General features: G+C 32.5%; 2 protein-coding genes and 1 long non-coding RNA gene across 3 annotated transcripts; 2 read left to right on the top strand and 1 right to left on the bottom strand.

Annotated features, from left to right (window-relative positions):
- The first annotated feature begins 49,842 nt into the window (after positions 1-49,842).
- On the top strand, positions 49,843-57,696 carry LOC127701533 (uncharacterized). The gene is made up of 2 exons (XR_007982095.1): positions 49,843-50,347; positions 57,344-57,696. It is a non-coding gene; the product is annotated as an uncharacterized LOC127701533 (long non-coding RNA).
- A 5,851-nt stretch (positions 57,697-63,547) lies between these two features.
- Positions 63,548-72,948, top strand: LOC127701516 (uncharacterized). Its single transcript, XM_052205415.1, has 6 exons — positions 63,548-63,719; positions 64,872-65,162; positions 66,014-66,082; positions 71,440-71,577; positions 71,823-71,865; positions 72,807-72,948. Exons 1-6 carry the CDS (start codon positions 63,644-63,646, stop codon positions 72,904-72,906), a joined length of 717 nt encoding a protein of 238 aa, XP_052061375.1. The 5' UTR covers positions 63,548-63,643; the 3' UTR covers positions 72,907-72,948.
- A 7,061-nt stretch (positions 72,949-80,009) lies between these two features.
- LOC127701472 (uncharacterized) lies at positions 80,010-108,955 on the bottom strand. Its single transcript, XM_052205343.1, has 3 exons — positions 108,814-108,955; positions 94,485-94,550; positions 80,010-90,220 (listed from the first exon to the last, which is right to left on the bottom strand). Exon 3 carries the CDS (start codon positions 89,934-89,936, stop codon positions 84,657-84,659), a length of 5,280 nt encoding a protein of 1,759 aa, XP_052061303.1. The 5' UTR covers positions 89,937-90,220; positions 94,485-94,550; positions 108,814-108,955; the 3' UTR covers positions 80,010-84,656.
- Between the last annotated feature and the right edge of the window lie 28,971 nt (positions 108,956-137,926).

Here is a 137,926-nt window from a genome sequence, read left to right as displayed (position 1 = left end):
CTTTTATGTATCAATTGACGTGTACTACATAAGCATCTAAACACTAATTTGAAGCATTATTTTATTGTGCTAAACGTGGGGATAGCTGAAACTAACAGCATGTCAGTTTTTTTTAAACTCTTTACCACTCGTTTCCCAAATGAAAGGACGTATGGGCAAGAGTTGTCTTTCTTATTACAAAAAAAAATTATACGAGTTTGATGCTTTTTTTATCAGGTAAACAGGCTAAATATATTAAAGCCTTAAATGTCTAAATGGTTGTGGATATTGCAATAAGCTTTTATTTAAAGCTTTTATACAATAAAAAAACATATTTTTTCTATTAACAATACATGAATAAAGAAAGATACGTAATGTGCCGAAATACTAAGAGTGTAAGTTTTATACATCCAAATATTAAATTCCAATATAAAGGCAATTCTGTGCGATTTGCCAACAAAAACAAAATTAACGGTTAACTAATATTAAGTTTTACTACAAATTGTAAAAAAAAATGATAATAAAAATTAAATGTATTTTCATGAATGTACCCTGAAATTGTAACAATTGTAACATATTCTTTCACACCAATTAGAAGTTATTGTTTGTACATTTAAAATGATAAAAATAATCAATACTGTTTTTAAAGATTATTCATTACTCCATACAAGGTCCACATGAAATAAAAAACATATTTTTTCTTATTTCTTATATAATCCAGTTTTTATACGATATCTAATATAATTTATAAGATATCTTATAAAGTTTATAAGATATCTTATAAAAACTGGATTATATAAGATATCTTATATATTATATGAGATATCTTGAAGTTAGAATAAATAGTAAAACGGCTTGCCATAGACTAGTAATATGCTTTCACGAGTTTTTGATGTTGGTGATTTCAATTGAGCTCATGGTTGACACATCTTCGAGTCAAACGTTTCTGATTGCGATACGTTAATTGACATTGACTGATGTAACCATATTAGACAAGTTTCTATATTCATGATTTTTATACATTAATGGTTGACAACGTCATTGACGCCTGTTACATCTTAATTCAACTCAATGACCGACAAACAATACTGGTTTTCTTTCCCGAATTCTATTTACAGCTATAACAATGTATATGATTTAAAGTTACCATCGTGATAGACTCATGTGAATGATCACAATGTTACAAATGTGATATGATTTCTAGATATAATAGTCAAATAGAATAAGAATAAGAATATTTATTATTCCAATCAAGGGCCCTTGATGGGCAGCATAACATGTACACATAAAACAATACATCATGATTTGTAACAGAAAAAACATTTTTATATATTAAAATGAAACATTAAAAAGTTCAGACAGATGTTATTATCTTCATTCTATAAAAAATCACATACATTTAATTCCAGGCAGGATCAGAACTATAAAATCATTACAATTATCATTGTTATTACATACATTAATTAACATTTCGTCTAACATCTAGACATGTAATAATATAGCTCCCTAAATATTTAAGTATAGACAAATTTTCATTAGTAAATAACCAAACAAATTTTGCCTCATTTGAAAGATATATAAAATTGGGACAGATACAGTTTATCTCCTTGAAAAATATCTCCCTATCATTATTGTATGCTGGACAACTAGTAATAAAATGTTGTTCATCTTCAACCAGATTTAGAGTACATTTCTTACAAAGCCTTTGGTCTCTTTCTATATATAAAGTTTTATACCTGTCTCTTTCTATTTTGAGATCATGTGCACTGATTCTGATTTTACATATGGCACTTCTCAATTGAAAATTATTTAAAGATAGATACATTTCTTTCAAAAAACAAGTTTTAAGTTTGAAATAAGTATCTAATTTACTACTCTTTGTATCTCTTCTTTTTGTGTTCCAAAATTTTACAAAACTATTACAAAGTTTTTGCTTAACTGACTTGATAAAAAGGTTTAGCTTTATCTCCAAATTATGAATATTCAGCTTTTTAAAAATGTAATGTATGGATGAATACCATCATTCAATATTATTATTAAACATGTTTTTGTTACACATATAGGTATCATACAGTAAACCATCTTTCATATTTTTTATTCTAAACCAATATTTCAGCATTGATAATACAACTGAAAAATATAAAGGGAATCTACCAAGCTCTCCAAATCAAATAACAATCATAAGTTTCATAAATCAAGTCAACATAGACAACAAGTTTACTTAAAATCCCTTGGTCAAATTTCAGAGGTTAAAATATGTGCCAGCATTCTTGGAATTTTTGGGATTTTAGATTGAGAATAAAAATATTTACTATCTAGTATGTTAGCAAGGTGAAATATTTGAAAACTTGAAAATGTTTTCTGCAAAAAGTAAACCCCATTTCAACCATGACATAAGTTAGGACTGACGACAGTAAGATTGTACAAAGCTGAATATTAGTGTTGAAGATATTGTGACCGGGTTAAAGTGATGAGCATTTCTACATGTTTATATATAGATAATTCAAATAGGTAAAGATATTTAACGAGTAACCGAACAATAGATTTATGAATTAATATATTATATAGTATGTAAATTAGTTGACAGATGTTCAAATCCCACAAATCCATTTTAGAAATATAAATAAAAATAAAAGAAATAAAAAAACCTGACAGAAAATGCATGAACACAAAACGGACTGATATCGGTGGTGTCGACACGGTAAGTGTCCCCTGCTATTCATGCCGCCGACAAGCGAATCTACACTCCGTCAAACATCACAATAGTATACTTGCTAAATTTACAGCTCAGACGACTGTTCTGGTATATAAAGGTCTAAGATCGCAAAAACATTTCTCTTGTGAGTTTTGACACAGACACATGCTTTCGGTCAGCCAATTCGTGATGGTTACCATTGAACTTGGGAATTGTCGATGTCAGTTTCTTTTTCGTATCCCTTCTGTCTCAGCTTCTGCATCAGGATCACGCCCCTATTGAGAAGTAGGTATAATGTGAACATGAAGTCATCAAAGTGTCTCTTTTTCTTATTATCTTATGTTCCATTTGTGGACTATTGTGTCTCTTTTTCTTATTATCTTATGTTCCATTTATGGACTATTGTATCTCTTTTTCTTATTATCTTATGTTCCATTTGTGGACTATTGTGTCTCTTTTTCTTATTATCTTGTGTTCCTTTTGTGGACTATTGTGTCTCTTTTTCTTATTATCTTATGTTCCATTTGTAGACAATTGTGTCTCTTTTTCTTATTACCTTATGTTCCTTTTGTAGACAATTGTGTCTCTTTTTCTTATTATCTTATGTTCCATTTGTAGACAAATGTGTCTCTTTTTCTTATTATCTTATGTTCCATTTGTTGATATTGTGTCTCTTTTTCTTATTATCTTATGTTCCATTATGTGGCCAAAAGAAAAACGACAAAGCGACTAACGTATCCGCCAAAAACAGCAAAGAAAACAAAAGATTGATCAACAGAGATATAAATATACTTCAAATCACAACCAAATCATAATGGCGTCCGTAAAACTTTCTAACTGATGGACTATTGTGTCTCTTTTTCTTATTATCTTATGTTCCATTTGTGGACTATTGGGTCTCTTTTTCTTATTATCTTATGTTCCATTTATGGACTATTGTGTCTCTTTTTCTTATTATCTTATGTTCCATTTGTGGACTATTGGGTCTCTTTTTCTTATTATCTTATGTTCCATTTATGGACTATTGTGTCTCTTTTTCTTATTATCTTATGTTCCATTTGTGGACTATTGTGTCTCTTTTTCTTATTATCTTATGTTCCATTTGTAGACAATTGTGTCTCTTTTTCCTCTTAACTTATGTTTCATTTGTGGACTATTGTGTCTCTTTTTCTTCTTATCTTATGTTCCATTTGTGGACAATTGTGTCTCTTTTTCTTCTTATCTTGTGTTTATGATGTTGACTGTTTACCTTCTTATCTTATCTTCATGATGTTGTCTGTTTATCTTCTAATCTTTTCTTTATGATGTTGTCTGTTTACCTTTTTATCTTATGTTTATGATGTTGTCTGTTTATCTTGTTATCATATTTTCATAATGTTGTCTGTTTATCTTGTTATCTTATTTTCATGATGTTGTCTGTTTATCTTGTTATCTTATTTTCATGATGTCTGTTTATCTTGTTATCTTATGTTCATGATGCTGTCTGTTTATCTTGTTATCTTATGTTCATGATGCTGTCTGTTTATCTTATCTTATGTTCATGATGTTGATTGCTTATCTTCTTATCTTATGTTCATGATGTAGTCTGTTTATCTTCTTATCTTATGTTCATGATGTTGTCTGTTTATCTTCTTATCTTATTAATCATGATGTTGTCTGTTTATATCTTATCTTCATGATGTTGTCTGTTTATCTTGTTATCTTATTTTCATGATGATGTCTGTTTATCTTGTTATCTTATCTTCATGTTGTTGTCTGTTTATCTTGTTAGCTTATTTTCATAATGTTGTCTGTTTATCTTGTTATCTTATCTTCATGATGTTGTCTGTTTATCTTCGTGTCTTATCTTCATGATGTTGTCTGGTTTTTTCTTTCTTATCTTATATTCGTGATGGTGTCTGTTTATCTTCGACTTTTGTTGATTTCTTGAGTTTTACATCACAAAATGAAAAGTAGTCATTCATTGTGATGCAACAATGATAAGGATATAATGAATAGCGTTAAATATCAAAGATAATGGATAAATAAACGAAGTAAAAAGGGAATCAGATACCATGGGGGCAATCAAAAACAAGAGGCCAAAAGAAAAAACGACAAAGCGACTAACATATCCCCCAAAAACTGCAAAGAAAACAAAAAAATGATCAACAGAAATATAAATATTCTTCAAATCACAACCAAATCATAATGGCGTCCGTAAAACTTTCTAACCGATGACTTCATGTTCACATTACATCGACTTCTCAATAGGGGTGTGATCATGATGCAGAAGCTGAGACAGAAGGGTTACAAAAAAGAAACTGACATCGACAATTCCCAAGTTCAATGGTAACCATCACGAATTGGCTGACCGAAAGCATGTGTCTGTGTCAAAACTCACAAGAGAAATGTTTTCGCGATCTTGGACCTTTATATACCAGAACATTTTGATATTGTCAGGTTTAAAAAATGTATTTTGTATAAGAAGCGTAGTGTTTAAATACAAAGTAAATATTGTGCTCTATTAAACACTTAACTTGTACTAATGGTACCCATTTTAAGGAAACAACGTAAAATTGATTCAATCAGTCTTCGGAATTTAGAAATAATAATAGTTGTGTAAAGGAGGAGAATTCTGCACGCTGGTACACGGTGGGTAAGGTTGTCCTGCGAGAGAACGTTCTGTGCTGGTGATTTGGTCCTGACTGGTGCTGGTGGGTCCTGATTCTGTGCTGGTGGGTTTGTTTACATTATATCAGAACGGCAATAAAACAACCGTTCTGTTGCTTAATTTTTCTCTGATACGTCCTAAGTACCATGCGAGGAATATTACAACAATGTTTTATTGCAAAAGTCGTGCAAATCTGCCAAACGAAATTGTCCTGACGATGTGCTGGTGATTAGGTAAAACGGTCCTGGTTCTGTGCGCCTATGTCCTGGTTCTGTGCCTTTATATTTTAGTTAAAGAGGCAAATATTCAAGATCATTTAAGCAGAAAATTTGTGTAATTGATAGAAAATATACCTAGCATATATTTGGTGGATATTTCATATGATCATTGCAATGTCGAGTCTATTTTGTTTAAATTTGATTTTTGAGAGGGGTGCAGGATTTTTTGTTTTTGTTTAGGTGTTCTGGACATTTTTAGACTTTTGTTAACTGTTATTTTGAAGATATATGTGCTGTTAACTGTTACTGACTAATTAGCCGTTTTCTGTTTTCTCAAATTGACATTGTTGTGAACTGTTATTAGGAAGATTTTTTTTTATCCCTGTTTACTGGTTTTTTTTTATTTTTTAATTCACTGTTTTCTGTATTCTCACTTAAGATAATTTAAAATGCTGTTATCGGTTATCAATATTTTGAATTTACTCTAATCTGATTTGAGCAAGATAAAAAAAGATTGACCTTTTAATGGGACCCCTCTAGCCCCCTTTTGAGATAAGACAATATGCATATGATTTGCGGGATTACGATCCTTTTGTATGGCCATCAAAATACGGTGTAAAATATCCAATACCTATATAAAATGGATTATGTGGCATGTTTGTCAATGGACAAATTTCTATCAGAAACCAAATGAAGTGGGTGTTAACAACTAAACGTCACCGTACGACCTTCAACAATGACACGAAAAATCAAAATGTAAAAGGTTTGGCATAAAAATGGAGAGCATAAATATAGAGTAAAGGACTTTTTTCTAATAAAATTGAGAATGGAAATGGGGAATGTGTCAAAGAGACAACAACTCGACCAAAGAGCAGAAAACAGCCGGCGGCCACCAATGGGTCATCAACACAGCGAGAAAATCCCGCACCCGGAGGTGGGCTTCAGCTGGCCCCTATACAAAATGTATACTAGTTCAATGGACGTCACACTAAACTCCATAAAATATAAACTAAAATAAAAAAAAAAAACATACAAAAATTAACAAAGGTCAGATGCTCCTTACCTTGGACAAGCGCAAAAATGCGTCGGGTTTAAACGTGTTTTGTGAGATTTCAACCCTCCCCTATATCGCTATCCAATGTTTAATAAACAAACACACAGCAATACGCACAGTAAAACTCAGCTTAAAAGAAGTCCGAGTCCGTGTGACTGTCAGAATAGGTAACTAAAGAAACTAAGCAAAATGCAAATAATAAATAGATTAACAAGGAACTACTAGCAGTTACTCCCATGCCAGCTCCAGATCTCAATTAAACTGATAGAAAGATTATGTCTTCATCATAAAAATTATGAAAATCAAGCACAACCTAAGTTGATCACGGCGGCAAACTATCTTGTGAGTTCAGATAATAAAGTCAGTGTAGCCTAAGCATCCTGGATATTGTTTCTCTGACAAATTTGTCCGATACTGTAGATACTTTTCTTTTTATTCAACCAAATGAATGCGTGTAAGAATCATAGGTCCACAGTAGCTAAAATTTTCAAATTTCTTTGTAACATATTAGTATTAACTACGAGGATGACAATAATATTGCGGTTTATTTTTAAATAAAGGAAAGGGAGGTCACGGTGAAAGTTGTTAAGCTTGGAATAGTTTTGAAATTCTAAAATTGTTGATAAAAAAATTTGATGCAGATTTAAAAGTTGTACTTTAAAAGAAAAATGTATCCATTAGCTATTAAGCATCAATTGCCTTCTGTCAACATAAAATCATTATCTGATAGGTTGCCTTTTTTTTTCGAAAGTTCAATAAAACACTATTTTTTTTAAATATACATGGATGGGCATAGAATGAAGACTAGATAACCTAGATAACACGCACAAAAATAAGATTTTTTAAGTTATGTATTTTAAAGATCCAAAAGCAATGTCTGTTGTCAAGAAATTTTGATAAAGAATTAAGGGGAAGTAAGTGAACGATGTACAAATTTTCTATTTTTAAGTATATTTCATGAATAAAAATAAAATATGCCTAAATTTTTATGAAAATGAGTGAAAAATGAATAAACGAAAAAAAAACAATACCAGTAAGAAATACTCTTTTAGTTAAATATTTGCAATATTAGCACGAAGCTTTAAATGTTTGTGTTTCAAACATACCTTCTTTTTAGTAATGACTCGTAACAAAGGTATTTCACAGCACCCATTTATATAATTTTTATAATGTGAACTCTTAGTATTATTATATTAACATGTAGCCTTAATATATATATAAAAAATAGAATCTAAAGCCAGATATATCAAACGTTTTTTGTTATTTTATACGTTTTCAGGACAACACAATCAACTCAAACACGCCTTGAACGTAAAATGTGTACTCGACTATTTTTACGATCAGATAATTGCAATTTTTAGCTCCGGGTCCCCCCTATCCCCTAAAAATAATCATCTGAAATAAATATTATGCATAGACATCGAAAGATAATAATTTCATTTAAAAAAAATTACTCTCTTGTATTCGAAGTATTTGAGTTTTGTTTTGTCTAAACAAATTGACACGCAAAATGAATACAGTATATGGATTTTTTTAACATAAAATGTTCGATACATTGTTAACAATAAAATAAAAAACTACTTAGTATCTTCCACATGTCTTTCATAATGTCTGATGTATACATATTTATGACAATAACTGCTGTGAGCACAAGAATCACTGCACAGTTTTAAAGTTCTGCTAAACCAAAAACTAAAATGTGAACTTTAGTTTTGCGAAATTTGTTTGATGAGTACCGATTGAGATTTTAATCTAATAGAACATGGTTTTTGTCGAGCCTTCGACTTTTGTCGAAAAAGCGAGACATAGCGTTCCTACATTCCGTCGGCGTCGTCGTCGTCGTCGTCGTCTTCGTCGGCGGCGTCCACAAATATTCACTCTGTGGTTAAAGTTTTTGAAATTTTAATAACTTTCTTAAACTATCCTGGATTTCTACCAAACTTGGACAGAAGCTTGTTTATGATCATTAGATAATATTCAAAAGTAAATTTTGTAAAAAAAAAAATCCATTTTTTCCGTATTTTACTTATAAATGGACTTAGTTTTTCTGCCAGGAAACATTACATTCACTCTGTGGTTAAAGTTTTTGAAATTTTAATAACTTTCTTAAACTATCCTGGATTTCTACCAAACTTGGAAAGAAGCTTGTTTATGATCATAAGATAGTATCCAGAAGTAAATTTTGTAAAAAAAAATTCCATTTTTTCCGTATTTTACTTATAAATGGACTTAGTTTTTCTGCCAGTTAACATTACATTCACTCTGTGGTTAAAGATTTTAAAATTTGAACAACTTTCTTAAACTATCCTGGATTTGTACCAAACTTGGACAGAAGCTTGTTTATGATTAAAAGCTAGTATCTAGAAGGAAATTTTGTTCCATTTTTTCCGTATTTTACTTATAAATGGACTTAGTTTTTCTTCCAGTTAACATTACATACAGTCTGCAGTTTAAGTTTTTAAAACATTTATTAGATTCATAAACTATCCTGGATTTTTACCAAACTTGGACAGAAGCTACTTACAATCAAAAGATAGTATAGAGAGGAATATTTTTATTAATTTTTTTCCTCATTTTTGCTGAGCCTGTGATTAACAGCAAAAAGTAGGCGAGACACTGGGTTCCGCGGAACCCTTACGAATTTTTCTCTTAGTTGAAAATGCGACTTTGAACTAGCTTTCAGTAGCTGCGAGTACTTCTGGTTCAATAATGTGTGTCTTTGTATTATTATTTTGTTTGCTAAGTTGTCTGCTCTTTGGCATATTCCTCATTTCCATTCTCAGTTATAAGTGTTGTGATGTTACACAAATGTACCAATAAAGGAGAAATGGAGGAGGGGTTTAATGGGTTGAGGTGGGGAGGGATAAGGAGCGCAAACAAACATGGTAAGCCCTGTCACGAGTGCCCAAAACCAGTGGTTGTCGATGGTTGCAATCTGTCATATTTTTTTTTTTTTTTCAAAGTTGTATTTTAAATCAGTCTTCATTTTCTAATCGTTTACATTTCTATAGCTACCATTCGCTATGGTTTTTGCTCATTGTTGAAGGTCATACTTTGACTTGTAATTGTTCACATCTTTGTTCCATTCTAGTCAGTTTTTATCAGTCATGTATGATAAACAAGTCTGGGTCGTTTTTTTTTTATCTAGTCGAAATGTATTGGAGACAGCGTATATATTAAGGAAGAAATTAGAGGCACCAGTAGTTAGATCATCTAACCTCGTATATTTAATTGAAATAAACCAGTCAAACGTTTTTGTCGTTATAAATGTCGTTTTACCTCAAGCACCTTTTAATTGTTAGTAGGCATATTATGTAGAGAATCATCAATCTGAGGGCATTTAATATCTTAAGTAGAACTATTTTGATTAGATATATTTTCATCTGATATTGGACGGAAGATGTTGCCCTTTTATGTAATATAAGTTACTATTTTTTGAAAACGCTTATTAAACAGCCATATGGATGCACAAAAGTAAAGATAGGAGTCACAAATCCGATTGAATACAATTATTTGCCCAATTTATTGATTCTGTTACGTTTGTGTTAAATAGAACCAACCTTTTTACCAAAAATCACCAGCACCGTATCAGGACCCACCAGCACAATGACAGGACCCACCAGCACAGAATCAGGACATGTCTAAACTGAGAAAATGCACAATTTTAATAATTTGCGCAGGTTTTTCACAAAATAATTTTGTCGTGTGGATTTGTGTATAGAAATCGGACTCCAGGGTCGTATTTGTTTTATTTTTTCACTTCTAGATTTTCTAAAAATGAGCACTTTTGTGTTACGTTTACTGAAACAGTTTAGAGGGTCGAATTTTACATTGTTTGCCAGTGAACCGATAAGAAACAACATTAAAACATCTCGACTGTTTCTTTCCATTTTTATGGGAGAAAACGTCAAAAATCATAATTTTCGTCTCTGATTACATATTTTCAATGATCACCAGCACCAGTCAGGACCAAATCACCAGCACAGAACGTTTTCTCGCAGGACAACCTTACCCACTGTGTGGTACCGCCACTTGTAAAGTAGATAACATCGAAAGTACGGATATGAATGTAATTAGATGTAATCTTGTTCAGTTTTTGTTGAAACTTTTTATTCTATATGTAAAGATAAGTGAAAATCTGGAATTCCTCTTCAGTATGCATCTTAGAGATAGAAGCTGATTTGCCATAATATTGACTTATTGATACCCAATTTCTTGATGAAGCATTTTATCTGAAATGCTAATTCATACCTGTGTATATTCAATATTACTGCTTTGTTTTTGGGTGTGTGTGTATTTGTGATTATATTGGAATACTGATGTCAACATAGCGTCCATATTTGCACTAAATAAAAGGCTAAAAATTGGTCTTCACATCTATTTCTACATATGGATATTACGGCTATTTTAATATTTCAATTCTTTAAAGATGTCATGATAGCTCTGTATGAGTGAACACATTGTCAAGGTTGTTAATTGAAGTACTCGTATAATTTAAATTAACAAGTACCTAATCTAAAATTAGTTAATACGGTAGCCACAAACATTTACCAAAAGACCTTTGGCAGAATTGCAAACGGTCAAAATAGAGGACATGCTATCTCAGGATTTAACTTATTTAAGGAAGCAACAATATTTATAAATATATGTACTTAAAAGAAAAAAGAAAACAAACTAGTTTTGACAACAGTTTTCTAATGCAATCATGAACGTTGAAATGTGTATTGAATGTTAAAGTATGGAGATACTGACAAAAGTGAGATGCAAGTTCATTGAATATTCTCATTATAAGTCAGATACCATTAAACTTTGCTATTATTGTTTTTGCGTGTAGTCTCATTTTAACACCAAAACACAAAAATCAAATGATAAAAAAGGGAATAAACAATACAAGAAGTTTTTTTAGATATAACACACCAATACTATCTAGAAAAATATATCTACTATAATAGCTCTGGTTTTTTTTTTTCCTTTACTACTATTTACCGAGATGTGTATATTTTGCACAAAAAATACTCTCTTCGAGAATGTACCAAATACTGCAGAGTTCATTTTTAGATAGAGATTTTTTTACAGAATTCCCTCGTGTAAAACTGATTATAACTCTTTCCGATATGCTTATGATGGCCGGCTTACGATAATAGGGGGCATTATATTTTCTGTTCTATGCGTTCGTCTGTTCATCCGTCCTTCCCGTATGAGTTAAAAGTTTCACTGATCCTTGAAATGTGACAGTGTGAGCTGGGCATGGTGTCATATGGACACATATTCCTCTTCTGTATATAAATGGAGGAAATTTAACAAAATAGTATTTATATTTTTTGGATTTTTCGGCCGTAAATGTCCATAATTTTTTGCTATTACTCTTTCTGTGTGCTTCAATGTCCAGACGTAGTATTATCGATATCTAACAAAAAATCCGCGAGACCAATTGGGAGGGGGAGTGTTCCGGGGGTTGGAAACCTCCTTTTTTGACGATCAATGCTTTTGAATGGAGATATATGGTTGGACCCCCTCCCCCTTTATCCTGGTTTGGAACCCCCCTTTTAAAAATGGCTGGATCCGCCCCTGGAATCTGTTGCTAGGCATAGTCTTAAGTGATTCATTAATTCGTGTTTTGTCATAAATAAATATACCATATCCTTCTCAATGATTAGTAAACTTTTTGGAGCATTTTATGACTTTATTTGTGGGAAATATGCCTTTTCCAGTAGATGGCGCTGCATAATCTAAAACTAGCATCAGATTATTTTTTTTTCTTTTAACTATCATAACGTGTGCAAATTTCATTACATTTTGGTTGACATTACATGTGGATCTACTAATAAGCCTTTTGTATACCGGTACTTCTATCAGAGACTGGGTGTTAAACAGATTTGGTTCAAAACATTGTTGAGAGACATATCATTGCAAAACAATTTCATAAATGTCATATCGTTTTTTCTCAAAATCTAAAACGTATCAATATAAGACGTACAAAACGATATTATTACTCTATTTAAGAAAAAGGGAACAACTTTAGGTTTTTGATTTTCCAAAATTTTGACCGCGAGCATCAATGAGCAGACGTTAATTGTTGAAATGCGCATCTGGTGCAGTAACATTGGTTAGTTTACCCGATTCTAGTGGGGGAGAAATTGTTTTATGGTATTCTTACTGAATTAAAGTTAACGCCAATCTCTTGTAAGGATACAGGATTGTAGTTAAAACCCGTCGAAAATAGTTTGCAGGATTACATATGCGTAATTGTATAAATCTTCAGTCACCTGAAACCAGTATTGACTACATATATTTTTATTGGAGTACCGAATATAACGTTTGTTCTAAATAAAAACCAAAGACATGTCTTGAAGATCAATAGTCAATAGTTATTTTAGTATACAAGGTCTATTGAACATCTGTTTGTCATTGCGAGATGTTAGAGGCAATATGAATAAATAAATATCTTATATAATTTGTTCTTTGACGTCATGAACGAATTTATTTAATTCATGTTACACATATTTTGATGTTTTCGATCACAACACTGATATGATAATATCAATTTGTCCAAGCTCTGTCCAAATAGATTGAAACTAGTCTTGTGGCATAACCACTTACATCACTTTGAACTTATCAGTATTGCAATAGTTATTCAAACATTTAGCTAATATTAACATCAAACGCAATCTGTCACCTAAGGGTCTGAATCTTCCTCAATTTTGAATACAGGTATGTATTCTGATTGTCAAATATTAAACTTTATGCTTGCTAACACTGAAAATTTATTTACATATTTGTCTAAATCCTACACTGCATGTAGCCAATTTAATCGAGAATGCCAAAATTATAAGCACATTTTATTTTTCCACAAATGCCAACCTTTTATGCTTTTCTTATATATTTCCATAAAAGTCGCTATATATTTTTGGCACACTGCCTTAATGAAGTTATAGCATGTTAAACTCGTTCCAATATTAAAGGCCTGAAAATACTGTATTGACACTTGCAATGCATAATTATATATTTCATATATTTTACGATAATAGATTATAATTTCTGGTCGACATAGAAGCCATACATTGACAAATATAAGCACAAAACATTTCGACAACAAATCATTTGACACCCTTAAACATGACAGGACAGACATTATTTATTTTGCTGATTCTGGATGATACAAACATTGCATAACTGTATAACAATCCTTCATTTATAAAGGTTAAATCGCAGTCAAAAATCTACGTTCTATTGTAATTATTGCTACAATCGAGTAAGTATCTTGAATGGTTCCATACTATGACGTCAAACATAAATTTATGAATGAATACCGTATCACGACAGTAACCAGTATCATAACTATATTATCTGTCTTAATTGCAGACGTCAAGATCCCTCCCGGCCAGTCCAGAAGGAATTTTGCCTAAATGATTTTATTTTGCACCATTTTCTAAAATAGAAATATGGTGCTGAGCATCACTGTAATCACTTTAATACATATTCATGATACTGATTTTAGTGCCAGCAACACGTAACTTTTAAAGATGCTTTATCACGAATGCTTGAGACCAAAACATTTTTGAACGCTGAACATATTAAACATAAAGAGCATCGAAACCAGAAAAACAAAAGAAAATCACTACTTCAACAAGATTTCTGTTTATTCAGGAAGGTAATATCAGAAAGATTTTTCTAATCCTAAGAGAAAAATATTAGTTTGAATGAACCATACTTTTTTATGCAAGTCTTAAGAAAGAAAAAAAGGCGAAAGATATAAATAAATTTAGGTGACAACTTTATTTTATCATGATGTGTTATCTATCTTTCTTCAACAAGTGATTTTTTATTGGTCGCTTGGTATCTTAATATTATTTTCTATTGGTCACTTGGTATCTTTATACTATTTTTTATTGGTCGCTTGGTATCTTTATACTATTTTTTATTGGTCTCTTGGTATCTTTATACTATTTTCTCTTGGTCGCTTGGTATCTTTATACTATTTTTTATTGGTCGCTTTGTATCTTTATACTATTTTTTATTGGTCGCTTTGTATCTTTATACTATTTTTTATTGGTCTCTTGGTATCTTTATACTATTTTCTCTTGGTCGCTTGGTATCTTTATACTATTTTTTATTGGTCGCTTTGTATCTTTACACTATTTTTTATTGGTCGCTTTGTATCTTTATACTATTTTTTATTAGTCGCTTGGTATCTTTATATTATTTTTTATTGGTCGCTTGGTATCTTTATACTATTTTTTATTGGTCGCTTGGTATCTTTATACTATTTTCTCTTGGTCGCTTGGTATCTTTATACTATTTTTTATTGGTCGCTTTGTATCTTTATACTATTTTTTATTGGTCGCTTTGTATCTTTATACTATTTTTTATTGGTCTCTTGGTATCTTTATACTATTTTCTCTTGGTCGCTTGGTATCTTTATACTATTTTTTATTGGTCGCTTTGTATCTTTACACTATTTTTTATTGGTCGCTTTGTATCTTTATGCTATTTTTTATTAGTCGCTTGGTATCTTTATATTATTTTTTATTGGTCGCTTGGTATCTTTATACTATTTTTTACGCTTATATTGAACATGACTAGTGTTTTTATTTGTGATCAATATATATCACACGGCTAACTATCTTGACAGTTTACAAATCTTAAAACTATGATTATCTTGAGTCTTTTGTACAGGAAACGCGCGATTGGCGTACAAATTTTAATCCTGGTATCTATGATGAGTTTATTTGAATTATTAAGCCACATTAAGAGGATATTGTTGAAATAAAATGCAGATTTTGTTAGTTGTAAGCGATATAATGCAAGAAGGGCCTTTGGGTTAAATATCTATGTAACCAAAATGTGGTACTTTACGTTTCTCTAATCTCTGAAAGTCTCTCTCGTTTCCACTTTTAATTCTTTTATTTTGAATAGATTTACTGTCAAATCTATAATAACTACGAACTTTCTAAATATTTTCAGATGGTACTATAAACAGTATTGATACTGTATAAGTAGATATAACATTGCATTATGAAGTATGTGTATATCAATATATAAGAATAGTTACTTTTCTTTTGCCCCCGCTTGAAATTAAATTGTTTTATAAATGCAAAACCTAACACCAACAAAGAGGTTCACATAAACGATTTTCAATCAAATGAATACAACATTTGTATTGCACTTGTTTTGAAGGACAATGCGTTTTGCAAATGGTCTCTGTTTTTTGTTGTTGACCAAAATAACATATGTATTGATTTCCTGATAAGGTTATTCTTAACAATTTCAGCTATTATTTATATATTATTTCGTAATTTCAGTTCATTTTAATATCTGTTTATAAACTTGTTTGATATAAATAGAGTGGCATTTATCTTTTTTAGTTAACAATGTGAACAGAGTACATTTGATTGATATCTCAGCCGGGTGATCAGTTCAGGTTTCAAAGACGTTGTGATTACATGACAATTTATTTTAAAGTGAATAAAGTGATTTTGTTTGAAGTTGAGCATTTTAAGCATAGTTTATTTACTGCAAATTATAAGCCAGTGTAGTTGCTTAGATATCATTAAGTAGTCGAGAGTACTAATGTATACCAATACGCTGTTGTCGAGGAACTGCTACTATTATTCTCCAAGATTTGATCGACTTTCCTCTGTTTTGCTCAGTCGTGTGTGTTCTATCTGTATAATAAATTAAGTACGTCAAACTTTGCGTTTAAATTCTAAGCAAAGTTTACCGTCTAAAGCAGTAAGATATTACCTATCATGGTTTGTATGGCTCCTTTTAATAACAATGATGATGATGGATGGCAGTTTAAAGTCCAGTGGCAAATTTAATGCATTTTCAGGGCGAAAATATGATAATTTAATATGAATATTGAACCCTGCTTTGTACTAGACCAATACGTCGAGCCAGATTTTGTATGTGCTAGTTTACAAGGTAACAGTCCCCAGTTAGACATGTCACCCTACCCGGAGACATTATTTTAACACCGGGCCGACCAGTCTGCTCTGACTACTAAATGCTGCGTTCTTAGCGGAGAGGCAGCAACCAGCAATTTTCAAATCTTTGGTTTGACCCGACCGTCGATCGAACCCAAGACCTGCCGAAGTGAGCACGCTACCACGAGACCACATGCGGTCCTTTTAATAAGAAAGTTCCTGGACCCTATATTGACTCTTGATGCGTATGACTATGCTGTGTACTATGTGTGGATTAACACTGGTTCGCCACAATACAAAACTATAAATAACAGATTTTATTTTCCAGTCAGATCTCTTCTAATTTGCATGAACTATATTTTTGTATACAAGGTCGTTATGCTAACCGAAAATTTGATGTAGGTGGTTAAATATTGAGGTTTTCTTCTCGAGACAGTTAGATTTTATGATATCATAATATTTAAGTTCTAGTGATCGTCGAAATATGTTCTGTCTTCAACCATTATGTTACAAAAGCAAAATCTTTTTTAAATTTGTCCAGTGATCTGTGTTTGGTTCAAAATACAGTATGTTTTGATTTCCAAATAGAGCTGTTTCTTTTTACCTACCTATGAACCATATGTCAAAAGGAAGTCACTCTAAATTATAACACAATGTTGACTGCTTTTTGACATTTTTACCTATTATGTCTGTTTGTTTTGTTCACACATTGTTGTCAATATGATGGAATTAATTCTATGCGACTGTCATAAAAGTGAGTGGTTTAGCTAGCTATAAAACCAGGTTTAATCCATCAATTTCTACACAAGAAAATGCCTGTACCAAGTCAGGAATATGACAGTTGTTTTCAATTCGTTTGATGTGTTTGAGCTTCTGATTTTGCCAATTGTTAAAGGATTTTCCGTTTTGAATTTTCATTGGAGTTCGGTATTTTTGTTGTTTTACTTTATACAAATTGTATATGCAGAGCCGTACCATATGAATCAGTAGAAAGTTATTTCGTCGATACATAATTATGTAGATATTATTTTTTGTTTCCTTTTTTTCATGTTTTTTATTGCAACCATTTATGTTCCAGAAGGCCTTATCTGTAAACTTATATCAGCGTAGTAGAAATAAAGTATTGTAAATTCAGAAATTATTGCGAGATTTTTATTAATGCGAATAATGCCACTCGGTGTGTATCGCAATAAGAACTCGCATTTCAATAACTAAACCATAGATCTGTATGTAGATTTTTCTAAAATTGCAATAATTAAACTCGCATTCTTGTCCATTTTTGAAAAATCGCAATAATTAATCCACGCAATAATTCCTGAATTTACAGTATTCATGATAGGAATCTATGGACCAGGAGACAAAATCCTTTTAATTACCGACTTGTAGAATTATCTCTAAATCAATATTGAATTGTCTTTGTTTCAAATCATAGATTTAATTTTGATTTGTAATTAATTGGAACATTTTAAGCCTACTTTTTGGACAACAATTCTGGACAAGTGTATTAACTTAAACATTATTCACTTTTCTAAATAGTAAAAATAATTCTCCTAAGAAATACACAAGTTCATGTGCTGTGTGACTCTAAACTGAATTATAGATTGCACATAGATTTCACACAATATTCAAGATAAAAACGTGTTGATCCATTTTGCACCAACATTTCAAAGCAGTTGGAAAGGAAGTATCGTTGCAATTTTCTGTGAATATTTGATGTCGGTTACAATGTGCTATATTGTAAAGTATATAATTGCTTATTTTCACCAAATACGAAGATGATTGATAGCTTATACGTTTTTAGTTCAATATTTATTGTAAACATTAATATACACCAAGGAAATCAAATGATTTTAGAAACTGTTTAATTAACAATTTTATAATGCGTTATTGTCATGAAACTCATGATACCTGTGAAATGTAGATTTTTTTCTCACCTATTTTATTATTAAAGGCGTGTGGGATTTACTATTTTTGGCCGGTCCAAAATTAGAGGAGACTACAGAAATTGCAAATTGGTACTAAATGTAACAACGAACGTATACAGAAATACATCATTGGTAAAATTTTACGTACTGGCATACTATACGGACAATTGACCTGGATATGACAAACAGCCTTGCAGATTTATCACATGATGCACCAAAGTACGGAATCAAAATATGACCGAGTATCATAGAAACAGCAAACAACATCTATTAAAACTATTTTAAAGTCCAGCATCTAATCGAGTGTAAACCATATTGTCAGGTTTAAGATTGAAGATACAATACAAAAGTAACCATTTCTTTCATACAAGAAAGGTTTATCTAAGTTTATTAAAGATACAAAGTTAGTTCCTTTAGTACTATTGATAAAGTTCCAAAAAGATTTTTTACAGATATCATTAGATAGATTAACTTTGTGTCTCTTGATGTTTGATGTTTTGACAAGATAGGCGAATAAATTCGACTTATGACGCAAATTTGTACATGGTCTGCTTCGTTTTGTAGGTATTTAAACCCGTGCTCGTCACTTCAGAAACAAACTGACACAGCTTGCAGAAGAAAGCTAAGTAACTTTAGCATTAAAATGGGAAAAGTCTTCGACTCAACAAATACATCTGGAACCAGTTGCACCATCATTGATGACAATTATGAAACTGGTGAACCAGGTGACGAATTATTAACAATACCAACAACGCCAACAATCACTGTTGAAGATCATTGTTTGGATGATAAGTTCAAATCAAGACCTGAATCAAGAAATGCTATTTCATCGACGAAATCAGATATTTCCTTTCTGACGATTTCAAGAAATTCAAGGAGTAAAGACGGAAGGCCAAAGTCTGCCGATATTTTCCGAGGTAAATCAGTTACACATGCCGACAGTGGTTCATCTCTGAGAAGGACTTCATCAGATTGCTTTGTGGACAGCCATGCTTCTGCAGATGACCAGTGTACATGCTTACCACGAGAAGAAAGAAAGTGTGAACTCTCTGGAAACCAGCTAGTATCATTTTATGGATTGTGGAAAAAAGACAGTCAGAGAACTTTGGGTAAAAAACTTGAAGTGCCTCGCTTCATGAAAAGAAGCAACTCCTATAGACAATGTGGATGCAAAACAAGAGAATATGAAAAACAAAAATCAAACCTCAAAACGACTTGTCCCACTCACGGGATATGAATTTCATGTACAAATCGACGAGGTATTCATAACGGATATCTGAATAATGCTATGCAAAAGAGAGACTAGGCGAAAAGAACAATTCACTTACTCTGTCAATGGACGTGATACTGTTTTTTCTTGTGGCTGCTGTTAGTTTGCTGCGATAAAAAATTCATGAATCAACAAATGTACTAATTAAGATGACAAGAGGTTTGTCGAATACATAACTATCTATTCTTCAAACAAGAAAAAGGACTTGCTAGCAATGCGTATGTGCATTATTCATTGTGACGTCAGTGAGAACGAAATGAATAACAATATTTCATTGTTAACAATATATTCACTACTTTTATATACTATGTAATAAAACAATGAATATAAATGCATTTGTTTAAACTGTTTCTTTATATAGAAATAAGAAAATGTGGTATGAGTGCCAATAAGACAACTGTCCATCCAAGTCACAATGTGTAAAAAGTAAACATTTATTGGTCAAAGTACGGCCTTTAACACGGAGCCTTGGCTCACACCGAACAGCAAGCTATAAAGGGCCCCAAAATGACTAATGTAAAACAATTCAAACAGGGAAACCAACGGTCTAATCTATATAAAAAACGAGAAACGAGAAACACTTATGAACCACATCAACAAACGACAACCACTGAACAACAGGCTCCTGACTTAGGACAGTTGCATACAAATGCAGCGGGTTTAAGCTAGTTTGTTGGCGCCAAACCCTCCCCTAACCTGGAACAGTGATGTAACAGCACAACATAAGAACAAACTATGCAAAAACAATAAACAAATATGAGAAACAGCAAAAAACCACAACCACTCAATTACAGGCTCCATACTTGGGACAGGCACATATAGAATGTGGCGGGGTTAAAAGTTTTAACAGGCACCAACCTTCCCCCTAACCTGAAATAGTAGTGTAACATTACAACATAAAAAGACACACTATAAAATATCAATTGAAATGGCTTAACGCGATCAATAAGATATATAAACAAAAACAAGTAAACATACATTGAACGAATAAATTTGATCTATGACACAATATAAATACAATATTATGATGTAAAACAATGTTAGAAAGACAACTATAACCTGGGAAAAAATGACGTAAATTAAATAACGTACACAGGTAAATTTAAATATAATAATTTTGTTGTTAGGAGTACGGAAATATATTTTACAAAATAAATTAATTTGTTGTTCACAGTACGAGTACAGAAGTGAAAATTTATCGTCATACTAAACACTTATCAAAGAGGGACGAAAGATTCCAGAGGGACAGTCAAACTCATAGATCGAAAACAAACTGACAACGCCATGGCCAAAAATAAAAAGACAAACAGACAAATAATAGTACAGATGACACAACATAGAAAGCTAAAGACTAAGCAACAAGAACCCCACCAAAAACTGGGGGTGATCTCAGGTGCTCCGGAAGGGTAAGCAGATCCTGCTCCACATGTGGCACCCGTCGTGTTGCTTATGTTATTACAAATCCGGTAAATAGTTTAATTCGGTAAGTCACATTCGTGAAAAGGGAAGGGTATTGTAGTTACGACATAAGGAACATATCCGATATCATCTGTGAAACGGTTATTCCATAACGGTCAATCAAAGATGGTACATATTCAAAATAGTGAGACGAGATATAACACAAAATAAGTAAACATTGAATAACAGAAATGCATTACAAATTATGTCAACAGGTCAAATTAACACGAAAGTACGATTTGAGAGTACTCGCAGTTACTGAAAGCTAGTTAAAAGCCAAAAACAATTAATAATAAACAATCATGCATCAGAGACTAAAATCAATTAAAACACATCCCAGGGATTTAGTGTTATAACGCCATGGACAGTCAAAGAAGACATGACTTGTGCAATGCCAAAATAAAAGTATCGACAGGCAGTAGAATAGTTAGGATTTAACCTTAAAATAAATATATATCATTATGGCCAAATAGAATGTGTCAGTTTACTTGACATCCTTATCTAATACAAAGAGACTTCATTTTGATTATAAAAGATTTAAAGTCGACTAGACAAAAAGTATGACTGCACTAGTTATGAACAAGCAATATTAAAAAAAATATTTTAAGACTGATTTTGGTTTGTGCATATCATTCAAGAGGCAAAAACACATGTAAAACTAAGAATAGCTTTAGATAAAAATCGGCCAGAAAGCTTACCAAAAACACACAACTCCTGTTCTTTGTCTTCAAAAACTATGTTGCAGTTTTTGTAAAATTGTAAAAAAAAATTATGAAAAATTATAAAATGCACTATAAAGAAAACCCCAAAATGATGACAGATCGTGAATAGTCTGGTAAATTGCTCTTAATGCTCTGAATCTAATTGTATTCTCTTTCACGTAACGAACATTACCCTGTGTCATGTATGCCTGCGCTTTTCTATATTAACCTTCACCAGGAACGTTCAAAGTCGAATACTTGAAAGCCAATGATGTGCAATATATATGAGATGGATTCATAACTTTTTTAGACGATTAAGAATTTGGCATATTGTATAAACACCTGACCATTTATTAAGACTGTATGTTGATCACTAGTAAACTTTGTGTTTGTTGTCGGATTGCTTTTGAATGACGTATACCAAACATCTTTCTTTATTTATGTCTGTTATGTTATAAGTTGCCCAGATTTAGAGTTTGACCTACAGTATACGCATTTGTTTATTATGAAAGCCAGTGTATTGACTTCAAGATGGGGTTTCCCGTTTTTATTGATTTTCCTCAAGTAATTGCTTTAACAAAATCAACTATAATAAAAAAAATGCATATCTAAGTCATCCCGAACAGAGTTGGGTGACATATTGTTATTTTACGTTTCTTTTTTTTTCATTTTTGTCTTTTTCTTCCACACTCTTTGTCAGCACTAGTTCACGAAGATGCATGAACCAATTCTAATGGAACTATATATTGAAGTTAACCATCACGTAAAGTTGTGCACCTGACTTTGGAAGTCCCAAAATTGCCATGTGGAAACAGCAAAATGTGCAAAATGAAAAAGTGTTACAAATTTAGTGAAACTTTATAGAAATGTTACTTGTCATGTAAAGATGTGAAATCCATCTTTGGAAACTTCAAAATGGCTGTCATTGCCATAAAAATCAGGGCAATAGTTTACCATCAACTGTATGGAAAACATTAATAATAATATTAACTTTATGCGTAAGCAATACAGCTCAGTGTCCAGCCAATAATTAATGCATAAAACAATATGAAATCACAACGGCAGAGAATATACAATACAGTCAACAATTACGGATCTTTTCAGCAAGACATACATATTTTCCTAAATACTTCAATTCTTTTATATTATGGACATATTGAAACTGGATGGTCCTCTCCAATAACAAGTTTTAATATACATTTTTTCTTATAGTGGCATATTTTTCACAATCTAAACTAAAATGATACTCGTCTTCAATTAAATGTTGGTCACACATGTGACATAAACGCATATTTCTATCAATGTTATAATATCTACCGGTTTATACAGCTAAGCTTTTAGAAGATTAACTGTATTTGCAAATGAACGATTTGTACATATAATTCACACTACGATGTAAGTAAAATTGCAAACCCATACGGATCATTAATAAATCTGTTAAAATATCATTTCGATGATTTTTTCCAAAAAAAGTATTCATTTCAGTCTCAAAATATCTCTGAATTCGTGTAAAAATAATTCAGTATCATTAACACCTTGCTTATACCATACATCGTAATATCCATATTGATATAAAATATCTCTAATTTTACATGCCCAGTTGTACTTGTCATTATATTTAATAATAGACCTTTTTAACATTTCTTCACTACAACACTATAAAATACAGTTATCAGTACATAATAGCATGAATAGTTTGAACAACTATTGCAGGATTCTACAATTATATATTGACAAATATAGGGAATCTTCCTATTTCATAATATACCATATAGTTAACAGTTGAATTCTTTGCTTAATGAATACGTTTTAAGAAGCTTAAATGGACCTTTTCAATATTTTCTGATTTGCAGTGTTCCCAAACTTCACAACCATAATTTTGGATACAAGATATATATGTGTCAAATAATGAAAGCAAAGTTTCATGATTAAAACAATCATCATATGTTTAACTAAATAGACTAAATACTGTCTTTTTTGTTTGATTTGCTAACATTTTTTGCTAACCATTATATCTGAACAATACACCAAGATACAAAATAGATCACATGATTCTATTAGTTAAAAATGAGAATGGAAATGGGGAATGTGTCAAAGAGACAACAACCCGACCATAGAACAGACAACAGCAGAAGGTCACCAACAGGTCTTCAATGCAGCGAGAAATTCCCGCACCCGGAGGCGTCCTTCAGCTGGCCCCTAAACAAATATATATACTAGTTCAGTGATAATGAACGCCATACTAAACTCCAAATTGTACACAAGAAACTAAAATTAAAAATAATACAAGACTAACAAAGGCTAGAGGCTCCTGACTTGGGACAGGCGCAAAAATGCGGCGGGGTTAAACATGTTTATGAGATCTCAACCCTCCCCTATACCTCTAGCCAATGTAGAAAAGTAAACGCATAACAATACGCACATTAAAATTCAGTTCAAGAGAAGTCCGAGTCTGATGTCAGAAGATGTAACCAAAGAAAATAAACAAAATGACAATAATACGTAAATAACAACAGACTACTAGCAGTTAACTGACATGCCAGCTCCAGACTTCAATTAAACTGATTGAAAGATTATGTCTTCATCATATGAATATCAGGCACAATCCTTCCCGTTAGGGGTTTAGTATCATACCATCATAACATATATGAGAAGAACATAACCCGTGTCATGCCAACAACTGTTTTTTTACATAAATGTGTTTAGTGCCGATGCAAAGACCCTATAAGTGAATCAATATTAACGCCAAAATATGCAATCTTTAATGACCTGACAACAGTATCGTAACTATATCCCTTCTTAATAAGTTCACCATTTAAAAAAACAGCTGTCATTGGCTTAAATAAGACATTTATTTCTCTAAAGTTTCAATTTTTGTTTTCGCACATTTACATGTAAGTCATATTCATTTGAGAAAGCGCTAACACAATCAATAATTTTTTTGTAAATCAGCAATATTTTCACTGATCAAAACTGTATCATCAGCATACATAATCAAATACAAATTTGGCATTTTTAATTTACAAGGTTGCCAACCTTGATCAAAGTATCACTTACTAACACAACAAGAAAGGTCAAACCCAGATAAAATTTAATGGTATGTTGAATGCCATGTGCCAATGTGACATCTTGAATTTATAAGATGGTCGCCGATTTCATGAAAACTACAATTATGTGAAAATTTCCAAAATGGTGCAAACTTTCAAAACATTAACAGAAAGATATGTTGTCGTGCACATATGTGATGACTGCTGTACCCATATTTTGACTATTTTATTTATAATGTCTGTTTTGTTCACGCATCGTTGTAAATATAACGGAATTTGATAAGACTGTCGTACAAGTGAGAGGTTTAGCGCTATAAAACCAGGTTCAATCCACCATTTTCTACATTTGAAAATGTCTGTACCAAGTCAGGAATATGACAGTTGTTGTCCATTCGTTTGATGTGTTTTGTCATTTGATTTTGCCATGTGATTAGGGACTTTCCGATTGAATTTTCCTCGAAGTGCAGTATTTTTGTGATTTTACTTTTTACTATTTGAACATTTTCAAAATGTTTGCGGATAAGTGACATCCGATATTGTTTGCAGTGGCAAATCTAGTAATAATTAAATTTCTTTTATACTCTGAAAGAACAGATTGCGTTGGCACTTGCTATTCTTAAGTTTCAAGTGGATATTATAAAATCTTTAAAATTCCTTCGGCAGTTCGAAAAGGGTTTTTATACATTGCATCAGTGTACATTTCAAATCTGCCTATAATAAATTTTACAATTATCAAAATAATTGATTGTTACAATTTGTCATCCAGTTCTGTTGTAAAAAAAATAAGTAATCTAAATGCAGGTTTCTTAATTTGACAAAAAGCGTTGTCATGAGAAAAATTAAATTATCGTTATTCACAGAGAGTAAAATAAAACTATGCCTCTTGCAATAAGATGTTACTTCAAAAAAAATGTACAGCAATATTTTGTAAAATTATTTCATATTGCCAGCTATGACTTTTAGATAATTTCATTGAGATCTATAAACAAGCTTTTAACTTTACCATACGTCAACGAAAGAATGCGGAATATCTCCAAACAAGCTTTAAAATTTAACAAAAACCAAAGAAAGGTTGTAGACGATCTCCAAACAAGCTTTTATCTTTACCAAAAGTCAACGGAAGAATGCAGAAGATCCCCTAACAAATGTTTACCTAGATCAAAATTCTGCAGAAGATGCAGAAGATTTTAGATAAGTTAACAATTAATTTAAGTCAGTGAAAGAATGGGTAAGATCTATGAGCAGCACATTAACCAAACAAAAAAGTCTGCGGAAGATTGTGAAAGATCTTAACACAAACTTTCATCCTCATTAAAAAACTGCGAAAGACAATAGCTCTAACTGTGACAATTACCCTCTTCTTTACCCTGACAATAACCCAACCTTTACCCTGACTATAATTTTCACCATTATCCTGATTTATAACCCTCTTTATTCTGACTATAACACTAACTGTAACCCATTGACTTATACCATAACGCTCATTTTGATAATAACCATAACCCCAACCCTGAATATAACTATAATCCTCACCCTAACCCTTACCCTGATCATATTCCTAACCATTATCCTGAATATAACTCTGAATCTTACCATGATAATAACCATAACCTTTATCCTGACTTTAACCCCGAATCTTACCCTGATAATAACCATAACCTTTATCCTGACTATAACCCTGAATCTTATCCTGATAATAACAATAACCTTTTTCCTGACTTTAACCCTAAATCTTACCCTGATAATAACCATAACCTTTATCCTGACTATAACCCTGAATCTTACCCTGATAATAACAATAACCTTCATCCTGACTTTAACCCTTAAGCCTAGCTTATCTTCATTATAACCCTTACAATCTGTATTTTCCTAGCAATAGCTCAAAACCTTATCCTAATTATAACCCTAAATATTTCCCTGATAATAACCCTAACCTTAATCCTGACTATAAGCCTAACCCAAATCTTAACCCTAACCCTCACCCTTGCCCTAACCCTAACCCTCACCTTAACCCTAACCGAAACCCAAACATCTAGCTTATCTTGATTATAGCTCTAACCATTACCCTAATATTGTCCCTTATTCTTTTCCTACTCATAACCCTAACCATTAACCATACAGTAGCCTTAACTTTTTCCTAAATTTTAACCTAAATATTACCCTGACAATAGCCCTCAACATGACTACAACCCTAACCCCTAGCTTATCTTGAGTAAAACCCTAACGATTATCCTAACAATATCCCTAACTTTTTCCCTAATTATAACCATAAATCTTACTCTGATAATTACCTTAAACCTTATCCTGACTATAACCCTAATCGGTATCTTATGTTGATTATAATCCTAATCATTACTCTAGCAATAGCCTTAACCCTTTTCCTAATTATTATCCTAAATATTACCTAAATCTTTCCTGACTATTACCCTAACCCTAGCTTATCTTGATAATATCCCTAAACATTACCTTAACAGTACCCGTAACCCTTTTCCTAAATTATAACATTAAATCTTACTCTGATAATAACCCTGAACCATAGCTTATCTTGATTTTTTCCGTAAAAATTACCCTAACATTAACCCCGACTCTTCTCCTGACTATAGGTGCAATACCACCATTGATTTTCCCCTATTAGTCTTTGTTAAATTTGCACTTTTCAAAAAATTGTTATAAATAAAGAAATACTTGGCATGAATAAGTTTTATCCTGTCCAGTACTATAGAAAAAATTTCACATAACATTTCATTGCATATAAGAAAATAACCATTACTGGAAGTTAACCAATCAAATTTCCCCCCTTTTTTAACCTGTGTACAAGCTTTAGTAACCATGTAACCTCAAGTTTCCAAAATATTCTATAGAAACCCCAAATAAAGAAATAATGGTGCTTTGAAATACCCAAGATATATGTTTATGACTCAGAAATGTTTTACTGCAATGAAATGTTGGATCAATTACCTACAACTGTCAAATTCAAGGGAATATTTTTTTTCGACCTGTTTTCGTATGCAACCGGATGTGACGTACTATGATTTGGTGGTATTACACCTATAACCAAAATCCTCACCAAACACTAAACCTAAAACTAACCCTAACCCTAACCCTAACCCTAGCGTATCTTGATTATAGCTCTAGCCATTACCCTTACAAAAGTCATAACCTTTTCCCTAGATATAACCCTAAATATTACCCTGATAATAATCCTATCGTTTATCCTGACTATAAAACTCACCCTAGCTTATCTTGATTATAACCCTTACCCTTAGGTTAACTTGATTATAACCATAACTATGACTACAGTTGTAAGACATGTTTTGAAAACTTCTGCCATCTTCCGCAGACGTTTGGTTATTTATTTGGTATGTTTTGAAATCATCAGCAATCTTACGTTGATTCATCGTAAAGTATTTAACATGTTTGAAAATCTTCTCCAAAATACGGCTGACTCTTGGCTGATCATCTAACATATTTGAAAATCTTCTGCAAAAGTCTGCTAATTTTTGGTTCAGAATTTGCTTGAAAATCTACAGCGGACTTTTAGTTTAAAAATATACAAAGACAAACAAAAACATTATCACACGTAATTAATATGATAAGGTGGGGGAAATTCATAATTTCAAAATTAAAACCGTCTCGTTTGTCATAGATTCTGGTACTAAGATGACCGCTTGTGTCAAATTCGAGGTATAAGTATAAAAATGAGGCGGAAGAAGCCATGTCTGCTGTTTCTTTAATATTTAGTTCTGGATGATATGTTAATGGAACCCAATCAGAAAAGTTCGTTCCCATAGGAATGCCGACAATCTTGAAAAAATTTACCTCCAAGTTCAAAAAATATGTTGTCAATAAGAAACTCCAGCATACTGATCACTTGTTCCTCTGTGTAGCATATTTTACCTTTTTGTTTACTATTAACAAAATATGCCGTATGGTATCCCAAAGCAATAAATTTATAGCGTATGCTACCTTTTTATATTGAAAAGCATTGTGAATTATTTCTTTTAGACGATTTTTCAATTTCACATAAGGAAGGGTGGTATACCGGGCTGAAAAATCAAAAGTTTTGATAGAATTAATTTCAGAGAAAGATCGAGATTTAAAATTATCCAACATAATTATTAGACAAACACTACTTAATTCAAAAACTTTTTGAAAATAGAGTTCTTTGCATATCTATTAAACCTATTTTTTTTAAGCATGATAGCAGAAACTTTGCATATCTATTGAACCTATTTTTTAGCACAGAAGTTTCTTCAAGATAAAGAAAAAGGATCTTTAGAATTTTATTTTGCTTTTCCCACATCTTTAATGTTATACTTGAAAATGAACTTCATTTGTTTTTGTGTTAATATTTAGAAACATATTAAACAGTTAACTTTTGTGAACATGGACAATATTTGAATAAAAATATTTTTTAAAGACAAAAAAACCACACGACTTTCTTTATATTTCATAAATTTCTAATATGTTGTCATTCAAAATTTTTCAGTGACATGTTAGGGTATTTTTGGTCTTAGGAGATAAACAGAAATAAAATTTGGCGATTTTTGAAATTTCTATTATAGAATTTTAACGTATATCGAAATTGCTGCTATGGAAACAAACTGTAACGTAAATTTAATATTCTAATATTTTGAATAGCTCCACGGTAATTTAAATTTGCCTTCTTTTCAATTTTCAAAGGCTACTTTTTGGACGTATTTAGGCAAAATGTTGTCTGGATGGTTTCCATGGCAACCCACATTATACAGGGAAAATAAAAACAAAATTTTACTCATCTGCCTGTGTACTCATTATAAAGGGCTAAAAATATGAATTTTTTGACATGTAATGAATCACCATTTGCATGATTCTTACAAAGATAGGTACTTAGTATTTAACATGTCTTTATGTCTTTTTGTTTTTTGTGTGTGTTTTTTTAACATTCATATACTTCTCATATTGCACACCTTGCTATTTAACAATATATTTGATGTACAGCATTCCATCAACTATCCCTGTTACAATTTTAATTATTTAACATGCTTAAAAATCTTCCCTAATCTTTCGCTGACTTTTGTTATAAAGTATTTAACATGTTTGAAAATTTTCCCAAATTTTCCATAGTCTTGTGCTGACTTTGGTAAAGTTAGTATGGTATAGTATTAAGTGATGAAATTATACCCAAGTAAACCATTCAATTTCTTCTATTCTGTGACTATTCACATGAAGGATGAACCAGAAATACTCTGTAGTGCAAATTTTTACCGAAGTATTTTAAACATTAAATCATAACAATCCACATGGCTTTCAAATATTCGTCTTTGTGCGTTCCTGATGAAGGTAAATCAAGAAAAGCACTGCGGAAACATGACATTTACACAGTGTTGTTTTCATTTTTGAGGTTAAATATGATACAGTTAAAAAAAAATTGAAATAAGAAAAATGCTATGTTCAAATAGCTTACTCCGCTATATGCACTAAAATTCAAGCTAAAATTTATAAAAAATGCAAATCTTAAACCAGAGGAGTTTCATATACAACCATAAGATAATTTTAAATGGAAATGGAACTAGATAGATGAAATATAAATGATGCACTTGTGTCGAAAGGTAAAATGTACTTGTCAATGATCTGTGTTTTGTTGACGATAATCATGTGTATTGATTTCCTGATAAGGTTATTCGTATCGACGGCATCTGTTATTTTGATATTATTATGTAATTTCAATATATTTTTCTCTTCAATAACTGTTTATAAACTTGTATGATATAAATGTAGCAACGGTATTCTATTTTGGTTAACCAATGTAATTAGAGGTAATTTTATATCTCAGTCGGGTGATCAGTTTATTTTTCAAAGATGTTGTGATTATATGACAATTTATTTTAACATGACTTATGTGATTTTAATTTGAGGTGAATGAGGCATTTTAGCATACGATTTGTTTACTGCACATTTTGAGCCTTCAGATTCTTCAGTTTTTGAAATAGTACTTATGTATACCAATAAGTTGTTGTGAGGAACGCCTTTTGCAAAGAAAGCTATCGACTTAACCCTTTATGTATTAGAGCTCGTTTTCCCTACTTGGATGCCCTGGAGTGTGGGTTACATCTGCAAAATATATTATGTATGCAAAACTTTTGGTTAAGATTCAAAGCGAACATCGAATGCTATGATATTTAACCTATATAAAAATTAGATGTGGTATGATTGCCAATGAGACAACTCTCCACCAGAGAGCAAATGACATAGAAGTTAACAAAGTAAGTTAGCTAATAAGCTATAAAAGACCCCGAAATGACAAATATAAAACAATCCAAACGAGAAAACTGACGGCCTGATGTATGAACAAAACAATAAACGAAACATTTAAATGACATACAACAACAAACGACAACCACTGAGTTACAGCTCCTGATTATCACTGGTTTGATGCAATAAAAAGCTTTGAATATCAGTTGTTTGCAAATGAGACAACTATCCACTAGAGTTTAAATGTAGTAGACATAAGCCACTGTTCGGCCTTCAACAATGAGAACAACCCATACTGTATAGTCGACTATAAAACGAAACAGCAACTCAAAACACAATAACACCAGTAAAATAAAACCAGAAATAAACAACGATCTTTGACATATGTCAAGCTCTAAATTGTCCCGAGAATAAATATATAAAAAGTTATTAGACTTAATTCTTCAAAAAATAACAATTATTAAGATTAAGAAAGACAAACACTGAGAGACTCGTGACTAAGGACAGACACTTATAAATTTGACGAGTTAAGCAAAAAACTATGGTAAGAGGAAATCTGCGCATCAGTCAGTTATTCTGTACATCCGTCTGTCCGATTGTAAGTCCCATATCGGGTTAAAGATTTTGGAAAATATAGTTTACAATGAAGTTGTGGTCACATCAACTTGAATCTTAGTACACATGTTCATTATGCTGTGAGGTTTTAATGTTATATGGTACCTATTTCATGGTTCACATAGAATGGGCATGGTGTCTTTTGAACATATATTCTTGTTCTGTATTGCAAACATTTACCTTCCAGTAGTATTTTCTGCAAAAGGTTACCAACGTCCATGTTGTTTCGTTAATAAATATAAATTAATATCATTTATTAGGTCAAGGAGACAAACTAATTGACGTGTATAATAATCTTTATGTCAATCTTGAACTATTTATTTTCAGATTTTAAATTTAATTTTGATTTGAAATTTAATGAAATATTTCAAGCATACTTTGTTGAAATCAAATACTGGACCAGCGTATTAACTTTAACATTAAACTCTTGTCAACATGGTCAATATGTACACCTTAAAAGTATATGCATACATGCGTATCTCTGAATCGAAGCATAGGTTGGACAGATAAATGCTATCCCCTCGAAAGCCATTGATGTCACACGACATAAATCAAACCTTGCGTTACATTCTTCATCAAGTGTTAGAGATGAAGGAAGAAGTTCGGCCATTAGCAAACACGTATCCAGAAGAGTTCATGCTAAGATAATGAACTGTTTAATTGTAAGGAAGTAGGAAGGTTTGAATAAACACATTTTTACAAGAACGAACAATAAATAGACAACCAATGACCGAGTTCGTCCTTTTTTAAGTAGTCAGCACTTTCGTGTTGTCATGAAATATCATTATTATGGTTTTTTTCCTGTACATTTACTGTTTAAAAAATGTTGAATAATAATTTTGTACCCCAAGACATAGATTACATTTGCCGTAATTGGTACAACTTTTCGAAATTTTAGGTTAATAATGCTATACAACCTCGTGATTGATCTGGCCTTCCAACTGTTTTAATTCGAGCGCCAATAATGAGTCTTTTTTAATCGAAATCGCATCTGGCGTACTAAATAAAATTCTGGTATCTGTGATGTGTTTTGAAATCTGTTTTCTATAGTTTTTCGGTTTCTTCAAACTATCACATTAGAACACACAAGTCATACACCGTAAAGACCCACAATAAAAACCAAACTCATTTAACTTAATGCACATAAGTTGTAGTTTTTTACATTACATTTCAAATTTACCCTTTTTAACATACAAATATGTAAATATGTCAATAAAGTAAACCTATTCTTCCAAAAACTTCTAGACTGCATATAAAAACAACGAAACTTAGTATGATTGCAAATGAGACAACTATCCACCGAGTGGATGTAAGCAATTATAGGCAACCATACGGCCTTCAACAATGAGAAAACCCCATACCGTATAGTCGGCTATAAAAGGTCCCGACATGAAAAATATAAAGCAATTGAGCTGAGAAAACTAACGGCTTAGTTAATAACAAAACAATTTACAAAAACAAATATGACAGACATGAATCAACAACAGCCACATACGGAATGTGGCGGAGTTAAACATGTTTGAAGGCGCCAAACCCTCCCCTTAACATGGCCCAGTGGTATAACAGTGTAACAGTACAGACAAGCCCTTTTCAAAGTATGACGAGATAATCCAACGTAGTTAGTATTGTAGGCTCCTGACTTGGAAAGGCTCATAAAGAATGAGGCTGGGTTAAACATGTTTGAAGGCGCCAACCTTCCCCTAACCTGGAACAATTGTGCAACGGCACAACGCAAGAACAGTCAAATTTTAATTTTATCATATAAGGAAATTAGAGGCAATAGTTGTTTACGATGTCCGAATCTCATGAAACAACTAAGAAGATACAAATCAAAGCAAAGCATACAAAGAACTGAAGAAATCACATGAACTCCGAACGGAAAGGGACAGAGTGCGTCTACATGATTTGCACCTTCTGTCAGCATCACCTGCAAATGTTTCCTATATCAAATGAAGATTCCAGTAACTTTAGGAAGAGAGTACGGAAATTCACGCTTCTTATTTTAATACAATAAATGAAAGTATTGGAACAAACAAACAATCAAAAACGATCCCACAAACACATAAAATACAAACAAAATCGAAACGGAAAAAGAGTTTTCTTACTTTAAAGTCATGATGCACCAATAATTTAAATAGTTGCAAACCATGGCAAAAGAGCTAATTCATTTTCCGTGTTTATTCTCTTTCAAGTTAATTTGTGATAACATTCGTGTATATTACATATTTGGACATACTCACCAAGACGTAATTGATCAATAACTCATGAGGTCCTCCCGTATATAAGTAGTTATACAACCTTGGCTCTCAAAACTTAAAGTATGCGCGTTCCTGATGCAGGTAAATCTATAAAAGCATTTCAGACAAACCACACGATAAAGTGTTATTTTCATTTTTCTTTTTAGTTCAATATATATGTAAACAAAAAATAAAACAAGGAAATCAATCTTTTATTATGCATCTGGTAATAGGAATTCATGAAAATTTTCTTATTCAATTATAAATTATTTTTTTGATTTTATAACAGGATTGTGATTTTATGTGAAAAAGTTTTGATTTCCGCCAGGATTTAGATCAAACGAGGGCCTTGATGCCCCGATCCTTTTGCAGCAACTTATTTACATTTTTGGCTGTACTTATACGAGAAACAATGTTGCAAGATAACAGAAATACCACATGATAACTAAATTGGCTGATATTACTCTATGGACAACTGCTGACATTGAAATTAAAACCATTAAAGATTTGTTGCACCGAAGTGCAGAAATACAAAATGGCCATGTATCAGAAACAACTACAAATAATTTTTTGCTTTTAGCCGCCAGTATGGTTCAATTTTGTCAAAATAAGCTAAGAAACATTGATGATGAATTATTCACTTGCAAGTTAATTATTCGACCTCATTGAATCCGTCTTCATGTGAACTTCAATTTAACCCCTAAGCTAGAGATGGATAACACGTGAATTGTATGTGTAAAGTTATTTAAAGGAAAAGAATGTCAACATTGAAAGTGAAACAAAGGTAAATCATTTGATTGACTGATCCGATCCACAAAAAATCATTCTTATACAGGTATAAAAGATGATAAACATATATTTTTAATCTATAATATGAAATTAAACAGACCTAGAAAAATCCAATAGCACGAATTCGCTTAATATATTTATATCTTTATTTATGTTTACATCGCTAATATGGTCATCGGATGACTTTGGAGGTCAACTCGATAGTTAATTAGATGGCTTCTAGACCAAAATACACACGAACCGAAGCTACGTGTTATCACGCCCATGTCCTGTTAACTGTTTATTTTAGACTTTTAATAGTCTGGATAAATGTTTTACATTGTTATAAATCAAATATGAGAATTTGAGTCAAATCGGTGAACATGAATTTGACAGCTAGTGCCCCTTTAAGATAACCTATGGTTTTAAACCATAAATGCTGAGTTATGTCTTTTAGAGTCCTTTAGTACATTAAGTACCTTGCCAAATATTTATTCATGAAAAAAGATTTGCTACCGATAGTGTAATAGATGGATTGATTTCATGTATCTTGATGGTTCTTGGTTAATCTTGCGACAAGATGGGTGAATATATTTGACTTCTGATGAAAACCAGTACATGGTTTGCTACATTTTCTGAGTATTTAAACCCCTTGTTTGTCATTTAAGAAAACAAACTGACACAGCTTACAGAAGAAAGTTAAGGAATATTAACGTCAAAATGGGAAAAGTATTTGATTCCATAATGCCATCTAGAGACAGTATCACGTTCAGTAATGACAAAAATGAAAATGATGAACCTGTAGCTGAATTATTGACAATATCGACATCTCCAACAATTACTGTTGAAGATTATTGTTTGGGTGATACGTGCAGAGCAAGTCCTGAATCAAGAAGTTCCATTTCCTCGATGAAATCAGATTTTTCTTTTCTGACGATTTCAAGAAAATCAAAGAGTAGAAACGGAAGGCCAACGTCTGCTAATATTTTCATGGAAAAATCAACCACAGTTTCACATACCACCAGTGGTTCTGCTTTGAGAAGAACTTCATCAGATCGACTTTTAAATAGCAACGATTCTTCAGTTGAACAGTGTACATGCCTACCACGAGAAGAAAGAAAGTGTGAACTCTCCGGAGACCAACTAGTATTATTTTATGGTTTGTGGAAACAAGACAATCAGAGAACTTTGAGTAAAAGACTTGAAGAGCCACGCTTCATGAAAAGAAGCAAAGACTATAGACAATGTGGTTGCAAAACAAGAGAATACGAAAAACGAAGCTCAAAACTTAAAACGACTTGCCCAACTCATGGGATATGAATTTCATTTAAATACTGACGAGGTATTCATATATCTGAATAATACATAGGAAAAGTATGACCAGGCGAAAAGAAAAATCGAATTGCTATTTGAATGGGCATGATAAAATTTCTTCTTATGGTTTCAACTTGTTTGCGAAAAAAACACTGTTCATCAACAGTTGCTCTAATTCAAATATATTTGTGAGGAATACTTCAAACAATAATAAAAGGATATGGTAACATTGTTTATGTTCAATATTCATTGTTACGTCAATGAGATCAAAATAAATACCAAATCTAAAATGTTATTAATATTTGATGCAATACTATAATAAACTTTATTAATACAATTGCAGTTGTTTAACCCATTCTTCATAGTTTAATACAATATTATGTCCTATACTTGATACACGTATCTACAACACAGAGAGTCCGTTTCAACAAAAAATTATAAAGTCATTATTCAAAGAGCATGATGACATAAAAAGCAATGTTGAAAAATGAAAGTTCGTTTACGTATCTGCATATTATTTCGCAAGATGTGAAAAAACAGTCGTTGAGTATATATCGATCAGATGGGAACCCAAAAAACATGTACTAGTTAAATAAAATAATCATCTAGAGATCACTAATTGGTCTTTGACGATGGATCAGCTTCTTAAATGGACGCAAGTTTTGACAAGTTGCAAATAAAAATAACATTGTAAAAACCACGGGTGGCCAAAGCGCTCCTCATAATCCACTCCATAAGGAACATCCAAACCAAAAAAAAACTCAAAAGCTAGGGATGTTAAAGTACAAAGTCACGCCAGGGGCATTATGACCAAAATAGACACGCAAAAAGGAACAGCTAACTTAATTTTCTAAGGTCAAAGTTGCTTGATGGGAGTTGTAACCTTGGTTTTTAAATAATTAATGCAACCCCCCCCCCCCCAAACCCCCCCCCCCCCCCCCCCCAACAAACAGAGACAAATCAGTTGCGATTGGCTTAACTCAAAAAAAGATCGATACGAAGCACAAAAACAACAAACATAAAACAATATACACAAAACACTGATATAAGAGTACTCGCAGTTACTGAACGATAGTTCAAAGCAATTACAACTAATAGATTAATAATGTTCTCCGGGGCTAAAATGTCAATCATTACACATCCAACAGAATTAGTGTACAACGTCATAAACAGTCTGATAAACGCAAGACCTTGTGCAATGCCAAAATGTAAGAACTAGTAAACAGTATCGAAATCAGTCTTTGTACCGGTAAAAACAATATTTTAAGATTTTACTACGGTGTTAAACTATAACCCTTTAGAATAAGTTTATTTAAAGGATCAATGAGTTAGCAGGGATTGTACCTTAATAAGGTTTGTGTTTGGACATTTTTTCTTTCAATCACTTTTCTTCTCAGAGTTCTTAAATAATCGCAAATCTTCCACTGCAGTAAATTTTGATTGTTGTTATATTGGTTCGTCTAAAATGACTTTCGTAAGAGAATCATACCTTAGAACATCTACGTTGATGTTTCAACATTACAAAAGCTGAACTTTTTTATTTTTCAAACTTTCCTATTTTTTCATGGATGTACTTCTTCAAACTGACGATTTCCATTTGGAACAATAAACTGTGTCTTCTCTTGTTAAACAGTTTCTTCAAAAGTTTCCGTGAGCTGTTACTTTAAATTCTCCTTTAATTAGGACCATCTCATATTAAGTTTCATAATTGTTTGTTAATAAAAAGTTTAACAAATTGACCTTTGTGATTAAACTTCAGTTTTATACTCCATCTACTTTTACATATATCCATTTACTAGTAACTGATCCACAAGATTCTTTCATACAATGTTTTCTAAATGTCAGTTTTTCTAACTAAAATTGTACCTTATTTAACAAAGGGGAACATTGTACAGTAAATGCAAAAATATAGACAAAAATTTAATTGTGTTTTGTGTGTGAAATTTCCATGACATAATTCCTTACACTTAAGTGGATAGTAACAGGTAATAATAATATGATAGATTGTGAAAAAGGTCCACGCAGACGGATGTCATTTTCTATGCCAATTTTTTTTTTAACGATATCATTTCATATCAAATCATTTGATAAAATGTTGTGGAAAAATAGAGATTTCTAAACTAACTTTTATTCTGAGTCTAAACTACTTTGATGTTACACATTAAAAAGTCATGAAATGTATTCTTAGTTGCAAAAGATTTGTTTAATGTCGTCTAAAGCCATATTCGAGAAGGTCCGATTTAAGTACAAAATAGAAACAGTTAGCCACAATTGTATACATCGTATAAAGATAATACAATACTGATGTTTTTAGACAAATTCAAAATGGTATTTGTCTTGAAGGTTTTAAAAATACCTAATTGTTTGTTATTTTTATATGTAGCATTTAAGTATGATTAGATTAAGGTAATAAACATTTGAATCTTTTATACAGATAAGGCGATTTTGGTTTGCGAATGGGCCCAAAAAACGAGGATATAAACAACTGCAGGTCGCCGTCACAACAATGTGCAAAACCCATGCAATATAGTTCTTTAGTTCGGTTGCGAAGAAAAGTTTTAATTGTATGGCAGACTAGAGAACGATAAGCTGCTTATATGAATAATCTACTTTACGTTTGTTTTGCTTTACGACATTTATTAACACCTATTTGGCGTAGCTAACATATTTTTTTTTTACATTTGACTAATGTTACACTACTTTAAATCCTAATCTCACCACAAAAATATTTATTAAGAAGCCAAGGATTAAGAGCACTTGAACGTAACCAAATTCTGCTGTAACGTATACAAACAGAACTAAAATGCCAACAATGAAATATGGATAAGCAATGTTCATACACATGCAGAAGAGTTGCTGAGAAGGAAATGGTTCATAAATTGCTTAACGGTATTGCTGTAAGATTTCTATTTATCATTTTTAAAGGAAAGATTGAATACTGTTGGTCAGCAGTGTTCAACTGACATATAAACGGTTCGTAAACATTATTTAGTTGACATCTGTATTCCTCAAGATATAATTGGTTGAAAATTTGTCAAATAGGTAGATAGTATGGAAACATAGCTTAATTATCTTATAACTTTTAAAGGGGGATAATATACCAAGGGGCAATCAAACACATATGAAAAAAAAGACGAACAGACAAACAACAGTCCAAAAACATGACATAGTAAGCTAAGGAGTGAGCAACAAGAACCCTTCTTAAACATGGAGGAGGCCATTGGTGTTCAAAAAAGGGATGTTTCCTTACACAACAGTAGCACCCGTTGTAGTTCTCATCGAAAGTACAAATCCAGTGACAAGCCGCATTTAGTGATGTCAAAATTGAGGAAAACGTGTCCAAACGATGTGCCATCGACCATTCTGCTTCAGTGAAAGAACATTTACTGAGTGTCACCTACTTTGATCTATAAATATATAGCTAGCTGTATTAATCATTCGAATATATTTTAACGATTTTCCCCTACTGGATAACAGAATATACTACATATACTAAAAGTAAAAATTCTTCGATCCCTTTCCTCTCTGTTTTCATATCAATAAAACTGAAGTTCCAGTGATTCGTATTTTAAAAAATTACAATAGAAAGTGATTTTTGGCTAGATATTTAATTTAATGTATATCTGAAAGTAAAGAATAAGTTACATGTATCATTATTAAGATATTCAGATGCATGTTATCTAGTTGCATGCAAAATTTGATAAGAATTCAAGATATCGCCCATTTACGAACCTCTTACCTAAGTTACCTGCGACAATAATAGAAATGTAGACCGAAACAAACGGGAGCGTGTGTATTTAAATATTTATAGTTAAATACATAGTGGATCTGAAGTTATTAGTTGGTAATCTGCATATTATTATTTATCTTTACTATATCAAAGGGGCGTCCTTTTAAAAGGTTCATTCATAAAACGACGGTGTGTATTTAACTGATGTAGTAGTTACTATTATTGCGATGTCTTTTGTTTGTAATGAATTTTAAATAACCTTCAAGCACGATAAAGTGATCGATGGGGTTAGTTTGTTTGCAAAACAAAATGTTCAACAACAATTGTACGAATTCGAATCACCAGAGTGTGATGAATACTTGATTCGTCTTTACTTCAAACATGGAAAATGACTTACTAACATTTTTATTCATTGTAACGTGAATGAGCACGAAATGCATGCACAAATTAAAATAATATTAATATGTGGTACAATTCTTTAATAACCTAATTAAAACAAGTGTAGTTAAGAATGATAAAATACAAAATAATGGTCCATATACTTGATACCCCTACCTACGACCCAACGTTTACATTTCAAATTAAACAATAAAACATTATGACAGCATAAGTTAAGAACATTAAATAGCAATATTAAAAATATAATTCGTTTAAGTATCTGCTTATCATTTTATTTTAATATGAATTTTTATGAATATAAAGTTATTAGGTACATATCATTCAGAAAGGTATATGACAACACATTGTATATACAAATAGTCATCTAGAAATCCTTTTCGGTCTTAAACGATGGACCATCTTTCACACAATATGATATGCTCTGAATTGCTATGAGGTTTTACTAGTTGCCAAAAAAATCAAACGAGACGACAAAAAAGTAAAAATATCTACACTAAGTTCCGTGAGCAGTGTTGCTGTGTTTTAATATGAATAAATAGAATTGAGAATGGAAACAAGGAATTTGTCAAAGGTCAAAGAGACAACCCGACTGAAGAGCAGAAAACAGCCCAATGCCACCAATAGGTCTTCAACGCAACAAGAAAATCCTGCACCCTGAGGAGGGCTTCAGCTGGCACCTAAACAATAATGTTTACTAGTTCAAGGAAAATGGACGCAACACTCCGAAAACCATAAATGAACTAAAATAAAAATACACACACGAATTACAAAGGCTAGAGGTTCCTGACTTGGGACATGCGCATAAAGGCGGCAGTGTTGAACATGTTTTGTGAAATCTTAACACTCCCTATACCTCTAGACAATGTGGAATAAACAAACACACAACAATACCCACAGTAAAATTCAGTTTTAAAAGAAGTCCGATTCTGATGTAAGAATAGGTAAAACAGAAGAATTTAAGCAAAAGGACTACTAGCAGTAATTGACATGCCAGCTCCAGACCTCAATTTAACTGATCGAAAGATTTTGCCTTCATAAAAAAAGTACGTTTTTGTTACATTGTGGAAAGGAAAACATGTAAAACCTTATAAAAATGCACTATTAATGCAATTAAGAATAAAAGCAGATCGTTGATAGTCTCTATAGTATATTCAAAAGTTGCTTAAACTCGGGAGGGCGATTTAAAGTTTTACATATGATACAGGCAGTTGTCTACTTTAAAAGTCAGTATGTTGAATTTTAGATCTGCTTTCCGTTTATTTAATTTGTAAGAGTGGCTGGGGTTATTGTGTTTACTTTAGTTTTTGAATTGATTTTACTTTACTAAATGAATACTAAATATAATTCTCGTAAGAAAATTTTCTACCAAAATTATACCTTATTTTACATAGGGTATATTCTACTGTCAATGCTACAATCTAGACATATATGAATATATATTTTTATTGGAGTTTTTTTGGGGGGGATAGAGAGTTCTAGTCATAATTTAGATCTGAGTCTAAATTACTTCGATGTTAGGAATTCAAATGTCATGAAATGGACGTTTACCTTTAATAATTTGTTGACTAAATTTCGATTTTAGCCATATTTAGGAAGGGTCACAATTCAAGTTCAAAAATAGGAATGGTTATGGATACAATTGTGTGCATCGTATAATGATTATACAATACTTATATTTTTAAACAAATACAAACTAGTCTTTGTTTTGAAGGTTCTAAAAATACCTTGTTGTTATTTTGAAATGTGATATTTTATTTTTTAGATTAAGAAAATAAACATTTGAATCTTTAGAAAAATAAATAGGTTTTGGTTTGATTAAAAACGAGACCAAACGTAAGGCCTTCAACAATCTCTTATCAAATGGCAAAATCAAAAGCTCAAACACATCAAACGAATGGAAAACAACTGTTATATTCTGCTCTATCACCCTCTCAGCTATATGTTATTTATATAAATCTACTTTACATTTGCTTTGCTATGAGACATTAAATAACACTTAAATGTCGAAGCTAAAATCCCTTTTACGTCAACACATTACATTTGAATTATATAATATTACTTTATATCTTAATCATAACACATATATATTTATTTAGACGCGTATGATTGATTTTTTTGAACGTAACCCAATTGTTCATAAATCATTACTTCTGTAAGTTATACAGACAAAATAAACATTTCAAAATAGATATTATTGATAACCAACTTTGATGAACATGTAAAGCGTTGCTGCTGAATAAATGGTCATGTGAATTTTTCTTTAAGGAAAGATTGAAAGAGTGTTGTTGATTGGAAATGGTCTACTTAAAAAATATACATGTTTCTTTACTTAATTGCACTTAAACTATCGACATTTTTTTTATATATTTGCTGCAATATAGTTGAAAAAAATTATAAATTAGTAGGTAAAATGAAAAATAGCTTTGAAATTGATTACTTTCACCTTACAAAAAGGGGGAGAGAAGAAACCAAAAGCGCAATAAAAAAAATAATATATCAAAAAGACAAACAGCAGTCCACAGAAATCTAAAGAGTGAGTAACACAAACACCACCAAAACCGAGAGGGGCCTAGAAAAGGTAAGCATCTCCTGTACCACTAGAGGAGTTCGTCATGCTGCTTATGACAAGGAAAATATGGTGAAAAGTCGCATTAAGTGATGTCAGAATCGGAAAAAATAGATTTCTCGAAATTATGTCCAATGATATATTTTTGTTATCGTAATTTCTGCTTTAATGACATAACATTTACTGAAAAGTAACCGACTTAGTTTCGACGACTGCCAGTCCAACCTCCCCAAACCCAAATCCCAACCCCTACCCAATTCCACGTGAATGTAAAATTTCATCAGAATTTAATCGGCTATTACGAATCTCTTTCTTACCCAATTACCCGCGACAATAATAGAAATGTAGACCGAAACAAACGGGAGCGTGTGTATTTAAAAATTCATAGTTAAATACACAATGCATCGGAAGTTATAAGTTGGTAATCTGTATATCATATTTATCTTTACTATATCAAAGTGGCGTCTTTTTAAAAAGTTCATTCATAAAACGACGGTATTTATTTTGACATTGTAATATGATGCATTAGTTACTATTATAGCGATATAGGTCTATTGTCCTGTAACAAATTTTAAAAACCCTTCAATCACGATGAAGTAATCAATGACGTTTAACAGTTCATTTAATGGATCTTTCATTTAATATATAAACCCTTCAAATTCAATCTTTAACTCAGATTTAATTTTAACGAATGCAGTTAAACATGGGAAAAGGACACATAGCTATCTCTGCACCAACAAAACATGTCAGTGATACAAGGCTGAACAGTCCGAGTTTTGGAAACGGATCTCAACTGACGCCAACAATTTCTGTTGAAGACTTTTGCAGTGAAGAACCATTTAGGGCACGGCCGGAATCAAGGAATTCAATCTCATCAATAAGTTCTGACCTTGGCTATCTTACAATCCAAGAAAAACTCAAAAGTAAAGACCGTAGACCTAAATCCGCTGACACCTATCGACGGAAGTCGGAAATTTCAAAACAAACAGTTAACATTTCTTGTCTTAGAAAAGCAGCATCTGAAAACATTTTAAGCAGCGAAGCTAATTCAAAAGAATGTAGGTGTACTTGTTCGTCAACTGGTGGTTCAGTAAATACCGGAGTTTCAGGAAGCCAACTTGTGTCGTTTTACAGTCTTTGGAGAAACAACCAACACAGAACTTTGGGCAAAAAGCTTGAAATCCCTTCTTATATGAAGAGAAAATCAGACTATAGAGAATGCGGCTGCAAAACTAGACTATATGAGAAAAAATGCTCTGAAGAAAAATCTTTAGAATGTTGCTGTCATGAAGTTTAAAAAGGACAAAATATTATGGTGATTGTGCAATAATTCAGAAGGACAACTTTAAATGAAAGCAATATGAAATGTATATCGTTATGATTGTATACTTCGTTACATATAAAATTATAATGAAATTTTTTATTGAATGTTTGTATATTCCTTGAACTTTTTTATTGGCCGAAGTTGTTTTATTTTCATCATTATTCAACCTTAGTTTAGAAAATAAACTAGCTTGACAGATAAGAGAAACAGTCAAAATTCATTATTTCATGAGAAAAAGTAAAAAGAGGTTCCAATGAGCACGAGTAACCCATCTGGCAATCATAGCAATGTTTTCATGATCAATACTCAGAGGTCATTGAGGTCATAGCTTCTATAGATAAGATGTTGTAGTAAATACCCATGTGATCTATACAATTCAGTGACACATTAATTTTGAGAAACAGTCATACAACGATACCAATGTATTATTTTCCTTTTCTTGATACCTCGTGACGCCATGAAACCCCTATGAACCCTGTTTTGGAACACATTTTGGGCACACAGATTGGTTTTTGGGACCTAATTCTAAGACATCATGTTAATATTCCATTGATAAATGGGAATTCCAAAAATGAAATGATACAATGTGAACTACCATTCAGAGAAAAATGAAAATGAGTTGACAATACATAGTGCAAGTCAAGGGCATTTTTGAAAATAAATAAAAGGTATTTTATAAGGATCATGTATTGAAATAAATTGAAATTACAGCATCACTTAAATGATAAAATGATAACGAAACAGTTGGAAGATTATGAGTAGTCTGTGTTAAAGTTGAATGCAGGTGAAGTGATTTGGTAAGAAGTCTTCAGTCAAAAGATATTACGGCATTATATGATCATTAATGTTTAGAATTCGCATTTAAGTATGATATTTATATGTATTTGTTCGTCACACTTAGTCATTTTGTTGCTGTGTAGGAAGTTAATCACCCCTAAACGAAGTTATGTAGTTGCTCAAATCTAAACAAAGAAAACATTTTCATTAGTACATTGGGTCGTTTATAAACATTGTTAGCCTTACATTCATATCTATACAAAATTTGTCCATGAAAAGAATATCAGTGTATGACAAAGGTTTTAAGTATTCAAAAATAATTTCACCAGAACTAATCAATTCTTCAATCGCTTTTAACAATCCAAGACATGTCTACTCATCAAAATAGCGTATGTTGACCTCTAGACGGTTTTTGTTTTGTGTCATTGGGTTTCTGTCTCATTGACCTTTACCCACATCCCTCTTAATTCTAATTATACTTTTATCCTTAAGACTAAACTTTAAAAGAATCTCGAATACACACTATGTATAAGGAATGAGTCTATTATAAATTATTTAAGAGTAATCAATCGTGAAATTTTCATGCTGAATGACATACAGAAGCTAAAGTTCGCCATTGAGTGCCTCATGGAATCGTCGGGTTTTTTTCTATTGTTAATTTCAAACTTTTTGTGATGACATTAATTTCTGAATTCTGCTTAATAAGTTTTCGAATTGGTTACGAATTCAAAACATAGGAAATATTACATTTCGGCAACTGCATGAGTAATATAAAAATAAGGAGATGTGATATGATTGCCAATGAGACAATTATCCACCAAAGTTCAAATGACGTGAATAAAAACTATTAGTAGACAGCTCTCTCACAAGCAAACAACCCATAACTGTAAAATATAAGGGCATACACTACAAGCAAGGGGAGACATGATTTCTTTTGATAATACAATTTAGACCGTACCAAAACAAGGGAAAGGTTTCCAAGACTAATGAAATATCATGAGAGTACCATGGCCTACTGTACGGACAACTACTGGCCTGGAAATGAAAATGATTAAAGATGTTTTATATGATGCACCGAAGTGCAGAATAACATATGACCATGTATCATAGAAACAACAAACAACATCCATTTATAACCATTTTAAAGTTTAGCATATTATCGGGAATAAACCAGTTAACAGTCTTTATATTGAAGATACAATAGAAAAGTTTACCGATTGTTTTAAATCACTGACGTTGTTTATAGTTTTTCAAAGACACAGAATCAGTTCCTTTAGTACATTCAATATCATGCAAAATATTATGCATGTCAAAAGATTTGTTATAGACACTGTGAGATATACTGACTTTATGTCACTTGATGACTCATGTTTAATCTTATGACAAGATGGGTGAATATGTCTAACTTGTAACGCAAACCAGTTCATGGTTTGCTACATTTTGTGAATCTTTAAACCACGTGCCTATCATTTCAGAAAACAAACTGACACAGCTTTAAAAAAGCCAAGGTATTTAAACGTCATAATGGGAAAGTATTCGAGACAACAATGACATCTGGAAACAGTATTACGTTCAGAAATGACATCTGGAAACAGACGAAACTAAAGACTAGTTATTGACAACACCAATATAACACTCACTGTTTATTGTCTGAGTTCGGATTACGACCTGAATCGATAAATTATATTTCATCGACGAAATCAAATTCTTTGTTATGATGATTTCAAGAGAATCAAAGTGTAAAGACAGAAGGCTAAAGTTTGCCGATATTTACCAAGTTATTTCAGTTTAGCATGCTAACAGTGGTTCATCTCTGACAAAAATCTTATCAAATCGTCTTTCAAACAGCAATGTACGATTCTTCGTTTGACCAGTGTACATACCTACCATGTGCAAAAAAGTGTAAACTTTCCGGAAACCAAACAGTATCATATCTTGGATTGTGGAAAAAGACAGTCAGAGAACTTTGGGTAAAAAAATCGAAGTGTCCCGCTTCATGAAAAGAAGCAACGCCTATAGACAATGTCCCACTCACGGTATATGAATTTCCTGTGTCGGTGGACATGGTGAAGTTTCAACTTATGGTGATAGTCTGTTTACAAAAATATTGTTCATCAACATTTGTACGAATTAGAATCGCCAGTGTGTTATGGATACTTGATTCGTCTTTACTTCAAACATGAAAAGGACTTGCTAACATTATTATGTGAAGTATTCATTGTAACGTCAATATGTGGTACAATTCCATAATAAACTAATCAAAATAAGTGTAGTTGCTTAAGCTTTACCAGCGTTTACATTTCAAGTTAAACTTCAAAAAAATATTATATGCTCTGAATTGCGATGAGGTTTGACTAGTTGTCAAAAAAATCAAATGAGACGACTAAAAAGTAAAAACGTCTACACTAAGTTCCGTGGACAGTGCTGCTGTGTTATAATATGAGTAATGTATGTTTGTGTTACATTGTGGAAATGAAAATATGTAAAACCTTATAAAAAAATGCACTGTTGATGCAATCCATAATAAAAGCAAATCTTTGGTAGTCTCTATGATATGATCAAAAGGTCCTTAAACTAGGGAGGGCGATTTAAAGTTTTCCATATGAACAGGCAGTTGTCTACTATAAAAGTCAGTATGTTGACTTTTAAATTTCCTTTTCTTTTATTCAATTTGGGAGCCAGGCTAGGGTTAGTGTGTGTCCTTTGGTTTTGCATTGACTTTACTTTACTAAATAAGTACTAAATAAAGTTCTTATATAAACTTTATTTAAAATTTCAGTATTTCTACAAAAATTGTACCTTATTGTACATAGGTTATATTTACTGTAACTGTTGCAATATAGGCATTTATAGATATAGTTTGTTTATGGGAGAGGGCTGAGGTAGAGGGTTTTAAGTTTGATTAAGATCTGAGTCTTAGTTACTTCAATGTTATAAACTCAAACAACATGAAATGGACATTTACTTTCAAATAATTTGCTGACTAAATGTCGATTCAAGCCATATTCAGGAAGGGTCAAAATTGAAGTTCGAAAGTAGGAATGGTTATCCACAATTGTGTGCATCGTTTTACGATTATACAATACTTATATTTTAAAACAAATTCAAACTAGTCTTTGTTTTGAAGCCTCTAAAAATACCTTGTTTGTTATTTTTAAGTGTAATATTTTTTTATGATTAGATTGAGATCATAAATATTTGAATCTTTATAAAAATAAGGATAGTAGAGAAATGAGACCAAATTTTGGGCCGTAAGGACTTCAACAATGTGCAAAACACATGCGATAAAGTTCTTTGGTTCGGTTGATTTTAAAGGGTCGAAGAAGAGTGCATGCAAACGACTTATTCGTAGTTTATTTTTGTGAATAATAACATTAAACATTGATATTTTACAATTTAAATGTATCTTTATTGTTCAAATGTCTTACACTAATGAGGGTATGGATGGGGGTCCTTCATTTCTGTATTCTTTAATTTTTTTGTCATCTTTCTGTATTCTTTATATTTTTTATCCATTATTTTCTATTCTTTATATCTTAGCACCCCATTATTCTCTATTCTGTATTGTTTGCCTTATTTTTTCTCTATTCTGTAAACCCCATCCAGGCCCTCACTAATGGGGATTGCGTTTTCTCTTCAGAAAAGTTGAATACGTCTTTTCATATCAAGTTCAGATTCTTGTAATTATTTATATTTTTTATGCACCGGTTGTCAGTGAAACAGGACAATGGAACCAAAGATATCAATACATTTTTCAATTTTGACATTGTAAATATCGGTATACATGTATTCATGCCACCCCCTCGTTACTTATTTAGAATAATGAAGCATGTTATTTCTAGATTTACTCATTTGAATATTATTATATAATAAAACTGACAGTCGTCAATGAAATTGCATAGTGCTGATAATACTTCTTTAGTGCGTTTTAACTGTATCTCAGACTAGAGAAATGTAAACTGCTAATATGATAAACCTACTTTACTTTTGTTGTTCTTTGCGACATTAAATGACAATAGAATGTCGGAGCTAAATTCTCTTTTACGTCAATACATTATATTTGAATTACTTATATAATATTACCTTATATATTAATCATAACACATATTTATTTAGACGCATTTGATTAAGATTGCCTGAACGTAAACCAGTTGTTAATTATACGTTACTTCTGTAAGGTATACAAACAAAATAAACATTCAAAATAGATAAATATTGATGAACTTGCAAAGAGTTGCTGCTGAATTAATGGTCCTTAATGGTATTTTTTTCAGATGCGTTAAGGAAAAATTGAATGAATGTTGTTGATCAGCAGTGTTACACTTATAATATAAACGTTTCTGTAGCTAATTGCACCTAAACTATAGAAAATAACATATTTCTGCGAAAAAATAAGTTAAAAATAATCCAATAAGGAAGCAAATTGGTAGGGAGGGGGCCTAGAAAAGGTAAGCATCTCCTGTCCTACTAGAGGCGTAAGTCGTCAGTGTTGCTTATGAAAAGTAAAATATGATGAAAAGTCGCTTAAGTGATGTCAGAATCGAGGAAAATAGATTTCTCAAAACAATGTCCAATGTTTCTGCTTTAATGACACACAATTTACTGGAAGTCACCGACTTAGTTTCGACGACTGCCAGATCATCCACCACCCGATTCTACGTGAATGTGAAATTTCATAAGAATTTAATCGGCCATATCATATACGCACCTTTTACATAAATTACCTGCGACAATAATAGAAACGTAGACCAAAACAAACGGGAGCGTTTGTATTTAAAAATTCATAGTTAAATGGATGGTGCATCGGAAGTTATTAGTTGGTAATCTGTATATTATATTTATCTTTATTATATCAAAGTGGCGTCCTTTTAAAAATTTCATTCATAAAACGACGGTATTTATCTAACATTGTTATATGTTGTAGTAGTTACTATTGTAGCGATATATGTCTTTTGTCCTGTAACAAATTTTCAAAACCCTTCAATCACGATGAAGTAATCAATGACGTTAAACAGTTCATTTAATGGATCTTTCATTTAATATATAAACCCTTCAAATTCAATCTTTAACTCAGATTTAATTTTAACGAATGCAGTTAAACATGGGAAAAGGACACATAGCTATCTCTGCACCAACAAAACATGTCAGTGATACAAGGCTGAACAGTCCGAGTTTTGGAAACGGATCTCAACTGACGCCAACAATTTCTGTTGAAGACTTTTGCAGTGAAGAACCATTTAGGGCACGGCCGGAATCAAGGAATTCAATCTCATCAATAAGTTCTGACCTTGGCTATCTTACAATCCAAGAAAAACTCAAAAGTAAAGACCGTAGACCTAAATCCGCTGACACCTATCGACGGAAGTCGGAAATTTCAAAACAAACAGTTAACATTTCTTGTCTTAGAAAAGCAGCATCTGAAAACATTTTAAGCAGCGAAGTTAATTCAAAAGAATGTAGGTGTACTTGTTTGTCAACTGGTGGTTCAGTAAATACCGGAGTTTCAGGAAGCCAACTTGTGTCGTTTTACAGTCTTTGGAGAAACAACCAACCCAGAACTTTGGGCAAAAAGCTTGAAATCCCTTCTTATATGAAGAGAAAATCAGACTATAGAGAATGCGGCTGCAAAACTAGACTATATGAGAAAAAATGCTCTGAAGAAAAATCTTTAGAATGTTGCTGTCATGAAGTTTAAAAAGGACAAAATATTAAGGTGCTTGTGCAATAATTCAGAAGGACAACTTTTAATGTAAGCAATATGAAATGTATATCGTTATGATTGTATACTTTGTTACATATAAAATTATAATGAAATTTTTTATTGAATGTTTTTCCTGTTATTCCTGGAACTTTTTTTTTCATCATTATTCAACCTTAGTTTGGAAAATCAACAAGCTAGACAAATAAGAGAAACAGTCAAAATTCATTATTTCACAAGAAAAAGTAAAAAGAAGTTCCAATGAGCACGAGTTACCCATCTGGCAATCATATCAATGTTTTCATGATCAATACTCAGAGGTTATTGCGGTCATGGCTTCTATAGATAAGATGTTGTAGTAAATCCCCATGTGATCTATACAATTCAGTGACACATTAATTTTGAGAAACAGTCATACAACGATACCAATGTATTATTTTCCTTCACTTGATACTTCGTGACGCCATGAAACCCCTATGAACCCTGTTTTGGAAAACATTTTGAGCACCCTGATTGGTTTGTGGGACCTGATTCTAAGACATAATGTTAATATTCCATTGATATAAATAGGAACCCTTAAAATGAAATGATACAATGTGAACTACTATTCAGAGAAAAATGAAAATGAGTTGACAATACATAGTGCAAGTCGAGGGCATTTTTGAAAATAAATAAAAGGTATTTTATAAGGATCATGTATTGAAATAAATTGAAATTACAGAAAAACTTAAATGATAACGAAAAAGTTGGAAGATTATGAGCAGTCAGTGTTAGAGTTGAATGCAGGTGAAGTGAACTGAAAAGAAGTCTTCAGTCAAAAGATATTACGTCATTATATATGATCATTAATGTTTAGAATTCACATTTAAGTACAATATTTATATGTAGATGTTCGTCACACTAAGTCATTTTGTTGCTGTGTGGGAAGTTAATCACCCCTAAACGACGTTATGTAGTTGCTCAAATTTAAACAAAGAAAACCTTTTCATTAGTACATTAGGTCGTTTATATACATTGTTAGCCTTACATTCATATCCATACAAAATGTGTCCAAGAAAAGAGTATCAGTGTATGACAAAGGGTTTAAGATATTCAAAAATAATTTCACCAGAACTAATCAATTCTTCAATCGTAGATAAGCTTTTAACAATCCAAGACATGTCTACTTATAAAAATAGCGTATGCTGACCTCGAGACGGTTTTTGTTTTGTGTCATTGGGTTGATGTCTCATTGACTCTTACCCACATCCCTCTTAATTCTAGTTATACCTTTATCCTCAAGACTAAACTTTAAAATAATCTCGAATACACACTATGTATAAGGAATGAGTCTATTATGAATTATTTAAGAGTAATCAATCGTGAAATTTTCATGCTTCATGCTGAATGACATACTGAAGCCAAAGTTCGCCATTGAGTGCCTCGTGGAATCGTCTTGGTTTTGTCTATTGTTGATTTCAAACTTTTTGTGATGACATTCTGAATTCTGTTTAATAAGTTTTCGAATTGGTTACGAATTCAAAAGATAGGAAATATTACATTTCGGTAACTGCATGAGTAATATAAAAATAAGGAGATGTGATATGATTGCCAATGAGACAATCTGGAAACAGTATTACGTTCAGAAATGACAAAAATGAAAAAGACGAAACTAAAGACGAGTTATTGACAACACCTATATCGCCAACACTCACTGTTTATTGACTGAGTTCGGATTACGACCTGAATCGAGAAATCATATTTCATCGGCGAAATCAAATTCTTTTTATGACTATTTCAAGAGAATCAAAGTGTAAAGACAGAAGGCTAAAGTTTGCCGATATTTACCAAGTTATTTCAGTTTAACATGCTGACAGTGGTTCATCTCTGACAAAAATCTTATCAAATCGTTTTTCAAACAGCAATGTACGATTTTTCGTTTGACTAGTGTACATACCTACCATGTGAAAAAAAGTGCAAACTTTCCGGAAACCAAACAGTATCATATCTTGGATTGTGGAAAAAGACAGTCAGAGAACTTTGGGTCAAAAAATCGAAGTGCTCCGTTTCATGAAAAGAAGCAACGCCTATAGACAATGCCCCACTCACGGTATATGAATTTCCTCTGTCAGTGGACATGATGAAGTTTCAACTTATGGTGATAGTCTGTTTACAAAAATATTGTTCATCAACATTTGTACGAATTAGAATCGCCAGTGTGTTATGGATACTTGATTCGTCTTTACTTCAAACATGAAAAGGACTTGCTAACATTATTTTGTGAAGTATTCATTGTAACGTCAATATGTGGTACAATTCCATAATAAACTAATCAAAATAAGTGTAGTTGCTTAAGCTTTACCAGCCCTACCAGCGTTTACATTTCAAGTTAAACTTCAAAAAAATATTATATGCTCTTAATTGCGATGAGGTTGTTGCCAAAAAAATCAAATGAGACGACTAAAAAGTAAAAACGTTTACACTAAGTTCCGTATACAGTGCTGCTGTGTTATAATATGAAGAAAGTATGTTTGTGTTACATTGTGGAAATGAAAATATGTAAAACCTTATAAAAAATGCACTGTTGATGCAATCCATAATAAAAGCAAATCTTTGGTAGTCTCTACGATATGATCAAAAGATCCTTAAACTAGGGAGGGCGATTTAAAGTTTTCCATATGATACAGGCAGTTGTCTACATTAAAGGTCAATATGTTGACTTTTAAATTTCCTTTTTTTTTATTCAATTTGGGAGCTGGGCTGGGGTTATTGTGTTTTCTTTAATTTTTGCATTGACTTTACTTTACTTAATAAGTACTAGATAAAGTTCTTGTATAAAATTTATTTGAATTTTCAGAATTTCTACTAAAATTGTACCTTATTGTACATAGGTTATATTATACTGTAACTGTTACAATATAGGCATTTATAGATATATATTTTTATGGGAGGGGCGGAGGTAGAGGGTTTTAAGCTTGATTTAGATCTGAGTCTAAGTTACTTCGATGTTATAAATTCAAACAACATGAAATGGACATTTACTTTCAAATAATTTGCTGACTAAAAGTCGATTCAAGCCATATTCAGGAAGTTCAAAAGTAGGAATGGTTATCCACAATTGTGTGCATCGTTTTATGATTATACAATACTGATATTTTAAAACAAATTCAAACTAGTCTTTGTTTTGAAGGCTCTAAAAATACCTTGTTTGTTATTTTTAAGTGTAATATTTTTGTAGGATTAGATTGAGATCATAAATATTTGAATATTTATAAAAATAAGGATATTTGAGAAATAAAGGCAACAGTAGTATACCGCTGTTCGAAACTCATAAATCGATAGAGATAAAAACAAATCCGGGTTACAAACTAAACCTGAGGGAAACGCATCAAATATAAGAGGAGAACAACGACACAACAAAAACACAACATTAAAATGTAACACACACAGAAACGAACTATAATATAACAATGGCCAATTTCCTGAATTGGTACAAGACATTTTAAGAAAAAAATGGTGGGTCGAACCTGGTTTTGTGGCATGCCAAACCTCCCGCTTTTATGGCAACGTCAAACACAACACCAAAACGACAACATCACATGACAGGACCACAATACAAATAAATGGGAGAACATATAGCACAAAGAAACACACGAATAATAGCTAACAAATGGTACTAGGCTTAAAATTCAATACGCCAGACGTGTGTCTCGTCCACACAAGACCAACCAGTGACGCTCAGATGAAAAAAGTTTGAAAGCCAAAACAAGTACAAAGCTGAAGAGCACCGAGGACCAAAACTTCCAAAAAGTTGAGCCTGACACGACCAGGGTGTTCTGCCTGGGACAAGAACATCCTTATTATTTAGAATAATTTATAATTTTGCAAACAGTAAATTTTATAAAATGACTATATAATAGATATACATGATAAAATCGAAGTGGAGACAAACTACAGAAAAAAAACGGATACATTACATAAAACAACTTAATCCAACACATAAAAATACACAGCCGAGTTAGCCAAAGCCCCAACGCACAAAGTGACGTCACATTTGAAATTCTAAAAAAACACACAAAGTGACGTCACACTTGAATTTGTAAAAATATTTCCCAAAAATAAGATAGGATTAGGATTGATTCAAGATTAGATTAGTAATACCGACATTACATTTATTAATAACAATGAAAATTACAATACTTGTTAATATCAAATTGTGGTAGTAATTAGATAATTAATTGTATTATCTAGCTATGTCGGTGTTTCTTCTGAATCAAACTGTAAACCAAATATGTCGTATAAATTTCGTTGAACCAAACTAAAATCTAATAAATGAAGGGGGTGATTAATTATCTTTACCATAACACACGAATATAACAGAAAAGACGTTAAGACATTTGACAAAATCCGACGAGAATAACAAATATAACATCAAAATTAAATACATGAATTTGGGATAGAAAAGTACCGTGACACGTCTTATAGCAATGCGGTTTCACACTCAGCAAAACAGTCAAAATCGGGAATAAGTCACGTTCGGTAATTAAAAGATCAGACGACGTAATGACAAACCACAATATAACACGTGATAAAAATGTCCTTAGTTAGTTTGGACAAAGACACATCGTATGGATTAACAAATTCGTGATGGTGTCCGTAAAATTTACGGAGTGTCATTTTTAATCTGTCCTCCTCATAACTATTCTGTAAACCCCATCCAGGCCCTCACTAATGAGGATTGCGTTTTCTCTTCAGAAAAGTTGAATACGTCTTTTCATATGAAGTTCAGATTCTTGTAATTATTTTTATTATTTCTGGACCGGTTGTGAGTGAAACAGGACAATGGAACCAAAGATATCAATACATTTTTCAATTTTGCATTGTAAATATCGGTATATTCATGCCACCCCCTCGTTACATATTTAGAATAATGAAGCATGTTATTTCTAGATTTACTCATTTGAATATTATTATATAATGAAACTGACAGTCGTCAATGAAATTGCATAGTGCTGATAATACTTCTTTAGTACCTATTAACTGTATCTCAGACTAGAGAAATGTAAACTGCTAATATGATAAACCTACTTTACTTTTCTTTTTGTTTGCATCATTAAATGACAATTGAATGTCGAAGCTAAATTCTCTTTTACGTCAATACATTACATTTGAATTACTTATATAATATTACTTTATATCTTAATCATAACACATATTTATTTAGACGCATTGGATTAAGATTGCCTGAACGTAAACCAATTGTTAATTATACGTTACTTCTATAAGGTATACAAACAAAATAGACATTCAAAATAGATAAATATTGATGAACAACTTTGATGAACATGCAAAGAGTTGCTGCTGAATAAATGATCCTTTATGGTATTGTTTTGAGATGCGTTAAGGAAAAATTGAATGAATGGTGTTGATCAGCAGTGTTACACTTATAATATGAACGTTTCTGTAGCTAATTGCACTTAAACTATAGAAAATAACATATTTCTGCGAAAAAATTAGTTGAAAATATTTCAATAAGGGAGCAAATTGGAAGGTCGTTTTAAAAATAGCTTCGAAATTCATTAATTTCACATTACAAAAAACGGGAGTGGTATTGGAAGGGGGAGGGGGCAGTGTTGACGAAGAAACCAGGAGAGCAATCAAAAACAATTAATCGAAAAAAGTTAAAAAGATAGACAACAGTCGACAGAGAACTTAACAGTGAGGAAACTCCACCAAAACAGGGAGGAGGCCTAGATAAGGTAAGAATCTCCTGTCCTACTATAGGCGTAAGTCGCCGGTGTTGCTTATGAAAAGTAAAATATGATGAAAAGTTGCTTAAGTGATGTCAGAATCGAGGAAGATAGATTTCTCGAAACAATGTCCAATGATATGTTTATGCTTTAATGACACAAAGTTTACTGGAAGTCACCGACTCAGTTTCGACGCTGCCAGATCATCCACCACTCAATTCTACGTGAATGTAAAATTCCATAAGAATTTAATCGGCCATATACGCACCTTTTACATAAATTACCTGCGACAATAATAGAAATTTAGACCGAAACAAACGGGAGCGTGTGTATTTAAAAATTCATAGTTAAATGCATGGTGCATCGGAAGTTATTAGTTGGTACATGTAATCTGTATATTATATTTATCTTTACTATATCAAAGTGGTGTCCTTTTAAAAAGTTCATTCATAAAACGACGGTATTTATTTAACTTTGTAATATGATGTAGTAGTTACTGTAATTGTAGCGATATATGTCTATTGTCCTGTAACAAACTTTAAAAACCCTTCAATCACGATGAAGTAATCAATGACGTTAAACAGCTCATTTGAGGGATCGGTCATTTAATATATAAACCCTTCAAATTCAATCTTCAACTCAGATTTAATTTTAACGAATGCAGTTAAACATGGGAAAAGGACATATAGCTATCTCTGCACCAACAAAGCATACCAACGACACAAGGCTACACAGTCAGAGTTATGGAAACGGATCTCATCTGACGCCAACAATTTCTGTTGAGGACTTTTGCAGTGAAGAACCACTTAGGTCACGGCCGGAATCAAGGAATTCAATCTCATCAATAAGTTCTGACCTTGGCTATCTTACAATCCAAGGAAAACTCAAAAGTAAAGACCGCAGACCTAAATCTGCTGACACCTATCGACGGAAGTCGGAAATTTCAAAACAAACAGTTAACAATTATTGTCTTAGAAAAGTAGTCTCTGAAAACACTTTAAGCAGCGAAGTTAATTCAAAAGTATGTAGGTGTACTTGTTCGTCAACTGGTGGATCAGTAAATACCGGAGTTTTAGGAAGCCAACTTGTGTCGTTTTACAGTCTTTGGAGAAACAACCAACCCAGAACTTTGGGCAAAAAGCTTGAAATTCCTTCTTATATGAAGAGAACATCAGACTATAGAGAATGCGGCTGCAAAACAAGACTTTATGAGAAGAGGTGCTCTGAAGAAAAATCTTTAGAATGTTGCTGTCATGACGTTTAAAAAGGACAAAAATTTTAAGGTGCTTGTGCAATCATTTAGATGAACTAATTTTAATGTAAGCTATTCGATTGTATATTTTTTTGTATACTTTGTTACATAAAATTATAATGAAATTCTTTATTGAATGTTTTTATATTCCTTAACTTTTTTATTGGCAAAAGTTTGTTTGTTTTCACAATTATTCATCCTTAGTATAGAAAATAAACTAGCTAGACAGATAAGAGAAACAGTCAAAATTCCTTATTTCATGAGAAAAATAGATAGAGGTTCCAGAGAGCACGAGTTACTCATCTGGCAATCATAGCAATGTTTTCATGATCAATACTCAGAGGTCATTGGGGTTATAACTTCAATATATAAGATGTTGTAGTAATTCCCCATGTGATCTATACAATTCAGCAAAACTGTAATTTTGAGAAACAGACATACAACGATATCAATGTATTATTTTCCTTCAATTGAGACATCGTGACACAATAAAATCCCTTTGAATCTCGTTTTGGAAAACATTTTGGGCACCCAGATTGGTTTGCCGTATCTTATTCTAAGAAATAATGTTAATATTTCATTTATATAAATAGGAGCCCCCGAAATAAAATGAAATATTGTGATCTACCATTCAGAGAAAAAATGAACATGAGGTTGACAATACACAATGCATGTCTAGGGCAATTCTGAAAATAAATAAAAGGTATTTTTTAAGGATCATGTATTGAAATAAATTGAAATAGCAGAAAAAAATATTCAAAATTATAACGAAACAGTTGGAAGATTATGAGCAGTCTTTGTTACAAATAAATGCAGGTGGCGTAAGTGAAATGAAAAGAAGTCTGCAGTCAAAAGATATTACGACATTAAATACGATTGTTAATGTTTACAATATACATATATGTACATTTGCCATTCCCTATTTGTATGTAGTTGTTCGTCACACTAAGAGCATTTTGTTGCTGAGTAGGACATGAAACACCCCTTAACGCCGTTATGTAGTTGCTCAAATCTAAACAAAGGAAACTCATGCATTAGTACATGTACATTGATTCGTATATAAACATTGTAAGTCTAACATTCATATCTGCACAAAATGTGTCCATGAAAAGAAATTCAGTCTAAGGCAAAGGTTTTAAGATATTCAAACATAATTTCATCAGAACTAATCAACAATTCTTCAATCGTAGATAAGCTTTTAACAATCCAAGACATGTCTACTCATCAAAATAGCGTAAGCTGACCTCTAGGCGGTTTTTGTTTTGTGTCATTGGGTTGCTGACTCGTTGACGTTTTCCTTCTCTTAATTCTAGTTATTGTTTAATCCTTAGCGGTAAACTTTAAAATAGTCTCGAATACACACTATGTATAAGGAATGAGTCTATGAAATTGCCATGCTTCATGCTGAATGACATACTGAAGCCCTAGTTCTCCATTGAGTTCCCCATGGAATCGTATTGCTTTTTTCTATTGTCAATTTCAAACTTCTAGTGATGACTTTCAATTCTGAATTCTGCTTAATAGGTTTTCGAATTGGTTACGAATTCAAATGATAGGAAATATTACATCACAGGACATGTAACTGCATGAGTAACCCAATCGGGAGACATGATTTTGTTTGATAATACATTTTGTGTACATGTATTTGTTAAACTATTCTATCCAAAGTTGACATTAGACAGCTTTTGGTGTTATTTTCATCCCCAGTTTGGATATATTGCAGTCATCATCTCATATCTTCATGCATCTTTGTCGCTCCCGATTTTTTTTTTTTAAATGAATCCAAGGAAACTTCATGTGAAACATGTTTTGTTTAATGGCTGTGCTTTGCAATATACATATACTGTGGTAAAGGTGCCATTAGACTTTCACCAATGATGTTCACAGACTGGTTTTCGGTAGATTCCGGTGTATGACAAGGAGACAATCTTGCACCTACGCTGTTTGCGTTATTCATTGACGATTTAGTGCTGCTTATCAAAGGTCTTTCGCAAGGAGTACTTGTTGGAAACGACATGATTAGTTGTTTATTCTACGCGGATGACGTCGTTCTCGTTTTGGACTCAAAGTGAAGGCTTACAGTCTCAACTCAACGTTCTACATGATTGGACTAAGAAAAATCTTCTTAATGTGAACATTGAAAAAACAAAACCATGCATGTTCGTAAGGGAGCTTTTATTTGATTTTTATGGGGGGCTAGGATGAAATTTTAAAAAAAGGCAGGACAGGAGTTTTGAGTAAAAAAAAGGCAGGATGAGCAACTTGGCAAAAATAAAAAAAGGCAGGATGACAAATTATGTAAAAAAAGTCAGGATAAACTAATAAAAGTCAGGACCGAATAGAGTGAAAAATAAAAAGGCAGGACCGAGATTACAACTAAAAAAAATGCAGGACAAAATTTTTCATCCTAGCCCCCCTCCCCCCCCCCCCATAAAAATCAAATGGTAGCTCCCTAAGGCATCTGCCAGTAGATAAGATGTTGTGTTTAGACTCGGACAAAAGGAACTAGATTACGTGGGGAAGTACCGTTATTTAGGCCTTACATTATCCGAAAACATTGACTTTAAGGTTTCTGTTAATGAGCTGTCAGCGGCAGCTAGCAGATCATTGGGGTCGTTAACATCCAAATTCTTGCATATGGGAAATATGGACTTAGAAATATACACAAAGATATATGACAACATGGTCATCCCGGTTATGGATTATGCGTCTGGAATATGGGGTATCAAGCGCTATGACTCACTTTAGAGACTACAATACAGAGCAATAAGGACATTCCTTGGCATTAGCAAATGTGCTCAGATTCCTGTTGTCTTAGCGTATATGGAATGGCTTCCTGTATATATTCATACACAGTGTAATGCGATACGCCTATGGTGTCGCCTCATGAAAATGCCAGACAATAGACTTTGCCGTAAAGTGTTCCGTTGGGATGTTGACACCTTTACACGCTACAAAAACACCTGGTTTAACCGTATCAAGACAATTTTAAACACTTGTAATCTTACGCATTTGATTAACTACAGTGGCGACAACATTTCTACAAACTACGTAATAGAAACAGTCAAAAGTAAATGTGTAAATGACTTCAAAGATAGATGGATTAATGAAGTGCGTACAGTGCCAATACTGAGAACATAGAAAACTTTTAAGTCCGACTTCTTAACGGAACCATATGTAAAAAGACATTTATCAAGGGTGCAACGTTCGGCAATTGCAAGGATTCGCTCTGGAACCTTTCCATTAGAAATTGAACAAGGTCGTTACAGAAACATTTAACTTAATCTACGTTTATGTAAATTGTGTAATTCAGGTTCGGTTGAAGACGAAACACATTTCCTCATCTATTGTGAACGTTATACTGATGCACGGAACAAACTGTTACAAGAGTTACCATCTATTCACCCAGTAAACAGTGAACTATCTCCAAACGAAGCCATTACAGTACTCTTTAATACTAATAGCAAACTTGTAGCAAACTTTATTTTAGAATGCTCCAACATAAGACGTGAATATCTATAACTGTTTAATCTGTCTATTGTAAATATCAAAGTAAAGAAAATACGCATGTCTACATTTTTAAATGTTATAATTTTGACCTCATTTTCTTATATCTGTTATATTTAAAGTTAAAACATAATAGTGCATCATAAGCCTATTTGGCTGGCTGAATCATTATGTTAATACTCAATGTACATTATATTGTATATATACAGGTTGCACTCTAATAAACTATTTATTCATTCATTCATATACATATAATTATCATCTTTCTTCATAGTGAATTATTTTCAAACCTTAAAACTCACAGACAGTCGAAGCTTAATTTGTCCTGTCTTAGAAATTCCTTCTGCAAAAAGATATAGCTACCCTCAGTTACAAACAAGTCAAACATAATGGGTAAAACAAAGTGACAGATAATCAAAGGTACTGGATCTATTTGTCACATATTATTGCCAAGTTTTAGCTATAACCGCCATATCTGAGATAAACTGGGGAACAATTTCAATTTCAAAGGAAGGACTAATTTCACGTGTATCTGTTTCACTCGCATGGTCAAAATCTGAAAGTTGTTAAAACCTAGAAACTAAGTGTTTACCTCGCCACATTTTTATGTGCCCGTCCCAATTCAGGTGCCTGTAATTAAGTGTTTTTCGTTTGTTGCTGTATATCATATTTGTTTTTCGTTCATTGTTATGTACATAAATCAGGCCGTTATAGTTTTCTCGTTTGAATTGTTTTACATTTTTCATTTACAATAAACTATAGGTCATCGCACGGCCTTCAACAATGAGCAAAACCAATACCGCATAAAAAAAGTTTTGCTCATTGTTGAAGGCCGTGCGATGACCTATAGTTGATAACTTCTACGTCATTTGGTCTCTGGTGGAAAGTTTTCTCATTGGCAATCCTATCACATCCTCTTATTCCTTTATAGTTTTCAATTATTAAAGATTCTCAATAATATTCTTACACAATTAGCAAAAATTGTAAATATTTCGATTACATATAAATGTGTTAGCCACATATTGCTGTTGAAGACAATATTGGAAAATCCATGATTTTGTAAAATTTTACATCGAAGGACGTCTCTCACCAAACTGGATTAATTTGTATTCGAAGAGAATTTGGTCCCACGTTAGAAAACACATCTAAATATTGTAAACCATTGAAATCTATGATAATGTGAAAGTTGTACATCAAGGATAACCATTGCTGAGAAAAGGAGGATATATGTTGATACATTTAGTACTTGTAGTCATATGGCTTTACAGAGTCATATGAGTGTAACATTTTGCTCATTGCTGAAGTAACATCATTGTGACTTATTCACTGCTGAAGTAACAGCTTCGTGACAGTAACAGTGTAGTGGCGTATTCATTGCTTAAGTAACAGCGTTGTTGCGTATTTATTGCCGATGTAACAGCGTTGGGGAGTATTCATTGCTGAAGAAACAGCATGGTTACGTATTCATTACTAAAGTAACAGTGTCGTGGCGTATTCATTGCTGAAGTAACAGCGTCGTGGCGTATTCATTGCAGAAGTAACAATGTCGTGGCGTATTCTTCGCGAAGTAACAGCGTCGTGGCACATTCATTGCTGAAGGAACAGCGTCGTGAGGTATTCATATCTGAATTCATATCTGAATTAACAGAGTCGTGAGGTATTCATATTATCTGCAGTAACAGAGTCGTGACGTATTCATTGCTGAAGCAATAGTGTGGAAGTGAGGTATTCATTTCTAAAGTAACAGCGTTGTGACGTATTCATCGCTGACGTAACATGGTCGTGAGGTATTCATAGCTGAAGTAATAGCGTCATGAGGTATTCATTTCTGCAGTAAAGCGTCGTAGCGTCTTCATTGCTGAGGTAACAGCGTCGTCAGGTATTCGTTGATGAAGGGACAGCGTCGTGGCATATTCATTGTTGAAATAACTGTGTACACGTCGTGACGTATTCATTGCTGAAGTAACAGCGTCGTGGGGTATTCATTGCTAAAGTAACAGCGTTGTGAGGTATTCATCGCTGACTTAACGTGGTCGTGAGTTATTCATTGCTGAAGTAACAGCGTCGTGAGGTATTCATTGCTGAAGTAACAGTGTCGTGACGTATTCATTGCTGAGGTAACAGCGTGGTGAGTTATTCATTGCTGAAGTAACAGAGTCGTGACGTATTTATCGCTGGGGTAACAGCGTCGTAGCATATTCATTGCTGAGGTAACATTTGTAACAGCGTCGTAGCCTATTCATTGCTGAGGTAACAGCGTCGTAGCGTATTCATAGTGGAAGTAACAGAATCGTGAGGTATTTATTGCTGAAATAACAGTATCGTGGAGTATAATACAATAATACATTGCGGAAGTAACAGCATCGAAGTGTATTCATTGCTTTAATAGAAGTCCCCAAAATGATGTACATACGGCTCACAATCAATCACGTTACTGTTTCTACACAGGATACTCATCAAAATATTACGTCTTATCGGATGTCGTCAGGAAAACAATTTAACTATTCTAAAGTGGATGTTGTTGTATTTTAGAGATGATACCCTTGTAAACTTTACTTGACATAAAGGATATGCTTTTAAATATTCAGAAATATTTAGTGTTTGCTTCCATATTTATTACGTTTACATCAGCTCAAACCAACCAAGGTAAGTATATTTAAAAGAATTTAATTTTTTTCCCCGATTATCTGAAAGAAATATACCACAATGAAAATAAAGTCAATTGAGTTTGAGACAAAACATTTTGTCTCCCTTTTTTAAGTGAAACAATTACAGTATTTAGTTTTGTACAATTCAAAACAGCAAAATCCAGGTGTCATATGTACATGGTGAGGAAGAAGGTAGTCATATGTACATGGTAAGGAAGATTATTACAGAAACACGTGTAGTATGAACTTAAGTGCCAATCTGCCTAAGAATCAGGCAGTGGTGAAAACATGACAAACAATAACCCACTCAAGTTGACATTAATTTATGTTTAAAATGTATCATGGTGCACGAATATACCATTCGTTTCCTTTTCCTAAGATATAATTTGTTTGAAATGCACTAGAAATTAACAATTAAGGGGAGCTTACTCCGTAATTAACTATCATTCTAACCAAAATTTATCTAGAGCTTTCTCAAAATACCAGACACGCAGAAACGAACGACCTACCATTTCTAACTCACTTCAAAATAGGATGGTTAGGTTGGTGGGTTTTTTCAGCCATGTTTTTTTTTTTTTTTTCAAAATAGCCTGATTCTTACAAAGACTGGCACATAATTAGGTATCGTGTCGTGAGAATTGATATAAGTACCATAAGAATATGAATAATGCTACTTAAAAGCGTATTTATAGGGAAAAAGACTGTACGAACCAATTTAACTACTTATATTTTTAGGTACGCTCAATTACCTGATTACCTTTTGAAATGCCAATAAATACAAAATATTGCAAGCGCAAAACAAATAAGACAAAAGGTATCTTTGACAAAGAACGTGTTTGTCATCTATGGAATTGGTTTTGATGGCAGAACTTTGATAGTCCCCGTTACTTTTCTAGACTCGATGCAACTGATATCAAATAGACACTATCTAGAGTGTTGTCTAATTTTGAAGACCGTAGATGAACATTTAGATGTCTTATGTGTCGTTGGGTTGTTGTCTCATTGACGATTATCCAGCATCTTTAATTCACACTGAACAACTGACCTGATATCAATTTTATGCCATTGAAAATATCCATAACTTGTCAGATTTTGATTTTTTATGTTATTCAATCTTATTATTTTTTTGTCTATGTTGTTTCTTTTGAAGCCATTACAATTTGTGAAGACAAGACCTCTACTGTTAGCTGTACTAATGATAAAGCGATCACAATAGTACGAGCGTTGTTCGGTCGAAATAGAAACAACCGGGAATGTCTGTTTTTAAATGGGATATTCAGGATTGTCAAGAGCTGTTCGGTATTTGGTGGCAGTACCCTCCGACTAGTTAAGGATAGGTGTGAAGGTCAACAGTCATGTCATTTAACAGCCAACAGAAACATATTTGGTGATCCATGCATGCATGTTAAGAAATACTTAGAGGTTGTGTATAAATGTGTAGGTATGTTGTTGTAAAAAATAGAAGTTGTGTAGAAATGTGTAGGTATGTTGTTGTAAAAAATATAGCTTTAAAAGAAAATGCGCGGTGAATGTTGACGAGACAGCAACTTAACATTCCGTATATTAACAAAAAGTTGATAACTAGGAGTCACTTTACGACTTCTGATGGATTCAAATCGAATAAGTCCATTTATCATCTAAACTTGTCTCTGATACTTGACTATCACAGTGGTCTCCTGGTGGTAACGTGCACGCCTCAATTGCAAGAAGTAGTTGGTTTGATCATCGACCGGGTCAAACCGAAAGCTTGCAAATTTGTATTTACTATTTTTCCGTCATGTACGGGGTATTTAGGAGTAAGAGAAAATACTGATTTGCTCGAAGTCAAAAAAAGTGTCTGAGTATAGGGTGATAAGTCTTCATGCGGACTGTTACCTTGTGGACTAGGATGTTAAAAATTCCAACGTGTCGGTTTAGTAAAAAGTGGTGTTTATATTCATATCTCATTAACATGTTTTTAGCTTTATATGCATAAACTATTTGCCACTGGACGTTAAACACCAATCCGCCATCATCATAATCTGAGGTCCTTAAATTGCAATGAAAAACATTGCATTCTTAGTTCTGACCATAGGAATCATAAAATAAAACCTAAGTTTGTAGAGTGATAGGAAAGGGAAATCAGAATACAACGGTTAAAAATTTTAAAGATCCATGGTGTATATAAGCGGTTGTTTATTTCAATAGTTTACATATTCACGTAATATGTGTTTGTGAAAAAAAATAGAGTAATGTTATATGTATAAGAGGATTACAATTAACACTCTACATTTTGGTAATATCTTTTTGCAGAAAGACAACTTCTAGTCCCTGCGATGACAACCATTACGGGAAACATGGATATCACAATAAAAGTCAGAGGTAAATAAAAACAATAGTAGTATACCGGTGTTCAAAAGTCATAAATCGATTGAGAGAAAATAAAATCCGGGTTACAAACCAAAACCGAGGGAAACACATCAACTGTAAGAGGAAAAAAATTTGTAAGGGTTCCGCGGAACCCAGTGTCTCGCCTACTTTTTCTGTTAATCGCAGGCTCAACAAAAATGAGGAAGTAAATCAATAAAAATATTCCTCATGATACTATCTTTTGATTGTAAGAAGCTTCTGTCCAAGTTTGGTAAAAATCCAGGATAGTTTATGAATCTAATAAATGTTAAAAAAAACTTTAACTGCCGAGTGAATGTATTGTTAACTGGAAGAAAACAAAATTTCCTTCTAGATACTAGCATTTGATCATAAACAAGCTTCTGTCCAAGTTTGGTACAAATCCAAAATAGTATAAGAAAGTTATTAAAATTTTAAAAACTCTAACCACAGAGTGAATGTGTTGTTTCCTAGCAAAAAATCTAAGTCCATTTAAAAGTTAAATACGGAAAAAATGGATTTATTTTTTAACAAAATTTCCTTCTAGATACTAGCTTTTGATCATAAACAAGCTTCTGTAAAAGTTTGGTACAAATCCAAAATAGTATAAGAAAGTTATTAAAATTTTAAAAACTTTAACCACAGAGTGAATGTGTTGTTTCCTGGCAGAAAATCTAAGTCCATTTAAAAGTGAAATAAGGAAAAAATGGATTTTTTTTTTTACAAAATTTACTTCTGGATACTATCTTATGATCATAAACAAGCTTTTGTCCAAGTTTGGTAGAAACCCAGGATAGTTTAAGAAAGTTATTAAAACTTTAAAAACTTTAACCACAGAGTGAATGTAATATTTCCCGGCAGAAAAACTAAGTCCATTTATAAGTAAAATACGAAAAAAATGGAATTTTATTTTTACAAAATTTACTTCTGGATACTATCTTATGATCATAAACAAGCTTCTGTCCAAGTTTGGTAGAAATCCAGGATAGTTTAAGAAAGTTATTAAAATTTCAAAAACTTTAACCACAGAGTGAATATTTGTGGACGCCGCCGACGACGACGACGACGACGACGCCGACGCCGACGGAATGTAGGATCGCTATGTCTCGCTTTTTCGACTAAAGTCGAAGGCTCGACAACAAATGAACAACAGGAACACCGAAGTGCAACAAAAACAAACGCCAACACACATAGAAACGAACTATTTGATAACAACTGCCATATTCCTGACTTGGTACAGGACATTTTAAGAAAAAATGGTGGGTTGAACCTGGTTTCATGGCATGCCAAACCTCCCGCTTTATGACAATGTTAAAAAATATCGCTAAAACACTACGTGACAGAAATACAGCACAAACTCACGGAAGAACATTCACAACAGAGAAACGCACAAACAAATAATATATTAGTCGACACTCCATGCAAACAACAGAACAACAACGAACATATTCCATCAAAGAAAAACACCATAGGATATCAAAAACAGTGACGCACTTACGTAACTAACATGCAATCTCGAACATTATACAATTATTTTCAAAATATTCGTCCAAACAATTTACATGCCAATGATGGTATGGAAAGGCAATTTTATAATTATTTGGACTACAAACGATAAGTCATAATAGATTATACAACCGAAACCATAACAGAAACATCAAAATAAATCCATTATTATAGGATTAAACACATTTTTTCTAGAGGTTATTGATGTGTAAACCGGGGCGATTAACTCACAATCTGAATAAAAGTCCGAAGGACTTTTATGTTAAGTTTGTGAGTAAGAGCCCCGGTTTACACACCAATAACCTCTAGAAAAAATGTGTTTAATCCTTATAATTCTTCAGTCAAACATTCGCGATTTTTAGTTAAGATTTTTTGTTTGATGGCTACTACCATCAAATGCACATGTCGTAACTAAGGAGTTAGTCGCCATATTGAATTTCTAATATCCGTAAATGTTCGATAAATGCAACAGAATCTAAAATGAAATAGCACCTACCTCAAAAACTGCACTTTAATGAGATATTATCCGAATTTGAAGCGTACAAGTAACGAAATAATCTTTCGCTTGAAAGTTTTCATTTGTATGACGTCGTGTTTTGCCATGACGTAAATGCGCTAAATCATTCATGAAATTTCGCGGAATTTTTCATGAATTTTAATTTTATGCATTTTCAGAGCTTTAATGCAATATTTTTTTTTGTTACATATTCATTAAAATAGAAAAAAAACTGTTATGTTTTTGTTTTTCAATCTCAATTTGCTGAAAATCCCGGACTCCCTGCATATGCATGTGTATCGCGCATGAATAGATGGTACGAAAGTAGTTTCGGAAACATGGTTTATCGAAGTGTAAACCAAGGTAAAAAATTCTAATTAACCAATCCGTTTCAAGTATTTATAGATATGCAAAATAAATAAACATCAAAATAAATCCATTATTGTTGGATGGACAAAACACCGAGACACGCCGCACAGCAATGCAAATTCACATTCAGTATAACAGTCATATTCGGGAATATGACAATGATGGTATTGAAAGGCAATTTAAAATTATTTGGACAACAAACGATACGACATAACACATTATTTAACAGAAACCATAACAAAAACATCAAAAATAAATACATGATTGTTGGATGTGCAAAATATCGAGACACGTCGTATAGCAATGTAAACACATTTGCAACCGTGTATTTTACAATGAATAAAACAAATATGGTTGTTACTAGTATCTGAAGTTTTAACCCTGAAAATGTCCGAATGAAAAAAAAAAAAAAACCAACATTACATTTATTCTATGACTCCAGGGACTTAGGTATATGACAGAAGGGCTGAAATCCATAACTTAACAGTAGCAACTATGACATTGACGATACGACGGATGCAGCAAGTAATGACTTTATTCATTGTTAAGTCTGTATTCTATTTTCTGTGGTTTATCGATAATGATTCATGTACCTTGTTTAGCTAGTTGATTATTGTTTAGGTGTTCCTCATGATTAAGTTAACTGTGACTTTGTTAGAACTCCTCTTTTTAAAAGGTGATCTTGGTGATTCTTTTATACCCTGTATTTGTAGCTCTCTTGTTTAGGTGTTCTCTGGTATTCTTTTATACCCTGTATTTGTAGCTCTCTTGTTTAGGTGTTCTCTGGTATTCTTTAATACCCTGTATTTGTAACTTATTTCTTAACATACTCCTGCAGTGTTGACAACCTTGACAATAAACGTGACCTTCAGACTTGGACATTCCTATAAGATTGAAACAGACAATCCAGTATAACCAAATAGTATATCAATGAGTTTGCTGCTGACAACAAGATTATTTAATTTCTATTTTTTATTAATAAAATATATAAATAATTTGGCGCTTGGGAGTCAAGTACTCAGCAAAGGGAAATTTAGCTCCAGGCCCTGTCGACGACACTTGGTATAGATGGACCAAGCCCCATGGACATGGACACTCCGTCAACCAACCGGAACCAGATGAGTTCCTATAAGGGGATGAAGCGTTGCTCCATCTCATAGCAGGTGGCTACGATAAAAGGGGGTTAGATTGACGGTGGAGAGAGAAATAAATGTAGATGTATTACATTTAATGACTTGGGGGAAATGAGAAATTAGACCAGTGGTCAATTTCGAAAGGGAGTTTTGAAATTGAAGAAAACCACTGGTTTGCTGAGACTGCTCCCATATACAGTGAGTAGTTGAAGGTGATTAAAGGGAGGTGGGTGGGTATTTTGTAACTTTATGATAACTAATGTATGACTTTCCCTGTCAGCAGCAAAACTCAAAATGAACAACTACCTAGCATCCTGGGGAAATTTGAGAAGGGTATGTATCACTCCTTTGCCTTATAACCAAATAAGGAGTGATCATGCAGCCAGATGCATGTCAGTACCAAACATTTGCTACACACATGCAAACTATGATGTGTCATCAATAAACAACACTTATACATAATATAAGCTTCTATTTATTCTATGACTCCAGGGACTTAGGTATATGACAGAAGGGCTGAAATCCATAACTTAACAGTAGCAACTATGACATTGACGATACGACGGATGCAGCAAGTAATGACTTTATTCATTGTTAAGTCTGTATTCTATTTTCTGTGGTTTATCGATAATGATTCATGTACCTTGTTTAGCTAGTTGATTATTGTTTAGGTGTTCCTCATGATTAAGTTAACTGTGACTTTGTTAGAACTCCTCTTTTTAAAAGGTGATCTTGGTGATTCTTTTATACCCTGTATTTGTAGCTCTCTTGTTTAGGTGTTCTCTGGTATTCTTTTATACCCTGTATTTGTAGCTCTCTTGTTTAGGTGTTCTCTGGTATTCTTTAATACCCTGTATTTGTAACTTATTTCTTAACATACTCCTGCAGTGTTGACAACCTTGACAATAAACGTGACCTTCAGACTTGGACATTCCTATAAGATTGAAACAGACAATCCAGTATAACCAAATAGTATATCAATGAGTTTGCTGCTGACAACAAGATTATTTAATTTCTATTTTTTATTAATAAAATATATAAATAATTTGGCGCTTGGGAGTCAAGTACTCAGCAAAGGGAAATTTAGCTCCAGGCCCTGTCGACGACACTTGGTATAGATGGACCAAGCCCCATGGACATGGACACTCCGTCAACCAACCGGAACCAGATGAGTTCCTATAAGGGGATGAAGCGTTGCTCCATCTCATAGCAGGTGGCTACGATAAAAGGGGGTTAGATTGACGGTGGAGAGAGAAATAAATGTAGATGTATTACATTTAATGACTTGGGGGAAATGAGAAATTAGACCAGTGGTCAATTTCGAAAGGGTCCAAAAAGTCAGGTGTGAAACAGCTGAGTGACCCCCAAGGTAATTTACATTATCGGTATCCGCTTTAACTTTTTTGATTCGAGCGTCATTGATTAGTCTTTTGTAGACAAAACGCGCGCCTGGCATATAACGTTTGATGAATTTTTTTATCTTCAAGTCTGCATCCTGATCCAATTATCACTTATTTTGTTGTTTTAAAACTTTTATAAATTATGTTACAGCTCTGCTTCGTCTTGTAGAGATATCATCATATTTCTTTAATATTTATTGGTTAATATAAAACGAAACATGAAATGAACCGCTTTTGAGTTGGATTTAGAAACTTGCTTATTTTTTTCCAGATATGCTTAAACTGTTGAAATACAACAAAATGCATCACGTTTGATAGTACATTTTTACAACTATTTGATTGGATTCTTCTATAAAACAACTAACATACTACAAATATTTTATAGTTTTTATAATCGAGAATTTATTTTCCAAAAATGTAGTAAAATACTTGCTTTCTTTTATACAGACAGAATTAAAGACCCAACAACGATTTCAATTTGGATTCTGATTGTTGCTATTGTTGGATCTGTAGTTTTAAGTTTTATACTAGCAGTTTGTGTGGTACATTTGTTTCGGAGGAAGAAAAGACAGATCAACAAAAAAGGTACAAAAATCTGTAAAAACACCTTTTTTTGCACTATAAACTGACTGAATAAAAAGTATTGTGCGATGTAAATTTTCAAATGATAATTAAAACACTAATAAGAAAGAACTTTGCGATATTTTTGTAACTTGTACAAATTAATAATCAAACTAAATAATTTTCCAACATTTTTTGTTACTTGCAGAATTGTATATTTTAACAAGCCATTTATATTTCGTTTGACTTATAGTTCTTATATTTTTTAGATTATGTATGTAAATATTTAGAAAGGGAACAACCAGTTGTGAGGTATGTAATATGAATTTCAAAAACTAACCTTTTTGAGATTATGAAAAATTCTATTGGTAAATAATCTATCATATTAATTTTTATTACGATGTTCAGGGGCGGATTCAGGATTTTTGAATGGGGGCGTAATTCCATAAAACGGATAATATACAGATTATAATATTTTTTTTAACGATTTTATCCAAACACAAGCGTGCACACGCTGAAATGTCTCGCCTTCTTTACTAATCATTGATATAATGTTGATAGTTCTAAATATAAAGCTTTACTACAACTATCACACAAACTTAACATGATCCAAGAAAATGAGGTCAAGGTCATATAAACCAAACAAGAAATACATGTACACCTTACAATCATTCAATACACTAAATATAGTTGACCTGTTGCTTATAGTTTCTAAGATACAGACTTATGGACAATGGACATGTGACAGACGGAAACTTCGTAACATAAGGCATCTATATACAAAGTATGAAGCATCCAGGTCTTCCACCTTCTAAAATACAAAGCTTTTAAGAAATTAGCTAACACCGTGGCGGGATCACACTCCCTATGTCGACCTTTCTGCGACAAAATTCGCAGGCTCGACAAAAACCATATAAATCGTGAAAAACATATCATAATTTTATGCGGCGATCAAAGAGGGCATGTCAATATAATACTTCCATGGTCCAATTAAGATGTTTTGTCCTTTTTATGCAGTCTGGTAAATATACAATTTTTTTTACCACTTTTCATGTATTTTATTTCATATAGTATAATTCCCTTTTCCAAGTTGTTAAATCAGATGTATATGCAGAGAGACATTTTTTAAAACTGCTTATGTCATTTGTAAAGGCAATTATGAATTATGACGCATAACAACAGACTCATGATTGGCCACGCTCGTTGTAATAAGTTTTAAAGTTTATGTATTTTTTTTTTTTTTTACTTTTCAGGAAAATTCAATGCGACTACCAGTCAGAAATATCAACAGTTTCTAATCACTTGTATGACGCACTGGAACCAGATGAACATTCTTATATCTCTGTTATATAGTATAGTGAAACTTGTATGTAAATAAAGGAGCATGGAATGAAATAGCACCACTTGTCAAGACTCGGATCGATTGAGATCTCTTGATACTGTATGGACAGTTTTTCCCGATACCGTATGTCGATTTCGATCTCTACCTACGGTATGGACAGTTGTCCATTGTTGGGGACTATCTTATTTAGGTCTCTACATACGGTTTGGACAGTTGTCCATTGTTATGGACCGTATATTATTTAGAACTCTACCTCCGGTATAGACAGTTGTCCATTGTTGGAGACTGTATGTCGATTTAGATCTTAACCTACGGTAGGGACACAGTTGTCCATTGTTGGAGACTGTATGTCGATATAGATCTCTACCTACGGTATGGACAGTTGTCCATTGTTGGAGATCGTATGTTATTAAGATCTCTACATACGTTGACCGTATTTTATTTAGAACCCTACATACGGTTTGGACAGTTGTCCATTGTTGGGGACCGTATGTTATTTAGAACTCTACATACGGTTTGGACAGTTGTCCATTGTTGGGGACCGTATGTTATTTAGAACCCTACATACGGTTTGGACAGTTGTCCATTGTTGGGGACCGTATGTTATTTAGAACTCTACATATGGATTGGACAGTTGTCCATTAATGAGGACAGTAACTATGTTATTTAGATCTCTATACATACGGTTTGGACAGTTGTCCATTAATGGGGACAGTAACTATGTTATTTAGATCTCTATACATACGGTTTGGACAGTTGTCAATTGTTAGGGACCGTATGTTGAGATGTCTCGATGCTTTTCTTATTTTGTATTGTTTGATTGCTGTCTTATCTAAGTACAGTGACCTTTAATCATTAACATCTGTTTGTCCTTTGTTCTTTAAAAATTATATAGTTGTCTCATCGGCAATCCGTATGCATACTGTTCATATGCACGTGCTTCCCATGACGTCACGACTGCATAGAAAAACTAACGAAAAGTTACATATAAATGTAATTATAAGAATTGCATGCTACTTTCTGTAATTATTTTATAGAGTTTTAAAAGCATTGATCGTGCGTACATTTTTTGTATGACGCGCCATACAAATTGTGCTTCGGTCAACGCTTTTGCACCCTGATAAAATATCAAAGAAGCATTCATTTCTTAATTATTAAAAATATTCTAGTGAACTAGAATTCTGCTTCATGTTGATTTTGGTTTCAACCAAATAGTGAGAACTAGATCTTTATTCCATTTTTCTGGATACTCAAATTACATGCATGTCCATTAAAACTATATTGCTTAGTGTTCCCGAAATTTTCTACATTTCTTTTTTCATGCGTATTGTGGACGATAACAACTTAATCGTAAATCCAATAGGAAGTTCTGTAGCCGCAAAGTAGCCTGGTAAACGGTAGAAAATTTGAACTATTACTGGAAATAATGGGTATGTTAAATAGGGTCAAAATCTCGCCGACCCAAATTCAGACTTTTCAGACACAAACATCTGAAGGAATTTTGTCGTCTGGAGAGCACCATATCTCAGATAAAATGATTCTACTTCAAAATGGTTCTTGATCTAAGGACAAGTTTCCTTCTTTGTTCGATATTATAATTGTTATTTCCTCGGTTGCCATTGTTGCTTTTACATATTAGTAGTTATCTGGTGCCGGTTTAAGATGCTTTCTGTTACCTTATTTGATACTTGTCCTCTGTTTTGTGCCAATTGCTTAAGTAAGTTTGTTGTCCCTGTTGTTTTGTCTCATTTCTAAAATTTTGTACGCATGTCTGTCAATTGCTCGCAATTTTTATTTTTGGAAAAATGCATTCAAAGACTTAAATGGCTAGGTTGTACATCACATAAAAAAATATGGAAATATAAATGTCTATGAAAAATGACTAAGTTCTCAAACTCAGAAAACATCCTCAAACATCTTTTTTTATGAATATGACTTTTTTTTGGTAATCTTGCAATCAAGTTTCAAGAACTGTCGAATCTACACAAAATATGTACCGTCTTTCATTGTATTTCAGGCATATTCAGGACAACCTACGGGATTGACTAGGGGTATAGAAATACGGCCATTGTGCGTCAAAAAAGCAATAATCAACCATATCCAGGTCGAGAACAAATTACAATAAAATGCTTCGCCGATCGCAGCCTGATACGACCGCAGAGATCGAACCCTGAACAGTTGGGGCAAGTTTGCACACAATATTCAAGCTTGATACTGTCTGAATTTGGATTGTGATCAAATTTTTGACATAAGATAGGTTTCTGACACAAAATAAATGTGGAAAAGATCTTAAAAATTTGAAATGGAAATTTAATTTACCAAGTATGGTCTGATATCCAAAATCTAACAACATGGTTATATTCAGCACATAAAAAAACACCAAAATTTTCATTTTATTTGAAATCAAACAAAGTTTAATTTTGGACACTTCAAACCTTAATATGGACTAATGTGAAAACAGGGCCCAATATCCAAAATAGTAATACAAGGTTAGAACCCCCCAAAATACTGTGATATTGCGCAATACTGTGCTATTGCCAAATACTGTGCTATTGCGCAGTACTGTGCAATTAAAGATTTCTTGCTATTGCGCAATACTGCGCTATAGAAGATTTCTTGCTATTGCACAATACTGTGCTATTGTGCAATCCTGTGATATTACGCAATACTGTGCTATTGCCCGATAATGTGCTATTGTGCAATACTGTGCAATTGACGATTTCTTGTAATTGTGCATTACTGTGCAATTAAGATTTCTTGCTATTGCGCAATAATGTGCAATTGAAAATTTCTTGCTATTGTGCAATACTGCGCAATTGAAGATTTCTTGCTATTGCGCAATACTGTGCAATTGAAGATTTCTTGTTATTGCGCAATACTGTTAATCTGTTATATATATAATAATTTACACACCCTGTTTGGTGTGTATCTCCTGCCATATCAGTATTTGTTGCTTTTATATATAAATCAGAAATAATCAATGGAAAAATGGAAACATTTTAGAAAAAAAAACCCCAAAAAATATGAAAAAAATTCCCCGCCCAACCCTTGGAGTAATTACCCCCAAACTCAATCCCAGCCTTCCCTTGAGGTATGAAACCTTGTATTACAAATTCAGAGAGATCCATACACTTAAACACAAGTTATTGTCTGGAAACTAGAAGAGTGCTTGTTTTTGGCCCTCATTCCTGAACGTTTGGGGCAATTACCCCCGAACTCAATGCAAACCTTCCCTTTGTGATATGGAACCTTGTGGTACAATTTCAGAGAGATCCATGCACTAACACACAAGTTATTGACCTGAAACTACAAAAATGCTTGTTTTTGGCCCCTAATTCCTAAACTGTTGGTACCATCACCCCCAAAATCAATCCCAACCTTCCTTTTGTGGTATTGAACCTTCTGGTAAAATTTAATAGAGATCCATTCACTTAATCTAAAGTTATTGTCCGGAAACTAAATGTGTCTTCGGACGACGACGACATGATACCATTATACGAACGCAAAAACTTTTTTGCGGTCGTATAATAAATCTAATAGGTAAACTGGCAAAATATTAAACGGCATTACAAATTTTACACGTTTTGGAAAAAACTTTGCATCTTAAAATCTTTGGCCTTATTGTGAAGCAATATCACGAGAATTTGACCTTACCACTTTTCAATTTTATCACAGCATAAATTAAAGAGAACCTACGACTAGTTTGACAATGTCATGTATATTAGTCTCGGAGAGAACTCACCAAAAATGAATGAGATATCCCTGTCACTAGAATTAATATAAGGGAAGTCACAATAAAATTGAGAATGGAAATATGGAATGTGTCAAAAAGACAACAACCCGACCATAGAGCAGAAGCCCCTCCTAAAAATTAACAAGAGTGCGCACGCTGAAATGTTTCGCCTGCCTTTTACTTATGATTGAATTTATATTGAAAGTTTGAAGGAGTGAAACCACCATTGTTTTTTTCAATTAATATTTGTCTTTGTTAAATTGGCATTTTCAAAAAAGATCTGCAGAATTTATCTTTGTTTCAAATAAAAAATACTTACTACAGTGATAATTTCACATAACATTTCATTGCACATAAGATAATAACCATTACTGGAAGTAAACCAATCAAATTTCATCCCTAATTAGTTTTGTAATCTCATGTCAGCACTGAGTTTTCTAAAAATATTTTAAAGAAACACCTAATAAAAAAAAAGAATGCTTTGAAACACCCAAGATACATGTTTATGACACAGTTTTTTTTTCTGTAATGAACTCCAGGGTTAACTTCCCACAACTGTCAAATTTAAGGGAATATTTTCTTTCGACCCTATTTCATATGAAACCGGATGTGACGCACTACGAATTGGTGGTATTACGCCTGTAATATGAAGGTTTTACTACAAGTATCATATACCCTCAAGGTTATCAATGATCCATGAAAATAAGTTCAAGGTAAAATGAAACACACCAGAAAGGCCTTACAATCATTCTATACACCAAATATAATGGCCCATTTGCTTGTAAAACTTGTAAAACACGGACCAAACCACAAAAAAAACCCTCTACATCAATCAATGAACCATGAAAAAGGTCAAGGTCAGATGAAACCTGCCAGTCGGACAAGTACACCTTACATTCATTTCGTACACCAAATAAAGTTGACCTATTGATTATAGTATCTGACCATGCTTGACCATGATAACTTAACCTTGATCACTGATCCATGCAATGAGGTCCAGGTCAGTGAACCCTATCAGACGGACATGTAGACCTTTTAAGGATATCATATACTACATATAGTCATTCTTATACTCATAAGTGAGTATTTCACATGGAGAAAATCCTATGTTTTTTTAAGCAGTCACTGAACCTTTAAAATGAGGTCAGGGACAATGAACATGTGACAGACGGAAACTTCGTAAAACAAGCATTCTGTGAGTATTGCATGGCAATAAATAGTCCCCTACCGGTTAAAAATTCATTGTATTGGAACAAAATTCTAACTTGATCTATAACTTGTCATGGTGTAAACTATATAACAAATATCAAGTCAATATCTTCAAGCATGACGAAAAACAGTGTTGAAAAAGAGGGACGAAAGATACCAGAGGGACAGTCAAACACTGAAATTTAAAGTCTGAAAACTGATTATTTAAGTGAATTCTTTAAGTCAAAGAACCATAACTCTGCACAAAATCATCAGACCGGAACAAAATTCGAACTTGATCTGTTACATGTCATGATGATACTAAATACCAACTTTCAAATCAATATCTTCAAGCATGACGAAAAAAAGTGTTGAAAACTGATTATTTGAGTGAATTTTCTAAGTCCAAGGACCATGATAACTCTGCACAAAATCATCAGACCCGAACAAAATTAAAACCCGAACTGTAACCCGTCATGATAAAACTATATACTAGAGACATATAATACATTGTATTATATGTCTCTGATATAGTCATTCTTATACTCATAAGTATGTATTATATGTCTCTGTATATACCAATTATAAAATCAATATCTTCAAGAATGACAAAAAAAGGTGCGGAAAATCGGAAACACATTTATTCTAAACCCAGTTGTTGGCATGATACGGGTTATGTTCTTCTCATATATTTTATGATGGTATGATACTAAACCCCTAACGGGAGGGATTGTGCTTGATATTCATATGATGAAGACATAATCTTTCAATCAGTTTAATTGAGGTCTAGAGCTGGCATGTCAGTAACTGCTAGTAGTCCTTTGTTAATTTATGTATCATTGTCATTTTGTTTAATTTCTTTTGTTACCTATTCTGACATCGGACTCGGTCTTCTTTTAAACTGAGTTTTACCGTGCGTATTGCTGTGGGCAAGTATTTGTATAGTCTTACTATACAAATCCTTGCTGTGGGTTTGTTTTTTCTACATTGGCTAGATGTATAGGGGGAGGGTTGAGATCTCAAAAAACATGTTTAACCCCGCCGCATTTTTGCGCCTGTCCCAAGTCTGGAGCCTCTGGCCTTTGTAAGTCTTGTATGATTTTTAATTTTAGTTTCTTTTATATATTACGGAGTTTAGCATGACGTCCATTATTACTGAACTAGTACATATTTTTGTTTAGGGCCAGCTGTAGCACGCCACCGGGTGCGGGATTTTCTTGATGTGTTGAAGACCCATTGGTGGCCTTCGGCTGTTTTCTGCTCTTTGGTCGGGTTGTTGTCTATTTGACACATTCCCCATTTCCATTTTCAATTTTATAATTATGAAACTGAACAATGACCATTAAAAATGAAGACAGACATCTACATCTTACTATCAATCCATACACCAACTATAGTTGACCTATTGCTTACAGTATCTGAGATACAGTCTTGACCACGAAAAATTGATCATAAAAAAATTTCATAAAGATCCATACACTTACACACTCCTGAAACTAGAAAAATGCTTGTTTTTTTGCACCTTTTTGGCCTCTAATTCCTAAAATTTTGAGTCAATTACCCCCAAAATCAATCCCAACCTTCCCTTTGTGGTATAGTACCTTGCAGTACAATTTCAGAGAGATCCATAGACTTGAACACAAGTTATTGTCTGGAAACTAGAAATATGTTATTTTTGGCCCCTTTATCCAAACGTTTTGGGCAATTACCCCCAAACGCAATTCCAGCTTTCCCTTTGTGATATGGAACCTTGTAGTACAATTTCAGAAATATCCATACACTTACACACAAGTTATTAAACTAGAAAAATGCTTGTTTTTTGCCCCTTATTCCTAAAATTTTAAGGCAATTACCCCCAAAAAAATCCCAACATTCCCTTTGTGATATGGAACCTTGTGGTACAATGTCAGAGAGATGTCTGGAAGTTACAAAAATGCTTATGTTTTGCCCCTTTTTGGCCCCTAATTCCATTACTGTTGGTACCATAACCCCTAAAATCAATCCCAACCTTCCTTTTGTGGTTATCAATCTTATGGTAAAATTTCATAGAGATCCATTCACTTAAACTAAAGTTATTGTGCAAAAACCAATGTCTTCGGACGATGACGCCAACGTCATACCAATATACGACCACAAAAATTTTTTGCGGTCGTATAAAAACGAAAAATATTTCTAACATATGAAAAACGTCAATTGTTCAAGGTACTGGTGTCTGTATTCACATATACAAATTCATACAAAACATTTCTTCAATATATGAATCATATAACCAGAAAGTTCTAGTTACAGCGGTACATTTATATATTCAAAAACTAAATCATAGACAATCTTCACTAAAATAACAGTTTCATTTTAACGATAATCTTTAAAATCATTAGAAGCAAATTGCATTGCTTTGGTTAAAAAAAATTGTCAGAACTCGAGTTCAAAAGAACATTTTTAATCCTCAGCAATGCTAAAATAAAAAATATGGCTATTCCAAAAAACAATGAACATAACTAGGAATAAACTGTTGACAGAGAGATATGTCTCACATGTTTATAATTTTGATAGTAAAATGCAAATGTTTAAATTAAAACAGCAATATTTTTACATGAAAACTATGCAAGAGTTCAAAGTCAATAGACCATGACTGAAGGGGTGGGACAAATTATCCCCATGAATTAGATGTGCCGATGCTTATATAAATGCTACTGCATACCAAATATCTTAGACTTACCATTAGTAGTTCCCCATAAACTGACCTAATCACAAACTCGGAACATTTTAACTATGCTCTTGTTTGAAGTCAATAGATCATAACTGAGGGGTGGTACACACAATTTCTATGGAAATGAGATGTGCACATGCTAATACAACTCCATACTGAATATCATTGTCTTATCATAAGTGGTTCAGCTTAAACTCAAACTGACCTCGCTTTTTGACTCCATCAAGACGAGAAGAAAGCCTTGTATGGCTGTTTTAAACTATTAATGACCACAAATTAGCTGATGATTCATACATAATAAATTGCTTCGCTGAGCACAGCTGGATACGACTGCAGAGGTCCAACCCTGAACAGTTGGGGCAAAAATGGACACAATATTCGCGCTTGATACAGGTCTGAATTTGGATTGTAATTAAATATCTGACACAAAATAGGTTTCTGACACAGAATAACTGTAGTCAAAGAACTTAGAATTGGTAATATGATTTGAATTTGAAGAAATTTTCTTTTTAATTTCTGAAATCTGAAATCTGAAATGAGAAAAAATTGTTCCCCCTTCAATTTCATATTTCCCCTCATCCATCCCCCCACAATTTTGTATTTCAATTCCCCCCTTTCCCTTTTTCCCAAAAAAAAATTCTTTCCCTCAAGATATGATCATTATCTCAATTCAAATTTCTAATGGAGTTTGCAACCATAATTACCCATTAAAATACATCATAAAAGTCTTAAAATAGAAAATGACATACATATTCAAGGCTAAAATTAATATTAATTACTGTAGCATTTAAAAATTAATTGACAGCTAATCACCTCAAGACAATACAGCATTTCTTATACATAATTTACAAGCAGTGTAAGGGAGGTAATCCAAAACATACACAACATTGTATATTAAGTGTGATTGGATTACCTCCCTTACACTGCTTTAAAATTGTCCATTAACCAGCAAACCCTTGTTTTTCCCCTTTTTTTGCCCCTAATTCCTAAATGGTTTGAGTCATAACCCCCTAAAGTCAATCCTAACATCCTTTTATTGTATGGAAACTTGTGTTTAAATTTCATAGATATCTATTTACTTATACTAAAGTTATTGTCCGGAAACCAACCATCTTCGGACAACAATGACGACGATGACGACAACGTGATACCAATATATGACCACAAAATTTTTTTGCCGTCGTATAAAAATATATATTCTCATTGAGTCAGAAAAGTAATGATCCAAATTAAAATCTTTTATGAATCTATTTTACATTTTTTTTCATCATTGATATTTAAAAGTTATGTCCCTACGTAAGCCATAAGAATTTTGCGATTGCAGAAATATTGAAGATATTAACTGTGTTTTACAAATTGGGGAGAAATTAAAAAAACCTCAAACATTGAACAGAAAGAAAATAACATAGTTTACCTTTGTTAAAACTTGTTATAGAGAGAACCAGAATAGAACTATATATTATATAAACCAAATCATCACTGAAAACTGTTGTTTCGTTTATTTGACAATATACAATGTATGCTTAATAAAGAACATAAAACCAGCAAAGTCAGTTCACTGCACAATGGCAACAGAAATATCTGAATAAAATATAATTACATTGCTGGAAATTTGTGGGGAAAATCCCATATGAACTCACACCTGAACATTCCAGTTAACCAAAGCAAAAATAGTAACAAATTCATAAAATACTATCAAGTTAAGAACACATATATGACAAAAATCAATTAGCAATATAGCAATAAATTGGCTTGGTGAATTAAAAGGCAATAACTATTTTGAAAATTCAAGTTTGAATTAAGTGAAAATTTAAAGAAAAAAAAACTTTCTTACAAACTCAAATGGATTTCAATTAAATGCTCTTAATAGCTTAAAACGAAGGATTTCAAAATTAAAATTGACTTCATTGAAAATAAAATAAAAAAAAGCTTAACTCTATAGCACAGATACAATGACAAACAAAAATTACATCTTAATAATGGTATTCATTTATATATAGCAACATTTATATTATATTTAAATGTCAACAGAAATTAAAAGCTAATACTTTTACAAGAAACATTCACTATTTTGCAAATTCAAAATTGAATTGAGTGTAAAATTGAAGAAAACAAACCTTTCTAACAATTTAAATGGATTTCAATTATATGCTCAACAGCTTAAAACGAAGGATTTCAAAAATAAAAATAGACTTCATTGAAAATAAAAGAAAAAAAAGTTTAACTCTATAGCACAGATACAATGACAAGCAAAAATTGCATCTTAATAATGTTATTCATTCATATATAGCAACATTAATATTATATTTAAATGTCAACAGAGATGAAAAGTTTACAATGATTTCAAAAGTTAATACTGTTACAGGAAAAATTCACTATTTTGAAAATTCAAAATTGAATTGAGTCTAAAATTGAAGAAAGCAAACCTTTCTAACAACTTAAATGGATTTCAATTAAATGCTCAACAGCTCAAAACAAAGGATTTCACAAATAAAAATAGACTTCATAAAAAATAAAAGCAACAAAAACTTAACTCTATTGTAAAGATACAGTAACAAACAAATTACATATTACTAATGGAATTCATATATATATTTAATATGAATATTATATATAAATACATACATAACATACAACAAAATAAATATTATATCTTCAAATGTCAAAATAAATGAAATTCTACAATGAATTCAAAATAATATCCCCTGTACTATTCAGGTGAAAGTTTGTGACATCTATATATGTATAATGTATTTGTATCACAAAAACTGGTAAGGAGCAAGGATGACAAGACCCATATTAACAATAAACAAAGGAGCAAGGATGACAAGACCCATATTAACAATAAACAAAGTAAGTTTTAAACCAGTTTTTTTGTATATGTATAATTAACAGTGGTTAAATATCATATATTCTGTCATCTGACTAAAAGTGTTTTACTCTCTACTTGTAGTCCATAAAAAGTCTAACCCGATAGCAGATTTTGCATCAAAATTTTTATTTCTTAACTGCAATCACTGTGAAAATTAGAGATTGCAGTCAAAAATAGCTTTATAAAATATTCATAATAAAATTATGAAAAGAAAAGTAGGGGTTATTGGGCAAATTTGTTATTGACACTTACATGAATAAAACTAATGGATTCAAAATATCTGACAAAAAGTCATAAAAAAGCTCTCACAAACAAATACCATATACCAGTAATCATAAACATTGATAAATATAAAATTTGTTGAAATGTATTTAAAAGGATAAATGATAAAAAGCTATACACATACCACTATATAAACGAGTCTTTATCTATTACATTACATAATTTTGTTATAAACAGTAAGAAATTGTAATGTTTTCATTTACAATTTTAAAAACAGAAAGGAAAAAAAAACACATAACTATAACACATACTGTACACATCAAATATCTTTTCATTTATAAAAAACTCAATCTTGTTAAAAAGAAGCTTCAAATTTCTGATTTCTGATTTTCCCTTTATATACCATAAAAATCATTATTTAAAAAAAAACCATCTAATCTTTAACGCTTAACTAGAACATACTGAAATTTGAGAAATGAAATATATGTAAAAATAATAAAGGACTATATTTCATTTATGACAAACTACAATTTGAAAAAAATAATCTACTTCATGAAATATTTTAACATAAAATTTGAAATTTAAAAGTATACAAAGGTATAAATTTTAAACCATTTTTTACACTTCATATATAATTCATCTTTTACTTATATCTTACTTTATGTCTGTAGTCTATAAAGTAAGTTGATATACAAAGAGTTCTATGCCTGTTTATGAATGAACTTTTTAACAAAAATTCGATAAAAAAATCAGAATTTTTTTTTAGAAAAAATTGATATATCTTACATAGTACATACATATTGTTTGAATATCAATATTGTAAAGACTGTATATAAAGTCAGTGCATATATATTTCATTACCATAGAAAAAAAAATTGAATATAACAAACACAATAAACACTAAAATAGAACAAAGCAAAAAAATAAACAAACAACAAAAAACAACAAAAAAAAAACAAAAAAAACAAACAAACAATATACCATCTGAACAATAATTCTGTCATATTTCTGTAGACAGTACTAAATAAAATCCAGTTCATGAAAAAGAATCTTTATCTATAGGTTCTTGCTTAATCGGTGAACTATTTATATCTATGTCGCTATCGGGAAATGTCTGATCAGTATCGTCTGTAAGCTTGGATATCATGCCATTTTCCACAGCTGGTTCAAGCATCTGAACAACCACATTACCATCCTGACTCTCTTCTACATCTAGAGCAGAATCTTGTACAGTTTCAATAACAAATCCTAACTGATTTATATCAGACGGTTCATTCAATTGTTCATTTCCTCCAACATCTTGAAGAACCTCAGCTGAAGCTTGCATGACAGCTACATCGTCACAATACGGAACAAACAAATTACCATTAGTGGCATTACTTTCAATGATTCTGTCCATTTCAACAGGCTGGTGTTCTCCTGCAATACCATTCTCTGCATAATCTTCCACACAAGTGTGATCTTCAATGTTATCCTCAGAATGATAATCCTCCCCCCTGTCATTTTCATCATCTAAGTCAATAATCATTTCCTCCTTAACAAAAACTTGAGTATCTTGCTCTTGTACATCATAATTTTCTGAATCTTGTAACGATGAAAGGTATTCTTCATTACAGGTATGACTATTCATTTCTTCTGCATTTTCTATCACAACTTGAGGAATATCAAGTTCATTTCTTTTATTTTTCTTTGAGTTATACAGTATATTCATCCTTTTCAATGTATTAGAGCTTAATGTTTGAGCTGACACCAGTTTCTGAGTTGGTTGGATATCTCGTTCCTTTATGAGAGTAGTCCCTTTTAGAGTTTCAGATGTGAATGTTTGCAGAGGTATGAGCTGAGAATTGAAAGCATTAGAAGTCACAATCCCTCCGGTTGATGTGTCTACAGCTAATCTTTCCAACGGGATATTTTTAGCAGTAATTCTTCTGTGAGATTCTTTCGCAGTTACATTTTTTGAAGCAATACAAGATCTTATTTTAGCATAAAGTTCTGCTTTTGGTATTGGAGTCAAATTACTTTCAGGACTGTTGCTGGTAGATTCATTAATCGTTCTTGTTGTTTCGGGTTCATTAGCCCGCTTACCAATAAATTTATATATGATTGGTCTATCTGTAACTTCAGTAATTTTATCTGATACTTCTGACACCTGTGTAGACAATTCTGATGGCAGCTGAATAGTTTTTGTGGTACTATCTGATGCTAACCATTTCTGTGCTGCGTTTTCATTATCGTCTGATGTCTTGTAATTTCGTACTCTTCTTCTATTTGTTTTAATTCTATCAGATAGTGTTGCACTACTTGACAAATCAGCGTCATGTGACTGATTAAAGTCTTGACAAACAGTTATATTATATGACTGGACAACATCTCCCTCACATTCTCCATCGTTTGTATCATTGAAGCTACTGGTATTCATATCATCTTGCCAACCAATCAAATTATCAAGGGACGTAGTCATCTGCTCAAAATCGTCCACTGCTTCCTGTTTTATTTCAGTCAGCATTGTACTATCTGCTTGTAAAGCCTTAGGTTTTCTGCCACGTTTTCCTTTCGATTTGTTGATTTTACTTTCCATAATTGGAACTTTGTACTTTGGTTTAGGTCCTGGTTTGCCCTTTGGTTTTTGTATCTTTGGTAATTTCACATGTTCTTTAGGTTTTCGTCCAGGTTTCTTGCCTGTCTTTTTCAAAGAACTCTTGTTAACTTTAGTTTTCTTCTCTGCAACCACATTACCTTTGGGCTTTCTGCCTGGTTTGTTTTTAATTATTGTGGACTGGATTGCTGGAGGCTTTCCAGTTTTGATATTTTTGTTCATTCTATTTTCATATGTTTTCATTTTACTATCTCTGAATTCAGCCATTTTACTAGTAATTTTGGGTTTTCTTCCAGGCTTTCCTGTTGGCTTTATAATCTTATCAGTATCTTTTTTCAAAATTTCTACCACCTTAGGCTTCCTGCCTGGTTTTCCCTTTGGTTTTATTGACAGTTTTTCTTTGGGTTTCATATACTGTTCTTTAACAACCTTCTTTAACTTCTTTGTTTTCATAATTTTCAATTTCTTATGTTTTTTACTGTCAATAGTAGTTTTCAGCGATGGCTTTTTAGCATTTTCTTTTTTCACTGGTTCAGTTTTAATGTGCCCTAATATTGTAGTTTTTGGTTTTTTATGTGCTTTTAGATCATGTGACCGGGACATAGTTGACTTCTTAATGCTGATATCCAACAATTTTTTAGCCTCTAACCTTTTTGATTCACTTGAACTTGATTTAATTACAATTTTTGGCATTGTTTTACTTGATGAATCTAATTTTATCAAAGGTTCTATTGCATTTTTTGTTTTATTCTTAGGGAAGAATTTTCCACCTGCAAACTGTCGTTTAGTTTTTTCTGGTGATTCATAAACTGTTGTAAGTTTCCCTTGAATTTTACGCCTACGTTTTGAGTTGTAATACCCATAAAGCATCTCTTCTCTCTTCCTGTTTAGGTACTTTTGATGTCTCTTTTTGGCAGTTTCATCCATATAACTTTGGTCCATGAACCAAGCTTTTGTTTTCTTTCCCTTTTTTATAAAATTAAAATGAAATCCAACTGTTGCTAATGGAAGTCTAAATTCATCATAGATGGCAAGAGTAGCTGGTTTTGTAGAGTTATAAGAATTTTCTGTGCGCTCCAATTTTGCTGGCTTAACATCTGGTTTATTGCCTTCATCAGTATCTTTTAGTTTATCAGATGTCTTTTGGTGCTCATTCTGAGTTGTGTCAACTTCTGAACGAACAGTGTTTTCATCATTATGGTCTTGATAAGTCCCATTAAGATTTTGGTTTTCAGATGTTTTAGTAGTTGTATCTTCATCAGTATTTACATTTTGGTCTTCAGTTACACCATATGCCTCAAAATCACATCTTTCATCCTTGACAAAGACACAATCCCAATTCAATTCAGAATTTGTTTTTGCAAGCTCAGTCTTGGTGATTTCATCAATCACTTCTGATTTAATTGCCTGCATGTTCAACTGAAGGGCACTTTCCAACATCTCTAGTTCTTCCTTGGTATGACATCTTGGATAATGAACTTGTAGTAAGTGATAACGTTTGAACGGCTTTTTACAGATTTCACAAAAGTAAGCATATTTACTCCCGTGCATTGTTCCAATATGTGCTAATATATGCTCCTGTGTTTTACCTAAATAGGGACAAATCGGACACTTAAGGGGTCGGTCTTTAGTTGTGTGGACAACCATGTGAGTTTTCTTATTGCCTAAGCTTGCAAAAAGCATACCACAAACATCACATGAGTGGGGTTTGTACCCAGCATGCATATTAATATGATTCCTCAAAGCTGGCTTTATTTTAAATCGTCTATCACAGAGGTCACACTTCCATGGTCGTTCATCAGAATGGCGTAAAATATGTTTTTTTAAGCAACTTTTGGTTTTAAATCCTTTTCCACATAAGTCGCATACAAAATCTAATGTTTTACAATGAACTTTCATATGTTTGGTAAGATCTGATTTAGTTTTGGTCTCCTGTGTACAGCCAGGGTGTGTACATTTGAAGTATCTGACATCACTGTGCTTCAACATGTGACATTTAATCTCAAAATTGGTTTTGCATCTAAATTCACATTTTTCGCACTTGATTGGTTTCACATCGTTATGACGATACATGTGATAGCTAAGATCACTAGGTCTTTTGAAGGCATAACCACACTGTTTACATTTGTGAGGACGCTCGTCCGAGTGTGTAGTTAAATGATGTTTTAGATTACGAGGCCATTTTGTGCCAAAGCTGCATCCAGCCTGTGGGCATTTGAATGGTTTGTCCTCTTGATGTTTTCTTTGGTGCTTAGTTAGATCTCCTTTGCATGCTCCAGCATAATCACACCCTTCAACCTTACATTTGAAGGGTTTTTCTCCTGTATGTCTGGCTTCATGTTCCATCATCTTAAACTCTGACCTTGACTCAAATTTACAAAAATTGCATTTTCTCCATTTGGGTATATGAACTGCCCTATGAACTTGAAGATGAGTTTTTATTTTTGCAACGTAATCACAAAGATTACATGGAAACTCTCCCTCTATTCCTTTACGGCCTTGTATTTTTGGTTTTTTACCAGTCTTCTCAATTGTTTCAATTTTTTTCCATGCGGTCATTGATTTTGGAATTTTACCAAAGCGTTTGGCTGGTTTTTTGTCAATTTCTCTCAGCAATCCTAAACTTGGTTTTTTCTTCTTTTTCTTTCCGCGAATAAATGTATACTGTTCTGCTATAATGCCGTTTTTCAATTTAGAAACTTTGTTTACATCTATCGATTTTTCCTTTATATTCTTTATCAAGGGAACTTTCTTAATATCTGTTGATTTTATTTTCTGTTGCTTTTTAATGTTTTTAAAGCTATCAACTTTTAGTTTCTTATCAACAGATATTTTGCTCATATCTAAGGGAACTAATTTTACCGAAAGTTTCGACCTTAAACACCTACTCTTAAGTGTAGCTTCAAAATCCCTTTCACTATCATTATCAGTAGAAACACCATCTCCATTGGAGGCTGAAGGCACAGACATTTCTTTCTCACCCTCTCTAGCAAATTGTTCTAAATTTTCAAAGAGATTGCTTGTTTTTTTACTTTTAAAAACAGCTCCCATGCCAGTAGGTTTGCTTTTCAAACCATTGAAAACAGTATTTTTTATTGTGCTAGGCTTCTGTCCATTGCCATCTGCTAAAGAATTTGTTGACAGTAAGTGCTCGTTAACATTATTTAGTAATTGTGTATAATTAGCGGAGCCTACTGCCTCATTAACATCAGTGTTACCCTTCATTTTTGTCAGGTTTTTATTTGTTGGTCTGTTTCCCTGTCTGACAGTGTCTTCCTCGCATGGTTCAGCTGTAAATATTGCTTCTTCGTTTGGACAAAAGATTGTGTAAGACACTAACTTTTGACTATCACTGCTCTGTTTAAGGATTTTGCCAGACACTGTCGACTGAATTGCAATAGGGATCTGACTTTCTTCAACCTGATTTGGCAGTAGACCATCAAAGTTTAATTGATTTGAAGTTAACTGATTGTCTTCAGAGTGTGAAATTAGGTTCAAGTCTATTATATTTATTTGAGGCTTACGTAAATCATCTGATGACATTGTATGAGTATGTTGTTGTAGGATTTCTCTCCCTTGAATTAGACCAGTATCCTCCGCCAAGATGACAACTGGTAGTGAATCATCTGATATTACATGACTTCCTTCAGGCAAAAATATAGAATCGTCGTAAGGAACATTCTCCTGAATAACATCTTGAGTAACAGGAAATTCTGCCATTTTATTATGTAACCTGCATTTAAATCTGGATTTCACTTGTATATAAAATTCTTATATCATGTGGATTTCAAAATATCATATGGATATAAGTTTGTGGATTTCAAGATCATGAAAATTAAATACTGGATTTCACATCTTAAATTGAAATTTGCTTTTCATTACAATTCCAGTGAGAATATCTGGTTGCATTAACACTAGTGATGAATGTAACCTCATCTTCAGTTCTCCTTCATAGCAATGTTACACAAGATGTTTAAATGTCTCTCAATATGGATTTCATTGATCTGAAAACAAATGAATTTGTTTATTATTTTACACAATAATATATAAACATAACTATATATATATATATATTGCGAATTTTATCCAACGCAATCATAGGTTTGAACGTTGTTTTCAATTTAGACTTGTATATATATATATTGCTATACAGTTATGAACATTTATGGTCCTACATCCTGTAGATATTTATATTTGGTCATGTTTTTCCAAGACTGTTTATGACATCTTTAAACTTAATCCATTTGATGTTTGCTGATAGATTTTATTCTGGGAAACATGATTAAACAAGTGAATCTGTGAGCTACTGCTCACTTATGATACCCCTGCCCCGCTAAAAATATAAGATAAACAGGAAGTTGTTGAGTCATGAATCTGAAAACACGGTATAGCTGACTCATATAAACTCTGAAACAAAATTACTGAAATCCTTGTAATGTAGTTCCTGAGAAAGATGCTACGAAAAATATTCATGGGACGGATGGACTGACGGATGGACAGACAGACAGAGGTAAAACAGTATACCCCCACTATTTTAAAGCAGGGGTATAATAATTATTTGTTGTAATTAGTTTTGAACAAGCTTTCAGTAACTGTGAATATTCTTAGATTGTTACCTTGTGCTTTGTATTGATCCGATGAGTTAATCCCTTTTCAACTGATTTTACAGTTAGTTCTTATGTTATGTTGTTACACCACTGTCCCAGGTAAGGGGGACAGTTGGGCACTCAAAAACTTTTTTAACTCAACCACATTTTGTATGTGCCTGTCACAAGTCAGGAGCCTGTAATTCAGTGGTTGTTGATGATATGATGTTGTCTATCATATTAGTTTTTTGTTTATTATTTTGTACATCATTCTTGTTTGACATTTTTTATGTCTGGGCTTTTTATAGTTTAATATTTGATATGGGTTTTGCTCATTGTTGAAGGCCTTACAGTGACCTTTAGATGCACACATCTACATCATTTGGTATCTGCTGAATAGTTTAATATCTCATTGGCAATCATACCACATCCTATTCTTTTTATATAGTTCATACAAGTTCAAAAGACAATATACCTATAGAAAGGGAGTATAGCCAAGAGGGTCTTTAACATGTTAAAGTTGCCCTAAAAATCTCTCTTTGTAATATCATATGTAACAAGAGTGCACATGCTGAAATGTCTCACCTTCTTTACTGTTCATTGATTTTATTTTGATAGTCCTAAATATAAATCTTTACTAAAAGTATCACATAAACTTAACATGATGCAAGACAATGAGGTCAAGGTCAGATAAACTAAACCGGAAATACATATACACCTTACAATCATCATGATCATTCAATACACCAAATAAAGTTGACCTATTGCTTATAGTTTCTAAGAAAAAGACTTAAACAAAAAAACTAAACATTGACCAATGAACCATGAAAATAAGGTCAAGGTCAGATGAACCATGCCAGACAGACATGTACACCTTACAATCAACCTATGCATTAAATATAGTTGACCTATTGCTTATAGTATCTAAGAAACAAACTTAACCATGAAAACTTAACATTGAACAATGAACCATAAAAATGAGGTCAAGGTCAGATGATACCTGCCAGATAGACATATACACCTTACAATGATTCCATACAACAACTATAGTTCACCTTTTGGTTATAGTTTAAGAAAAACAGACAAAAACACAAAAACTAAACACTGAGCAATGAACCGTGAAAATGAGGTCAAGGTCAAATCAAACCTGCCAGACTGAAATGTATATTGTAAAATATTTCCATACACCAAATATAGTTGACCTATAGCATATAGTATTAGAAAAAAAGACCAAAACACAAAAACTTAACTTTAACCACTGAACTATGAAAATGAGGTCAAGGTCACATGACACATGCCAGTTGGACATGTACACTTTACAATCATTCCATACACCAAATATAGAAGACCTATTGCTTGTAGTATCTGATATATGGACTTGACCACCAAAAACTTAACCTTGTTCACTGATCCATGAAATGAGGTGAGGTCAGATGAAAACTGTCTGACGGGCATGAGGACCTTGCAAGGTACGCACATATTAAATACACCTATCCTATTTCCCAGAATAAGAGAGAAATTAACATTACAAAATTCTGAACTTTTTTTTTAAGTAGTCACTGAACCATGAAAATGAGGTCAAGGACAATGGACATATGACAGACGGAAACTTCATAACATAAGGCATCTATGTACAAAGTATGAAGCATCCAGGTCTTCAACCTTGGAAAACATAACGCATTTAAGAAGTTATCTAACGCAGCTGCTGCTGGATAACTATCCTTATGTCGAACTTTCTGCACCAAAAGTCGCAGGCTCGACAAAAACCCATATTTACGATCTTTATACATGTATATGCAAATTTTTATAAACAAGACAGTTTTGTTGTCTGCTGTTTGTTTTTAAAACTATGTTGACAGCAGTAAAAGTATGATATTTTACTAGTTTTTAGTCAAATTGCCAGTTTTATGCATTTTTAAGGTATATTTCCAAAATAAAGTTACAAGAAAAAAATGTATACAGGTCAGATGCACATCATAACAAAAAACTATGGTGGTCCTTGTATGTGGACAATGTCATTTGAAGCAAAACTACAATGTATTAATATCAATGCAAAAAATTAAGTCACAATTGGCCCTAGAACACAGTTTATATTTCCTAGTGCATTTCTTTTAGACAATAAATTCAAATTAAAAAAAAATCGCACCTGCTCTATCTCAAAAAGATTTTTACAGTGTAGTGTACTACTATTGGGACAAATAATATCAAAATTATAGAAAAGTCTACCAGCTCTAACTCAAAAATTGACAATTCTATGTTAAGGGGGTCTAAAATTCAGTTTGACAGCTTCAGACATACTAATTTTTGACCTTTTTGAACTGGACCAAATCACTACTTAACATAAAGATTCAGCACCCAAACTTTTTTAACATGTAATTTCATCCCTTTACTTAATATTTCATGCATAAAATATAAAGAAATAAATTTGGAAAGTGTATGAAAAAAATTTGCAAGTTATACACTGTCCACACTAGGACTACATTTGTAGACAACGAAAATCTAATGACGATAACTGTGTCCTCGGACCAATTACGATTTTCCTTATTAGAGCGCACAATCATGATGTCAAGATGACGTCATAATTGTTTTTATGCGTCAAAACTTGATGAATTGTAATTGTCATGGAGTGTTTGTCCTACATGTCATATATTTTGTAATTAAATGTAAAATTTTTTTTTTATCAAAATTAAATTGCACAGAATTTTAGGGCCAATATGGACCCTTCATGAACATACTCCTTTGTACTTTGTTGAACACTTAATAATGTGGTTAACCTTTTTCCACAAAAACATTGGTACATTACATTGTAATTACCCCTTGAAGAGACCTGCAATATAAGTAGATATATGCAAGAATTTATCAACGAAAAGAACAAAGAAAGAGAAAATCTTGAAGTAACGTGATGTAATAGATGTCAGCAGAAATGTCATAAAATATCAATTCTTCTTAGCAAAGCAAAGGAAATCATAACCATTCAATACTTTTGGAGACGGGAATCATCTAACATTGAAAATATCCCATTGTGCATGGGTTTTACAAAATTTTCATAAATACTATCTGATTTGCCAATATATTCTTATATCCAATATTAGATTACACGATAAAATTTACATTAAATATTTAGGAAAGGGTTTAGTGTTTAGAAATAATATTACAATAGCTGATATATTCGTTTAGCCGATATGCAATCATGTGCAATTGAGTGGAGTCTACTGTAATATACAAACTTGATAATACTGTAAATTCGGAAATTATTGCAAGGTTTTTATCTATGTGAATAATGTGACTGGGTGAGTATTGCAATAATAAGAACATGCATTGTATATATCTGAAACATATATCTGTATGCAGCTTTTTCCAAAATCGCAATATTTGAATAATCAATCTCACATTTTTGTCCATTCTGCAAATATCCCAATAATAAACGTACACAATAATTTCTGAATTACCGTAGTCATAGCATACCCTGGGGATTAAGCAACAATTGTGCTGGGTAAGTTATAAATTGAATCTAAACATTGCTCTGTAAAAAGAAAGAAAACCAGTCTAAACATGCTAATAAACGGACACAGTGATTAGTTTATAATTCCCCAAACTTCTTTGAATTTTAAGATTGTTACAATAGCATTGTATACTTTATTTCATATGCAATATACATGATATACATGGACATTTGACTCACCATTTAAATACCTTGGTGTTACTTCATGGTGCAGATTCTTGAAGCTGTTCCAAAAATTGTGATATTCTGCAAAATACAATACACATGTATTAGATTTCTTTTTCATTATGATTAACTTGATCAATAGATAAGTGTTGAAGACTGTTTTGTTGACCTCTAGATTTCTTTTGTCTCCATTTTATAAATAGCATGCAATGATAAAACTTCATGTTGACATTTGAAAGTTGAACCAGTGTATTAAAATCAAACATGAGTTTTGACAGTCACTCTTCCTAGTCAGGCGTACTACTTGTACAAGTAATTTTTATTTACTTGAAGAAGTAAATATTAATATACTTATATAAGTAAATTTGTAGGATACTTATACAAGTGTATTTTATTTACTTGTATAGGTAAATAATTAGTTATGTCCCTTAGACATTCAGACTTTTTTTACTTATACAAGTAAAAAAGTCATCCTATCTTCTTTTCTTGCATTCTTAGGACTTCTTTGCTCTAATTATAGAATTTTTAATTGTCTGTCCTTTGCAGATGTCTTTACTTATCATTTAAGTGTAATTTCATGGACAATGAAAGTCTCATTTGTCTGTTATCTTCAGAACACTGCTCATTTACAAGCCCCCAAGGAGCAATTTTTGAAGGCCTTGTGCAAATACTTAAGATCTTTGCGCAATCAGTTTCTTTGTTGAATTAATGAGATGAAACATTGAACTCTTATCAAAAATTATGAGCTAACCTGAGAAAAATTGTTAAAGGCATGATTTTACATCTCAAAACTTGAGAATTTTTGTGGGATTGTAAAAAAAATTTACTTATACAAGTAAATTTTTGAGAAAATTAAGGGGAGATTATTCAAACATTATAATTAACTTATATAAGTATATTTTATTTACTTCTTCAAGTAAATAAAGATTACTTGTACAAGTAGTACCCCTGAACTGTGAAAATGTACGAGTTATCTATTGGCTATCTACCACTATAGCCAAAAATGTTTTCTCATTTGGACTGTGATCCTTTTTGGCAACCTTCACACCCTTTTGTCTTGCAAATGTACAGAAAAATCAAACCACTATATATTGGATGCTGTCAGCTAGCCAATCTAAATTGATGACACAACACAGCATACATCCACATACGCAAACTACTATATCAAATGATTTCTTTGCAAATGTTTTATTCCTAAGCAATTGTTTGCCACTCCTTTACAAGTATTGAAAGGGTTGTAGGTGTGACTTGGTTAAAGAGTCTCTCGTTGATACTTTAAACGTTGTAGCTAGGTTTTGAAAAGGGCCGGCACTTGATTTAACAAGAGTGCACACGCTGAAATGTCTCGCCTTCTTTACTAATTATTGATGTTATGTTGATAGTCCTAAATGAAAGCTTTACTACAACTATTACATAAACTTAACATGATCCAAGAAAATGAAGTCAAGGTCATATAAACCAAACGAGAAATACACGTACACCTTACAATCATTCAATACACTAAATATAGCTGACCTATTGCTTATAGTTTCTAAGAAACAGACTTAACCATGAAAACTAAACATTGACCAATGAATCGTGAAAATGAGGTCAAGGTCAGATGAACCATGCCAGGCAGACATTAACAGCTTACAATCCTTCCATACAACAAATATAGCTGACCTATTGCTTATAGTTTAAGAAAAACAGACTGAAACACATAAACTTAACACTGAGCAATGAACCGTGAAAATGAGGTCACGGTCAAATAAAACCTGTGAGACTGACATGTACATCATAGAATATTTCCATACACCAAATATAGTTGACTTAATGCATATAGTATAAGAAAAAAGACCAAAACTCAAAAACTTAACTTTGACCACTGAACCATGAAAATGAGGTCAAAGTCAGATGACACCTGCCAGTTGGACATGTACACCTTACAATCATTCCATACACCAAATATAGAAGACCTATTGCATAAAGTATAAGAAAAATGGACCAAAACACAAAAACTAAACTATAACCACTGAACCATGAAAATGAGGTCATGGTCAGGTGACACCTGCCAGCTAGACATGTACACCTTACAATCATTCCATACACCAAATATAGTAGACCTATTGCATACAGTATAAGAAAAACAGACCAAAACACAAAAACTTAACTATAACCACTGAACCATGAAAATGAGGTCAAGGTCAGATGACACCTGCCAGTTGGACATGTACACCTTACAGTCCTTCCATACACCGAATATACTAGACCTATTGCTTATAGTATCTGAGATATGGACTTGACCACCAAAACTTAACCTTGTTCACTGATCCATGAAATGAGGTCGAGGTCAAGTGAAAACTGTCTGACAGGCATGAGGACCTTGCAAGATACGCACATACCAAATATAGTTATCCTATTACTTATAATAAGAGAGAATTTAACATTACAAAAAATCTTAACTTTTTTTTCAAGTAGTCACTGAACCATGAAAATGAGGTCAAGGACATTGGACATGTGACTGACGGAAACTTCATAACATGAGGCATCCATATACAAAGTATGAAGCATCCAGGTCTTCCACCTTCTAAAATATAAAGCTTTTAAGAAGTGAGCTAACGCCGCCGCCGCCGCCGGATCACTATCCCTATGTCGAGCTTTCTGCGACAAAAGTCGCAGGCTCGACAAAAATGGAACTATTCCATTCATGTAACAAATGTTGACCTCTAAAAGTCTTTTGGGTTATTTTTCACTTTGGATTGCTGTCTAATGAAGTATATATGTATATCCTAGCCTTTTATTCATCATTTTCATATGGCTATATATTATGACACAGAGTTCATAACTTTCATTCTTTATACTTATATATGTACAAAAAACATCATTTTAAATTTTTCTCAGGACAGGGTCAAGGACGTCAAATGTAACTAGAGGCTCTAAAGAGCTGTGACTCTTTTCACAAAAAATTTTACGATTTAAATTGATCGTAAGTTATACTGAAATGTGTATGACTTACGATTATTTTTACTCTTTAAGATTTTTTGTGAAAAGAGCCGCTGGTTTCGCTCACCTAGGTCTATGTGCATGCATCTTTAAGTATGGAAACATTTTCATGTATGGGACTGCTATAAGGAGTCCATTGACAATCTCTGGTTATGTTGACCATTTTTTCTCTATAGTTTTTCTTTATCCTCCAAAAATGATAAAAACAAATTGGGAATAAACTGTTGACACAGAAATACGTCTCTCTTTTTATAATTTTGATTGTAATTGCAAATGCTGAAACTAAAATGGCAATATTGATACATGTTAACTATGCAAAACATTCAGTCAATGAATCATGATCATAATAATGTCAGGGCAAACATATTAATCTCCATGGAAATGAGACTTGCTAATGCATATACAACACAAGTGGTTTATCTTAAACTGATCTTACCAGGGGTGTTGGAGGAGGTTCAAATAATCACAATGGAAATGAGATGTGCCAATGCTTATAAAACTGCATACCAAATACCATCGATATACCACTAGAGGTTCCCCATATACTGACCTAATCACAAACTAATACCTTTAAACTAACCAAAAGCTTCAAAGTTAATAGACTATGAGTGAGGGGATGGGGTCAAATAATTTCCATGGAAATGAGATATGTCAATGCTAATACAACTGCATAACAAATATCATTGACCTATCACTAGTGGTTCCCAACAAACTGACCTAATCACAAACTAATACATTGTTGACACAAACAGCATGCTTGTTCACTTTCTCAACTTTGTTGAAGCGAGACAAAAACCATCTTTAATTAAGGCAATAACTCCTGTAAGATTTGACTGACAATATAGTTTAATCTTGTCCTGATGATCATTTTAGCAATTAAATTTTATCTACCTAATAAAGTTTTCAAGAGAATAGGCAAAAATAAAAAATAAAAAATAAAAAAAAAAGTCATTTGAATAGCCTGAATCGCTCACCTAGTAAAAAATATGTCATTTTGATATTTATTTTGTTCCTTTATTGCAATAAGTTGTGTTTGCCTATTTGTAGGTCTTATTTAGTGGCATCTCTGAAGATCTTATGTTGATGATCATTTTTACTGTTTACAGTTTATACCTATCTATTAAAGTTTATGAGATAATAAAATGCTCTGTGGGTGCAGCTTTATACAACTGCAGAGGGCAAACCCTGAACAATTGGGGTAAGTATGGACACAACATTGAAGCTTGATTCAGGTCTGAATTTGGATTGTGATTAAATATTTGACACAGCATAGGTTTCTGACACAGAATGAATGTGGTCTTAGAGCTTTAACATTTGAAATTGGACATTTACCAATTATGGTCCAATATTCAAAATATAAATACATGGTTAGATTCAGCATATAAAAAAAAACCAAGAATTCAATTTTTGAATGACAATATCAAACAAAAGTTTAACTTTGGACCCTTTGGACCTCAATGTGGACAAATTTGATAACAGGGCCCAAAATCCAAAATTTAAATAAACTGCTTGCTTCAGCATATCAAAGAACCCTATATACACAAGAATTCAATTTTTGTTAAAATCAAACCAAGTTTAAATCAATCTCAACCTTCTTTTCTTGGAACCTTATAGAACAATTTTATAGAGATCTAATACTCAAGTTATTGTCTGGAGACCAGAAAATCCTTGTTTGTTTTTTGGCCTATAATTCCTAAACAGCTTGGGCCATAACCCCCAAATTCAATCCCAACCTTCTGAACTCCTTTTGAACTATGGAACCTTGTGGTTCATTTGTAGAGAACCATGCACCTATACACAAGTTATTGTCTTGAAACAAAAAAAAATGTTTTTTTAATGTCCCTAATTCCTAAACAGTTAGGACAATAGCCCCAGAATCAATCCCTACCTTCCTTTTGTGGTATGGAACCTTGTAGTACAATTTCTTATACTCAAGTAATTGTCTGGAATCTAAATGTCTTAAAACCACAACGACAATAACATCGCAATACCATTATACAATGGGACATTTTTGAAGTTTTATTAGAATATCATTTAATGGCCCTAGAACCATGAGAACACAGTTATTTCATTGTGCATTTCTTTTAGACAATAGATTTAAATGAAACAAGACTGCACATGCTGAAATGTCTTGCCTGTACTGACCATGATTGATCATGTTGATTTAATGTTGAAAGTCTTAAAAATAAAGGTTTTACTGCAATAATCACATAGCTTAAAATTATCAACGTTAGATGACAAAAAAGTCAAGGTCAGATAATCCTTGCAGACATATATGTACACCTTAACATCATTCCATATACCAAATATAGTTGCTTGTAGTATCAAAGAAACAAACTGAAAACTTAACATTGACCAATGAGCCATGAAAATGAGATCAAGGTCATACATGTATGATACATCACAGACAGACATGTACACCTTACAATCATTCCATGCACCAAATATAGTTAACCTTTTGCTTATAATATCAAAGAAACAAGCTTAACTAGGAAAACTAAATATTGACCAATGAACCATGAAAATGAGGTCATGGTCAGATGAACCCTGCCAGACATACATGTAAACCTTACAATCATTTTATACACACAATATAGTTGACCTATTACTGAGGAGAAGACCAAACTTCAGAAACTTAACATTGACCAATGAACCATGAAAAATTCAAAATGATACCTGCCAGACAGGCATATATCCATTACAATCATCCAATACACCACATATAAATGACCTACTGCTTATAGTACAAAATGTATCTGAGAAACAGACCTCATTACATGGATCAGTGATCAAGGTTAAAATCATGTGATAAGGTTGAGGTCAGGTGAACCCTGTCTAATGGACATATAGACATTGCAAGGTACCCATATACCTGTATACCAAATATAGTCATAATAAGTGAGAAATTGACATAACAATTTTTTTTTTCCAAGCAGTCACTGAACCATGAAAAAGAGGTCAAGGACCATGAACATATGACAGACGCCTGAGACAGAAAGTTTGTAACTGTTAACATAAGGTATTTGCATACAAAATATGAGGCATCAGTTCTTTTCTCTCTGAAATATAAAGGTTTTAGTTATACAAATAATTTACACTGCCGCTGCCACCGGATAGTTATCCCTATGTCTCGCATACTGTGACTTTCGTCATAGGTGAACCAAAAATCACACCTGCTCTACCTCAAAATGAGTTTTACAGTGAAGTGTACTACTTTGGGACAAATCATATCAAAATTATAGAAAAGTCTACCATCTCTTACTAAAAATATGGACAATTCTTTGGTAAAGGAATCTATAATTCAATTTGACAGCTTCAGACATACTATTTTTTTACCTTTTTTAACTGGATCAAATCACTTCTTTGCCTAAAAATTCATCCCAAAATTTTTTTAAATATGTAATTTCATTCCTGTACCTAATATTTTATGCATTAACTATGAAGAAATAAATTTGGAAGGAGTATAAAAAATAAATCAGGAATTGATGCCACCACTTGCATATAACATTATAATGGGACATAACTTAAAAACAGTAAAAGTGACGCTACCCAAATTCGTACTTGATCTGATTTTCGTGGTAATAAGCATTGTGTATAAGATTCATAACATTTGGTTGAGGCAAACTTAAGTTAAAGAACGGAAATGAAAATTTCAGCAATTTTTCCATTTGTAAAGGGGCATAACTCTAGAAAGGTAAAAGTGACACCACCCAAATTCAAACTTGATCTGTGTTTTGAAGTAATAACCATTGTGTATAAGTTTCCTAACATTTGGTTGAGGCAAACTAAAGTTAGAGAATGGAAACCAATTTTGGGATGTAGACAGACAGACAGACAAGGGTAAAACTTAATGCCCCCTCCGCCAGATTTTTGGCCCCTAATTCCTTAACAGTTGGGACCATAACCCCCAAAATGAATCCCAAACTTCATTTTGTGGTATTAAACATTGTGTTTAAATTTTATAGAATTCCGTTCACTTATACTAAAGTTATTGTAGGGAAACCAAATGGCTTCGGATGACGACGACGACGTGATAGCAATATACAAACGCAAATTTTTTGCGGTCGTATAAAAACTGGTGGTAGATGATCAAAATAATACTTTCTGCAAGTCATTAACTCATCAATGGTTTAATTTAAGTCTCTTATTCAGAAATTTGCCACTTCTTAAAATGGGAGTGATAAGCAAAGCCTGGTTCAAAAACCATACTTTTTTCAAATTACATTTATAAAACAAAAATTTAAAGTTAGTAAAGTACCCAGCTCTTGGTTATGGACCTTTATGAGTTCTTCACTTCTAAGAAATGATGCAGGCTTCCAACCTTAAATCAGTTGCAAAACTGCAGGTGGCATTTATCAAAAGGTTTCAATTAAAAAAGCTGCATCGGACAAAGCATAAAGCATGTAAAGTAAACTGGTAAAGAAAATGGTGCAACATGTACGTGTAACAAATAATCACCAAGAAACCAATACACTGCAATACGAAGAAATGACAATGGTAAAACCCAGCAAGAACTGTTAAATCATAACCAATGCAAGTCTTTTGTGGATATTTCAAAAGTGGTTTTACTGATCATTGCAATGTAACCTAAAGGGAACAACCATTTATCATTGAGGGGGGGGGGGGGGGGGGGGGGGGTATGGTTTTTTCTTTGTATTACTGTACACAGGCATCAAATTATTTATTTTTGTCCCTCAATGCATATATTCTTTTTAGGAACATAAATTGGATGTCAAAATCTCTCTATCAGAAATTTGTTTTTGCCTACCCCTTTAATATCAAATTATTTTTCTTCAAAGTTCAGAAAAAAAAAACTGCTTCGCTGAGCGCAGCTGGATATGCCCGCAGAGGTTCAACCCTGAAAAGTTGGGGCAAAAATGGACACAATATTCAAGCTTGATACAGGTCTGAATTTGGATTGTAATTAAATACTTGACATATTATAGGTTTCTGAATTTGGATTGTAATTAAATACTTGACATATTATATTCTCAATGTTATATCAGAAATTTATAAAAAAACTAAAGGGAGGTTATCTTAATAGATATAAATCAGTCATCAAAGTTTAATGAAAACTGCTCTAAGCACTTTAAGGATATTGTCCAAAAACTTGAAAAATCACCCCTTTTTTTATGAATAAAATCTTATAACTCGGAAACGTAAAATCTAAAATTTATAATAAAATGCTCCGCTGGGGCGCAGCTTGATACGACTGCAGAGGTCGAACCCTGAACAGTTGGGGCAAGTAAGGACACAACATTCAAGCTTGATACAGCACTGAATTTGGATTGTAATTAAATATTTGACACAGCATAGGTTTCTGACACAGAATGAATGTGGTCTAAGAACTTAAAAATTTTTAATTTACCTATTCAAACCATATCATTATTATTTGCTTTTATATATAAATCAGAAATAACCAATTTAAAATGGAAAATTTTAAAGAAAAAAAAGGAAAAAAAAATCCCCCCCAATTTTTTGAACCCACTTATGATTCATCACCCCCAAACTCAATCCCAGCCTTCCCTTTGTGGTATGGTACCTTGCAGTACAATTTCAGACAGATCCATAAACTTGAACACAAGTTATTGTCTGGAAACTAGAAAAATGCTTGTTTTTTTGCCCCTTTTTGGCCCCAAATTCCTAAACGTTTAGGGCAATTACCCCCAAACTCAAACCATGCTATCCCTTTGTGATATGGAACCTTGTAGTTCAATTTCATAAAGATCCACACACTTACACACAAGTTATTGTCCTGAAACTAGAAATATGCTTGTTTTTTTGCCCCTTTATGGCCCCCAATTCCTAAAATTTTGAGGCAATTACCCCCAAAATCAATCCCAGCCTTCCCTTTGTGGTATGGTACCTTGCAGTACAATTTCAGAGAGATCCATACACTTGAACACAAGTTATTGTCTGGAAACTAGAAAAATGCTTATTTTTGGCCCCTTTTTCCTTATTGTTTTGGGCAATTACCCCCAAACTCAATTCCAGCTTTCCCTTTGTGATATGGAACCTTGTAGAACAATTTCATAAAGATCCATACACTAACACAAGTTATTGTCCTGAAACTAGAAAAATGCTTGTTTTTTTGCCCCTTTATGGTCCCCAATTCCTAAAATTTTGAGGCAATTACCCCCAAAATCAATCCCAGCCTTCCCTTTGTGGTATGGTACCTTGTAGTACAATTTCAGAGAGATCCATAAACTTGAACACAAATTATTGTCTGGAAACTAGAAAAATGCTTATTTTTGGCCCCTTATTCCTTAACGTTTTGGGCAATTACCCCCAAACTCAATTCCAGCTTTCCCTTTGTAATATGGAACCTTGTAGTACAATTTCATAAAGATCCATACACTTACACACAAGTTATTGTCATGAAACTAGAAAAATGCTTGTTTTTTGCCCCTTTTTGGCCCCTTATTCCTAAAATTTGGCGGCAATTACCCCCAAAATCAATCCCAGCATTCCCTTTGTGATATGGAACCTTGTGGTACAATGTCAGAGAGATCCATACACTTACACACAAGTTATTGTCATGAAACTAGAAAAATGCTAGTTTTTTGCCCCTTTTTGGCCCCTAATTCCTATAACTTTGAGGCAATTACCCCCAAAATCAATCCAAGCATTCCCTTTGTGATATGGAACCTTGTGGTACAATGTCAGAGAGATCCATACACTAACACACAAGTTATGTCTGGAAGTTACAAAAATGCTTATTTTTGGCCCCTAATTCCTTAACTGTTGGTACCATAACCCCCACAATCAATCCCCACCTCCCTTTTGTGGTATTGAACCTTATGGTAAAATTTCATAGAGATCCATTCACTTAAACAAAAGCTAGAGTGCGAAAACCAATGTGTCTTCGGACGACGACGACTACGATGATGACTACGCCAACGTCATACCAATATATGACCACAAAATTTTTTTGCTGTTGTATAAAAATCAAAAGGGAGCTTACAACAATAGATATAAACAATTTACCAAAGTTTCATTAAATATGCTGAAAGCATTTTTGAGTTCTTGTCCGAAAACTGGAAAATCCCCTTTTTGTAATGAATAAAACCCCATAAATCGTAATGGTACAGTCTAAATTTATAAAAATCAAAAGGGAGCTCATGTCGATAGAAATAAACAATTCACCAAAGTTTCTTGCAAATTGGTGAAATTGTTTTTGAGTTATTGTCCGAAAACTGGAAAATCCCCCCTTTTTTAATGAATAAAACCCCGAAACTCAGAAGCAGTACATCCAAAATTTATAAAAAACAAAAGTGAGCTCACTTCAATAGATATAAACAATTCACCAAAGTTTCATGCATATTGGTTTAAGCGTTTTTGAGTTATTGTCCGAAAACTGGAAAATCCCCCTTTTTTAATTGAAAAAACCCGAATACTACGAAACTGAAAATCTAAAACTTATAAAAAACGAAAGGGAGCTCAGGTCAATAGATATAAACATTTCATTAAAGTTTCATGTGAATTGGTTAAAGCGTTTTTGAGTAATGGTCCGACATGTTGACGACGGACGGACAACGGTATACCACAATACGTCCCGTAAACAGGCGTATAAAAACCATAAATTTCTCCAACAAAATGTTACCTACAGTCAACATGGTCAAAGTGGAGACATAACAATCTACATAAACATGATAAAAAGAAGTAATAAGTGCTCAGGTACAGTACATCAGTTGATTTTTCAATAACTTAATTTTGAAAAATTCAATAATGACCAATGTTTTGACAAATTTTACATTGTTAAGGATTTGTTTCTTTGAAAACATGCATATATGCATGTGCAAATAAAATTGCAACAGATATTTCCTGGCTTAAAGTAAAATAAACTGTTGGCACAGAGATATGTCTCGCCTGTCAGCATAAAATTCATAATAAACTGCTTCGCTGAGCGCAGCTAGATACGCCCACAGAGGTCCAACCCTGAACAGTTGGGGCAAAAATGGACACAATATTCAAGCTTGATTCAGGTCTGAATTTGGATTGTAATTAAACATTTGACTTATTATAGGTTTCTGAATAAATGTAGTCAAAGAACTTGAAATTGGTTATATGAATTGAATTTATATTCAATTAAAGATTTCTTGCTGTTGTACAATACTTAGTAAATCTGTTGTCAGACTATAAACAAATAAAGTTCAATTAATTCCCAATGTCATATTAAAAATTTATGAAAATAAAAAGGGAGCTTACATCAATAGATATAAACAATTCACCAAAGTTTCATGAGAACTGGTGACAGCATTTATGAGTTATTGTCTGAAAACTGGAAAATCACCCCTTTTTTAATGAATAAACCCCATAACTCAGAAATGTAAAATGTAAAATTTATAAAATTCTAAAGGGAGCCGACATCAATACATACAAACAATTCACAAAAGTTTCATAAGAATTGCTGAAAGCATTTTTGAGTTTTTGTCTGAAAACTGGAAAATCCCCCCCTTTTTTTTATGAATAAAACCCTGTAACTCGGAAACATAAAATCTAAAATTCATAAAAATCGAAAGGGAGCTCATGTCAATAGATATGAACAATTCACCACAATTTCTTGCAAGTTGGTGAAAGCATTCTTGACTTATTGTCTGAAAACTGGAAAATCCCCCTTTTTTTAATGAATAAAACCCCATAACTCAGAAACTTAAAATCTAAATTTTATAAAAAACGAAAGGGAGCTCACTTCAATAATAGATATAAACAATTCACAAAAGTTTTATGCAAATTGGTTAAAGCATTTTTGAGCTAATGTCCCGACATGTTGACAACGGACAGACGGATGGACAGACGGACGGACAGACAATGGTATACCATAATACGTCCCGTAAACGGGCGTATAAAAAGACAATCTGATGGACAGCAACATTGCTTAATAATTCAAAGACGCTGGACCATGAATTAGTGTGCAGGGCCTCAAAATGGTCAACAAACTGAGTTGTACGGACAGTGATGTAACTTTATAGAAAATATCATGGTCTATTTTAAGTAGTTCCTATCAAACTAACTTAAACAGAAAACTTAACATTTAAAATTAGAAATTAAATTGAAAGTTACTGGACCATGACCTAAGGAGCAGGACCTCGAAATAGTCTTCTATCTGATATGTAATAACAACAACAACACTACTTTATTCAAAAGGGTTACACAGTTAGCTATATAACTAATCTTCAGAGAGGCCCTCATCATAGAAAAAGCATAAACAAAAATGCAAACATATAGTAAATGGCATACATTAGTATAAAATTCAAGTATAGTGATAATCATGACAATGTTCAATACTACTGCATTAAATGTTATGAAAAAATAAAAATGATGAAATAATTAATATTCAATATTTTTTCAACTGGTTGATTTCAATAAATGATCTGTTATTTTGTATTTGAAAGAATTAACATATGTAATAATCCATAACACTATTGGCAAATTGTTCCACAAGAATGGTTCTGAATACATAAAAGATTTCTTGACCAATACTATTTTTCGTTTAAGGAGTATAAGGTTTCCTTGAGCAGTATTACTGATAGTAATGCAACTTTATAGAAAATATCACTGAACTATCACAAGTAGTTTCTATCAAACTGACTAAAGCAGCAAACTTAAATTGTTTATTAATTGAAAGTCATTGGACCATGACCTAGAAGGCAGGGCCTCAAAATAGTCGTCAAACTGATATGTACTGATAGTAATGCAACATCAAACAAAATATCATTGATCATGTTGATGTATCACAAGTAGTTCTTGCTGGTCCTGACTATTATTTTTATTGCAAAATACCAAAATTGTGGTGGTCCTTTGCAAATTTTGGTGGTCAAAACCCTCGGACCACCACTTTTCGAGAACTCTGGATTCTGTAAACATAGATTATTGTGTTTTATTGCAAAAATGTACTTGTTTTGATGTTAGTAAACTCAATTGGTCATCAAATTGTAAAATCAGCACTCAGTTTTTGAAAATATGAAGTTGGGTGAAACAAGGAGATTCTTTGAGTCCCTCATTGTTTAATTTTTTTATTAATGATATTGACAGTGAATTCTCATAAATTGATAATTATCCTTTAAAATTAATTTCTTCTGAGGTTAGTTGTCTTATGATTACAGACCACTTACTAAATACTATCAGAAAATAAACAAGGTTTTGATCTGATAAACATTTCAATACCAATAAACTTTTTTACATTTATACATTTATAATGACTTGTGGTGAAGTATTCTCTTAGCGCCTCAGAGTGCGGGATTTTCTCGCTGTCTTGAAGACACATTGGTGGACTTGGGCTGTTTTCTGCTCTTTGGTCAGGCTGTTGTCTCTTTGACCCTTTCCCCGTTTCTATTCTCAATTTTATCTTAGTAACTAAATTAATTTCAGAGTTCTTAAACAGTTCAATAGATCGTCTTTTTAAAAAAATAATTTTAGCTGCCATACAATGTAATTTGCAAATTCGGAATTTAATTACAGGTGTGTTGTCAGATAAACTGGTCAATCAATTTTAATTCCAGAGTTCATGTTTTGTTATACATGTCTGTGTATTACATGTATTACTTCGACACAATGAATGCAATTTATATGCTTTTGTTAACCTTGGGACCGTAACTTTGGTTTGACACAACAGAAATTTCGACTCATCTGTCTCATCAGAAGTCGAAATACATATATTTGAATGGAACAAAGTTTGGGACCACGGGAAAGTTTCTACTCATCCAAAAACTCGAGTCAACCCAGTTCGAAACAAGGAGAGTTAACTGTATAACAGAAATGAAGGCTTGGCTCCAGAAATTTATTGACGGGTGTGTAACAGTTAAGTATAATAAAAAAATTTTGTTTTAAATAAAATGGGGCACTTCATCAAGGACCATTTTATTATAAAGTTTCAAAGCTGAATGTTATGAAGTTAAACTCTTAGAACTTTGTTTTTTTATTTCTTGTTTTACATTTTATATTTTACCAATGTGCATGCCATAGATTTCTCATAATTCATACATTTTCTAATTAAATAAATTTAAAGGCCATATTAAACCAAATCTTACTGAATGATATGGATTAAAATGTGTGCATAAGTATGAAAGGCGTCATAATAGACATGTATCATTGTATGGCTTCTATGGGTTTTATTTCCTTGTTCAGCTCTCAGCAATAATATTAATGCTTTTGCTCCTTCAAATCAGGAAATCGACAAATACGCCGATCAATCCCATTTAGCCTCACTATATCTTATGGTAATTACAAATGATAAACATAACAAAGGAAAGAGGACAAGATGGAAACCCTTGTCGACTGCCTCGATTCGGATTTCCACTTATTTGTGCTCGCATAAATAATGAGCAAATTTTGTGTAAACAAGATGCAAAAACTGATTTACCGTCAGCATTTCATGATGAAAGCTTTCCTTATTAGACAATGAATCCGCATGTGCTGACACATACTATTTGTGCGCTTTCTTTCTTTATCGATAGACTCGTGTCATCGCATTTGCTGACATAACAAAGAGAGACAACTGTGTTATAACTATGGAGGACATAGTTCACAGAAATCAATTGTAAATGAAACAAATTCAGTTCGTACAAACAACAAATCGGAGGAACTTCCACGACACGGGAATGGCGATATTCCTGTTTCGTAATTTCAACACATCTCTTTGTTAATTAAACGTTTCTCTTTGCGGTCCGCGTTGGTAACTGAGGGTTTTCTTACAGGTCCGCGTAATCAAATCAAACAGAATCAGTTTGTTTTCTATTTAAAGGGTCCTTAAAGGGCATACCAATAACAAACAAAAGAAAAAAATACAAACATACAAACATACAAACATTTACATATTCATAGACATGACATGCATCTGGGAATAGTGTTGTTCCAACACTATTATATGATTTATATATATATATATATATATAAAGTGTGAGAGGAGAGCCATCTAAGTGAAAGAAAGACAACTCCGCTCTATATAAGACGTCATATAATGTTAATCACTTGCAGTTAGGTGTGCCAATTTAAGAAATTTAATTTGTTCAAATTTTGACATGCTCGCTTCGAAACTAAGTCTGATAGTTAGGTATTTACATACTTTTGTCATCATTTGTATTATCAATTTTGGATATTTGATAAATAGACTATCACGTAACGTTTTCTTGATGCTTCATATATATGACATATATTATTCCAATTATCTAACAAAGAAGAATTTAAATTTAAAATATGTACTTAATTTGGCTTTATGTAAATAAGAAGACCTATCTTCTAACCATGTCTCAAGAAAGCTGTGTATGAGACAACTTTTGGGTGATTTCTTAAACTTATAGATATAGGAAGATGTGGTATGAGTGCCAATGAGACAACACTCCATCCAAGTTACAATTTATAAAAGTAAACCATTATAGGTCAAGGTACGGCCTTCAACACGGACGCGGCATTGGCTCACACCGAACAGCAAGCTATAAAGGGCCCCCAAAAATTACTAGTGTAAAACCATTCAAACGGAAAAACCAACGGTCTAATCTATATAAAAACGAGAAACGAGAAACACGTATGAACTACATAAACAGACGACAACTACTGTAATCAGATTCCTGACTTAGGACAGGTGCAAACATTTGCAGCGGGATTAAACGTTTCATTGGTACCAAACCTTTTCCCTTTTCTGAAACAATAGTATAACATCACAACATAGAAAAACACACTATAAAATATCAATTGGAAGGCTTAACTCAATCAAAAAACGTAAATTAACACACACAATAAACGAATAAATTTGACCTGTGACACCTGAATGCAAATACACAGTTAATAAAAAATTACAAGGGATAAATAATTAAAGTCAAAAGTAAATAACAGGTTTAACCAAAGTTAACGTATGATATCACTGTGAAATTTCAAACAATTTATGGAAAATCATCACTTTTGAAGAAACCTGCGTCATTTTATACACAGGTAAATGAAAATAATTTTGTTGTTAAGTATACTTCTTCTTCGGTGTGTATAAAATCTTCCGTTTTGGAATACCAAGAAATTTCTTTAATATCAATAAAACTAATCTAACACTTGGTACATATGGGGTGAATATCAACAATAAAAATATACAATTAGTGCTAGATAAAACTTCCTGTACAGGTCCAAGAACAGCATATAAGGAAAAATGAAATAATTTTGATGTTCATAGTACGAAGAAGTGAAAATTTGTAGTAAATAAATACCAAATAATCAAAGCTGGTATATATAGACAAGATCCATGTTAACATTAAATAACAAAAAGGCATTACAAATAGTATCAACAGGTCAAATTAAAAAGAAAGTACGATTTGAGAGTACTCGCAGTTACTGACAGCTAGTTAAAAGCCAAAACAATTAATAATAAAAAATCATGCATCGATACTAAAATCAACTAAAATACACCCCAGGGATTTAGTATTTTAACGTCATGAACAGTCAAAGAAGACATGACTTGTGCAATGCCAAAAATGACAAAATCGATATGTGTGCCAATGTAAACTATATTCAGAGATCTAATTACAACATTGGTACGATAACCCTTACTAATAAGTTTGTTTAAAGGTTCGATGAGTTTACACGGATCACATAATGATTTCCGCGCTTTAAGTACAATATTACCATAAAATTTAGGATGTGAAATACCATTTTTAATAAGTTTTCTACAGGTACAGCCAAATTTACTAATTAAATCTTTGTATCTATGAAAGAATTTAGTAAAAGTTTTAAGTAATTTATGGTAACGAAATCCCTGACTTAATAATTTACCAGTGATGCATTGATTACGTTCGTTAAAATCTATGACATCACTACACACACGGGCATACCGAACGAGTTGGGATATATAAACACCGTATGATGGAGCCAAAGGCACATCGCCGTCTAAAAAAGGAAAATTAACAATAGAAATGAAAAATCGTCTCTTTTGTCGTAAATTTTAGTATGGAGTTTCCCTTTAGAAATTGAAATGTCTAAATCTAGAAAAGGACAGCTGCTGCTGTTTATGTTAGATTTAGTTAAAGTAAGTTCTTTTGGGTAAATTTCGGTAGTATATTTAGAGAACTCTGGATTATTTAACGAAAAAATATCATCCAGATAACGGTAGGTATTGTTGAATGTATCAACCAAATGTAACAATGATGTGTCTCTACTGAGTTTGGTCATAAACTGAGATTCATAGCAATACAGGAATAAATCTGCTATTAAAGGGGCGCAGTTAGTGCCCATAGGAATACCTACTACCTGACGATACACTTTATCGCCGAAACGTACATATATGTTATCTAGGAGAAAATTTAAAGCTTCAATCATATCCTCACATTTCCAGTAAGTGTATCTATCATACTTTCCTTTTTCGTCACTGAAAAGGCTTTAAACGAGTTACAGCAAATAAATTTACAATGAGATTTTTCGAAAGACCATTTTTTTAAATATGAAAATATTTTCTTTATTAGATTGTGTGGAAGTGTAGTGTAGAGAGTAGAAAATTCATAACTGTCAACAGAACCAAAAGGACCATCAAAAGCATGTATTTTATCTAAAACCTCTAAAGAATTTTTAACACCCCAAAAATAATTAATACCATTATTTTCATAAGCTTTATTACAAAAGTTAATAACCAGTTCTTTGATAGTAGTAAGGGAGGTAGTAAGAAGCACTGATATATTAGTAGTAGAACACTTACTAGATGCGGAGATAAAACGGAATTTAAATGGTTTTTTGTGTAATTTCGGTAACCAGTACATGGTAGGGACTTTCAAATGTTCGGAAGAGGCTATAAGCTGGGTAGTGGCAGTGATAATGATATGCTTGTTAACGATTTGACTCTCAGTGGTGCGTACGGACCTGAATGTTTACTTAAGTTTTTAACAATTGGCCAGATCAATGATTAATGTTTCATCATAGAGTAGCCGTTTTTTTTTAGCCAGGAGTTCAATGATGACCTTTGTCTCAAGTTATGCTGTGCAAATGAATATATTCCTTGTATGCCTTATTCAGCAAGTTTGATGAATTTTCTAGTCTGTGCCAATACATAATTTCTCGTTTGAACATGTCTATATCAAGAGGATGTCTTCCAAGTTCTGTTATAACTCCAGATTTGAAGTGGAATTTCAAAAGATCGGTTCCCCAGTCCTTGAATATATAAAAAAAAGATAATATAATTTTCTCTTTGGAGTAATGTCCAATTCTAGCAAACGTATAGAATTAGAGGTTTGATGCAATGATCAAATAAATGTGGATTTCAGGTCTCTAAATAAGAGCTTAAAACGTTTTTTTTTTAAATAGTTGTTTTCTAGCCTCGTTAAATTTCCAAGTATTCCCAATAATAAGATCCAAGTATTTATATTGCTTTACACTTTCTATGTCTTCTTTTCCGATATGGAAATTATCTTGTATCAATCTTCCGTCATTGTTGAGAGTAAATATTTTTGTTTTATTAGAGTCTACCTCTAGACACGATTCATTACGATAGTTAGAAAAAAAATTAAGTTTGTTTTGAATTTCTACCTTAGTTGTTGAAGAAGAAAAAAATAACCAAATCATCTGCGTAGAGGAGGCATGGTATCTTCTTGTTATTTAGACAAACTGAATCTGACTTTTCTTGTAAAATTGTTGAAAATCCATTGACGAAAAACTTTAAAAAAAATTGGGACTCAAAACATTACCTTGGTTTAGTCCAACCTCTGCTTTAAAAAAAAAACTGTTGTCATTTGGTTGTCCACTTTTACACATAACCTATCATTTCTATACATAGATTTCAATATTCTATAAAAGTAGTTGTTGATATTACAAAGTTGCAGTTTATCCATAATGCCAATGTGCATAACTTTATCGAAAAAGTTTCGAAAGTCCACAAAACATGTGAATACTTTTTTGTTACCAGTTTTCACAAATTTTTCTTTTAAACAACTTATAACAAAGATATGGTCTGAGGTACGGGCATTTTTTGAAAATCCTATTAAAATCAGTCAGGAAATTATCAAATCTGTTATTTTAATATCAAATTAAATACTTTACCAATGCTATTATCTATAGCAATTCCCCGTAATTTTCATGTTTTTTTTTCTATATTCTACTTTTAATATTGGACAGACAAAACTGTTAGACCATTCATTAGGATACATATTTGAAGATAAAGACTGCATTAAAAAGTTTAAGTAAGATTGTATATTTATATAAGATCGAGATGCCTTAAGCATGTTAATTAAGCATCTCGTTACTAATATAATCTTCTCCGAGACTTTAATTTTTTTTAGTGTGTTAAATGCCTTATCTAATTCTACTTCTAAAAAAAATTATCTAAAGGAGTGGGATTCGAAGATAGTTATTTTATATTTTCAAATAGTTTTTATTTTCTTCAACTATTTTCAGTTGAACATGTTTATCTGTAGGTCTGGAATAGATGCCTAGAATATTTAAAAAGTATCTTCAGACTTGTGTGGAGATCACCAAGCAGTTGTTTTGTTTACGAGTAGGACCCTAGCAGTTATCTGGAATAAACATTATGCATAATTAGGATATCTAGAAATAATATGACCTAACAAAAGTCGCATATTTTAATATTCTAAGTCATTGTATTTTCATGTTTTTCAGTATCATGAAACTTTATTGCGGACGATATTTTATATCAGGTTAAAACTTAGAAAGTACATGTAACAGTACCTCCTTATCAAAGTTCTATGGTACAGATATTGAAAAGTTCTTTCTCAAATATGCACTTTAAACATTAGCAGTCATTTATCTTAAACGAGGATTAGTAGGACTACAGAAATCCTTGACATCCTTGTCATAAATCAGAACAAAATTATATTTATGAGGGTGTGGATGGGGGTCCTTCATTTTTGTATCTTTATTTTTTTTCTGTCATTTTTCTCGATTCATTATATTCAGTTTGCCCATTATTCTCTATTCTTTATATTTTGGGCTTATATTTTCTGTTCTTTATCTTTTTGGCCCTATTTTATACGCCCGTTAACGGGACGTATTATGATATACCGTTGTCCGTCCGTCCGTCCGTCGTCAACATGTCGGACAATAACTCAAAAACGCTTTAACCAATTTGCATGAAACTTTGGTGAATTGTTTATATTTATTGACATGAGCTCCCTTTCGATTTTTATAAATTTTGGATATTACGTTTCCGAGTTATGGGGTTTTATTCATTAAAAGAGGGGGATTTTCCAGTTTTCGGACAATAACTCAAAAATGCTTTGAACAGTTTTCATGAAACTTTGGTAAATTGTTTATGTCTTTGATGTGAGCTCCCTTTTGATTTTTATAAATTTTAGATTTTACGTTTCCGAGGTGTGGGGTTTTATTCATTAAAAAGGGGGATTTTCCAGTTTTCGGACAATTACTCAAAAATGCTTTGAGCAGTTTTCATGAAACTTTGGTGACTGGTTTATATCTATTGAAAAAGCAACGGGCGTATCATGCGCTCATGGCGCAGCTGTTTATTTCTGCAGTATTGGCCCATTATTATCTAGTCTGTAAACCCCACGCAGACCCTCATTTCTGAACTAGCCTCTAACGTTTTACGAAGAATGAATCTAAACCCTTTATTTCTATGTAATTGTAGAACTAGCTTAAGAAAGAGGATACATAACAGTAGTAAAGCAAAAACATCATAAAGAAAACTAAAATTTGGATAACTCGAAGTCAACGTACACCCGTTAAACTAAGGTGCCCTTGAAGGGTAAACACCTTTTTCCTACAATGGTGTCAACCCTCATGTTGCTAATGACATATAAAAATAAGGTGATACGTATTATTCGGTAAGTCATGAAAGTTGAGAGGAGCACGGGATCTTGATAAACGGAACATTGTCATGAACGATGATAGGAGTACTGGATCTTGATAAACGGAACATTATCATGAACGATGAGAGGAGCCCGGGATCTTGATAAACGGAACATACCCATTGTCATCAGTGACACATACATTAAGTAACGGCAAATCAAGTTTTGATGATGATCGTAATTTACTTTCGAGGCGATGACTTCATATGGTAGTTACCTTATAATGACTCGTTGAGCAACTGAATGTTTCAAAGACGCACTGATAGTTAAAAAAGCTCTGGAATGGCTTATCAACTGAGAGGAATATATGTGTATTGTAGCAACGTTTTCTTGTTTAATACTGAATGATACCTACTGTCGATTGCTAACAAAATTTCCCCGACCTTCATCCCGAACGATCTCTATTACAGGACCTACCTATTGTATTTATTATTAATTAGTTATCGTCCTGAACATGCATGAAATTTTTGCCACTGGACGTTAAGCAACCAACAATCAATTAATCAATCGATTGCTATCTGTAAGTTAATGTATGAAATAGACCTTGCTTTGGAGGAGCATGAACAAACACTTCAATGGAAAATATAAATACATTGTAATGTATATGTAAATTAAAAAAACGGACAACGGCGTAGATTAAACTATCTACTCGTGAACTAGATTGTGTGATAAGATGATTAAGGATGTGAATCTCCCTTTTCTAACGATAATCTCTCTAAACACTCGTGTATTTACTGAGAGTCTGTAATTCAGTACTTGTCTTTGGTTGCTGTCTGTCAAATTTGTTTTTCGTTGAATCATAAGTCAGGCTGTTGGTTTTTTCGTTTGAATTGTTTCAAATTTTGTTATGTTGGTATTTTGTTAAAGGCCTGTCTCTTTGGCAATCATACCACATCTCCTTATTTTATACAACTTAGTAGTATATCCTGGGACATAATATAGGTATCACTTCTCAGTAACATCATACAAATATGCAAATATCATAATTATATGCATAATTGTTTGGAAATATAAAAAAGTTAATTTATATGTTAATTTGCCAGACAAATAAACTCAATCAATTAAAATTTAAGTTCTAAAAACAATATTTATTTGTACGAACACATTTACAATAAATGGTTATAACAATACGATTATAACATTACAATATATAAACAATAAACGAACTACTAAGCATAATTTCAGACTAAATTAAAAAAAAATAGTATGTACTAGTGCATTGCAATATAAGTGTTAACCTCAGCAAAATGATTTCTGGTATTTTTTGGCATCCATTAAAAAAATTGCAGTTAATTTAAGAATTGCGACTTTAATATGTAACATTTTAGGTACAAATGTTATTGCACCAGATGAGCATTTAGACAATTAATGTCGTCACATCAGTGATGCTCGCGGCCAAAATATTTGAAAATCCTAAACCTAATGTAAACGTTGAAGAGCTGATCAAACCGAAAAGGACAAAAAGAAATGCCAAAACCTGAAAGGAATTAGAGCTACACACAAAGAAGATACATTACTTAATTTAAATGATTTCCAAAATTCTAAAACAACAAATTTCAATAAAAAACAATATCTGTATTTTCGTGCCAGTACCGAATTACTGCTTAATGGGCTGGTGATACATAGTATTATCATTAACGATACAAATAATTACTGCATCAGATGCGCATTTCGGCAAATACTGAATCTCCAGTGATTAAGTTAAATTGTATTTCTTTATTATTGAAATAAAAAAAAGTAAAAGGATGTTTTCAAATATTTCTACTAATCATTTCTAATTTTCCCATACTGTTTACACTGAATTAGTAAATGGAACTCATCTTCAATGTCACCTAGATGTCTGCAGTAGTAGTATTGGCATAATATTATATATGCCGGTTTCAATGGCTAATTTATGACTACTTTTTCTCATTTTACATATAAACAATCTTTCAGTTGTGCTTTTTAATAAGTAAATATGAGAAACTCTTGTGTCACAAAGTAGACCTTAGAGAAATTTGGCTATTCTTCTTTGTTCCCTTTTGGTAAACTAGTTCCCGATGTTTCTGCGTATTTATTGAGTCTTATACATCCTTAGCTTTAAAATATTTGGGTTTGACCGTTCCTGATGACGATAAAAAAAAGTATAACGAAAATACCGAACTCAAAGGCAAATTCAAAAAGGGGAAGTCCATAAAAACTGACAAAATCAAACCTATCAATCAGCGGAACAAGTGGAAAACAACTGCCATATTCCTGACTTGGTACAGGTCCGAAGAAAATGGTTAAACCTGGTTTTAAAGCTAACTAATAAAACCTCCCACTTGTAGAAAAGCGCTTCGGACGCACGAAAGTAATTAAGTGTTATTTTCATTTAAATATCCATGGCTTTCAAATGTTGGTTTGAGCGTTCCCGAAGAAGTTAAATTCATAAAAACGCTTCAGCCGCACGAAATTCATACAGCGTTATTGTTTTTTGCAAGATCAGTTACTAGTATTCGTGTAAAAGACATAAAGTTCGAAGTGCATGTTGACGGTTCAATAACTCCAGCGTGACTCGAAAAATTAAATGAAGCAAGGCTATTGGTACTTTACGGAACGGAACGGAACGGAACGGAACGGAATTTCATTTAAGGTATCCATAGGGGCATCTATCAATATTTCGAAAAATCTTTAAAACAAAACAAACTTTAAATTTTGCTGTTAACGGTTTTCAATATACAGATAACACAATTGTATACTAAGTCTCATCTTCATATGTAAAATGTGTAATAATGTATAACATCGGAAAATATCCTGTAGATGTACATGCATGTCCTGATAAATTATCATGAATTTGACGCATTGGCAGGTCAGAGAAAACAAGTTTTACTCCTTTCATTCATTATAATATATAAGAAGACAAACCTCCCGTCGTCCTTTCAGGCAATGATTAGAAACATTGATTTTGATTTTAACTTTTTAAAGAGGTAGGGCCATTTTCCCGAGAGTTTTTTTCATTTGATTAGCTAGCTAAATCATGTTTTTAAATAGCCCGATAGAGACTAATTATAGTATATGAAAACACGTCACATCATCTATTTTCATACCTTGAACAGGTATTCCTACAATAATCAAGGACAAGACTATTGAATTTTTTTGTTTATCAAAACCAATATTTTGTTTGTAAATGCCCCTGAGGAGCATTGAAATATGAAGTATCAACTTATAGATATTCAAAATTAGTTTTGTATTAAAAAAACCATGGTGCTTCAGTTAGTGTGTTAATGTTGGTAGGTGATTTGTAGCGTACACGTATTTCACAGCTTTGTTTAACTTAAAACTAACAAAATATTAAACAAGAATGTGTCCATAGTACACGGATGCCCCACTCGTACTATCATTTTCTATGTTCAGTGAACTACGAAATTGGGATAAAAACTGTAATTTAGCATTAAAATGAGAAAGATCATATCATAGGGATCATGTGTACTAAGTTTCAAGTTGGTTGGACTTCCACTTCATCAAAAACTACCTTGACCAAAAACTTTAACCTGAAACGGGACAGACGGACGAACGAACAGACGGACGAACGAACAGATGGACGCACGAAGGGACGGACCGAAAAACTGAATGCCCCTAAGTGAGCATAAAAAAGGGGGTTAAATATAAATACAAGAAACATTTAATAATCTAATTATCTGATATAAATCAGCTAATCTAATTCAAGATCGGTCTCTGTTTTAATGCCAAGAAGCCAAAAAATATCGGACGCATTTAAGTGGGATGTTGTTTTCCTCAATCTGGATGTATCTATATCTATACACTGTTCCAGCTTTTAAGGTTTACCGTCTATATGAACCGGACAACAGCTTACACCAGTTGGTACTAGAACGGCTTGCGTAACAAACACATGTAATCTGGTATTTTCTGCATGGCATTGTACCGAATGGATCGACCCTATGTTGTGATACAGATTCAACACTTTCTTGATGTTTTACCTACAGTCACGATTGGTAGTGTAATTGATTTTTTCTGTGGTGTTGTTTCATTTTCTGATGACTTAGGTTCCGGTGTAGGGACGGTGGTACAATGTAACAATGCCAGAACTAGTATCTACACAGTTATTGGATTGGCGATAAAATTACTGTCTGCATTTGTTACATATCATACCATTTTCTAAAACGTTCTTGTTCAAGATTTAGAAAAATATTTTTGTTGTTTTGAAATTTTTCTGCTATGGCCTTTTTTCGTTATGTGTATAACACACACAGCATTTGGGCTTCATTGCTATATAATCAATGCTCGTGTTATTGGTTATGTACAAGCACCTACTTCAGTGTGAGTCTTTGAGTTAAACAAACATTCGAAAAAATGTGATAGAAACATAACATTTTAATATTTCAACATAAAAAATGAGAAAAATTAGCGTGAGATTTGAACCCCATCTTAAAAACAATCCATTATTTACAGTTTTAAGCGCTACCGATGGAGCCACGGCGACTCTCGAAAACAAACATGATATTAAGCATCTATATAGGTAAAATTTAGTGATGTTCCACTTTTTATTAAAAAAGATGGTTTTTAGGTATTAAGGACACACTAAACCAATATCATTTTTGATGGGAAAAGTTGTATAAATTACAACAACAACAAAAAACATAACTTTGTTTCGGTTTGAAGTGTCCTTCTAGTAGGATTCCCTGTTTTTCCAACCTAAAAACACGGTAAATTCCGCATATTTGACTTTCATCCTTTTTTGGAGGTTAAATTAACTATTTTCCAGACATAACATAATACATAAAAATCGAGATATTGACCAAAAAACATTTTTATTTCATGTTTTTAACGTAAATTTTATTCTTTCAGCACTTTTTGAAATTGGCCCTTCTGTGAAAAAATTTCAGGGGAAATTGGCCCTACCTCAAAATTGTAATTCCGTTCCGTTCCGTTCCGCAAAGTACCAATTGCTCTAAGGAATTGATATTTAATCATAAATGGAATCAACGGAAACAGAAATCTATGTAAAAGACGGTATGGTTCACTTTTTTTTGTCTTATACCTCTTTTTTTAAATGAGTGGTAAGTGTTTTATATATGCATTCAATAACCGGATCAATAACTTATATGAAATAGGCAAGTCAGACAAAAAGTATTATACCTTTCATTCGTAATTATATCAAAGGAGACAAGACCTCTCGTCGTCCTGTCCGACGATGATTAGAAACATTGAATCTGATTTTAACTTTCTAAACTTGTTATTCCGTTCCGTTCCGTTCCGCAAAGTACCAATTGCTCTGAGGAATTGGTATTTAACGGAATCAACGGAAACAGACATCTTTGTAAAAGACGGTATGAATCATATTTTTTTTGAACTTGTTATTCCGTTCCGTTCCGTTCCGCGAAGTACAAAAATAATTTATATGAAATAGGCAAGTCAAACAAAAAGTATTACTCTTTTCATTCGTAATTATATCTTAATTGACAAGACCTCCCGTCGTCCTTTCCATCGACGATGATTTATATTGATTCTGATTTTAACTTTTTTAATTTGTTATTCCGTTCCGTTCCGTTCCGCAAAGTACCAATTGTTCTGAGGAATTGGTATTTAACGGAATCGAACGGAAACAGATATCTATGTAAAAGAAAGTAATATTATTTGTTTTGTCTTACACCTTTTTTTAAATGAAAAGTAAAAAGAAAAGGGGGCAAGACCTTTTCTCTTAAAATGTTTTAAACTGTTGTTAACTGTTACATTGTACTTTAAAATATATGTGCTGTTAACTGCTATTAACTAGTTATAGCTGTTATGTGTTTTCTTAAAATTGTCATTATGGTAATGAGATCAAAAATTGTGCTTAATTGGAGTAAGTTGATACATGTAAATGAGATCACACTAGCTAAGCATATCAGAAAAAGTGGTCTAAGTAGTTCTACTACTGTAATCACTAGCCAGTCAACACTGAGGTTTGCGAGTTCGAACCCAGCTCGTGTGGGTACACTCGACTCCAATCTCGAAGGTCGGTGGTTTTCTCCAGGCACTCCGGCTTCCTCCACCAATAAAAATTGGCCGCCACGAAATAGCCAAAAGTGGTGCTTAAAAGTGGCGTTAAAACATCAAAAATTCAAAAATCAAATTAAACACTGCTATATACGAAGATGTGCAAAACATATTGGTATACATTTTGGGAAAAAATAAGAGAAAATAAACGAGAAGGTATTCAGTAAATTTTGTAATTGAAATTATTAGATCATATTTATATTAGGGTAATATATTGTGCCATTTTGCCGTGCCTTTAGATTTGATTGCTTTTATTGTGTTGGGGTCATCCAGAGCTTACTGCCTGTTGGTTGGCAGTTCCCGCTCTGTTGAAGGATATGTGGTAAGCTCTGGATGCATTTTTGTGCATTTAATACATTGATAGTCCGAGATTACAGAATGTACTCTGACGTCCAACGGCTGTTTTGTCAGACAAGCTGGGGCCGTGCAAACAGCCGTTGGACGTCAGAGTATTCTCGGACTAAATCATTGGTTGATTCGGTGATGTCTTCGTGCCATTGCCCCGTATCGATTTTTTTTCACATATCCAGTAAATATGTATATATTATCATTATGACTTTATATATAGACGATCATATACAGCTATAGATTGTCAACTGATATATCAAAGACAACAGGCATATATACAGTAAACCAAATAAAGTTAACACATGGAAATTAAACTTTAAAAGATATTTTGAAATAGCATAAACATATTTTAATACGTCATTGAACTTCCTTGACAATGTCACAAAATACAGTACTGTGTAAAAAAATGTTTTTAATATTTGCTGAAAAAAATAATTTGTTTGTGATTTGCTATGAAAAATAATGATCAGTGTTTCTATAATCATCGTCGGAACGGGTGGCGGAAGGCCTCTTTTTTGGAAATACTTACGAATGGAAGGAGTAATTAAGACTTTTTGTCTAACATGCATTTGTGTTAAATTCATAATTATTGATCCGGTCGAAAATGCTTACCACTCATGCAAAAAAGAGGTCTCAGACAATCTTTTTTTTATCATACTGCTTTTACTACATAACAGATGTCTGTTTCCGTTGATTCCGTTAAATACCAATTCCTCAGAGCAATTGGTACTTTGCAGAACGGAACGGAACGGAATAACAAATTTAAAAAGTTAAATTCAGAATCAATGTTTCAAATCATCGTCGGAAAGGACGACTGGAGGTCTTGTCTTCTTAGATATAATTACGAATGAAACATGTAAAAGGAGTAATACTTTTTGTTTGACCACTCTATTTTATATAAATTATTGATCCGGTTATTGAATGTATATCTAAAACACTTACCACTTATTTAAAAAAAAGTGTTAAGACAAAATACAAAAGGAATCATACCGTCTTTTACATAGATGTCTGTTTCCATTGATTCCGTTCAATACCAATTCCTTAGAGCAATTGGTATTTTGCGGAACGGAACGGAACGGAATAACAAATTTAAAAAGTTAAAATTAGAATCAATATTAATCATCGTCGGAAAGCACGACGGGATGTCTTGTCTTCTTAGATATAATTACGAATGAAAGGAGTAACACTTTTTGTCTGACTTGCCTATTTCATATAAATTATTGATCCGGTTATTGAATGCATATCTAAAACACTTACCACTCATTTAAAAAAAGAGGTGTAAGACAAAAAAAAAAAAAAAAATTCATACCGTCTTTTACAAAGATGTCTGTTTCCGTTGATTCCGTAAAATAACAATTCCTTAGGGTAATTGGTACTTTGCGGAACGGAACGGAACGGAAAAACAAATTTCAAAAGTTGAAATCAGAATTTATGTTTCTAATCATCGCCGGAAAGGACAACGGGAGGTCTGTCCTTAGATATCATAATGAATGAAAGGAGTAAGACTTTTTTCTCGGACCTGCCATACTAATTTATCAGGACATGTGCATGTATATCTACAGGATATTTCCCGATGTTATGCATTATTACACATTTTACATATGAAGATGAGATTTAGTATACAATTGTGTTATCTGTATATTGAAAACTGTAAACAGCAAAATTTAAAGTTTGTTTTCTTTTAAAGATTTTTTGATTTTTCGAAATTTTTTGATAGATGCCCCCCCAAGGATACCTTAAATAAAATTCCGTTCCGTTCCGTTCCGTTCCGTAAAGTACCAATAGCCGGTTTTTTTTATGGATTTACTTTCACCAGGAACGCTCAAAGCCGAATACTTGAAAGGCGAGGATGTACCGAAACAGTTGGAAGAGCTATATGACGAAAAATTCCTAAAAAAAAAAGCCAAATCCATCTAAGGTCAACTTTGCCGGAGGGAGTTGAAACCTTAGTTTCTTTAAAATTCGTGTAATAATTTTTATATACCTATAAGGAGTTATTTTCTTTCAGAACGACAGTTCTTTCTTTTGAAGAATCAACCCAGACGATACCAAGTTTCAATGAAATTTGCTTCAAGGTATAAAATAATGACCTGTGTAAGGTCATTATTATCCCTGATTAAAATGCAAACTATAATTTACTTAAACGTTTAACTCATTTGACAGTTATCGTGTGTTGTTGCCAAATGTTGTTTTACTTTTTAATTTAGCTTATTTGATACGTTTAAGACAGAAACAATCCCTTCCTCCGTTTATTACACTGAAATACCAAAAATCGTCGTTGACGCACAGTTTAACTTTCGAAACAAATAATGACTTATCGCTACAATAAAGGGACATAATTTGAGATGAATTTAATAATGCATAACTTTTCATAACACTTTTAAAACAAGCCAGATTTGTCACATTCGTGTGTAGGATTTTGAAAATCTTCAGGTGCGGATCCAGGATTGAAATAGGGGGCCCCTAGCCAACGATGAATAGAAAAATAGTCTCAATTTTCCTGTGGTGTTAGGAAGTTTTATATATATGACTTTCTTTTGCTTTGAATTTGTCTGCGACAGTTGCTATTGTACATAATCAAAGGACATGCATAGTATTATGTGAATTTTATATTAGATAATCAGTAATAAGTCATTCAAACCGTCAAACAGAGATTGATCGAAGTATTTATCGTAGGGATCTACTGCCTTTACCATTGGAACCCTTTAAATGTGACCTTATAAAAAGGTCAAATTCAAATCTATGACACCGCAATTACCTTTTCAGAAAAGTACATAGAAACTTTTTACTTTTCGATTTAGGTAGACAAATGCTAACAATGTGAGCATTGTTTCACAAAAAAGTATTTTTGCTTTTCAAAAGTCACTTTCTGTTTTCAAAAGTACTTATCAACCCTCATTTCAAATTTAGTATAGCATGGAATATAAAATGATAAAATCTTCAACCAAAAAAGGAGCGTTCGGTTTTGAAAATGTCCTCCTAGTTTATTAAAATACCAAGCAAACATATATTTTTAGAATATAAAATAGTAAAAGTTTTCACTTGGATAAAATTTTAACCAATCAAGGCACGTGTTTTAAACAAACAATCGGCATTCCCATGGGAACCAACTGAGCTCCTCTTCAATCTTCTTACATGATTTCCATAGGAAGAATGAAAAGAATCTAGCATTATCCTCTACCTTTACGTCCAGCTATAAAGATACAGTTGGCACAACTTTTTAGAAATTTTCGGGTTTCAATACTCTTCAATATCGTGTTTGATTGAGCTTTCAAACTTGTCTTTTTCTAGCGCCACTGATGAGTCTTATGTAGACGAAAAGGGCATCTGGTGTAACAAAAACTACAAGCCTGGTATCTTTGATGAGATTGTTTTATACGATATTCCGCATCTTTCATTTCCTTTCATGATGTCCTTGACTGAGTGTTGCTACTTACAAGGAAACTATTGAACGAAGAATTCTAAATGGCTAAGTTAAAGTCATCCCTTCGAAACTTATACTGACGTCATCAGAAAATAGTTGACCTTTACGGAATACTTGTTTCACAGATGACGACAGATTTGTTCAAATTGTCGTTTTTTTCCTCGAAAGTGACATCTAACAAAATTTATCAACGAATTTGTACTTATATAAGCAACACGACAGGTGCCAGATGTGAAACAGTATATGCTTACACTTCCTGAGTACCTGTAATCACCCCAGTTTTAGGTGGGGTTTATATTGGTTTTGTTTTATGTTGTTTTTTTGTATACTGTTGTTTATCTTTTTGTCATTTTAAATTTTTTGCTAATGAGTTTAAATGTCCCTTTGATATCATCCGCCTATCTTTTTCATTAATACATATTTTGTTTTCAGGATGCAGTCGATATTGCTCTTTTTGGTCTCTTGTATTTTGACAGTTGGAGCTGGAGATATCGATTTTGATTACCTTTTGGATCAATACATCCTAATTTGCGGCAATATGCTATGTAATGTAACCACAAATTGTGCCCCAAAAATTCCAGCGTACTTATCGACCTGTACAGAATGTTCTTGTGATGAAAACTGTATTTTCGATGGAAGCTGCTGTCCAGATATTTTTGTCTCTCTCAACCTTGAATGCACAAACACTTCAATCGTTTCACACAGTTACGAACCTGATGACGTATTCGAAGATTCATTTCTGATGAGAGGGACTTGTCCCGAAGATACAGATTCTTCCTGAAAAGCTAGTTGTGAGGGTAACAAAATCTTATCAGAAAAGATACAATTTCTACCCGTGACCTCTTCAGAAACTATGATTACCTACAAAAATCAATTTTGCGCTCAGTGTAATAATGAGAGCAAATTTGAGCAATGTATATTAAATTCAAAGTGTGACGAATTCGTAGATTCTAATTTCATTTCATCCTTAGATGATATGCTCAAAATAGCTATAGACAAAAAATGTAAAATAAGCAGTAATTTAGCTGGACTGAACACCGCTGGTTGCTTTAAAGTGTACGGATACAACACCATAAAGACTTGTAATGTATCCGGTTCTTGGATAACATACAACAAAGATATTGAATGGGCATGTCTGAATTACAATAACAAATTCCTTGACTTTTTTTGGAATGTTTTTTGTTACATATGTAACCCACCAATAAAAGTTGAAGAAGTAATAACAGATTGTAACATTACAGGGAAATTATTTTGGCATGAAGATTACCCAAATGTCCAGACAGCTTGTAAACAACTTGGTGCAACGACAGCAACATATCCTTTCAAAAATATCTACTGTTACCTCTGCAATTCAATACCTTTGCAACATTACATAAATGACAGGCGTGTGTTTATGTGTTCCGATGCGAATGTCTATATAGAAGAAAAGATGGTAAACGGGAAATACTTTAAACATACTTTTGAAATAGATTCTTTTAACGCTGAATTCAGGGATAGATATTTAAAGACACAAACTAATTGGTCTTCCCAGACACATTTGATGATAAATAACCGGGTTAATCTAACGCAAATTTTCACATATTATTATGCTATGACAGGAAATAGTCATTTCTGTGTTAATATATCATCTATTATAATGGAAGAAGAAAGACATAATTGTGGTTGTTATAATGGTTGCCACTTTGCTTATAAAAAACCATGCTGCATCGATGCTGATTTCAAATACTCAACCTCGTGTGTGTATAGATGGTTATCTTGTGTATGACGAATGTGAAGACATAGCTATGGATTTTAAAATTTTGTCACACAAGTGTCAAAACATAGAAGAGTCATCTGATTTGTTTTAATCTATTACAGTTCATGGTGAACAATCAACTGCAAACTACAAAAATATATACTGTGCCCTGTGTAGAATCCACAAAAATAGTTCTGAAGTTGATTACAAAGGTAACAATTACTCTGTTTTCCTCAAGTTCAAACAATGGAAATTTACTTTAATATGTAAAAGTATATATATTTCCATGTTTTTTTGTCACACTTATTTGAAACTCGATTGTTGTCGAGTTGCAAATTAACATTAGTTCCAGATGCTTGTCACAAACGATGTTCTACTAGCCCGGCTTATACCAAAGGAAATACAAGCATCCCATGGGCTTGTCAGAACTTTGTGTCTACACCTACCAGCCAAGATTTTTACAATAAACTTAGCAAATCATCGCTAAATAAGCATAGAAATATATTTTGTGCTTTGGAAGAAACGATTTATAATGAAACTACACCTCTGATACAACATTGCAATGTCACTGGTCGGTTTAACTTTATTGACAAGCTTTTACAGCAAAATTGCACACAGCTTCCGCAAATTGACTTCCACTTCCCATATAAGAATATTTTTTGCAAAATATGTAATGAAGAATATAAGGAATATATGAATAATTATGTGGGAGACTTTTCGTGTGAGCTATTTTTTTCTTATCATAACTATTATTATTTCCTAAGTTTGTTCACATTTTTATCATACGAAGAACAAGCAGAAAGCCAAGGACATGGAGCCTGCAAACAGATGCAAGTGTATGATTCTATAAAGGTAAGATTTATTAGACGCTGATAAATGTTATTATTGCGTTCTGAATTCAATGTACATCTACAAATATGCAGTTGAGGATTATGTCATAAAATATGTAATATAAGTCAGGTGAAATAAAAGTTGGGTTCTTTTACTGAATGGACTTAAGCTGTTCGGTTATGCATTCAGACGCGTTTTCAAAATCTGCGATATAAAATTAGTATACTTGTATCTCTTGTCTGTAATTTATCAATTGTTTCCAACTCCCATTTTGACCGAGTGTAGATGGCCTGGGAACACAATTATCGTCCTTTGATTTTCGTTGTCTACAAATATGGTCCCTAGTATAAACAGTGTATTACTAGGATTTTTTTTTCATACACCTTCCCAATTTTCCTCATGTTTTATGACTCAAATAGCAAGTAGGTTGATAACATAACACCGTTAAAAATTGGGACATGAACTTTAAGTAAGGTAGTGATTTAGAACAGTTGCAAAATGTCAAAAATGAGCATATCTAAAGCTAGACTAAATTCACGACCCCCTTAATATAAAATTGCCCACATTTTGAGTTAAAGCTGATGAAGTTTTCTATAATTTTGATATATTTCGCCCAAAAGTATAACACCACACTGTAGAATTAATATTGATAAAACGCAAGTTCCATTTGTTTCAAATTTGCATTTATTTTCTACAAGAAATGCACAACGAAATAACTGTGTTTTCGAACCAGATTCGCATGACTGGTGACGCATGCACAGCAGGAGAAACGCTTACCCTGTCGACACACCTGGTTTCGATCCTTTTAGAGTTCATGCGATTCCCTCATGTTTTGTTTGTTACACGGATTTATATCTTTTGTAATGTTTTATGAGATTTTTACATCGGACATATATTTGTGCACATTGAGTAGGGCTTCGAATGGCTGACCGATACAATATGTCTGCTTCTCAACTCACTAGCGACTATCTGTAGGTAACAGAAAATTTTAATGGTTTGTAATTTTACTGACTGTGTCCTATTCCCGGTTATGACATTTCAACTGAGTGTAGATTCGCACGTCGAATGATGCATGTATATCAGGTTATCTATTTTTCAGTAGTTTTCTGTCAAAATAAGTTCGCATAGCCATGCATATCTATAATGATAACAACAACATCAGCTTTAGCTTGAGAGCTGATATATATATTTGATGGATGTCGAGAATTTTCCTCCTCAAAGTTCAAATTTTAGAAGTCAAAGCAATTAGTTTCATAGCAAAATCTGTCAATTTCCTATATATTTTTTTATTCTGATGGACTATCTTGAAAGGTTCCAAAATTATATTTTTGGACAATGAGAGCCCTGCATATAAACTGATTATCTTCATAGGGTACAGATAAAACCTATGGAACAATAAAAGACATGTATACAAAAATGCGAAAAAAAGGTTCCAATGTTGGTAACATTATATGGCCAGCCAGACAAACTGATTCATCAACTGACTCATTTAAACTGAAAAGATAATTACACTTTTGCTCCTTTTTTGTAATAATTCTTCATGCTGCATGCATAATCGTACTACAATTTACATATAGCATATGCATGAGTAATTATTTACGTGTGATATTTCAGAGCTAATGTATTGGACTTTTTTCATAGTCGATCATTAATTGTTCGAACGTTACGCAATATTTATATCACAGATGATCACCCATTTGCTCCGTCGTTACTATAATACTGTCTGCTTTTCGTTGGTAATGACGTGTTACACAAAATGACTTGCTACCGAATTTTAACCTGTCATGCGAAACACAACGGGTCCCTTTTTGGAGCAGAAATTTAAGACCCGCTGGATCACCTGAGTTCACATTCGATATTTGGTGCTGTGTTGCTTTAATATTTAGGTGTTTATGATGTTTATTCAGTATGTATTCAAAAAAAATATATACGATTTATAATCACTTTTATTGGTCTATAATATAATGGTATTTTTCAAGGCTTCATTTGAATAAGTTATTTCCAATTCATTTGAACATGAATTATGTCTGATATTACTTAAATTAGTTGTGATTTAAACGTTAATAAGGTAGCAACTAAACGACACAAAAGGACATTTAAGGGGTGAACATACTGTTTTAAGCATTTTTAGTATTTGTTATACATGTTATATACATATTAGTAATATTAACGACAACAGCTTTCAGTATTTTGTGTTTAAAAATTACAAACTAATCGTGGGAATTTCCTATAAAAACGAAACAAATACCTTGCCATATTAATACAATATTAATTGTCACTATAAGCTATCTTTGTTCAACTGATTTACAGAAACACTTCTTTTGTAGGATACATGTGATATTGTGTGTTACCCTGGACGTGTATTAATTAATGAGACGTGCATACCACTTCTGCCATACACTTCTAACTTTGGTTATACACTTACATTTGGAGTTCATGTTCAATCTGAAGCTCCGATAAAAAACCCACTAGACTTTTTACAAATAATGAAAAAAGAAATTCCGATTCAACTAGGCAGACAGTTAAATAAAACAGTTGTTCCCTTTCTTGAAAGAATGATGAAAGCGAATACCATGTGTTCATCAGATGTGAATTTCATTGGACCATATTTACATATATCAGTATTTTTGAAATTATTCGTTAACGTCTTTGGTAACAGAAAAGAAATTGAAAAAAAACTTCTACAGTTCCAAGAAAAACAATTTTCATTTGAGCATTATTGTTTTCGGCTTAATGAAAAGCTAAATTGTATGATAAAATGCAATGTACAACATGATTATGGCTCCCTTTATCTGCCGATCGATGTGCTTTCAGAAAGTTTGATATCACAAAATGTTATCTGGAGACGACAAGTATGATATCTGAATCTCAAAGATATATTCACTCTCATATCAGTTCTTTGCTTGAGTGCCCACAGATAGAGTTAGATAAAACAGAGGTAACGATCGATGAATACAACAACCTACTTAATGTACCACACTACAGTACCGTTTTAGATTATCACAATTTCTATTTAACCAGATCAGATCAGAACCCAAGGATTTGTGTAAGTACGTTTAAAAGTATGTTGATGGCTTCTTCAGAAATGAGTGTGTTACAGATAATTATTCTGATATTTACAATATTATCGTTACTATGCTTATTCCTTACCTTTATTTCTCATTGTCTTTTTGAGAAGTTACAAACACGTCCAGGAAAGAACATCATATGTCTTGTCATTGCCTTATTTTTTGCTATGGCTTTTCTACAATTCGGTTTGACCAAGACAAACAATATAATTCTTTGTATTGTACTGGGTGGATTTATTCATTATTTCTGGTTATATACATTTTGTTGCTTAAATGTTTTTTCCTTTCACATGTATTGCACATTTAACAGGCATTTTGTTTATCGAAAAAGAAGTAAATAAAAAAAAAAACGAAAACGTCTCTTGCTATACATTCTATATTCATTTGGGGGTACCGGCCATAATCATTATTATGAATATACTTTTTACAAATTTCCTAAATGGTAAACAATTGTATGGGTATGACGGGAAAATGTGTTTTATTTCAAAAAGGTTATCTTTCATTATAAAATTTATTGTTCCGATCACGATCATGTGTCTGATAAATGGCCTTTTCTTTATATATTCAGCACATTCGATTGCAATGACTCCAAAATTGAAAAATGATGATTCCTATCAACACAATTCAGTAAATCTAGCTATTTACATCAAATTATTTTCAATATCGGGCTGTTCTTGGGTCATACAAATAATAGATACGTTTCTTCCCCTGTCATTCTTTTTCATAATTGTGTCTCTGCTAAATGCTTTGCAGGGGGTCTATATTTTCGTTGCATACATATGCAACAAACGTGTTTTTATTCTTTATCGAAGTTTAATTTGTAATAAACCTGTTATCAAATCTGGTTCTGAATCACGAAATGTCTATAAAAATGAAACTTAATTGGCATCAACAAATATATGAACTAAGCAGACAGCTGCTACGTCAGACAGATTTGCATGATAAAGTGAAATTACATGGAAACGGTTGAAACTTTTTGAAAATTACGTTCAGGTAAAATGCTCTATGTAATTTATTTTTTCATTTGGTTGACACGACTAGTTCATAGCCTGATCTACAGATTTACAGGAGTTTGATAACACTGAATGTATTATAATTAGGAATGTCAACTCGGTGAAGATTTACTAATCGAGTACTCGTTGGATTTACCGAGCGATACTCGAGTACTCGCTCGGAAAAACATCTACAAAATGGAAACACAAAATTATACCCATTTGACGTATTGTAGAACGTTGTCTTATGGACGTAAAACCCTCAACATTATTACCAAAGACTAGATAATAGTCCGAGGAATTTTATACCATAATTAATAGCTCAATTACCACATGTACTAATTATGTAAACTGGCAACGATCTAATCAATTAATAAATAAATATCTATAGAAAAATTATTACTCAAACAATAGTATTTGGGAATCGTAAAAAAACACATTTAATGATCAACAAAGGGGTGATGATTAGAACTTATTGATGCCTTTAAACATTTTATTAGGGTCGACACAGGCTGCGACGAATTTGTTCTTGTTTAGAAATATTATTTTGTTAACTTTTTCTGTGACGAGTCGATTTCTCAACTTTGTTATGTAACTAACCGTCCTGCTGATGAAAATATTTGCTCTGACGGTACAGAGGGGGTGGAATGACTAAGACACGATTAGCTAAAAATGTAAGCCTTGGAAAGGAACTCTTTTTCATAGCCTACCTTTGTTCGAAGGAATTTTAAATGACAATTAAACGCAAGCATTCGAAAGTTCAAACGTATTTCAATTTTGATCAATTTTGATTAATATTTAATTTCCCGGGAATAAAAATATTATTTCTTTAAGAAGGCAACAACATTATAACAGGAAACCGATTAGTCGAGTATCATTTTGGTATTCGATACTCGGTACTACCGAGCGATACTCGAGTACTCGAGTATTCGTTGACATCCCTACTTAATAACTATAAAAAAAAACCATTTAAGTCTATATAATCTGTTTCTCTAATTCTTACCCGATTTATCCTTTTCCTGACCTGTTGTTTATTTTTATATAACCAACGTGTGGTTGGTTTGGTCTCAGTTCTTCATTGGTCAAAATTTTATTATGACGTCAAATTTTCTTGCTTTCTTTAAATTTCCTATTGTGACGTCATGAAAAAATGCGACCATTCCTGATGACTTCACAAAGAAAGAACGTATCTTTTCACAAATTATTCGAAAAAAGGATTAGGATTGTCTGCATATCGTCTCAAAATCATTAGAGAAACAGATTTCACCAGATAATCTCGTACAAAACGATATTTATCCACTCTCGACAGTTAAATGTTAAATTTTTAAACGCTCGGCGAGCCTCGCGTTTTACATTTGAAAATTTAACTGTCTTTAGTCGATAAATATCGTACCACACTCGATGAAGTGGTAGAATCTATATTTACCACTAAAAAAATAAATAATATAAAAAAAACCTTTTGCTCACGTAATTATCATTTTCAAAAAGCTTCTGCCCAAGCTTTGTAAAATTTCCAGAAGGTTTGACATATTTATTCAAATTTTAAAATCTTTAATCAAAAACTGTACCTTAATGTTGACGTTGAGTAGAACAACAAATAAGACCTTAATTCATGAATAATTATAATGATTTTTAATTTTAATCGAAATGGGTTTGAAGAAGCTACAGTAAAAGTTTCATGAAACCCAATGATGGTATGAGTCTGATTAATGGTGTTTTAAAAACTTTTACCTTAGACTGTATGATTTGCATGATCTAATAGAAATAATTGATTAAAAAAATAAAAGTTCATTTTTTTTTAATATAACATAATTAATATGGGAGAATAGGACAGCGTTTTCTTGGGGTAACACTCTGCCCTATCACCATTTCAGCTACAGGTTTCTTTATTTTATTATTAAACTAAATGTTCTGTTATAATGTTTGTTTGAGTAATAAACTTCGACGTCATGTACATAACAACTATAAGGACTAGATTAGTAATTATTAATTCAAATATTAATTAAGAAATAATTTATGCAAGTCATTGATTTGTAGTTGCATAATACAGAATGAAAATGAACATTCTGCAACACAAAATGCAAGAAGCAATAGTGTACAAAAGAGCAAATAAATTTTCTGCGCGGCCAAGCTGCGGACAAATAAGCATGTTTTGCAACATATGAAAACTAGTAGTCTATCCTTTAAAATCCTATTGACAGCCGCTCCGCTTTATATATAGACATACCGAGTTTTAATCAAACAGTATTGGTCACGTGAGGAGTATTGACCAGGGCGATAAACACTGGCAAATACCAGGGGCAATATACTATATAACTAACCAACCTTGCCTACGAATTTGGTTGTTGAATCTTGTCCATTCTATATCTTGAGTACTCTGCAAACACACATTTTATTTCCTTTGAAATTGTTATTTATCGTTCTTTTTCTACATTGGTTTGAATATTTGTTTTATCCCTTTTCATTATAGTGTGTCAAACTTTTGACTTTGATAAAGATACAACTCGCGAATTTATTACTACCTATAAAATAAAAATTTGGGATATGATTACCGAGTCTCGACAGTTAAAGCCTTTAATATTGGTGAGGGACATTTGATATGTAAGATGATTTTCAAAATAAAACCAGGATTCATCAAATTTATTAGTTTAGTTTATGGTTATTCTTTGAAGATTTATCACAACATTAAGATTGACAGAACAAAAGTCTATGTTGACCTTAAAAACTTTTAGTTGTGTTTTGACAGAGAAATTGGACTATAATAGTCAGATTTAAGGGAATGGTAAAATTGAAGCTCCCTTTTGATTTCATTAATTTTCCGGTGTATTGCGAAAGAGTTACAGTAATTCAACCGTTAGTTTAAAGGCAGTCCACACATATGACACAATAACTGCAGTGTGCCTCGATTTACTTCCTCAGAACTTAATGTTATTGTTCGGATTGATTAAAGAAAAAAGTAAACTCACAAAAAAACCGAACTCTAAGGGAAATTCAAATCGGAAAGTCCCTTATCAAATGGCAAAATCAAAGCTCAAACACATCAAACGAATAGAAAACAACTGTCATATTCCTGACTTGGTACAGGCAGTTCCTCATGTAGGAAACGACGAATTAAACATTAAACGGGAAAGCCCCGTTATGATTTGGAAAATTTTCTGGTTTGGTGCTATTGAGTTGTTGGACTTTAACTTCAGATTTGAGTAAATATTTCACAAGCTGAACCTTAACTTGAGTATATTTGGATTGATTTAATGGAGAATTTACATTATTGTTAGAAAAGGTGAAAAAAGGTATCATTTGATTTGAAAATTTTTCAATTTGCCATTTCAGAGTTATCATGGGACTTTAACCGTCAGAATAATAAAAGGTCATATTCATGCTTTAGCTCTAGTATGCTTTGATCAAATTACTACAATTTTTTAACTGTTGTTGGGAAGAAGAGTGACGTTTTTGTTTTGTTTTGTAGTTTTTAATGGTAACTTGCACATATCAAATTATTAATTGTTTTTGTTACTTGAATTTTTTTCACAACTATACATAATATTTAATAAAAATAAATCTTATTCCAAAAATTATTTTTGTTTCCTTTTCCCTTGTCAATTTATGTATTTCTTCAAAGATGTGAATCAGGATATATCTTAGCTAAAAACCATTACCCTTTCCCTCTTCAGAGTTAAATGGTCGTTCTCTAAAGGATATTCTCAACTTATGCAATTGTTGTTACTGAGCCATTTTAACAAATTGGATTAGATTCCTTATTCTAAATATTTTACTTTATTCTTCTAACGATTTCAGTATGCACAAGACGGGTGTATCATGAGCTCTGTTCATACTTACTTATTGAACTGCCTGTTACAAAGGTCGCAAAAATGAGACGTAGCAATCCTATATTTAGTCATCATCGTCAACAATTGTGTTTAGTCTGTGGTTAAATTGTTTTTTAGACATCGATAATGCTTGAACAAAAATACCCGTGTTTTTGCTAATTCTTCCTACCTTCAATAGATTATAATGCGTACTCTAAAGATATTTTTGTCATTTATAAACATGCACTATTTGATTCAAAAACTTTTAAAAAATAAAATCATTTGCGTATCTATTGACCTATTTTTTTCAGCATATTAGTACAAATACAGGAATTTTTTTGGCAGCCTAGCTTCGTCCAACATTTACGGAATTCTCTGAAACTAAAACAGAGGTTTCTTCAAGATAAAGAAAAATGATCTTTAGAATTCAATTTTATCTTCCACATATCTATAGTCCAGGGTTAAAAAAAAATAGGAAAAAGTAACGAAGAATATATCGAGTATGTCAATATTTATATGGTCAAATTTGTGTGTCAGCGTGATGAAATGGGGAATTGTCTTGATTCTTTCCGAAGTCTGTTTTAACTTTTATCATATGACGTGCGGAACTTTGGAACAGAGCCAAGTGTATGATTCTATAAAGCTAAGCATCGTTAACCATCCTATCAATACATCTCAAATAATTTAAATAAAGCTTTCATAGTTCGATCAACTATACATTTTGCGATTATTGAAAAATAAATAGAGAATATCATATGGCTTTTTCAATATCACATCCGTATCAACCCGAGACACCAATATAATCCCAAGAGCTCTGCTCGAGGAATTATATTGGTTGAGGGTTGATACGGTGTGTGATATTGAAAAACCCATATCATATACACCTTATTATATACATATACCTCACGTAGATGTTTTTTTTTATGTGACATTACGTCATACAGATAAGGAGGTTTGAAATGACGTCATACAGATTAAAGGTGTGATAAAGCCTTTGCAATCGTGCTGATATCGATATCATCACGGGTGGCTGATACAGCACGCTTGTCAATGATTGTATTAAACATACAATTTATCTGTATTTACTACTAAGTATATAATAAAAGGAAATAATATGTATATGTCAAAGGGAAATCAACCAAACGACACAAAATAAAAAAATGACGACCGACAGTAAGAGGTCTGACTACGTTCTTGATATAATGTGCATTATCAAACATCTGTGATTTAAAGGTCATGATAGCCGAATGTTTCTTGAATAAGACGTTCAAATAGATTTTACCTGTCCGGAAAACAACTTCTTAAGTGTTAGGATTCTGTGTCGATCAACTAATATTTGATCCTAATGTCAATATTCCCAAAATCATTAAAACAAGATGTTTTGTTAAAAGTTGAGTCCGAAATGTTTAAATATCTTTCCTAGTCGAAAGCTTTGTAATCGTTTTTAATTTTCAGCAAGACACGACGTTTTTAATAATTCAAATCTAGTTTGCTATCAATGGGATTACTTGTTTTAAATTGAATATTTACAATCTCACGCGGTATTACTTAGCTTGGAGAACAAACATTAACCGAAGCGAGTGATACTATCGAATTTAATATTAACAGCTTTCGTTGTCAGACGAACAGCCTTGTTTGTTTCAGTATCTAGGGAAATCAATTTCCTTCAAATGTTTAGTCCCTATTTGATATATGATCATACATTTGTCGAATTAAAACTGATGACGCATAGCAACTAATAGATACGTCAATTGAATGTTTACCCAGCTAAAAGTCTTGAACAATGTCAGAGAAGATTCTTGTATATGCATAATCGACTTTATATTATTTTGCTGAACATATGAGGTTTGACAAAATGGGGCATAACTCAATAATACTTTTGTCAAGTAAACAACAAACATTGCATCTATATGAATGAAAGAAGGTATTTTGATGTCTTTCAATGACACATTTACTTAACAACATTAATATCCAAAAGAGATACTTGAGTTCAACGTGCATTATCGAACAAAAGATTTGTGTTTATACAATATGTCCCGCACAAAATAGTTCCAGTGTCTGAACAAAACTACGAGATATCCACTATCAACAACAAATTAAAAAATAACGGAAACATGATAATAATAATATATTTAAATGGGACAAAAAGCAACCACTACAGAGATTTCTGAAGTATTACAGTGTCAAAGTTTTAATTTGATTTAACTTTCCTACTTTTTGGTTCGGTCGCCACTCGTGAATGTTAAGTAGACGAAACGATGATGATGGAAGTTTTGGATAACCTTGACTGGCTATACAGCCCTCGCACGGTCGGTAGACGAAACGAGTGTCTAGTGTACCAAGTTATACGTGTGGTATCCCTCAATAAGAGTTTTTAAACAGTTGTTTTTCTTTTTATCTCAACCTACTTAGATCATAAAATGTACATATATATGCTAAATATAAGATACCATTAATAATAAAAAAGTCA

This window comes from Mytilus californianus, unplaced genomic scaffold, assembly GCF_021869535.1.
Source record: "Mytilus californianus isolate M0D057914Y unplaced genomic scaffold, xbMytCali1.0.p SCAF_5, whole genome shotgun sequence".
Lineage (NCBI taxonomy): Eukaryota > Metazoa > Mollusca > Bivalvia > Mytilida > Mytilidae > Mytilus > Mytilus californianus.
The sequence above is the reverse complement of the archived record's forward strand: the minus strand, read 5'-3'. Positions and strand labels throughout refer to the sequence as shown.

What these genes read in the sequence shown, in the direction of transcription:
- LOC127701472 (XM_052205343.1), bottom strand. Translation starts at nt 89,936, where the DNA reads ATGGCAGAATTTCCTGTTACTCAAGATGTTATTCAGGAGAATGTTCCT.
- LOC127701516 (XM_052205415.1), top strand. Translation starts at nt 63,644, where the DNA reads ATGCTTTTAAATATTCAGAAATATTTAGTGTTTGCTTCCATATTTATT. An exon ending in ATCAGCTCAAACCAACCAAG is followed by an intron (nt 63,720 to 64,871) that starts GTAAGTATATTT and finishes TTTCTTTTGAAG; the next exon opens with CCATTACAATTTGTGAAGAC. An exon ending in AAGACAGATCAACAAAAAAG is followed by an intron (nt 71,578 to 71,822) that starts GTACAAAAATCT and finishes TATATTTTTTAG; the next exon opens with ATTATGTATGTAAATATTTA.